The 144,179-nt window shown below is 40.2% G+C and overlaps 6 protein-coding genes across 9 annotated transcripts in view; 4 read left to right on the top strand and 2 right to left on the bottom strand.

The window, feature by feature from the left end:
- zranb2 (zinc finger, RAN-binding domain containing 2) overlaps window positions 1–1,012 on the top strand; it is a 4,703-nt gene extending 3,691 nt beyond the window's left edge. The window contains exon 10 of one of the 2 annotated variants that reach the window (XM_083970414.1): window positions 123–1,012. In XM_083970414.1, the coding sequence (XP_083826540.1) occupies window positions 123–180 (58 nt within the window). In that variant the 3' untranslated portion in view covers window positions 181–1,012. The other variant, XM_083970413.1, reaches the window with a different exon arrangement.
- Window positions 1,013–2,828: 1,816 nt separating this feature from the next.
- Window positions 2,829–8,861, top strand: ptger3 (prostaglandin E receptor 3 (subtype EP3)). The gene is made up of 2 exons (XM_083970817.1): window positions 2,829–3,573; window positions 4,186–8,861. The coding sequence occupies exons 1-2, from the start codon at window positions 2,869–2,871 to the stop codon at window positions 4,492–4,494; spliced, it is 1,014 nt and encodes a 337-aa protein (XP_083826943.1). The 5' UTR covers window positions 2,829–2,868; the 3' UTR covers window positions 4,495–8,861.
- Window positions 8,862–61,258: 52,397 nt separating this feature from the next.
- On the bottom strand, window positions 61,259–73,804 carry cth (cystathionase (cystathionine gamma-lyase)). Its single transcript, XM_083970513.1, has 12 exons — window positions 73,540–73,804; window positions 70,716–70,797; window positions 70,516–70,611; window positions 70,230–70,339; window positions 69,769–69,903; window positions 69,582–69,639; window positions 69,277–69,354; window positions 68,643–68,795; window positions 66,620–66,741; window positions 66,076–66,128; window positions 65,654–65,792; window positions 61,259–62,553 (listed from the first exon to the last, which is right to left on the bottom strand). The coding sequence occupies exons 1-12, from the start codon at window positions 73,723–73,725 to the stop codon at window positions 62,536–62,538; spliced, it is 1,230 nt and encodes a 409-aa protein (XP_083826639.1). The 5' UTR covers window positions 73,726–73,804; the 3' UTR covers window positions 61,259–62,535.
- A 3,605-nt stretch (window positions 73,805–77,409) lies between these two features.
- On the top strand, window positions 77,410–104,284 carry LOC310984698 (ankyrin repeat domain-containing protein 13C-like). The gene is made up of 13 exons (XM_083970012.1): window positions 77,410–78,060; window positions 79,943–79,984; window positions 85,859–85,963; window positions 90,949–91,034; window positions 92,793–92,838; window positions 94,649–94,715; window positions 96,025–96,169; window positions 96,648–96,779; window positions 97,589–97,750; window positions 101,055–101,134; window positions 101,421–101,519; window positions 101,862–101,962; window positions 102,131–104,284. Exons 1-13 carry the CDS (start codon window positions 77,649–77,651, stop codon window positions 102,259–102,261), a joined length of 1,608 nt encoding a protein of 535 aa, XP_083826138.1. The 5' UTR covers window positions 77,410–77,648; the 3' UTR covers window positions 102,262–104,284.
- Window positions 104,285–104,926: 642 nt separating this feature from the next.
- LOC310985029 (uncharacterized protein) lies at window positions 104,927–114,651 on the bottom strand. Of its 3 annotated transcripts, none has more exons than XM_083970450.1 (12): window positions 114,297–114,651; window positions 112,602–112,735; window positions 109,757–109,866; window positions 107,993–108,082; window positions 107,857–107,903; window positions 107,641–107,774; window positions 107,261–107,342; window positions 107,042–107,155; window positions 106,344–106,433; window positions 106,149–106,220; window positions 105,864–106,041; window positions 104,927–105,778 (listed from the first exon to the last, which is right to left on the bottom strand). In XM_083970450.1, exons 1-12 carry the CDS (start codon window positions 114,416–114,418, stop codon window positions 105,551–105,553), a joined length of 1,401 nt encoding a protein of 466 aa, XP_083826576.1. In that variant the 5' UTR covers window positions 114,419–114,651; the 3' UTR covers window positions 104,927–105,550. The 3 variants fall into 3 exon arrangements, with proteins under 3 accessions (XP_083826576.1, XP_083826577.1, XP_083826578.1); XM_083970451.1 differs by having other exon boundaries at window positions 104,927–105,757; XM_083970452.1 differs by having other exon boundaries at window positions 110,128–114,651.
- A 974-nt stretch (window positions 114,652–115,625) lies between these two features.
- On the top strand, window positions 115,626–143,441 carry xxylt1 (xyloside xylosyltransferase 1). Its single transcript, XM_083970221.1, has 5 exons — window positions 115,626–116,064; window positions 117,008–117,651; window positions 122,950–123,097; window positions 130,633–130,765; window positions 140,768–143,441. Exons 2-5 carry the CDS (start codon window positions 117,112–117,114, stop codon window positions 141,162–141,164), a joined length of 1,218 nt encoding a protein of 405 aa, XP_083826347.1. The 5' UTR covers window positions 115,626–116,064; window positions 117,008–117,111; the 3' UTR covers window positions 141,165–143,441.
- Window positions 143,442–144,179: the final 738 nt, after the last annotated feature.

Below are 144,179 nucleotides of genomic sequence, written 5' to 3'. Positions count from 1 at the left end.
TTGCCCTATGTTTTTTTTCCTATATATATATCCTATGACCTTGTTATTGTGTGTGCATAAGTGAATGTTGATCTGCGTCTGCTGACCTTGCTCTTCTTCCCATGGTGTTTCTGTGATTTCAGGCGCCGTGGCCAGTCCTCTGGATCCTCCCATTCTGGCTCCAGTTCAAAAAAGAAATAACTTTATTACAGCCTTTCAAACAAGACAAGGAACCTTAGCACAAGTGCATGTTGTGTTGCAAGGAAAAAAAACCACATCCATTGAGTATGCTGTTCATTTTCACAGAACCTCCAAAAGTCTTATCTCTCTTAAGAGCGACAGTGTAACCTCTCTGCTGTTGCCTGTCATTACATGCTCCCTTTTAAAACCACATACACCCTTAATCTGTGACAAGTGTCTGTATCTGTAGCTGTCCAATAAACATATGTTTGGTCCGTAAAGAAAATTAGATATACTGTGAAGAGGCTGTATCCAATTTAAAAACCCATTCTGCTTAATGTCTTCAGGACAGTACTTTTTATTCTATTCAGCTGTGGGTAAAATGATTTGTGAGTAATTTTTGGCCCTAGCAAGTATCTAAAATTGTGTCTTAAAAGTCTGTTCTTTTGGGTTTTTCTTTCTTTTCTTTATTTTTTTTTTATAAATGCAGTCTTCAGCACCAACTTAAAATCAGATTTGTAGCAACAAATTTTCACCTGTTTCTGGTAAATATATATTTTTGTTTTATGTTTTCAAGGTAAGTATTTTACTTTTTGATATTGCTGACTATAGGTTCAACATTCTTGAGCGTATTTTTTTCTTTAAACGATTGTGGCCTAATATACCAGTCGGTTATTCCTCTTCATTCTTCACAACAAACTAATAACTTGAATTAATTATCAGATTTTTTGTGCTCAAGATTAATGCAACAGAAACCGTTGACAAACACATGTCCCAATTTATAGTAGAATGTGGCAATACAGTCTTTTTAATGGTCAAACAACAAATGTACACGTGTAAATAAAATCCTCTCAACATACATCTTTGTAATTATTTGTGTTTGATTTTCATAAGGAAAGGTTTGTCTTCAGTGACCTGGTATGTTGTGCACTGCTCTGGTTGCTCAGTGAAGAGTACAGTTTTGGCAAAAATAATATTTGAGATCAGTCTGTGAACTGGACACTGAAGAAGATATGAACGAAAAGAGCAGGATTACAGTGGATGTTCCCTAACTGCAACTAAGTTTTTCACAGTCAGCCATTAGGTGTTCTGTTAATAGTCTATTACAGTAGTGAACAAGCTACTGTTTGCTGCTTTTTAAATTAAACTATAATATTTTAGTACTACACTTTTGAAATGTTACCTGACCTCTTTCCCTTTTTGTTGCACTTTTTGCTAAAGGTGTAAATTCTCTAGTGAAATCCCTAATAATGTTAAATTGCGTCAAATCCAAAAAAGTAGCCTCCTATAGCCAATTTGAAAAAGCAAAATCCATTTTCTCCTTATCTAGACGATCAGCTTTACATACACTTGTCAGATCTGATACTTTCTTCTTTAGTGAAGGGTGAAGTGACAACTGGGCCTATATTTACGACTCCTTTGGGTTATTACTAAAACCTTGGATGGTATTTCTGTGATTTCTCATTAAAAAACAACAACAAATAGGCTACTCATCTAATTTCCCATCTAAATGACAGTAAATGGCTATGCATGGCCCAATTATGTCTATCCTGACCTCCAATATGTGAATATACTGTATATTGCAGGCCTGCAGGAGCTACAATTGAATAAGGGCTCAGTTCTCCACATACTGTTGTTATTCTTACTCTGGTCAACAGGTGGCACTTGTTGCTGCTCTTGATAGGTCTATACAGTATGTGCTGTTGGGCAGAGGGGAAGCTGAATTTGACTGAACACAAGACAAATAGATAAATGGTGTGGCACAAGAGTGAGGTTCAAGATAAGACACTGCATTCAAATAGGGCAAAAGTAATACAGCAACTTTTTTGTTCAATTTACTTATGTCACTTGTCTGTGTTGGTAGCCTATATAAAATATATTTTAAGTGACATTTTGTAAGAAAATTATAGGCTACTAATTCATAGAGTGTACTGAATACACAAACTCAAAACGCCTTAAGATGTGAAGTTCATAATCCTTAGCAAGCCTAAGCCCTACATGAGAATGGCTTAAGTGTTTTTAGGCTAGAAAGGTGATAATATCTAAATAACTTCATCTCCTTACATAAATACTCCCTTCTTATGGTAACCGAATGGAAGTCGCCCAATGATTTGATACATCCTTTTATGTAATGCTAAAGGACCGTGTGTCTATTTCCTCCCCCTTAACAGACAAAGATAAGGTTAAGATATTTTTTCCTATCATGTGAGCTAAGTCAGACTGTGTTCACCTGAAGATTTAATGATTATCTCTTTCATCATAACAATGACTCTGAAGCAGGTGCGTCTGAGATCTTTTTCCATTCATTTAAAGTGCCATAACCTACTTGCAAGTGGGAAGTATAAGGTCATCTTAAGGCAGACACCCTAAAAGGGTTTATGGTATACTGAATATATCTAAACATTATATGTAGGCCAAACCAGACGTCTGCTTCCTCTTGGCGCTTTGCTAAGTAGTCCCGCCTCCAGCGCGTAAAGGTCCACACACGCTTTTACGCACCGCATTCAGTTGGAGGACTTTGGAGTGTAAGAGGATGCTGGACACTCACATGGCTTTCTCGTCGTATATAGGGTTACCATCACCGAAAGGATGACTACGGACATTTGTGTTTGTTCTTCAGAGATGCTGCTCCATAACATCTCCAAGACGATACGCGACGACAATGTCACCAAGAATTCCAGATCTGTATCCGTTGGTATCCCCATAACCATGATGATCACCGGGATGGTGGGCAACTCTTTAGCTCTCATCCTGGTGTATATCTCTTACAGAAAGAAGGAAAACAAACGGAAAAAGTCATTTTTGCTTTGTATTGGATCGCTGGCTATGGCTGACTTGTTTGGACAGCTTTTGACAAGTCCTATAGTAATATCAGTTTACTTAGCCGGTAAGAAATGGGAGAGCATCGACTCATCGGGCGCACTGTGCGCTTTTTTCGGTGTGTGCATGACAACATTTGGCTTGAGCGCGCTCTTCTTGGCCAGTGCCATGGCAGTTGAAAGGGCCCTGGCAATAACAAATCCCCACTGGTACTCCAACCACATGAAGACGAGTGTGACAAAGCAGACTTTGGCTGTCATACTTTTTCTTGTGTTGCTCTTTGCCCTGCTGCCCGTTGCAGGAGTCGGGGAATACAAAAAACAGTGGCCGGGCACATGGTGCTTTATCGGCATGGGGGACACAGAAGTCCCGGGCAGTACGTTTTTCTCCATCACTTTCGCCGTTCTTGGGATTTTCTCTCTGCTAATAACAGTTACCTGCAATGTTGTGACGATCCGGGGCTTGATTATCCGGTGTAAAACAAGGTCTGGCACGTCTCAGTCGTCAAAGCAGTGGGAGCGACTCACCACAGAGACCGTCATTCAACTGCTGGGGATCATGTGCGTCCTGCTTGTGTGCTGGTCTCCTCTGCTGGTATGTACTGCAGTACTTTTCCAACATGCACTCAACCTGTACTTCCTGCCCTAATTTATCTTGTAGGCATGTAAATCACTCTTCACTCCCGCTTCCTAAACACACAAACATACAGTACACCCCAGTTCCAAGTAAAACAAATGCTGTCCTGTTTCCTTTGAAATGCTGCTGTCATTTGCCATTAAGGAGCAATCCACTTAGCCGAGTCCTGTTTGCGGGTCTGCTCAGTGTGCTATGAGGTCATGCATTGTCAGTCACATATTTAATAGTCCCAGCTAAGATATTAATAGAAGCCACAGCTCTGTGGTAGCAGTGATAGCAGAGTGTGAGTACTTAGAGTGTCAACATTATGTTTCTCTCCTAGTTGTTTGATACATTAGATGCTTATTGTTTTGGGATTAGTCATTTTGAATATTGAATATAAAAGAGACTGTTCACAAAGTCAAAAATGATTATCTAAGAGTGTATATAACAGAAATTAGACCTTTGGGCACTTTTAAAGGTTACATTTCACTAAATAACACTAAATCATTAATTCTCAGTAATATTTAAGTTACTTTGACTTTCAACATGCATCTGTTGGTTAGAACTTGTGCCTGCCTGTCCTTTCAGGTGCTGATGCTGAAGATGATCTTGACCAAGGTATCTTTCCAGTTGTTGTCCTGTCATCGCTCTGACCAGGATGAACGTTACAACTGTTACTCCTATCTGACAGCAGTCCGCATGGCGTCCTTCAACCAGATCCTGGACCCGTGGGTCTATCTGCTCCTCAGGGAGATCCTCCTCCGTAAGGTCTGCATTGTGGCTAACGCTGTCTCTAACTGCTCGTTAGAGGATCGTAAGGAGGCCCAGACAGCATTGGATGCTCTAAACAAGCAGAACCAAGAAAGCAACAACCTTCATAAACCACAAAGTGGCTAAGCTAACCTTGACAGGAATCCCTTTCTTGTGGCCGAGAGCCCACAACCAGACAGATGTGAAAGCGGATGCAGTATTGTCTTGGATGTGTTGTTTAAAAAAAAGAAAAGAAATGCATTTCTCAACACAGAAGGACATTGTGCATTGGGAGACCAGAGTAGTCTCTGTTGCAGTGTTAATGAGAACCAGCCAGCTCTGCTCTGGGTGCATTTGTTTTGCTTTAAACACATTCCATTCAAAGTCACCTAACCAGCATGTTGTACGCATGACCGTGTCGCCTCTTGCATTTGGCTGTGGCTGCCAAGAATTCTCTTATTGCCAGTTTTTTTTTTCTTGTTTTAATAACATCTCCCAGACCCAGTCATTGAAAATGGGTGTCTCTAAACAGACTTATATGGAAGTGGTGCATCTCATGCTCTCTTTTTAGTTTCTTATCTGAGTCACTGCTTTCAACTTCAACTTGAAGCCATAAGCCAAATAAAGGACAAGTGGTTTTTGTGAATGTCTACAATTAAAAAAAGAAGAAGAAATTGCTGTTTAAATGGCTTACATTAACTTAAGAATAGCTTTGGAATATCTTACATGAAATGTAACCACTTTGTTTTAAAATGACCTTTGGTCATTTAGAAGAAAAATCTTCAACTGGAGCCATTTGTTGATTGTAATTGAGTAATTAAGTATTTATTAGTGTGCTATAATAATAATATGAAGTCAGTTGTTACCGAGCTGAATGCAGATGATGGTACCTTCTGGGTACTGAATCAGTTGTTGTAAATTTTATAATACACTGTGCATGGTGTTGCTCAGTTAGCAGCCACTGACTATGAAATGTGAAGCTTTTAGTTTGTTGCCATTCCCCCGCTGAATATGAATGCACTAAATTGTAGCTGTGTAATTATTTTCTCAGCAATTTTCTCGTCAAAGTAACTTCAAGGCCACTCTTAATGAGTGGCAAAGTGTGTGTGGGGAAAGCAGCATAGGTTTGTGGTGTTTAACATTTTGAGACCGCATATGGCAGATGGTCAAAGTGTCATTGAGCAATTCCTGCCAGTTTGACACATTCAGTAGGGACCTAATTTCACCAGCTGGTAGTCTTGAGTATTTTAAACATTTTAACAGGTTATTCATTGAAACTCAACAATGAAACTGTATCGCTTACCCATTGGTTGAATATTAGGTTTTCCAGTAAAGATGATCAAAATGCAAACACTGTTTAAACTAAGTAGACTGTCCAAATTGCATACAGCCAAATCTGTTTTGCAGAAGAAAAAAAATCTATATAAGTGCAGGTTTGGCAGGAGTTACATCAATACAAGTGGAGAGAGGGGCTACTCTTTGGACATAAGGCTGATTAGCAGAAAAATAGATGGAATACTGAAGGGCATGTCCAGACTTTAAAAGATGGGGGAAAAAAAGCTATTTTTGGCTGCTGTTACTTCACAACTATGTAAAGCTTTCGGCAGAGTAAGGTGGTCACATAAAATGATTCTGAGAGTGCACAGGGCAACTGCAGGTACAATATGTCTTTAACTAGCCATATAAGTCAAGTCCACACTTTTAAATGAATAGCGATTGCATTAGACGTTGTTAAATAATGAATGTGTCCATAATTTTTCTCCTTCTCTGCCAAACTGTGTACCTGTAGCGCTGATGCTACCTCTAAGTAGAAGTAAAGATTAATGTCCTTTAATGTGTGCAGTGCAATTTCTCAGAGGACTCAGATGAAGTAAAGGTACTTCTTAATGAGTTGGTTTTGTCCCAACTGACTAAATAAAATAAAGTGTACCGTTGGAGGGACACTGCAATCCATTCCTTTTACTGTGGTGTCGTTACAATCTTTAATTTGGCTTCTTTGTCTTGTTGTATGATTATGTTGTAATTGTGTTCACAAAGATTGGTTAAACTCAACAGCAGGTTAGTCTGACAGGCACTCTTGCCTGTACCCTTCAAAATGTGAGAATTCACACAATCTGAGTGATAATGACCCTACAGGAAATTGTTTTCTGCAAATGTCATGAGCATGTTCTGTTTCCATGTGTCTGCCAACAGAGAGGGGAGTTTATCTTGTATTGATTGTGAAGCCGGTCTGCCTTAGTAGCCCACTCAAAGGATTACAATGATAAGCATGTGAAAACAAAATCATAGAAAGAAAATTTACAGTACATAGTATATCAGTTGCCAAAAAACCAGTTATTTGTCTGTATTAATGATTGTTCTGGATTTTGTTGTCAGCTATGAATGTGCAGAGACATGCAGTACTTTTCTTGTGAATATGTATTCCTCCACACATAATCCGTTTCATTAACATCTAAGTGCTATCACACTGACATGAGGGGCGTTCATTTTAATGAATTCTCCACTAATTGAGCTAGTGATGCTGCATTCAGAGCGTTTATTCAAGAAATATGTTCTTGTTGTGCTGCAGTTAACACTCTATACACCTCAACAGTAACATTGGGGGTTTAATTCATGCATTTAAAACAAAGACTACATTCATTTACAAATTGCTCTGGGATATGTCGGGTTTACGATGGACTCAGTCAGCCTTCGCTTGAATCTGCGTCATGTAATTATCTCAGTTCTCTGCCCAGGAGAGTCTGGAGCTTCCTGCTCCTCAGCAGAGGAACAGTAGTTGCACAAAATAATATCCCCTTATAGCTAGTTGGCTCTATATGTGGTTGTGAATTTTCCAGGGTGTTACATACCACCCAAGTCCCACAGTGGAAAGGAACATGGCGGAATGATGATTAATTCACTCTAAATAGACAACATGATGTATTTCAACCCCTCTTAATGGATTCAGGAAAAGCATACACAGTGTTTGCAGACAGGGCCTTCTATGATTCTGCAGTGTTGTTTACTCTTATGGAATATAAATGTTACATTAGTTAAAAATACTTGCAAACTGCCGTTTACTGATCCACAAAGTGTAATCTTGAAAGACAATAATTAATGTCTGGCTTCATAAAGAAATAATGTTGCATAATGATGTTTAACTTACATATGAGAGGGGACACAACAGATGCTATCCGAGCTTTGATTGTGAGGACTGTCAAGATTGGTTTGCTCCCATGTTTAAATGGTGTTCATCTGTGTACGGAACAGGCCATTTCAGCAGGCAATTACACACCAGAGTCCTGCACCAGCACTGAAGGGAGAGTACAATTACATAATGATTAAAAAAAGAAAAAAAAGAGAGAAAGGCTTTATGAGGCCCGGAGAATCTGCTGTTTCCAGCTGGCTCCATCTCACTCACTCAAGGCACTAATGCATGGAAGTGATTTACCGGTTGTCTCATGAGCTGAAGAGTCACTTAATGTCTGAGATGAGATTGTTTCTGGCAAAAATGTTTGATTGTGTTATATTTTTTGCATTTGTGCCCAATTTTTAAACATATGTGTTTTCCAAATGCTAAAAAAAAGGCTTATTCTTTTCAGAATCTCTGAGCCCATAGACTTTCAGTTTTTTTTATATGAATGAAAATCTCATGACAGATAAAGTCACATTCCGTCAAAGACAGATAATAACAGTTTTCACAAAAGGGTAGGTGCAATGACCTGTTGCTTGTCCTTTTTAAGTGGTAGAGATAACTGGATTAGATCTTTTTAGTTTCTTGTCTCTGTTTTATCAAGTAATCACAGACTGGCCCAGCAAGTAGTTCGCTGATAGGGTACATGATAATTTTTTGTTGCCAATCTGAAACTACCATTAAGCAGAGTTTCTTCAGTCTTGTAACAGTTTATTGTTCGTTTGTTTCGAAGGTTATTTCCAGATTTACATACAATAAAGGGAAAACATGTTAGAAATGAAGAGTAAAAAGGGAAGTAGTACCAGGTACAATAAGCAAAGTGTTGCTCAAGCCAGTTTAAAGAGCATATGATGGTGTCACATGTGCAGATGGAAACAGGTTTGGGCCACCAGCCAAGGCTCCGCTGATGAATGTAAATAAATGCTGGATGTCTACCAGACGTCCATCTTCTTATCTTTTGTTCACATTATGCCTCTGCATTTGAATGTCAAACAAGAACTCTGTGCACTCTGACTGAAGTTTCTGCCAACTCTGAACTCTGAGACCCAATTCTCAGATGAGGGCTATCTTTGCGCTTTCACGCACCTGCTGTTTGTGCTCTTCTTCTGTGTGCTGGGGAGGAATGTATTTTTTTCCCCCTGAGATATTTTGATTTATCTGTCATAGATAGGATTATGTAACATGTCGCTGTGATGGAAGAAGAAATATCTACCTACGGTTCTAAGTGTCCTTTTGGTACTTTATGTCTCTGTCCTCAACTTGACTTTCAGTTCAATATGCGATGCACTTTTGATTGTTTTTGTTGCAGTGTTTTTGGCTTATGTGATGGTGTAATATTCTATTAAAGGACATGAACAGATTTTTAAAATATGTGTTGGGCTTTTGTGGCTGCTGAAGCATGTTTTTTTTTATCAAATATTTATACATCTTCACTATCATACTAATTAATAACTGATGGAGGAGTGGTGTACAGCTTTTTTGTTGTCTCCTGAGTGAACTCTGGTTAGATTGAGCCAAACAATATAAAAACGAGGAATACGGATGTGTGGGTGCTTATAGTGGTCTAAAACTCATACCACTAAACCCCAAGTCTCATATTTGTCTGGAGAGGGACATTTTCAAAGTCACACTCCACTTGTGCAATAAAGACAAAAATATATATATTAAAATAAAATAATAATACATTATAACATACATATATACATGTATGTACATATATTCAGTTTTTTATATTTTCAAAAATCTCATGTGTAAAAAGAAAATCATCAAAACTGAAAAAGAAAAAAATTATAATACGCTGAGTCTTGTCTGCATTGTCTTGACATTTGAGAATAATAATTTAGCTGAGAATGCTGTTGTTGATTGTTGTTCACTGGTGAACTGTCTAAACACTGCTGTGGTATGCTGCTGGCTATTGCAAAGCATGTGTACGCTCCTATTGTTTGTTGACTTTGTGCAGTGTCTTTCCAATTGGCCAATAAATGGAACAATGTGCTATGCTCAGATACATCATTTCACACAGATTTTGTGAGGACATGTGATGCATGAGCTGCCTTCAATATTGCATTGTTATTTTCCTTAAAATATTCGTATTTGTTTCTAATCATAAATAAGCTGTTTGGGTCATCAGGGGGAGCACAACAAAAACATACAGTAGCGTATGTGATGTCATCAAAATACTAACAGACCCTCAAAAACCAAGTCTTCAAGGCCCAAAATGTGCAAAACCTTCTTTGCAAAATAACATCTTATTTTGGCCTTTTATATCCCTTACACACCTCAGCATTAGTTTTACAGTGAAAACTGAAATGTCCTTTCAAATGATACCAAATTATAAAGCTTATGGCAGTAGTAAGTTTGTTATCCTTCTCTTGAATGTCAAAACCACTAATTAGGATAAAAAGAGACTCTAACTGTATTTTGCTGTCAGTAGCCTTGACTCCAGTACAGTTGTAGAGAATTAAAGGTCATTTGAAGATATCAAATAATAAGATATAATAGTCTATATAGACTGCAGCCACATAATACAGCCATTAATTATACGCAGCCCAGAGTAATAAAATGTTTCATCTGCTCAGCATACAGTACTAAACCAAGTCTCAGCATCTGTGGGTAAACTTAGATAACATTGAAGATTTAAGGATGTATTTAAAAAATTAAAAATTGGGAGTGCTTGTCCAATGTACCCTCCATAAATAACAGGTAGAGACCTTTCCACTGCTTTCAAGATGACATCTGTGACTGATTCTGGGGCTTTAATTCAATAAGTCATGAATTGTGCAAATCACCTGGCTCCATCTCTGGGCTCTCTGCACATTGTAGTCATTTTACTGCTGAGTCAGGGCACTGTCGATATCTGATGAATTCTAGTGGGCCCATTAAAGTCTTTATATTGCTATTATTCATCACTGTTAAGCCCAATAGACTGAGGGTGTGTTTTTTATGCTGAAAACATCTCTACGTTTTGATATATATATACAATGAAGTTATTATCAAATTTCTCTCATATTGGTGTTGATATGAGACATAAAACTTACTTAACAAACATTGAAAGCAACAACATGAAAACCATAATTGTGGTCCCCATGTTGTCGACAAGTATTACATAATCATTACCCATGACTAATACGTGTTTTAAAGAGAAGCAACTTAGTGGCAAAACATGTGGTGGGGTGGCGAGGTAGCACTATTCCTGTGATTTATTAAGTGCAGCTGAGTTCAGTTCTCAGCAGTAGCACACACACACACAGCTGCAGTTTTATCTTCACCTACAGGGTAAGTGGTTAAATAGAAATATATTGTTAAAAGGTGAATCACACTTCTCACTTACTTTTTTATTGTTTGGACTGTGGTCTTGAAGGATGTTGTTGGTAGACCTACTACTGCTATTGTTTTCTTAATGGTTTCCTTCCATTGACCATTATGCAAACAGAGATAAATGTCTGTTTACTCTAAATGACATAATTGCTCCTCCAGGGCCTCTCACGGAGGAGCAGAGGCATGACTTTAACCAAATTAATCATGCCGATGATGGATGCTTCTACTTTACCTTGCTTATGTTTTTAACATATGGGCTTTGAATGTATGTACAGTGTCCTTTTGTTCACAGACTGTATGCTGGAGTGGACACGGCCAGACAATGATGCTGTGCTTTTGTGCGGGGACAAAGTAACCTCAGGTCAGGTGAACAAGCCGAGTCAAAAGGTCACCTATACAGTATGAGGGCTGCATAGAGGATCCAGCAGCGTCCATGTCCCTAAACTCGATCACTCAAATTGCTGCGGAAAAGGTTTGGCAGAAAACCTCAGGCTATGAATGCATTATGGCCCCAGTCAAGGCAGGTTGGCATAGTTGTTGTTCCAGCTTCTGTGATGCTCTCACTGAATAACAATGATGATGAAATGGGAGGATATGTGAAGCTTGTTTGCCCATATCAAGAAAGCAGAGGTCTAGTTTCCAGTGGGAATGAAACTGAGCAAAAAAATGAACAGAAGTACCCGCAGGTGTTGCGGATCATTTCAGCAAATACAAATGACCCTGACCCTGTCTCGCTTTGATGTATAGACCACCTCATTAATATTCAGTGCTTCATTGCCATATTGTTTTCCACTCAATCTTTCACCTGATTTATGTTGATTAACACAGGGAGAAGTGTGGTCAGTCTTCACGTGAACCCTATCAGTTTCTACCCTGCAGTCTGTCACTGTTTCTCTCTGCCGTCCATACACAAACTAATGAAGCCATAAATCCATCCTCCCAAACCTTCTTAGCGATTCCCATCCTGCAAAAATGCTCAGTAATGATCAATAGTTCTCTCATGTTAGCAGTCAAATCTGCATCACCCTTAGCTCCAGTGATAATGAATTGTAAGAGTATACACTTTATACTGAGCATGTTAAACACAAGGGCAGGAAGTAGAGCAACGTGGAGAATGAGTTTAGCAATAAAGCTATAAAGTAAATATGTACCATTTACAATGAAGAGTCTTAGGTAACGAGAACAATGTTCAATATGTCAATATTTCATTAATGTTTATACAATCTGTGTATACAACAATAATCAGTGTTGGTGAGTGCACTCTGATATTGGAGAGGATTTTACTGCTTGAACATCTGGGGGTTTTGCCTCTGGCTCATATTGATCATACCGTGCAATATTAGGTACATCTGACTTCACATGCTCCTAGGTCTGAGAGCCATGTTTACACAATTATGCTGCTTCACTCCACAGCGTTTAGTTTGGTCTTAGACGTAACCCACGTAATAGTTAAAACTGTCTGTAAATCTTCCAACAACAAAAAAGCAAAGAAACTAATTTCCAATAATTGGAAACAAAGTGGGAGACTTAAATCAACAGATTGAAAAAGAGAAATAACAAATCCAGAATGCTGCAGAAACAGTTGATTGTTTTTGCCAGGTTGCTAGACAACATGATACATTTGGAAAAATAAATTGCATGATACAAACCTGGCCTGCATGGTGCATTGGGGAGACCTCATCAAAGCCTTGAATTACTTGGCAGGCCAATGCTCTGACTGATTAAAGCGCATTGTGTGCCTTTCTATGTCTGTTCTTGTGGCGGCACTGAAAACCTGTGCTAGATAAATAAACACCATAAAAAGTCATTTGGGTGTCAATAAAGTAGAGAATCAATAATAAAGCAAAAGAAAATATTGCTGTTATTGTATTTTACTATAAACAGAGGGTCACTAAAATGGTTGTAATACATTTCAGATTTTTTTTTTTTGTCTTACTCAGTGTTCAGGAAGGTAAACATTGAAGGGTAACCAGGATTATACCTCTGTAGCTTTGTGTGTGTGTTCATTCAGAGTTGCAAGGTTATGCTTGGAAGGCCTTGTTTGTCTTTTTTATTAGCTTATCCATAAAGGTTTTTATGACCTTGTGTCATTTAACATCAAGATAACAGTGACAACAAACAAACCTGGAATGAGGACATGCCTCACTCAGGATTTTGTTGATCCCTTCAGCGTTATTTATCTGCGTTGTGTCTACTGTAATAGAATTAATATAAACACGCACTCAGGAAACACAACAGGTAGACATAAACGCAAAGGCCCTGATCCGTTGCTATGGTGACACTATTTCTTGTTGATGCTGGCAACCCCTCTCTGCAAAGTAAAATCATCAGTAGTGTTGAATGTAATGTGAAAGCATGAACAGACAAAAATAAAGACTTACTGTGGCATTTAAAAATCAAATAAAAGAAAAACACAAAAGAAAATATGCTCAATCTGGCACAGGATGGATGTTTTAAATACTTACATTTTGGTAAATATTTTAGCAAATCCTGCTTCACGTCTATTGACCCCTTGCAGCTACGTCACAATTATCACGTGACGCGAGACGCGACGCCATGACGGACGGCAGAAAGTGCTTAGTGATAATGTATTGTCTATACAGACTGTATGGTGCTGTCCAACAATGTGGCTCGATCACTTCACATTACAGCCTCACAGCATTATCACTTATTTAAAATAGAATATCTACTCATCCGTTGCAATATTCTGTTATAATTAGTGATCATTCTCTGATTAAAGCCGGCTGAAAAATAAAAGAAAACAGGAAGCCGTCTTCGTTGTAATCGCCGCGATCCGACGGCAACTACGTTGTGACGGTGCTATGTTTAATACGAGCGTTAGCTGTTATTAGCCACAGCATGTAGCTCAGCTAGTTAGCTTCAACTGTGTTTACATCAACTATACACTGTAGATAAACAAACTTATAATGGCATCGATAACGTGTCTGTATATCTTCGCACTGGTCCTGTTGCTCATGTAACCCCGCTGCCAGTGGCCAGCCCCCGGTTCTTAGCTCTAGACCAGCAAGGAGTTGGTGCTTGGGACCAGTTTTAAGGACCAATAACCGGTTCTTAAGCGGTGGAAAAGCAAAGAACCGGTGCTAGTCAGGCTCTGGCTCCGAAGCAGCACTGGAACCAGCTCAGTGGAAAAGGAGGGGAAACCCTACAACCACGGTATGTCACAAAACTATAACGCGCCCATTGAATCAAATTGACGCTCACTGTTCTTTTGCCGTCCATCATGGCGTCCGTAGCTACCGCGAGTGGAACGTGACGTCACGTGCAAGGGGTCAATACAGTCACATGTGTTCCTCTCTACAAGTTGCCCAGTACAAACAGGCATTTCCCATTGAAAGCTGCTGTCCATTAGAGCAGCTGAAGATTTAGTAGATCAGTTAGAGGCGCCACTGTTCACTGGATGCATGTGGAAACTAGCTTTGAGCTAAATGGCAATGTCAGACTGCTAATGTGTTTACAGTAGGTTTGATGTATTACATGTTCACAATTTTTAGTATCATAATTTTTTTTTTTATTAGCTCTAATTGCAAAGTTCATGAGGGGAATGTAATTTTTCAGATATTAGGATCATAAATTAAAAGATTGAACAAATTATAATTTGTGACTTGATGATGGTGCTATAAGTCAGTCGTCCGGGGAACATGAATGTTGAATTGCTACTGACACATTTTGATCTTTACAGTTCTTCTTCAGGATATCTTATCCCTCCACCTAATTTGTACAGTTTTGTTATACTATTAATATTTTACATGATAATACTTTTTGGACCCACTGGTGGTTCTACTGGTACCAAGTAAGGAGTTTGATTCATCCTCTGTCCTCCATACAGATTTGAAGGAATCTCCATAAGTTGTTGAGACCAAAGTGGTGGACCAGCTGATAAACTGACACATCATAAACATACTGGGTATTGCAGCATGTAATAACATTCATGTCCATAGCCTACATGACAGCACACCTTGAGCTTCAGTGTGATTCACTGCTGTAGTTGACTCCTACTGTGTATTAATGACAAGCCTTTCAACAATCAGTCAATTATCTCTGAGTGATGCATGGATCCACTGTTTGTGGTCAATAGCCCTTATTGAACTGCATTTGCATTTTCATGATGGAGCAGTTATATAATGAGTGTTTCTACTTATTCTAGAACTGCTCCATCGTGTTCGAGGACCCGTAAAAGTTGAGCCCAGTGAACACACACAGTGCTATTCACACATGCTGGTGTGGTGAGTCCAATTCAGTAACAAAAAGAATGGAAACATCATAAAACGGTGTGGTAATAGCTTCCTGTTCATTATTACACTGAGATGCAGTAAAAGAAAGCAATACAACAGACTAATCACAAATGAATTTTATTTGAGCCAAATTCTCTACGGCAACATTGTAATGAAGATGGCATAATAGATGGATATCAGCCAAAGCTTCAATTATTTTGTCTGCTAGGTGAGATTCTTTAGCCATATGTGGTTCTCTCAACTCCCACAACCAAAGCATGCAATAAAATATGCTTCCATTTTTTTTCCATCTTCTGGGTCAGGTGTCTAAATTGGATCTCCAATAAATCATAAGAATTTATGAGCTTTGCATCCTCTAGTCTGCTTGGCGCTACCTGTGTAGCTACTAACAGCCCTATGTCTTTATAATGGCACTCCTCCCTGCATCCTCACTGTTTCCCTGTTTGCTTCCCTGCATGCCCCCAAGTCTCAGTTTTGGCCCATGTCTTTTCTTACCGCAGGACAAAAATAGAAACAAAGTGCTGGACAATGGTTCTTAAAATGGCAGATAAAACGCCCCCTGTGAGTGTTGCATTAAGCCCTATTACACACTGATTATTGCTACTGATGTATTCATGGGAAAGCATTTGTGTTGCAGCTGGTTGATACTTTATATATTTCATCCTGACAAGGCATCGTATTTCTAGTAAACTATGCTAAGGCCCCATCCACACGAAAACGCGGCTTCACTGAATCCGATCTTTTTCTTAATCGTTTTGAAAAAAATCTCCGTAAACACGGCATCATTTTCAGAAATATCTGCGTCCACACTGATCCAGTGAAAACGACCCAAAACGCTGTAGTACCTACATACTGCAGGCGTGTGTGTGGAGTGTGTGTGTCGCTGCAGCGCTGCTTGCCACACATAAACAGAGAAGAAGACGGGAAGTCCCCGCTGTAATTCAATAGAAGAAGAAGTCCCCCGCTGTATTCAAACTCAAACATGGATTAAATGTTGACAGGGAGTCGTGTCAGAGTAAATATTACGATCAGTGATGATTAAACAGCCGTGATTCAGCCGCAGCGTCTGAGCGACGCGACGTTAGTCGGCCGTTGTTATTGTTACGTGCATAGACTGTGCAGCTGCTGCTGCAGCGGTGTGTGTCTGTGTGTGTGTGTGTGTCTCAGGTTACAGGTAGAGCGGCGGGGGGCATCACATCATCGTTTCAGAAAAAGTCCGTATTGGCCGTCCAGACGGATACGCTGGGGCGGCGTTTTCAAATTTTCCCACTCTGGGACCCGTTTTCAAAAAATACCGTTTTCACCCCCTGAAAACGCCGGATCCGTGTGGACGCGAGGCCAATCCGATAAAGTATTTATCCGGATTCGAAAAAAACGGGTTCGTCTGGACGGGGCCTAAATCTTTGGGGCGGTGTTTAGCTCAATTGGTAGAGCACCCGCCCCATGTGTTGAGGCTATAGTCCTCACTGCAGGTGGCCGCGGTTCGAATCCCAGACGGCCCTATCCTGCGTGTCATTCCCCCCTTCTCTGCCTCCCATTTCCTGTCACACTCTAATAAAGAGGCATGAAAAGCCAAAAAATATACTTAAAAAAAAAAAACTATGCTAAATCTTGATCTACTGTAGGGGAGAGTGGGTTAAAGTGAGACACTTTTTACATTTGCTCCCCTCTAAGCGAGCTAAAATGATTTATCAGTAAAATTTACACATTTCCCATCAATTCAGGATGTTTCCTAGCAATGGAAATTATCAGAATGTATTCAGGATGAAGGACAGTGAATATATGATAGTTAAAAAAAAAGTGGTCTTGTGTCTCACTTTACCCAAGCTCAGGGGTAAACTGAGACAAACCAGAGAAATCACAAAAACTGATCCACTTACTTTTTCCACTCTGAAACTACCATAACAATACCTACATGTTGTAACAGTTAGAATCCTGACAGCTAACTTGACAACCACACTTCCCAGATCTAATGTCGGACTAGTAACAGAATCATGGGGATTGGTCAATTAAGCACTTTTGTTTTCTCAACACAAAGTGACTCAAGAACAAAATCAAATACAACACAAAATGTTTTAATTAACATTCAAATGACAGATAGAACCAGTGAGATAGTCTGGGGGTCAGATTGTAGGCCCCGACAATCGTGACCATTTCGATCAAAAGTCCTCTTTTATGTGGGGGTGGAATGTGACTAAAATTGAATGGTCCGGTGTGAACGCACCTTAACCAATATTAAGCGAGCTGACTGAAGAGCACATAGCATAACAAAGCAGTGTGGCTACAGATCATGCTTGATCACGCACGATTTCTGGCTTGGGGGACGAGATTCTAGTGTAAATCTTTGTGTGTGGTGTGCTCACAGTGTCTCACTCTTGGATTTATTATAATACATCCATGGTCTCACTTTACCCCGCAGCATTTGTCTCACTTTACCCCAACACCCCCATTTTAGAAAAAACGACCTCTCTTAGAAATTCAGGTAAATTTTCAGCCAGCATCATCACATGGTTGTATGTGTTGGTAGTTCATCATCATGTATCATTTAAGTTTTTCTACCTGAATCAATTTGCTTTGGCACAACAGTTGATTAAAGCAGAAGTAAGCGATATTTTTGTGTTAATATAAGTCCATGACGAGGGCGGGGGCTGCTAACTCCGTCGGCTGACAAGAAGTTATGGTGCGTTCAAGGCAACTCGTAACTCGTGGTTTTTCGACCTGTGAAGTCGTACCAGTTCGATCTGGTGCGAGTTCACGGGTCGGAAAAACACTAGTGGCCGTTATAGTGCACTTTCACAGGCATCAGGTCGGAGAAACGCGAGTTGTGGGTTGCCTGGAACGCTACAAAGTCAAGTCGTGACTTGAAGCTGTAACTTACGGTTTCAAAAGCCTGCCTGGAATGCAGCATTAGCCAAAACGACTGGATCGCTTACTTCTGCTTTAAGTTGACACCAAGAAAATTTACTTTTACATGCAAAAATCACATTTTTGTGAAAAAAACATGCTTTCCACAGCATCATGAGGTCCTCTCCTTCATGGCCATGGGGAAATGGAAGGGGCTTGAAAACATGACGGTCACATGACCATAAATGTGTTCCGTTTTCTAGATACAGGGGGTGTCTCACATTACCCGGTGTCTCACATTACCCCACTCTCCCCTACAATGTAATTTGCCACAACAGCTGTCATGTAAGTTGGAACTACAAAAGTTGCACAGAAGTTATTTGGCTACAAGATGTGTGACAAAAATATGAAAAGAAGAAGACAATATTTGTTTTATGAGTGCTCAGTGATATGGAATTTTTGGAGATCCTTTGTGTAATTTGGTTAATCTCCTTTGTGCATTTTTGTATTCACCACTGAATTCTACAAATTTACTGAAACTAATACTAATAAGAAGAAAGTAGAAAAATAAGAAATTGGTGCATATGATAGGCTACAGGTTTTTTCATACTTCTTTCTTCAATTCATAAAAATAGGGTACAATTTACAAACAAAGAAAACACCATGACCATGGTCATTCATACTGTTGCCAAAAATAAATAAAAATATGGGAGTGGATCATGGATGTATTATATTATCGTGGATGAATATTACATAGCTGGTTGGAAGTTTACAGGAAATTTGGTAGCCTAAGCAAACGATGAATGATTGAAACAGCGCCCCCTGCCCTGGATGTCCGTGCTCAGCAGGTGAGGCTACCTGGTTAGCATAGCATCAGCACCTGTTTGACAAACTCCGAGAGGCCCAGTGCACGCTGTAAAAACTGAAGTTAACACCTGTAGTGCACAGTGACTTGACAACAGCTTGACAACAACTGAGACCATAAACCGCCCGTACAGTAGCAACCGTCACCATGGAGTCAAGTTGCCTTGAGAACATAGAACGTAGCTAGCCAACAAGTAATGAGCTAACAGTTAAATACCAACGAATTCCTGCTGCGCTTGGTGGAAAACAAGACGTGTGGAGCTGAGCCTGGTTGATGAAGGAGACGTGGACACAGCCTAAGGATCTTTGGGGACTGGATACTCGGCCTCCTTGACAGACGAGGACTTCAGGTGAATTTAACTCCCTTGTCTCCCTTTTCCACGTCTCTGTGCTATTATGGTTAAGTTAGGCATATATGGTGGCTCAGAGGGCTCAAAGTAGCCCCGGCTTCCTCTGGGGGCTGGTGTCAGAAGGGAGCATTCTCCATAGACCCCCATGTTAAAATCGCCAACTTTAAATCCTCAATAAACATGATCAAAGCCTGGTGTCAGAACATTTTTTGGTCTCAATCGATAGTTTCTACCCCCGCACACTCTCTGAGGGGGGTGAATTTTTTTTAAACTCTACCGTTTTACTGTTATTAGGTTAAAACTCTGGCCAATTAGGGCGCGGAAACGTTGAGTGACAGGTCCGAGCAGCCCCATGGACAGCTGCTTCGAGACCAGTGGGCGGGTTCTCGGCCGGCCAATCCAACATGGCGCTGTTCAGGCCGCCATATTTGAGTCACAAAAACGACTCCCCAAAACCAACGGGTGACGTCACGGATGCTACGTCCATTCTTTTTACAGTCTATGATTGCAACTTCACAACACCAGCAAAGATACAAACGCTCTGCAAATCCATAAAAATGTCTTCAACAAATTGACAACACATACAGTAGTTAACAAATTTAGTCCTAGGGGGTGGGGTTACAGCAAGTACAACATGAGTCAAAATTATTAGCCTACATGTGCTTTTTAACTTCAAAAGTCACAATTTGGCATTCAACAACAAGTGCCAATCCAGGACAGGTGCATCAGTTTTGAGTGTCCCCTGGAAACACTCCTAAGTAGGTTCACAGCTATAGCCTAAATATTTAACAGAGCAAGCCATGTAGTCGTGTAGTATCTCAATGATTGGAAAGTAATAGTGGATCTAGGGTTGGTTGGTTCAATTTGCATTGTGCATTTTAATTCAAATTTTAATTCACATTTTAATTCAAATTTTTGTCGATAATGTTTTGTGTCGATAATGTTATTGTGTGATGCGACTGAATAAAGAATTTCAATCAAAAAAACAAAAAACAAAAATTGAATGAAAATCTGGCCAGCAGTTGTTGTTTGACAGCAAAACAGACCAACAGACTGAGATCACCACAAATCAATACATTACTTGGGTTGTGGCTAAATGCTCCTTGAAAAAAAAACATGAGTCTTGTAGGATGTGACACTGATGGAGTGTTAATACACCAGACACATAGTTAAATTGAAGCAGAATTAAGTAGGGCGGTCAGATCACAGAGCAGCTGATTTGTCGTCTGTGTTTTGTTCATTTTTGAAATGGAATATTGAAGGTTTCTTTTTCTTCTCAGTAGGCTAATGACAGTTGCGTTTGTTTTCCATAGCCAAATTGACAAGCCGGCATCTATAATTCAGTTTTCCTCAACATGTAATGGGTTTTCCAATATTACAGTATCACCAGAAAGAAAAACATCCCTACTGAGCCGGAATTGCAACAACACTATACTTTTTGTTTTCCCATAGGGGTTTTTAGTTAATTGATTTATTAGTAAATGACATTGGGGGTCAGTAAATGCATTTCTATTCTTCCTAAACTGGGTAGCCTGGGAGTAGCCTACGACAGCAGGATGTTCATTGAAAAAAAAAACAGCTGCTGCAAGAATAAAGGAAATGTCCTGGAAAACCCTGGAGCAGTGTTTGAGTTCAGGTAACGCAGTTAGAGGAACAATGGGGGGACTAAACTAAAGGAGCTAAATCAGGTTGAGAGACAGAAGCTAGAATTTTTCTCCAGTGATCATCCTGCCTGGTGCAGCAAATTATTTGAAATTGTGTGGAAATGATGTCACACTGGCTCTTACTGATTATCAACACCAGCAGGGTGCTAGTGTAAAATGACTCTTTTTTAAGAGAGAGGACTGTGGTGTGAAGACAATAAACAGATTCAGTCACAGGATTCATCAGCCTCAAAACCTCATAAAATGTCTCTCTTGGAAAACCTGTGAGCTGAAACATACGGATCTTGCCTCTATTCAGTTACTTTCCTGCTGAAAAAATGATAAAGGGGAGGAAGGGAGCAGGGTCAGGTCTCAGTGGTGTGTAGGTGTTGTTGGAGGTCATTGCTTCTTTTCCATATTCAGTGATGTGATGGGTCTGGTCTGACTCGGGGCATGGTCCATGGTGTGTATGTGTGAGGAGGGGGGCGTCCACATGTAGATAAGGTGCTTGTATTTAGCTTGGTCTGCTTCGTCGAGGTTCCTGTCACTATGCCTCCAATTGATGATGCGCCCTGGCTATTTGGCCAAGGGGATGTCCCTTTGGGTGACTGGCAAGTGTGCATGACTCCTACCCGGGAGGTGTGGGTTCGATCCCCGTCCGGGCCCTCTTCACCGGGTCACACATGGAAGCAGAGTTGAATATTTAGTTTAGATTTTGTTAAATTCTTTTTAGTTGTTTTTGTACCCTTGATATTTTTCAGATTTTACACTCGCATGTCCTGAGCAGAAATGAGCCATTAAAACATTGTACTGCATTATGTTTTCTGTAAAGCCCCAGATTAAATAGCTGAACAAGAATGATAATCCTCAGTATCATTCTTGTTTTGCTTATCGATCTATCTGTGTACATATGCACATTTTCAATTTGCAATTAAATACTCAAAGTTTAAGGGTTGTTTTACCTCTAGAAGAACATCTGTGATGAGGAAGCATTGTCTTCTCTATTATCTCCACTCATGTCCCAGCCTTTGAAATATTTATTTATGGAAATGAATATATGTTTTCTGTCGACCCATTTAACTATAGCTCATTAATTCAAGCCGTATTTTTACTATGAGGGCCTTGGTATGGAGAAAGACATTAACTCTGATAGATGCTATAGTCAGTGAAGTGACAACATTTTATATTCCATGATTAAAAAGAATGAGATAGAATCCAAATAACTACATTGAAAATGATGTGCAATGTAGCACAGTATGTTGTAGTTGCAGCTGATGAAAATTGTTTAATAACCTCTGAACAGCAGTACTGAGCTGTGTCGTGCTTTGTGTATTCTTGCTCAAACATTAAGGCACATGTAGGCTACTGCTGATTTTTCTGTGACATTTTTGTCAACTACTGATGGACACTTCTGTGGGGAGAGGAGCTTCTTTCTTGGAAATGGAGTTTGGTCTGAAGGACGCCACCCTGTTCCAGCTGAGATGAAGAGGTGTCTTCATAGTTGCCGTGCTGGTGCAAACTTAGGTGAAGGCTTGGAAGTGGAAATACTGTCAGTCATCATGGGGAATGTCAACTCTCTGCCCAACAACAGTGATGAAGATCTGGAAATATTGGTGAAGACTCGAAAAGTATTTTTAATCATAACAATTCTTGTGTACATCCCACCCAATGGCAACTTCTAAAGTATCATAAGTCTCCATGAAGTCGTTGCTAGGATGCAGACTGAACATCCTGACGCACAGGAGGCTTCAATCATTCCATGATGGACTCACTGCGGGATGTGGTGGAGAGATGCACATTGAAAATGATAGAGGCCATTCAGAACAACTCGGAGCATCCACTTAATAACACCTTGATGGACCAGAAGTCAGCGGTGGTGGACGACTCCTCTCTCTTCGATGCAGGATGGAGACATATACTGTAGAAGATCCTTTATACCTACCTTAATTCTTCTGCAATTGATAGCCTACACTGTAGATGAGCAGCCAGACAAATTTAAAGTAATTAGTATCGTATGTTCAATGCCATATAGCTCTCTAACACACGCTATGGAAAATTACATGTAAACAAAATCAGTCTTTCTGTGGGCAAATGTCCTCCCACTCAAGCTTGAGGTGGCCATGTAGGATGCCACTCATTCCTCCCCATACCAGTTGCATCAAAAATGCTTCACTTCATTTCTAACAAGGGCTTCACCGGAGACACAACTTAAATAAAAAATTAAACCCTCTATTACAGCTTACATCAAAAACTTGTGTAAATCCTTTATTTCTCACAATTACTATGACAATGATCAAATTATCGTGAAGACACTGTGGCAAAAATAGGTAAAACATCTGTGTCTCTGTATGGAGGAGAGATACAGTAGAAGCTCTTGGCACACTACATAACTACGTGTCACCTGCAGACATCTGTTTGTCCTAATGTACAGGGAGAGAATATGGCAGCCTACTTGTTTGAGTTGCTGTCACATTTGCCTATTAATCATATTACCAGGTCGTTAGTGGAATCGACATATTGCAAATTATACAATCTTGTGGCAGGAGGTGGTCCATTAATGGGAAAATACATGTAATGTGTTTCACTTTCACTGGAAATAATGGAATTTCAATTACCAAAATCATTTCTATCGCAAAGCCTTTGGGAGAATGTGAACATGTGATATTGAATAACATATTAACGGCATAATGTAGCTTGAACATCAATTAATTTACAGTTGTACTTTACACAAGAAAAATATGAAACTGCACTACTGTATGAATTTAAACCTGCACCATACAGTATCTAACCCTTCTGTAATGAAGATAACTGTAGCTTGAGAAGCAGATAAGACTGGAGATGTCAAGTTTTAGATGCATCATAGAAAGCCTTCGCTTTTGTGTGATTAAAAGTCCTCCTTGGCAACATTATACCACAGTTTCTCTTCCTAAACCCATAATCACCATTGACTAGTTTTACAGATATTCAAGTCTTAATGGCTGACTGTGTATGTTTAATAGCATGGGAACTCATTTGAAGGGGGGATTAAACTACTTTTAATTAACATAACAATTTACTGAACAAGTAGAGGAATAAGTCTAAAGCGTAAGAACAAATAAATAAATGCCTCTGAAGGCTTTGCAGAGTTTATTGAGGTTTGTGTAGTGTAAATTTAAAGCACAAGTAAATTAAATTATCATCAGCTAAATTCTTGATGTTAAATCCGGAGATTTATGTCAGACCGGAGATCAAGATATATGAAGATACTAGGATTATTCTTTTTTTACTTTGCCTGTTGTTGAGCTCATTCATTTTGCTCTATTGGTGTTGTGATGTACGATACTCCACAAGGAAGTGTAATATAGCTGAAGCCTTTCCAGCCTCACACTAATTCACTCCTAACGGAGATGCAGTGCCAGTGAGAACTGAGAGAGGACTGCAGGGTGGAACAGGAAATTAATAGCTGGCAGCATGAGGCGAGTTGTTGTGGCTGTGTGTGAACGACGCGTGTTGCCACATGTATCACAGCTACACAACTTTACATTTCCAACCTGTGTGTATTTTTACACTGCTCTGCATCTTCACACGTTCAAAGTGACACAGGGAGGTGTTTTTTTCCTGGCTGCTCAATGTAAACACTGTTGGCCACTGAGGAGCTTGATAAGCAGGTTGTAAATTAAATAGCAACTGTAATTAAACAGTTAATCATGATGTAATTGTCATGAGATACTGAGTAAATAATGGAGGGCGTTTTAAAATGATCCAACACTGTGTCATAAGACCTTGAATATACCATGATGAGAAGATTCAGCTTCAATGTAGCTGTGATGGTTTGTGGTCTAGAGAGTAGGGATAAGTGGTGCCTTTGATGCAAATTTTTGGTACTTGGTAGTGTTTCAGACTAAGTGGCGTAGACACATTTCAGTCTCTTAAAAAAAGTGAAAATGTTAAAAAATGTGAGCATGTTGATCAGCCTGATTTAAACAATGCACTTGTCTATGTTGGGCCATCTTTAGTATGGATAATAGGAGCAAAATATAAAAGAATAGTACATTGATTATTATGAAATGAATACAAAATCTGAACACATATTGAACCTCACTGTTTGAGGACAACAGGCCACAGATGTTCCTTTGTTGATTCTCAGGGCAGAAAACAATCTTCCTCCACTTTAACCACCACTCATGAGTGAAATTCTTTGATTGCCACGAACACAACGTGGCAGAAAGAGTTCATCTGCATACCGGTACTCAAATTTCTTTAGTAGTGCAGCACTGCTGCTCAGGTTTGATAGGTATTTTCTTGAAAAAATTAAGATTTTTTTTTTTGAAAATTTACAATTTACAAATTCCTGTAGCACAAGGTGAGGATAATAAATTACTTGTGTTGTCCAACTAAAAACCTAAATATTTCCAGTTTACCATCATATGTGATGAATAGAGCAGCAAATCCTTTTGGTTTAAAATCAGGAAGTAGAGAACATTTTCAGATTTACGAAAAGGGTGTTAAAAGTTATTCATATAGTTCCTTGTTTATTTTTGTGCCCATCAAATAATAATTAGCACTCTAGTCATGACATCATTTTTAAGTGAACACAAATGGAAGTGCTACTGTAGGACAAGAAATAAGAAATAAGAGGTGAGTAACCAAACACAATCTAGCACAGCTGTTAACTGATACACACAAACACACACATTTCTTCATCACTTCCTAATATAATGACTATCACTCATTTTTCATCTTCCCTACAGTGAATGAGATATGAAGCCTGATGCCTGAAGTCTCTGACTTACTGGCAGGATGCTCTCACTGTATCTGATGAAATAATGCAGCTAATTAAGCCAATATCAAGAATCGCAGGAGTAATTAGCAGACTTAACTGTGATAACATAAGTTTTAACAACAACATTGTGCCTTCAGGCTCTTTGTGCTTCGAGGTTCCGTTTCTAACAGCTAACGACATACAGTAGCTTGTAAATGCAATGGTTCCCAAGATTTAAGACAGCATGTGAAAAAAAATTCAGAATCATAAAACAACTTATGACATGATGGTTGTTAGATTAAATTGGAGTATGCCTCTCAATACTTAATCACCTGTATAAAGGATTAAATTGACATTTATAGTGTCACCCCTCTTTTCCTGTCTTTATGTGTTCAGTTCTGTTGAGGGAGTGAGGCAGTAAGTCAGCAGGGGTGCTGTTTTTCAGTTCAAGACTCAGGGGAAAGGACACCTCTATGTTACTCTACTTTGGTCACAAGACTTTCCTGAAGCAGCCTAAATATAAGATAAGTTGCACAGCCAGAGCTAAATCCAAGTCCAGGCATTAATCTATCCGACCAACTGAAAGGTCTCGTGTCCTTCAAAAAAGTAAAAAAGTAACAAAAATTGTCGGACTCGTGTAAGAAAAGCGGTTTTAGGGACTGACAAGTGATCCATAATGACAGGCATAATGAGACCTTATGGGCTGAACCAGTCAAAAGCTCATTGGAAACGGATGAGGAGGTGTAGTGTGCCCTGCCCTCATAGAGCATAGATGCAAGACGGTCCAAAGGGAAACTTACAGACATGGTGGTGGTGGTTGTGGTCGCAATGACGTGTGCTATTTCAGCACTAAGGACAGTGCCTTGGATTTATCATTAAACAGTGACCTCTAGGGCTGCAACTAACGATTTTTTTTTGGTTGTCGACTAATATATTAATAATTTTTTTGATTAGTCGATTAGTCAGGATTATTTTGGCCGCATCTGTTTCGACTACTTCTCAGAGCAAATGAAAAACCCATGAAACATGTATTTGTAACATAACTGTTTTAAAAAATGTTATTGTAATGAAACACAAAAAAATAATGCAATATTAAAGTCAGCGTTGTTAAGCCTGGTGGCGAATGGCCCACCGGCCGCCAAGTATGTTTTTTTTTTGTGATGGGGGCCTGACCCTAACCACCTTAACCCTGACCTGACTGATGGCAGGGCCCTATAGGTAACAGATTCATGAATGGAGCAGTATAATTTAGAAGGTGTTATTCCATAAAGACCTTGCATCACACATCAATGTTAAAAGTTGACTGGAAATTTGAAAATATTATCATAATCTTGTGTTATCATAAGACATTTATTCAACATAATTAAACACCAGCAAAAGGCGCTTAACATGTCATTTCAACGACATCTAGATGCATAAATTTCACGTCGACAAAATTTTATTGTCGACACAGACTCAACTAGTGGGACGGACAATTAAGAATAGTGTGCCCAGTTTGACATTCAGGTTGAATGCCCAGTATAGAACCACACAGCCATATAGGCTTTACAATCAATCCACACATGACAACAGGATGTGTGACCTGCTTTTACTATAAGAGCCTAGCCTGGTTGGCACGACTTTCCAATGTTGATACTCAGCATTGGGTCTGGCCAAGACGTTAAGAGAATCCATTTCTCAAAGCGCATCCTTCAAACCTGGTTTACCCGCCCCCCTCAAATGCCTCAGTCTGCTATTGGTCGAAGCCAGAATAGGCGGTGTCGAAGCTTAAACCAATCACACCGCTCTTTCCTCTGACGTATGTGATGCCATGCTGCTGTTTACAATGAGGTTCCGGTCGCTGCTCTACTGCGTCACTTACTTGAACACGCCTCTACCCAGAGCCGTTGGAGAGGCTCGACGTTGATTGGCTCTCGAAAAAGAGGGTGGAGTTCCCGAAAATTCGGGAGACAGAAATCCAGTTAATAGCACGGTTGGCCAGACTAGCAGTCAGCAGCGCTTTTGCGAGGCGTGACGTCACTAGTGTGGGCGCGACCAGGCTAATAAGAGCCTATATGAGCCAAGTAGCTGTCTACAACACACAAGCAGCAACAGACAACACTGTTCCTGACAAATGCCAGATATAGTTTTTATGATAAGCTATCATAAATAGTGAATGTGGAAAACTACCAGTGATTGTTTCACTCTCCAGCAGCAAGTTGAATCCATTCCAGTAAAAACAGTGATAGGACCCGCATCTTCTAGCCATGTCTGTCAAGTGTGAAATCTGTATGCATTTCTGTGATTCGTGTCATACAGGTGTCAGCTCAGCTGCAGGGCCACGCTGACATCTAGCAGTTCTTTCTGGAAATAGCTGGATTATGTGTGTATCTTGTGGAGTATAGTGTTCCAATAGCACAGCATGCATTTACATTCAGATGTGTTTGTGACACAGACCAGTCCCTTCAGAGGTGGTAATCCGTGAAACTGAGTTTAATATTTTATCCTTATGGCCACAAGTATTGCGTAAAGGTTTTTGCATAACTGCTTAGGTGACTTCCCTCCTTCCCACCTGGGCTCATTCTCCACACATAGTGAGAAAATACACACATTACACACTACTTTGGCCCTGTGTACACACAGTGTCCAAAACAATCTAAGTTACAGTGAAGTGAAAATACAGTGGGAAAAAAAACGTAATTAAACATAGAATGATATAACCGACTTCATAAAGCTTGGATTGATTATTATCATCATAAGTCTGTTTACTTGTTGTTTATACACCAATAATGATTTTTACAATTTATAAGCAGAAATAATTGTTGTGTGCTCAGTGTTGCCCACAGGGTTGTTCAATATCCCTTGTATTTATTTTTGAGTCATTCTGTAAACTGTTTCATTTCACTAATTACAGTTTTAGATGCCTGTCTGGTACTGTAGTCTAATTAAGACCTCTCAAGTTCCAGTAAATTCAGAGTAAAATAGGACAAGTTTTTGATGTTTGTACCTACAACTGCTTCTTTTCCTGTCCCTCGCCCTACAGAATATCTCATTGGAGCACTGTTGTTAAACCTTTACCTGCAGCCCTGATAAATGACCAGGCTGTGACCAGGAAACCACTAGAGGCAATAACATTTTACAAAATTTTACAAGAGAACATTTTTAAAGCCAATACAAAAATCTCCTCAAAGAACCAATTCAACATATTGTCCTCAGACAACTGCAGTTCACTGACTGTTGAAAATAACACTACTCCTAACACTGAACGACTGATTCTAAAAAAAAAAAAATTGTAAATGATGAGAAACCAAGCTCTGGGCACATATTACTTTTATTCAATACAAAATTTAAACTGTGCCTGGGCTTGGTTGTTCAACATTTACAAAGACTGCATTTTGAAGAATAAAATCAACCATTGTCTGTCCACTGTGCATGACTGGGCTCAGAAAGTTTCTGCGCCGAACACATGAAGCCACAAGATTCTTCTTCTGCTCTTGCTCCTGTTTCCTCATTTGACCCAAACACAGTCGAAATAGCACACAAATAAGCACATCACACAAGTTGCACCCGCTTGCACCTGCTCTTCAAAGTCACAGAGTCACAGAGTCTCGGGGCCCATTAAGGAGGTATTAAGGGGGTGGTATCAACAACAATAAAAAACAGGTCATTGTGCTCCTGCTGCTGATGTTTGCAGTATAAAGATGAGAACCCTCTGTTTTGTGGTCGGGGCTCTGCTCTGCAGGAGACATAGATGTGGTCTGTCTTGACTTTTTCTTTTTCTTTGCTCTGGCCTTGAGCACAGTGACCATTCACGGGAACAAATGGACATATCAAGCGTTTCCTTGCTTTGCCACCATGCCTTTAAAAGGGAATCTGAGGATGTGTAAGGTTGTACCAGAACCTCCTTTGCATTTTTAGACACATGTGAATTCCATGTGGGTTGATGTGTAGTTTTGGTCAGCCAACATTTCTCTGTTGTCATTCCCTTGTCACTGCATATTTTAAGGGGGATTTTGTTGAGAGGTCGGAGTCGGGACTTTTTATTCACAGACTGACTATGACAGACTGTGAATGTTGGTTGGTCACAGAGCAAGTACCTTAGAAAGGGGTTTTTGATCTGATGAATTAACCGTTTATGTCCACTTGGTAAGCAAATTATAAATTATGAACATGTATTAGTGATATAAAAAGGCTTGTCACACTCACCTTTTTTTCACCAATTAGTTTCTCCAAGTCACAGACACAGTGAAACACAGTTATCCAACATTTTGCATATTCATGCCATATGTCAGTTGTACAGTTAAAATTTTAAAATAAAAATAATTATTTCATGTTAAATTCTTTTTTTTTTCTTAACATTTGTGTGATCAAACTTGACCATACACAGAGCAAAACATGTAACCTTATCCCACAGTATATTGCATTGATTATGGTAATGATGTGGAATGTGCACCTCCTCATGGACGGCTGACATTCATCAGGTTGAAACACGGAAGTCAGGACAGTTTGGTTTGGTTTCACTTCAAGGTCTTGCAGTGACTCTCCACCCAATAAAAGTTTGTGGTTGTCCTTCACAAAGAACTGGCTGTTCTCAGTATATATTGTGTTGCCTAAACTGGATGCCATTGATGCAAAACTATCTAAAGTATCATAAACTATCTAAAGTATCATAAGTCCACCGAGACACCAGTCTCCTCCTTGTGTCTCCGACTTGGGGTCTGGCTGTCTTTTTGTCTTTAGTGATTACTAACTAAGATTATTGTTTTTGTGTCATGTTGTCCTCATTCACCATTTTTTGGTTATCTGTTGTTGGGTTTTCTGATGGATGTCTGTGAAAAATAATGGTTAAAATGTCTATAGCTATTACTTTAGTTAAAGGGATAGTTCACCCAAAATTCAAATTTCACTCATCGCTTTCACTCACTTTTCTTCGTCCAAAAAGACACACCAAAAAACATCCAAATACCTCCATAGTGCTCGTCTGTAATGTCCCTCTTGTATTGAAGCCCCAACATGAGAAATTGTTCCAAAAAAAATTAAATAAGTCTATGTTTTAAGCTTGTTTGTAGCGGAAGCTCCCAGTGTTGCTCTGCCGGAATCTTGCGCGATTTGCGGAGCCGTGAACTGGGTGTCAATGCAAATCGCACGAGATTTGCACAGACACAGGCAAAGCAGTGAACTGAGACACTGGGAGCTTCCGCTACAAACAAGCTTAAAACATAGATTTATTAAAATTTTTTTACAATTTCTCATGGTGGGGCTTCAATACAAGAGGGACATTACAGACGAGCACTATGGAGGTATTTGGATGTTTTTTGGTGTGTCTTTTTGGACGAAGAAAAGTGAGCTCCGTTCGCAACCGTCATAGTGCTGCGCTGAGCCCCCCTGTAACTCAGAGAAGGCACGGAGGACTCTGAAACTTCTCCCAGCCCTTAGTCGACATGAGGGTGAGTAGATAATGAGTGAAATTTGAATTTTGGGTGAACTATCCCTTTAAAGTAATCAAAAATATATAATTTCAAGTAGTTGCAAAAGTCTGCGAGAAAAAAAAAAGCTGCATGACACAAGTGGTACTCAACATATTTTGCCACTGTTGGCAGGTCTGGAGTTTGTTCAACAGCAATATTATTTATGTGCTTTTATTGTTTGGGATTGATAAAAAAAATGAGCAAGAAAGGTCAATTTGAGGTCATGTATTTCCCAAAAACCCTTGTGGGTACAAAGTGGGAGGTGTACAAGTGAACTTTCAGAATAGAAATGCTTCCAAGTGGGAGAATAACAAAGAGTGCTACTGTATGAGAAAAATTACAGTTGTATCTATTCAGAGTAATTTGACTTGGGAGTCTGGGGCCGTCTTGTTTTCTCAGACATGATTAACCCCACACATCATATTAGAAAGTTTACTGTTGTTTATTGTTTTTCAATGGAAAGATGTATGTGGTCCGGGAGGATGAGCTCAAGCAGATTTGGATGTTTTGGTGATGAGAACTTTGTATGCCCCGAACACACTTCCTAACATGTAAATAGAATAACTGAATAACAAATGGTTCTTTCAACTTCAACCTGCGTCCATTCAATAATGTATTTTACTCATTCCGGTGGAAGAGTCTAATATAATATTTAGAGAAACAAGGTCTGAATCGAAATGAGCCATTTTCTAATCTGCTCAATAATGTCATTTCCATTTGGCTCTGTGCAGAAAAATGAAAGTAGTGAGCAAGACACTGCTATATTAACAAGAGACGCTGAGGTCGCCTTGAGCAAGACAGCTAATCTGTTGATCTATCATTTAAGAGTTTAGTTCCAGTAATTTGAGTCTTTTGCTTCAGTTAATCTGTTTTTATTAGTATACATCTGTCACATCATGTTAATCATAGAGCATAAGTTTAAGTTTTGGATTTCTGTGGCTTTGTTTTGCTTCTATGGGGTTATGGTCTGTTAAAACAGAACTGATGTGGTGTGTGTGATTGGTGTAGATCAGTCAGTCAGGGAAAGTGAAAACAAACCTGTATCTAGGCCATTTTAGCAAAGAGTGACTGGGCATTGTTTGCAAAAAGTTGTTTTTACATAAATGACACTGTTTATTTGTCTGCCCGTAGGCAAATGGTAATGTCAGCAGTGCATAATAAATTACGCAGGTGGTAGGTTCCATTTCAATGAGAGTGAAACGGCTAAAATGCCAGTTGCTTGGAAATAGTGTGGCACTTTGCTGTAACATTGTTGACCTTTTTTTTGTTCTCCACTTCTTGAGCTTTTGAGTTTTTGTTGATTTTGCTAATTTTTAATTAATGCTTTTTAGCACAGACACCTGCATTGACATATGTTTCATGAAACACATCATCTGTTCCTTCACAGTACAGGCGACCTTACAGGGAGCAACCACTGTATATGGGTATATTGTATATGTAGTGCATATTATATGCATACAGAGAATACCTCTGTCTGTCAGTTCACTGTAACAGAACCCTGAGGCTGATACAAATGTCCTGGCACCTTTTTGATGTATTACTTTGAAAAAGCAGATCAACACAACAGATAAGGAATTAAACAGGTGGTTAATGGTGAACACCTTTAAAAGTGAGTAGTGCAGACGTTTCAAGGCCTCACATTACCCACAGGCACACAGGCCTCTTCCCTGCATACTTACTGACTGACGCAAATGAGAGAACACTAGAAAGCAATTAATTAGCGTTTTAACTACCGTAATTATTCCCCATAAAGAAGTCAGTGCTCAGATTTACAAAGATACACTATGTGTCTCATCTACATAAACACACTGTAGCTGGTGGAATTTTTATGGAACAGACTCTGTGACTGTTTACATATGTCATCACCTACACAGTTTTGCCTTAAAGTTTGATGTGCAAACCTTGGTTGACAGCTGTTCATTTTGGTGTTTCAAGGCAATAAAAAGCGGCTACATGTGTAACATAGTGAGTTTCACAAGTGAATTATGTTGTTTTGGTGTCCCAAGTTTTCAGCTGCTGTGGCAAATTGAATTTTCCTCCCGGATAAATAAATTACCCGACTATTATTTCAGAGAAGGAAAAGGGAAAATGGATCACTTTGATGAATTGAACTGAATGTTTTTGGCTTACAGACATATTGAAACAAAGGCATTGGATCAAAAACAGCAGCTGTGCTATTAACCTATTCATTGTCTGTCTCTATTTCCAAGTAATTTTCTGGGGCAAAGACTTTAAACGTCACCATGCTCATTAACAGGGAACATTCATCTTGGAGGATTTATTGGCCGAGTGATATTTTTACATAAAAGGTCTTCAAATTGATTCATGCATTTCCAAAGAAAAATAAAATTGCACATGTTGGAGCATATGCGCCATGAACATCAGCGGCTGTAGAGGACAACTTTATAACTTTTGCTTCCATACAACAACAGTAATATTAAAAATATAAATTTCCAAAAATATAAAGAAACATTTGTTCTTCAATTTCTCTCTGGAGTCTTTCTAACAAAGTCTGTCCCACAGACTGCAAATTGGGGGGAAATTGAAATGATCCCCTTTAGACATGCCAACCACTCCCTATTAATGCCATCCCATTCAAGATGTAACAATCTTTTTTTTTTTTTTTTTTTTTTTTTTTTTTTTTTTTTTTTATTTTACAATACAGGACAATACAGGACAGACAACAAACAAAACAAGGTGTAAACAACATCAAATAACAACAACTACAGTTTGTGGTTTTGTGTTTGTGTGTGTGTGTGTGTGGGGGGGGGGGGGGGGGTATCACTAGTGGCCTTGAATGAAGACAGAAAATAAATGAATAAATAAACATAGAAATGGGTAGACAAAATTGCGAAATATGCCAAAAACACTATTATGAGAAGAGATAGAGATGAAAAGGTTGGTAGGTAGAAAAATAAACAAATAAATACAAATAACAATAACAAATAAATACAAATAAATAAATGGGGAGAGAAACAGGAAAAAAACAAAACAAAAACGCAACGGGATCACAACAGTATGGAGAGTGGATGGATGAGGAGGGGGATCCCAGAATTTATTGTATAGAATTTATAGTACACCTCGGGTCCCTGCTGACCCTTAGGGGACTGGCCCGCCGCCCCCCCAACACCTCAAGAACCCCCCACCCCCACCCCGTGTGCCCCGGACTGCGTGCGGCCCAACACCTTACCCTATATCTGACTGTGTCTGCAATTTCATATTCTATTATTATTATTTTATTATTATTTTTTTCTCCTTTTAATTAATTAATTATTTTAAGAAATGTGTATGTTGTGCATTAAAACCAGGGAAAGGGGGTGTTATGAAGTGTCCCCTTTCCTTTACCTAAGCTAGTGTGATGTGCATTAAAAAAGCTGATGAGCCACCCGGGAATGGTCCGGGGCAGAGAGGCGAGGGGAGGCCGGGAGGGGCAAGGAGACGACAGGCCAAGATCCCCCATGCTTGGCCCAGCAGGGGCCCGAGTAATGTTAATATTAATAGATTAAGTTTAAAGGGAGTTATTATAGTAATAGTGGTAGTGTGGTCTGTTATCCTTCCCCCTCCTCCTCCTCCAAAAAAAAAAAAAAAAAAAAAAAAACGATGATGTAACAATCTAATCTCAGACATTCAGAGTTATCGCTCTGTCTGGCAGACTGCAGCAGGGTTGGAAGCCCACTAGTCTTATTGCTTTTACCTCTGCCAAGAGGGTACAATGGCTCCCTGGAGTATTTACAGTATACCTGAAATTGCCCCTGCTGTTATTAAAGCAAAGGAAGCAGAGTATGCTGATTCATAGTAGTGCAGATTGTGAGATTGAATTTTAAGCTTCCATGACTCTGCAGGTCACAGGTGCCAGTTCAGAAACACTGAAATGTCAAGAAAAAGTATTTTGGTTAAATCCCCTCTGATCATTTGGTATTATCAGCAGTCAGACTGAAGAACAGATGACGTTTGAAGGCTAAACTGAGGCAAGAGCCCAGGTATGACGACTCAGTTCCTGCTACTTTTAATATTTTTTCTTTTAATTATGTGTTATACCTACATTTATCAGATTAGAGGGCTGTAAGAAAAGAAAAGAAAAAAAAAAACAGTGCCCAGGAAAGGATAAAATACAATAAGCGAGATGCTTACTTGACAGTCATGAGAATGAGGAAAACTTTTATTGCCACATGGCACAAAAGGCTAAAATTTATTTCTGTCAAGGTTTGGCAGAATTATTGACCAACACCAGTGACTTGGCCAATGTTTCCCAATGTGCTGAGGTTGCAGGTCTGCAGAGGATGTTTTCCAGTGAGTGGTCTCTGCTCAACCAGAAGGGTGAAGAAGAGAGAGTGATCCTGTTGAAAAACACGTGGAATAAATTGAATACTGTTCAATATTTCCTGCTTAACCACAAGCTACGCCCTCAGAGAAATGTCACACTACAGTATAAACCTCCATCAGTTTCCATGCTTACAACACAGGAAATGAAGGATTATTTAGTGAACCTTGACCTTTCCAACATGAAACTGATATTTGTTACAGTATACAGAGGAGAGCTGCAGTGTTTAGTTAGGATATCTAAAATCTATTTAAATAGCTGATTATGGTTGTTTTGGTCACAAGAAAAGTAAATTGTTGTGGACTTTAGCTAGAGCAAAACACAGTTACAATATGATTAATTAATTCTAAAAATGAAAGCAGATCAAAGATTTCAATAACCCTTTTCTCTCTGCTATTCTATCCCTTTGTCTCTTGTCCTCCACACGAATGCATGAGTGTGTCCAATAATTCCACTAAAATAAGGAAGGTAATGTAATGTTCCATTAAATCTCTCAATGAATTAATCATTAAAAAGTCTCAGACATAGTATATAATTACTGTAGATGCAGCAGCCTAATGGTTTGACTGAATGCAGCCTCTCTTTCACTTTGATTACATTGCCCTGAAAAAGTTTTTTAGAAAACTTAATGCTCAGCTTGGCTTTGCTGGACTCTGCTGTGATCACTTGTTTGTGTATCCAAGTGGTTTTCAGCACCATGCCATTCAAGCCTGAACCTGAATTATACAAAATCAGCCCACAGTCGAACCAAGTGCCAGACTGTTCCTGGAGAGCTCCATTATGTGAGGATTACTTTTATCTTGGTAACAGTGAAATCAAGCAACACCAATAACATTCTGCACCACACTGTTGAAGCCTGTCCCTACCAGCATGAAGGAAATCTAATTTAAAAGAGTGTTTGGCAGAGGAGATGTAGCGGTGTAGATGACGCAGATAACAAAACTGAGGGCATTTTTCATTTCTGTAAAGTACCTTTTCTCTCAGTGAATTGAGATTTTATCCCAGATGAAAAAACGATTACTTGTTTTAAACGTGTACACTTTGTCCAAGTTCTGATTTGTAGTTTTAGTTATTATGCAGTGCAGTTAAAACTTGAGCAATAGGGAAATTTCTCATGTGTTGTGCTTCGTACCATAGCAATTAATAGACAATGATTGTTTGTTGGCGTTATCTTAATGTATATTAATGCACAGTACAAGTATTTAAACAAAGCATATTCTATTGTGCTTTATGTTGCAGAGTGAGAGCAGAGTTTGCGTTTTATTATGGCTGGACTGCTGTTGCACTGGTTCAGTTCATATAAAAGATTCATATCACAAACTTAATCCCCTTTTAGTTTAAAGAGGCAATGCAGTGACCTGATACAAGAGATGGATTCCTGGAGCCTTTCACAGCTGAACTGAAATAATTGCACACATCGTTTTCAGCGGTGGAGCATTTTGTGCCTCAGAAGTGCATTACTGCTGGGTGATTCATCAAAGGGGGGACAGAATGAAACTTCACTGGCTCTCTCACCTCACATTATCATGTTGCAGACCTCTGCTTCTACGGTTTGTCTGTTTTCTCACTATTTGTGAGGGAATAAATGTGGCACGTTAGGATACAGTGCGATAACAGGATACTGCCCCCTGCTGCAGAGGCATTTCTGTTTTATGGAACTATAAATGTCCAGTAGATGACCAACCATTATTCAGTTTACAGATATTGATGTAGTCAGGCTGTAAGGACAGATTGTAGCGTTTGAACATCTAACTCAAGGTTACAGTAGGTCATGTCTCTGGATGCATGGAGTTGCTGCTTCCCACCGTGAAATGAAGAGCGCAACCTGATGTGTGTCGTGACTGGAATTTTTAACTACACATGTGGTTTGCTGCATCGTCTCTGGAGGATGGTTTTGTTGTCTGAGCTGTGCAAATTTCTGATTCCTCTCTAACAAATGTATTACTTGCCCAGAATGTCAAATGAGGATCATTATGTGTTGTATTTATGGATTAAAAAGTCAAAAATGTGAAGGTCCATCCAGAGCACCCCCACCAAGAGGTTTTCTGAATTGCAAAATAAAGTCTATTGATTGGAAATCTCAATATTCAGCATTCACAGAAAAGCAGCATACTCGGCTCATTTAAATTTCACACCAGTGCATCTGGGATAAACTGAATAGTCTTAAGTCTTACTACAGCCACAACATTGATCTCAGTTGGTCTACACCATGAGTCAGACAAAAAAAAGAAAAGGAAAACCTTCATCCAAATGTTCCCTTTAATCGTAATGCTCTGAAACACACATTGAATTATGTCTGACTGTCTCTGAGGGCCTTGTGGTACATTTCTGGACCATCAGAGGACTTTGAATCCATTAGCTGGATGTTGTAGTGAAGTAGATGAGAATCCATTTTCAGTCTGCAATAACTCCATGAGGATGATGGGCCCAAATGGCACAGAGCCATTGTAGCTGCCACAGTCTCTGAGGAGTTTCTGCTTCCTTAAAACCATCTGGATCCACGATAATTATCTCTGGAGAAAGTAAAGGTTTGTCAGGACTGCAACTGGGTTGATAGGCTGATCAATTAATTGATCAGTAAATCAATTTTGTATGACCCAGGAGACTAACATTGATTATTATCCTTCATGATTTCAGTGCACGTTGGCGTAATTGGTGTAATGCATTTTTCTTAATGTAGCTTAAAGTAATTTCTCTTCTGTTGTTTTGGCAGTGTCCTTTTGTCAGTCACTCCACCATACTGGTCCAGGTTCCTTTCATGCCACCATGAAGTTGACATTTAGGGTTTTTTTTTTATGTTGTTACAAGTAACTATATGATTGATTGCTGCAGTGCCTGATACACTCATTCATCGTCCCAGAGGATAAAATATTTAAAAAAAATAAAAAAAAAATAAAAAATCATCATCCTTTAGTTCCCTCATGATCATTTATTTGTTTTTGATTTTGTTTATGGACAGATAAGCTGATTGAATACCCACCAGCTTTATCTTTAGGGCTAATTATCAAATGGCAAGATGTTAATAAATGCTAAACATCTACCAGAATGGTAGAAATATCATTTATCTCAAAGTGCTGCTCTGTGTAAGTAAAACCTTTGAGTTGTCCTGGTCTTTTCTTTAGTTTTTCCATTATGAATAAATCTGCCGTCTCTGTCTGCTGATATCATTGGTTTTTTAATCACCAGCAATAACCAAAATAGCAGTTTAGCAGATTTTGCTGTCAATCTGGGTTTTCTACAGCTGAACTGAGCAGTTTGTTTTTATTTCTCCGCTATAATTATCACAATGATGAATGAAGCAGCTGTTTTCAAAGCGCTGCTTTCAAAGTCTATGGCTTGTTGAGGGTTGGCAAAGGTTTGCAGTCAAGCAAAAGGTTTTCATTTTCAAATTATTACTTTTTAAGGACTGAAAAGGAGAGGAAAATTCCCTCTCTCATCAGCAGGGTTGGCCGGCTGTGTGAATTCCTTTTAATCCTCTCACGTACATCTCAGCCAGAGCAGGTGAGATATTTGGAGAGAAATCAAGGAGAAAAGCCTCTGTCACAGTCCAGCATGTTTCTGAAGTGCCCTGCAGCTTGTTATCTATTCATGCTCCATGTGCTGGTGGTCATTGAGTGAAGTCAAAGGGCCAAGAAGCTGTCAGTGAGGGTCAGCAGCGACACAAACCAGACTCAGTTAAGTCGTCTCTGTCAGTTCAGCTGTGAGGCAGTTTTTTGAAGCTATTCGGAGCGTCACACAACAGACACAGAGCATTTAATACACTTCCACTGAAATACTTCTGTTGGTGCATCATTATTTCTGACTGATATAAACGGTTTCCTAGAAAAATGGTGAGTCACAATACAATCACTTCTTTGAATCCATCCATCCGTTTTCTGCCCGGGATCAGGCCACTGAGGCAGCGGGTCAACAAAATTTGTCTTGACGTTCCTCTTTTCTTCTAATGTATTTCAGCCTCTCTTTGAGGAGGGCTGCTCTTATGAGAGAGTATCATTCTCCAGCATGTTCTGGGTCTGCCCTGGGGTCTCTTACCTGGAAAACCTCCTGTCACTACCCAAAGATCATGACTTTAGGTGATGGTTGGGGCAAAGATCGGCTGGTAAATTGAGATCTTTATTTCCAGTGCAGTGCCCAATCCACCTGTCAATCTCACACTGCACCCTACATGTGAACTTGAGAACAAGAGCCCAAGATACTTTAAAGCCCCTGTACAGACTTTTCATTTAGTGTGTGACGAAAGCGGCGGAATGAAGACTGCGTTTCCCACTGTCATGAAGGCATTTGTCTGGCCGGCGCGTGTAGATTTGTTTTGGAAACGTCGGAAAGAAGACAGGACTTGCTTCTTTCTTTTTTTTTAGCAGCGTAATATATCTATTCGTATCGTTTCGTCAGTGGTCCGAACCGACCATGCCTTCCAAAGGTATAGAATTAGACTATTTAGAAATAGCGTATCTTCACACTGATGGGCTCATTTGCTGTTGTACTTTAGGTAACAGAGACACATCAGCAGAAACCAGAGACTTTTGCGTATCCAGTTAAAAGCTCCGTACAGGGGCTTTAACTTTTTTATGTTCACTCTTTCACTTTCACAGACTGTTTTCCTCAAGATGTCCTGTCCCACCATTTTCCAGTATAGAACTTGAGCAGGACAGAATACCACAGTGCAAAATAAATACTCCTACAAAAGTAAACATTTTACATTTCCCCTCTTTTTTTCTAGAAGTGAAGCAAGACAAGTTTTATTTCTACCATCTTTGTACCTCCGCAACTTTGGCTCAGTAGAGTTACTTTTCAATCAAGAACAGGGGTTATGACTGTAATCTGTAGGGTTGAAGAACAGTAATCGTTCTTGCACCTACATTGGGGGTCTGTTAAAGGGGTTAATAGACTCTGGGGTGTCACACTGTCAGTGTTCAGGGAAGAACAAAGATTTGTAAGATTTCAAAAGCGGACAGAGCAAAGGGTATTTGCAGTATAACCACATAAAGCTGTTAATTCCAAAAAATAGACACACTCCACTGTTGGCCCAAAACTTCTCAGTAATAGTAGCTTATGCTTGACTGAACCAGGGTCAGTACCTCGGACAGCTCCCTCCCTGTTGACAGCAGCAGGGTTAAGTCCTTGAAGTGCTCCTGCACAGCTACAGGTAAATCAAGAGTTGATCACGCATTCATAAAGTTCCTGTGTAGAGGCTATGATGCTCTTTTTGTATCAGCACAACGTTTGGTATCACGAAATAGATACTATAGTTGGGTAAACAAGACAATAGTTAGAAGAATCTAATCTCAGTTTCTATCCGTGTTGCTGAGCAGATGCATCTTCAGCTCAGATGCTTAACGTAGCCTTGCCATTGACTGATTAATTATCCACGTTTCCCACAGACTTGCAAGAAGATCTCATTGGGAAAATGTCAGGCAGCGCTGTCCTATTCACCTCCAATAATGAAATTTACATCTTCCTGGAAATATAAGCTGTATATTCTAACCACTTGTGCTTCTCCAGCTCTTTGTGTTTCATGATTTAATTAAAAGTGATTTGTTACTTTCTTGCAATTTGCCAGTGCTTCACCTCCACAGGTCACGCACAATTAGCACGCACTTTGATTATACTCACTGTTTATTACCAAGTACCAATATTCACTGAAAGAATAACCACTCAGGTAAATATGGAAACTAAAACAAGTAATAATACAAGAAAAAGACTCACAGAAGCTTCTGCATTTAGACTGTAAATGTTTAATGAGCACAGTTGATGCATGGTTTGACCTCCGGTAAGCACTAGTTTTTACAAGATGGGGAATTTGCTGGAAAATATAGATTGGACATACAGTACTGAGTGAGAGAGAAAAATGTATCAAGTATGACCACTACCTCCTTGAAGTAGTAGTAGTAGTAGCAGTAGGAGTGTGGTGTCTTGCTCAGGGAGCTCCCTTCAAGAGGTGGGATGTTTGCCAGCACGGGGCTCGCATCCTGCTCATCTTGTTGAGCTGCTTTCCTCCCCTTGCTGTTGTCAAGCAAGAATGTTGGCAGTTGATCACGCGATGAATTACTTGTCATCTCTCTGACAAAATGCTGCAGTATGAAAGTGATTATGAAAGCTGGAAAGAAAAATCAGTCACAAATCTAATCTTCCCTGAACCTGCACAAATAGCCCTAAGGACGGATAACACGATGGGGAACAGGCCGCCTGAATTGAAATGATAGCAGATACTATGATGTTTGTGGCAACAGGTAAGAGAAAGCAGCTGTTTCAACATGAGGCATCACTCATGAAACACATCAGCTCTCACAGGAGCAAATCTGATCAATCTGGATAAACAAAAAAAAGTCTCAGTATGAGCTGAGTGATGATCATTTGTATAAACCAGGAAGTTTGTGTGGATAAAAGTGTGTTTATTACTGTAACCATGGCAACAAAGGTACTTACATGGTTTCTTGAACCTAGCCAAGTCATTTTTGTGACTGTTTCATCAGCTTAACTATATGTTTATCACTGCAACCACGATGATCAAGGCTTGGCACGGCTGCTGCAGTTAGTAGATGCTATTTCAGGAGATCCTTTGTCGTATCAGCGGGCACTGGCAGTGACAAACAACCTGTGGCGTCATTCAGCTTGGAGGACGTGTAGTCAGCTCTTAGTGTTGTAGCTGCAACAACTGGCTCCTGGTTCAGCAGAGATACTGAAGCTCTGAAACCATGGAGCTGTAGCAGAGATCGGAGGGGGAGGAGTAAAGAGAATACAATCCCACCATCAACAAAGGATCAAATAGTCTTTATTTTTCCATGAGACACATTGTGCAGGTTTTGTATGCTCTTTCTCCGAAAAGCACCTCTTCATATTTAAACAGCTCCACACCAGTCAGAGCTGCCCGGAACAAGGCTCAGCCTCAGTCTGACAGAAATCCCTGACAGAGTGGGAAAGAGCAGAAGCTGTTTAGGACTAAGGAGGTGTTAGTCGTTCACTAGAGTGGGGAATTGATCTAATTTATCTTGCACTTCTCTTACATTTTGGACTGCTGGAAGAACAAAACAAAACAACTGTCAAAATATGTCTTTCTCACACTTGGTCACAGAAGTTACTTTGAAGTTACTCTCTCCGGGCAGAAGGTTCAACAGTTTAACTGCCTTTTGTGAGTTAACATGAGTTACATTTTTAATTGTATTCCATTAATACTACAATCTCACAAAGTGACACTCTACTTTCTAATTACCTCACACGGGCCAAGTCACAGTCCACATCCGGCAGGGCCGTTGCCAAGGCTCAATTCTTGTTAACTAATTGGTTTTAAGTAAATAACTAAAGATGCTTTGTCATGCTGTGGTTTCTATGGAAATCCTCCCAGAGCATTGTCTCCTCTGCACACTCGGGGTGCTTCTGACAAAACAGCTGCAGCCCCAGAGTTAATGCTATTTTCTCTCATTTGCGAACATGTTCTTTTCAGCATTGCACTGAATGGATCATTGTTGGTGGAAAAGGGGTTTTCTTATCTCCAGATTAAGCGACAGGCTCAGGCTCCTTTCAGCGGTCTTGAAAAGTCCCGGCGACAGTCAGCGTTTGACAGTTTCAAGATCGCTGACGTTCCCCAGAGCAGGAAGATCTTACTGTGTAAGTTCCCTTTTAGTGCAGTAAGATAAGCAGTATCATGACAGTACCATTTACTGGCATTCACACAGTCAATAGATACCATCCCAACCTTACCTGACCGCCTTAATGGAGGATGTTTGTACTTTGCTGGACTAGAGCCCTGCGTAGCAACTCTGTTTGCCCTGGCAACAAATGTTATGAGGACAAAGTTCAATATTGGAGACGTTTTAACACTTTAACACGTTGTCCAAGCAAACAGGGACATGTGCTGGCTTTTTCATTTGAGATGTAATGTACTGTACAGTAGAGTGATAAATCCCTGAATAATAAAAAATAATACACTGGTATGGAAACTACACGTCCTGCTTGGAATGAAATGGTTTGCTGTGCTGTGCTAAATGGAGGCCAGGGTTATGATAACGGGGTGCTAGGTTTAAGGCTGTTAGTGACTGTTGTGTTTCAGTAAATCATAAACCAATTATGTTAAAACAGATGGCTGGCTTAGTGCATGAAAGCCATTGGCTTTGGTTACTGTGTTACCATTAGTGGTTGGACCACTGCTGCTCCAGCCCCAGCAGCCTCAGCATGTCACTGTAGTTACATGAAAGCAGAAATCAATACTAAGCAAGTCTATAGAACATTAATAAATAAATGGGGAAAATAAATAAGCAGTGCCAAAATTACACCTTGGACAATAGATTTTATGTAATGGGATTTCGATGGCAACAGAGGGGGAGATTGCATTTCCAACCATTCCAACACCACACCAATCCAAAATAAGCCATAAAAAAGCGTCTCTTTCCTTGCATTGTGCATAGCTCTTGTTTTCTAACTCGGTTTCAGTAACTCGGTAAAAGGTCTCATGGTCCAGACCCAAGGCTGAACTGAATTGCAATGAGCCTATACTGGAAATGGAAGCTAATTGCCTCAATTTACATGAGCCATCCGAATCGGATAATTGCAGAATGCGTGCTGTGTGACAAAAGGATGCTTTGATTGGTGAATATGGATTGAATCGCCTCGAACAAAAAGGGAAAAATCCACGCAACAGAATGTGACTATTAAATTGATATGTGATATGTGTGGTTGTGGATGTTTGTTGGTAGTTTCTCTGCAGCTCTGGTTTCTCAGCTTTCCTCAGAGATTGTGACAAACGCCTTTGATTTTACACTTTTAAAATCCTGATATTTGGGATCCAATTATCCACCTGTCTTTCTGTAGTGATCTGCAGCTTAATTTGGATGTATACGATTTCTCTCAAATGAACTCCTATTCCCATCACCTTAATATTGTCCCCACAAAGAAATCATAGCTTAATGCACGATTTGTGCTAACACCTTCCTATAGGGAAACATAATTTCACTAACCCTTAAAAGTGAGACCTATTGTTTGTTTTTGTTTTTAGCATTTTATAGATCGCATTGTTATCAGATTTATTGAGAAAATATAAATTCAGTTTATCAGCAATGCAAATAACCATCAGTGGAGCCTTAATCACATGTTTAGTTGTGTGCATGTATATTTGTACTACATGGTGTAGGTGTATCTTGTATAAGGAGTGCTAATAGTAGTGGATTTCATTCAATCATCTTGTACAGGACTTATAATGACACTTAAAAAGCATCAGACATTTCTTTTACAGGTTGACTGATGTGTCTATAAATTTAGATTAAAAGCTAAAGGCCGAGTATTATCCAAATGATGGATGGCATTAAGATGCTGGGATGTGTCATTAATGATGTAAATGAGAACAAAGAGCTCCCCAGAGATGACTGAAGAACCACAGAGCACACTTAAACTAATAGAGGCTTTGACTCTGGGCTTTTTTGCGTGTCTCATTTAGTTGAGCAGATTAGTTTGGTAAGATTGGCTGTTTTCTTCTTTTCTGTTCTCCACTGCCATCATGCAATTTCTCATAGTGGAAACTGTCCGGGTTCTCTCCTGACCTTGCTTTATAAGGTGCCTTGATGTATTGTATGTAATGATTTGGTGCTGCACAAAACAGAAATGAAATATATTTCAGGTTCACCTGAAAGTAAGAATTTGTTTCTGGAAATTGTTGTGGAAATGGAAACAGTTTCATGGGGACTCCTTTTGTGTTTCAGTTGAAGTGCACCTGTAATTAACATACACTGTGTATGTTTGCGTCGCCCCCACTCTATGTTAACAGTATACTGTGGTAACATAAACCCCCATGACAAGGTTTCCTATAACTGCTCAGTGAAAGTCATGCCTTGCAGGAACACATGCTGCAGATCCATAATCAATCCTGACTCTAATGACTGTGCATGTTGTGGTGATTAGTGCTTTGTCCCCAGACAAAACCTCCCCCCACAGCAGATGGAGTTAGTGCAGCCCAGGGAAGCTTCAGCTCCTGTTTAAACAAATTAGCCGACGGCAAAACCTTGAATATTTTACTGTTCACTGCGCAGACGTGTTCATAAAACCATCCATATCAATGTTCCTGAGCCTGAGCTGGTCTGCAGTTTTCGACCAGATGGCTACAGTCAGTCAAGGCAGGACCATATGAATGCTGCTGGAGTTTTATTGGCTGAGTTGATGGGGGTAATGAGTGGATTTTTGCTCAGTAAAATGTCCCAGCAAACATTTCAGTTATTTATAGAGGAAAAGATTTCTATAAAGTCGGCGTGCAAACATGTTTTTATACGGTTGCACTCTTCATTGATCTTAACAGCGTGCAAAATGGCTGTTTGCACAAAAAGAATAGCTGATAAGTTTACACTGGTAATGGCTTTGTTTGTTGTCTGACTTGAGAGTGTCATATGCTGCCGATGACAGCTTTAGGCCAAAATGTGGAGGACACCCTCATAACTTTCTGTTTTTCTGAGCTCATTTGTACTGGAAATACAGGTCTTACAGAGTGCACATTGAAAATGTAAGTGCCCTGTGTTGTCATGTGAGGAATGAGAAATATCTCTGGTCTAAAATCACAACAGTTGAATCAGGAATAGCTCAAAATTAAAGTAAGAGGATGAACTCTAGACAATAGCTGTTCAGCAATAGTCACAGATAATGTGCAATGTATAACTGAACAAGTTAAATCATCTTTCCTGACAAGTCACGCATCTGGACAACAGAGGAGATTATGTTAATAGCCCTCAACCTCTTAGCCAAGGTTTTCTGGCAGTGTACAAAGACTTCCTCCATCCAATGGGTGCAAAATAATTAAAAACAAACCACTTGGTGGCACCAATGGAAAATCAGTGGATCACAACTGTAATAAATGTGCTGTCAGTGTCACTAATACTGAATTCATTTTCATCAATGGTGATAATAGAGAACAGAGTTGACCAAATTGATAAAGTTGTGGCTTGTAAAAAAACAAAACCACAAGCTGAAAGATGCTATAAAGCACCATAGAGCCTGATATAAGTACTATAATTTGTAAGGTTTTTTCAATAAACATTTTGAAATATTATTAGCCGTATTAAATCACAATAGGTTGGAACACCTAATATGTTTTGGAAAAAAGAACGGCTTGGCAGCTCTTTACTGGCTTAGCTGGTGGAAACTTAAGAAGGTGAAAAAACACATAGCAGGTGTAACAAATAGAAGTGAAGCAGTGGTAGCAGCATGTCAGAAATCATCAGCCGCCATCATGAGTCAGTCCACATATTGCAGCTGTGGCATGAACAAATAACCAAGATGTTTGGTTTTCATCCAACACCGGCGTCTGTGGGTGCTTCTGGGTAAATTCAGCCGTGTAACTCGGATCAAAATGTGAATAATTGGACATAATGGGAGCTCCTTCAAAGAGAGGCCTGAAACTCAAAGGAGCTGGTCTTCCTTGATATCTAGCACATCACAGTGGATTTTTTATCAGCCTCTTCATGAGATGAATTCGATGGGAAATAAATCGCCTCACCTCTTCGACCAACAGCCGTGGTTAGCAGAGCGCCTCCTTTTATTCCCTGCACATCAAATGCTGATCAAGGAACCGGCGGCAGTAACATTCGCCTGTGAAACACCAGAGCAGGGTCAGACATGTTTGCTCCCCATCTGTGCAAAGTGAAAGAGCTGCTAAGGGAAAATGTTATTACCGAGGCGGTTTGAAAAGATGTCAGGAATAGTACGGAGGTGCAGAAGGTTATTCTGTGCTGCTCAAGCGTCTGCTGATGATGATGATTTGAGGGCGTGAATTTCTTGTACAGTCTGAGTGGCCACAGGCCTTCTCGAGCAGAGATTGGCTCTGTGAAGTGAAATAACTCTCCTGTTTCATCTGAGAAGGAGACGTGGAGGACAGAGTCAGAACAAATGGATTTTCTGCCCAAGGACAAACGTGCAATACTTGGTTTTATGTACAGCTGGTAGACAGTTCCCTCTCAGAGTGATGGTCCCTCGTGGCTTCACAGCTGTGTGAATGGATTCCACCAAACATCAGGAAATTCCACAAATGTCCTGCAGTCAGTCAAGAGTAAGAGGGTGGGGGAAAAGATGGGTTCAAAAATAAGACAAGGATCCAAAGAACATGTCAAAATCCATCATGACCTACTTCAATAAACAGAAGATGGAGCTGAGAATCTCTCACAGTCTCCTCACCTGAAGATCTAGTAGATCATTAACAGGCTGCATAACAGCACAGCCACAAAGTTGCCATGGAGTTTAGTCATCACCCAAACATGGGGTAGTATTCTCCACAAAACCAGGACTCTACAGTGCAGGTGTAAACTGTCTGACTGTCGGTCTGTCTGTCTGAGGTACACTAGGTGTTTGTTTTCATCTCTCCTCAGTACCTCCCTTCAAACACGAGCAAATAGTGACAGACAGTGTTTGTTTATGCTCTTGGCTCAGAAACCTTTTAGCAAAGTTCAAATTTGATGAGTCGTGAATAGGGACGAACTGATAACAATGATATCTGGTCCTTTATCAATTCCCTTATCAATTCAAACAGATTTTCTGTGTGGGGAAAAAAGTAGGCCTACAGTGCCTTTTAAAGGTATTCACCCTCCTTTCACTGTTTTCCTGTTTTTTGTTGCATTACAGCCTTAAAGGGAAACTCCCACACGCTGTTCAACTTAAATTGTGGTGACATTTCCTTCCTAAGACCTGATGAAGGTAAGTTTGGATCTGCTGGTCCCTACCTGTCAAAATGGAATTCTAATGGACTGATTTCCAAATACTTGATTCACACAGCATGCTTACAAATTTTGAAATGCAATATATTTTTTATGGTGTCAAAAAATAAGTAAAAAACAAAAAACACTCACTCCTTCAATTCTCCCAGTACCTGCTGTTGAAAAACATCCTCACAGCATGATGCCACCACCATGCCTCTCTGTCGGGACGGTGTTCTGGGGGTGGGAGGTGTTGGGTTTGTGCCAGATATGACATTTTCTTTGATGGCCAAAAAGTTAAATTTTAGTCTCATCTGGACAGAGTACCTTCTTCCAGGCATATGGGGTCTGAGTCTTTCATGTGCCTTTTGGCAAACTCTAGACATTCTTCCTGTTTTGTTCTTTAAGTAAAGGGCTTTTTTCTGGTCACTCTTACATAAGACCAACTCTGTGGAATGTACATCTTAAAGTTGTCCTATATGGACAGACACTCTAATCTTTGCAGTGATGCTCTCCAGCTGCCAGTAAACAAACCTGGGACACCAGCATCATTTGTATGAAACGAAACTACACTGTGGACCTGGATGATAACTTCCTTGACTCCTTAGTTGTCAATTGTGCTGAACGCCTCTCACGAGGCAAGGCACTCGTAAGGGGTGAAAGGCATCAATGGATCAAACCAGTGCAGACCGATTCTCAATTCCCATCCCTATAAAATTATTTCACCTGGAAAAGGTCACAAAGTGAAACTACTAGGAGAACAAGTGGCCAGAAAGCCACATATAAAACTGAGTTATTGCACATTTGGACTTAAAGCTCTACCTCGTGGTAAGGCGAGCTACCTAGAGTTGTCCTTAACAAGAATTTACTACACAGTTTGACTTAATGAGCCCTGGGCTTTATGATCTATAACAACCCAAAGAGGGTTATTTTGACCTATAACAGAATGTAAAAGGAAAAGCAGGATAAGTGTCTAATTTATTAGTCTCACACTGTGGTGGAAGAATTTGTCAAACAAATCATCTATAAATATGTTTCCGCTGGCCCATAACAAACTCTCTTCCCTGCTCCATTCGTGCATGTTCCCAGAGAGAATGAGCGGCACTCTTAACGGCCTAGTAAATCAGTGTTGTCAAAGGTTGTCAAGAATGCAAATTCAGCATTAATGGCGTGTGTCTTCCATCTTTGTGAAGTGGCTCTTCTCCATCATTATGCTCACGCAGTGAATAGCTCTTTGTGAGGCAGAAATCGATCGAGATCTTAAAAGAGTCACCAGGTTAATGTGGAGTATACATCACATAAAACATTTGTCATTTTGTGTTGAGGTGAGGTCATCTATAGACCAGTCATGCTAATTTCACTGTCCACTTATCCAGGTCTTATCTACTCCATAAATATCTTATTATTATTATTTAAGACATCAAAGGTGATTAAATAATAAAGCAGAAGTAATTAAAATGATCTATTATTCAGTTCATGTCAAACAGTTTCTCCTTTTTTGATTTCCTCTGAGATCATATTTCTGTGTTTACAGCTCCAGGCCGTTGCACTGTGTGTATTCCTATTTACTGTTTGTTATGATGCAAATCAGCCAGTCGTTGCCAATCGATTTTACGTCCATTGATCTGGGGGAGAATCCACATTGTAATCAAATTTACATAATCAATTATGGCATGTTCATTCATTATCTTAGGCTGCCTTTCTTTTCATGATGCGACTTAAATATTCCACAGTCTCAGATCAGAGAGTGTCTGTTGGTGTACCTTGACTTCTCTGAATTAATTAAACATCTCTCATTGCAGTGCTGTGTTAGGTTGTCTGGATAAGACTGGATAAAAAATGATTTATCCTTTAAAAATAACAAACTGCAGTGTACTTCTGTTCGATTTTTGGAGCATTTTCACAGAGCCATGCCCTCTCAGCCAGTAAGTCGTACACCACTGCAGATCTGTCTGTTTCAGTAAGAGACCTTATAACTCAGATTTGCCCTCGTGGTCCAGCTTTCCAGCTCTTTGTTGCTGGCTCAATTATCAGAAGCCCGAGCCAGAGGCCTGTTACCTTACCATTATAAAATTAAGGTTTTAAATTTTAGTCCAAAGCCCCACAAACACAAACAATAAAAGATAATAACATTATTACAAAACAAAACCTGGATTAGATTTAATGAAAACATTTTTCACCTCCAATTGTGATGTTTTTAAACTCTTCATTCTTTCTCTCTACTTTCTCTGTGTCCAGAAACATGAGCCACAACTTAAATCTCGCCTTGAAGCCAGACACACTACAGGCTTGGCTACACATAAAGTGTACATGATGTCCTGCAGAGTTGGGTTGTCACTAGATGTAAATCCAGTGCAGTTCACAACACTCATCTTTGCTGGGAAAAATGTTCTGCCTCTGAAAAGCAGAGAGGTGACAGGGAAAAGAACCATTCATTTATCAGAGGGGTCTTAGCCCCCACGTCATCCATTACAATTATGAAACATACAACTTGTCAAGTGCCTCTTACATAACTAAAAAATAGACTATTAGTAATTGACGTTCACAATAACAAGAGTCCCACCTCCACACACCCTCTTCTCTCTTGCAAATCAATACAAATATGAGCTCTCTCTTACTAGAAATGTGTGACCAAAAACATTGGTCTCTGAATTATTGTTATTATGTGGTTTGAATGGGAGGGAGAAGCAGAGAGGAGAGGAGGAAGGGGAGGGGATTGAGGGAAGAAGGGGGAAGGAAGGGAGGGGAGAGAAAAAGGGGGAGGGAGAGAGGGAGGGGGAGAGTAGGGAAAAAGGGAAGATTTGCATTATGGTTATTGTTGCCACTATGGTTATATATTTTATTTTTACTTTATATTTTTTATGTTCTGTTGATTATTGCTGTCATTATTTATTTACTCATTACAATCACCCTCCCTCCACCAACGCATCACTTTAAATAACATTGTTTTTTGAATTATTAATTGGTTCGAATAGGAGGGAAGAGTAGAGGGAAGAAGAGGAAGGAGAGGAGACTAAGGGGGAGGAGTGAAGAAGGGGAGGGGAGGGGAAAAAGGGGGAGGAAGGAGGGGGCAGGGGACAGAGAAAGGGGGAAGGAGGGGAGGGAAAAGGGGGGAGGCAGGGGAGGGAGAAAGGGGGAAGGAGGGGAGGGGAAAAGGGAGAGGGAGGGAGGCAGGGGAGGGAAACAGGGGGAGGGAGGGGGTGGGAGGGAAGGGGAAAAGGGTAGATCATCATTATGGTTATTGTTGTCACTATGGTTATTTATTTTATTTATTTATTTTTTCCTTATCTTCATGTTCTATTGATTATTGTTGTTATTTTTGTTACTGTCAACCTGTGTGTAAACATGTTTTGGCATATTTTTATTTATTTTGTTAATTAATGAATTATTAGTATAAATATTACTAATTTCACCATTCATATCACACATACACCTGACACTTATCCTCAACATTTACTCACTCTATCTGTTTGTTTTGTTTTGTTTTGTTTTTTCCTCTCTTTTTCATTTCCTCATCTAAGGGATGGGATGGCGGTGGGCTGGACCCTAAGGGCTGGGAGGTACCTGGGGGTGGAGGTGCTGGCGGTGGGTCTGGTTTGGGACAGCTTTCTGTCAACATGTCGGCCCGATATATAATTGACCCCGCCCGTAGGTCGGGTCGTTTTTTTAAAGAAGTCGACCTGCAATGGACCGGCCACCTCCTACGGGTCTGGTGGCGGCCCAAAGCAAGCAACAGCTAGAGGCAGAGGGAGGGAGAGAGGAGAGGAAAAAAAATAAAAAATAAAATAAATAACACACACACACACACACACACACACACACACACACACACACACACACACACAACGCGTATCCTAAACAAAAACATTGTCTTTGTTATTTCAATTGTGTTATTTTATTTTTCATTTATTGGTTTTTTTGTTATTTCATTTGATTGGTTATTGCGTATTGTCTTGTCCTGTGTTGCTATATATGTTTGTTTTTCACCCCTGTCTTACACACTTTTACACTTGTATTGTTTATCACCTGCATTGCACTATAAATAAAAAAATAAAAAAAATAAAAAGAAATGTGTGTCTTGGAGTGCTGCCCAAGGATCAGTTCAGATTGTGGCTGAACAGTTTGTATTTTAAAGTAAATGTTTGCAACTTCACACCTCGTGCAGAATTTATGTCTGTACCAAAATTTTAATTCACTGAAAGTAGCTGAACCTATTTAAAAAATTTTCCCCAGCGCAATATGTCAATATTTTATCAGGTACAGCAGCTGCAGCCAGTCAGTGTCCACTGTGTTTAATTTTTTTGTCACCTGTGTTTGTTTGCTCATGACGAGGCTGGAAAGAGCATCAGACCCATATTTCTGACTGGCAGTGACCGTTGCTCACTCAAAACACCCATTGTTTGCACTTAAATCGTGTTGATGTGTGGCTTTATACATATAAATTTTATGGAGTACCGACCGGTAAATGGAGACTGGTGAGGACATCAGGCCACAATAAATTTGCGGCATCACTCACTCGCCGATAGAAATGTGACAGGCCGCACAGTGTGAGGCCGACTGATGTTATCGAGTGCCCTGCTTAAGTGACAGCTCAGATTTTTCCTTTAATCAGGACCGTACTGTGTATTTCCGTGCAAAACATAAAACTAATTTTAAACCATGACAAAACCTTGAAAATAAGTGGTGTAGAAAATCAATGAAAAGAGACAGGGGATAAATTTGGAGCTTCTGCTGGAGCCAGTGAAGTGCTGAAGCAAAACTATGATTGCATTGGCCGTGAGTCACTTTCATTACTCTTAGTCTGCAAAATTGAATTACTTATACAGTACCAGTACAAGACTAAAAAGCTGTGTCACTGTTTCAGTCATTTAGCGAGACTTTTTTATTTCTGCCTCTTTTTATTGTCAAAGCTGCTGCTGGGAACAAAGATTGGTGTAATCACTTGCTAAAACAACAGCAGTATAAAATCTCTATAACAGCAGTCATCACAGTGGTTTGCTGTCTGCAGTCATAAGTGAAATGTGTGGACAGTCATTGGACCGAACATATCAAGTCTGAGGCAGAAGACATAGAAGCTGTAAGAAGCTCGATTCCGATTTCTCGATTTCATCGCTCTCTTTCAAAATGAGCATCAGCTTTAAAGATATCATTTCATTTCATTCTTACTTGTTCCATGCATGGACATTTTCAATTCATATGTTATTGACAAAATAATGATAGATTATAATTCAGACATTCCATGCATGTGTGACAGTTGAGGTTCCTGTCACTATGCCTCCAATTGATCATGTGCCCTGGCTACTTGGCCAAAGGGATGTCCCTTACCCGGGAGGTGTGGGTTCACTCCCCACCCGGGCCCTCTTCACCTTGCCACACATGGAAAGGAGCAGGATGAGAATCTTACTAATTTATCAAAAGGATGCTACTGTAGAATTACAGTTGAATTACTGGAAAATATCACTATGCATTGGGTTAATAAGAATCAAACCATACTCCAACACAGCATCATTCTCTTCAGAAAAGTGAACCACCGAATGGTCAAAAAAACAAGTATGTTATTAGACCTGGCCTTTTCACATCGAGGCCTTAAAGCCAAAGTAGAATTTTGCACAGCTTGATAATTTGATAAACAACAAGTCATCTGAGGCAGAGAAATCAATCAATAAGTGTCCTGTGTGCTGAGGATCTGCCCCAGTGGACATGTGATGGAGGCACACAAATATCTAACTGAGCCTTTGAATGGCCTCAGTTCTTTTTGACTGAAGGCCACTGCATGTGATTCACATTATTTCAATATTTATCAAATCATTCACTGGCCTTTTGCTCACTGCAGAGCATCTTCCTTTGTAATGCTTGTCCAAGCATTTTACGCTTCGTTCTGAGACATAAATGTATTATTTTATAACTTGGGCTGTGACTCAATGAATCTTGCAGCACCTATGGATGCACACACAGGTCACAAATACATGAATGTGCTTACAACTATGGTGTGTTATAATCATCTATGAAATGTTTATACACATCCTATAATGATAACTGTCCTTGTTGTAATTACCTCATAATTTGCTTGCTTTCTTACATAAGCCCAGTCACGTTACTTATCTGCACTTAAATGAACTGTGGCTATTAAGTAAAACCTCCATAATTTATTGGCAGCTTTTATTATAGCTGTGTTTATTCAAACAATTGTTTAGTCTGTGAGATGTCAGAAAATTTTCAGAAATAAAACCTAACAACATCAAATGTTTGTCATAGCAACGCTCAAACCACAAATAAAAGAATTTTTGATGTAAAACTGAAAGAAAAAAACAGCAAATCCTGACACTACAGAAGCAGAGACCACTTGGTATTTCTGCCTGACTTCAACGATTAATGGCTGTTTAATAAACTGGAGTACTGTCAGTTGAATTATCACCACAGACCAAGAATACACATAAATAAGTGAAATAGTTTAAATATACAATATTTTTTGATATTTAGATACAGGTTACATGAACACTGAGACTTGAAGATTGAGATTTTTGACCTTTCCAAAGTAACGTACAAATGACACAGTAAATCATGGAAAAGCCTTAAGCGTCCCAATACTTGATGGGCACTGTGAGAGGGACTTTTTTCTCATTTATCTTCTTTTCATCTAGTTTGGAGGATTTGCAGTCACTAGAGATGCTAAAAATAAAGTTCAGAAGTACACTTAATATATAATTGGTTTTATCTCTTGTGCTCTGTGTTTTTCATTATAATAATTACTAATGACTCACACAAGTTGACCTGCATTTATGTAATTTCATGACGTACTTTACATGAGACCTCTTGTGTTATGAAAACAAAGCTTAATACATTTTTCTTGAGCTAAATTGTCACTGGTGTCCAAGAATAATCCACAATGTTAAACAATAATCTATGTTTGCAAACCGTCTCTTCTCAGAGACACTAAGAGCCGCCTTCTTGCTCAACAAACCATTAATCATAATGTTTGTGTTAGTGGTTTCAGTGTCTGGTAAAACGCCGCTCTCTTGGCTGTGAGTCACAGTAGATCGAAAGACCGAGGGTCAGTGGGTCTGTGAGGACGGAGGGGGAGGAGGTGTGCGATGTTTTTTTTATACACACGATGATGAATTTCTAGACATGGACTTCTGGGGAAACAAATGAAACATCAGATTGTGGCAGATCCCGACTGCGGTAGGACGGAAGAAGCTGTATCTGCCCTCCCAACAACACAACACACCCACAGAGAGTGAATAATTGATACGATACCTCACCGTGACAGGGTCAGGAGCAGGGGAAACATTCCCTCCAGCTCAACTTGCCCATGCATCCCTCTCCTCCATGTTAACACTGACAAGTTGTTTCCTCACTGAGGAGTTACTTTACTTCACTCTCTGGTGCAATGCACTCCTGTTGGACCGTGTCTGAGAAAGGCAAACATGTGGCGTATTGATGAGTCTTTAGGAGCATGTGTAGATCCTATGTACCCAGCAGACGGAGTGTAATAATGAGAAACAAGAGGCAATTTTCTGCTTCATCTGTCACCGTCCATGTAAGCAGAGGACAGCACGTCACACTGTGCTGGTAGAGACGAACAGCATCCATATGTGTGCTGGCCTTCACATGGGGAAAGTTGTATCCAGCATAAACAAACAAAAATACTCTCTTGTCTTACATGAGACCTTCTCCTCTTCTAAATTACTTTACATAGTCTTTTATGGCTCCATGCTGTGCAGTTTATCAACTATTTGCCTTTTAAGTGGAAATTTGCATTTTCTTCATATTTTGTATGCTGATTTCTTGTTCCTGCGGCACCGCTACATCACGTTTCTACGAGATTGTACAGTACAGTCTGTCCAAAACAGCGTGGTGCCTTCGAGTATTTTTTTTTTCTCCGCTGTGTCCATGGACTGAATCCATTTGAACAAACTGCTTATGCTTTATTTGTAATGTGGATTTTTTTTCCCCAAGTGCATCAATATTCATGACACACACTGCAGTTTTTAAAGTGAACAAGCATGGGAGCTATTTGGTTTTTTATGGTTGATTATTCGCCAACATTTTACTGTAATTGACTTTAGTTATAGTTTAAGGTTTTTTTGGGGAAGTACTTGTTGGATGGTCTGATTAAATTACAGTTATCTGTGTCGTAAACCTATTAGCAGCTATACAATATTTTTTCATTATCCTATTAAAGTCTATTCCTGCATTCTTTGTAGTATAACTGCATAGCAACAAACTGATATGTATAGTCTGTTTTCCAGCTCTTACCAGTGTGTAGCAGGTATATTCTCAAGTTTGAGAGCATATTATTGTTTCTCATCTGTATGTGTTGTGTATTCAGAACCAGATACATTTTCTTCCATATGTTAAAAAACTTGGTGTGTCATGTTAAGCATAAAATGGAATTTTTTTATTATTATTATTATTTAAATTGTAACAGTACCACTTCTCGTAGGTTAACTGTTGCTCTCAAATTCACTCAGGAAGGTCATGCCAAAGAATTTATGAACTCTCAGCTGGATACAGACAGATGTTTCCGCCAAATGGTGCGTACATAAGCACAGTTTTATTGAATGCAGATCTGGCTTCTGTCAGCCTCACTTGTGACCTTTAGAATTCAGAGCCAGCGGTCCATGCTGCTGCCTTGATCAATATCTACTGTAGGAGGGCGGCTGCAAAGCAGGTGCATGCACTCTAACTACATTAGATTAAGCCATATATTAAAAACATAATAACTTTTCAGATTGTATCTAACACTAACAACACAAAAACATCATTTATGATTTTTTATTTTTTGCAATAATTCATAATGTCCAATTCTTTCTTTGAAAGTCTCTGATCTTTCTCATCATAAGCAGTTCTCATCATAAACAGTTTAGCGTCTCTTGTCTTGCACTCACCCAAGCTTCTCATAGAATTGATTCCCACCAAACTCAATTAATCAGCACAGTAATCACTAATTACAGTCACATTGCTTCTGGTCATGGCTGTGCACAATGTGCACTAATCCACTGTTGTCAGGTCATTTTCCAGGTACATGCTTGTGAGATTACTGGGTTCAGATAACTAACCTAACTTCTTTTGGTCTGCTATTGGACAACATCTTGACCGTAGCCTACAAACCTTCCTACAAGCCTTCAATGCTCATGTTGTCTGAGCTTCATCATCATCTTATGCTCTAGGAATGCTTTTAAATGATCTGATTCATAAATAACACAAAAACAGATTCCTCATCATCAGTCGCCATGGCTACATCTTCATGTCCAGATTTAGTGTCATCAAAACCCTTCAGAGGAAAACAGATAGGTGCTGCAGCATCATGTTACCGTGACAATGAGCTGATCTAAACAGACTTCATAAACACTCTCATGTCCCTCAGACACCATCCCACAAAAAACAATGCTTTTATAAGTAAAAATAGTTTTAAAAGGAACATAAATACCAAGAGACCAGTGTGTGAAACGAATGAATGACAGGATGTAGTAGGTGTGCATCAAGGGGTTAAATGTGCTTCTGCTAACAATAGAACATGTTCAGTAAATCTTTCGATGACCATCTCATTCATTGATTATAGTTTCTGCCCTTCAGGTGCTTTAATGGGTTTCCTCTTCTGGCCTCAACATCATTCAATTTAATGGCAGTAATGACTCAGATGACACAATCAACTAATATGAGGTATATTACAGAAATGATGAATTAATAATAAAATGACTGCCTTCATTTGTGGTTTAGTTGTATGTAAGAAAGAGTTAAAATAACTAACCACTTACAAAATCAACACCTGCTGCTGTTTCTGGTTTTCTGGGAATGGCAACAAAATTGACACCAATTCAAAATCAATACAGGACTAATCATGTTCTTTTCCTTCTCAGTGCACAGTGATTAAGAGAAGAATCATGAGTGAACCCGTCAGACGTGTAATTATCGTTTTTCCTCACACGTCACTGTCGACTGGAGCTCACAGAGGCCCTTTCACATTTCAGACCTAAAAACAGCTACACTCTTAGCAAAGTGTAGTAATCTTCACTTTTTATTTCATTTTCAAATTTGGACTCTCACGAAGGAAATGAAACGCTCATTGTGGAGTACAATGAGGATAATTCTTATTTAAACTACTTAAGAGTAATCGGTGAAGATTATGGACCCATTTTCTGTCATTTTCAGAAAAAACTGTTCAGAATGAGATTTAACTCAAGTGTTTCAAGTTTCTGCACATGTGTCAGCGCCAAGGTTGACATTTAGAGCTCAGAAACATGTGTAGTGTGGCAAACATGCAATAAAAATAAACATTAATGTGAACATCCATTACTACTTGACACAGTATATGAAATGTAATATCCAGAAGGTCAGCTACACTGGAGTCGGTTTATGTTTGGATCATTAGGTTGTCTGATTCAATCTGCTGCTATTCTTTTAATATTAAAGGCCAATACATCATTTAAACTAAAATGAAAGAAGAATTTACTCCATCAATCATGTCTACACAACATAACATACTATAACCAGATCTGTGCTGTGATTATGACTCCAGTTATTCTTCATTGTGGCTCTTATGGACACTGGTGCATAATCAACCATGAAACAGGTTTATTTACCTTGTTATATAACCACTGTTGTTTGCACGGGCAATGAAACCCAATGTGTACACGTTATATTGTTGCTGTTTAAATCACAGGTCTCTTCGTTCTCATGAGGCAAAACAGTTTACTCAATCAAATACAGATTAACTTAATCAAAGCAGCAACTCAGAGCTATATTGATATTGATATTCTACCATTCTGGTTGAGTGGCCAAAAATACAAGATACATTTTACGGAGAGACCAGGGGCCATATTTATCAAGTGTCTGACATTTTGAATTTAGTCCTGCTCTCAAATCTAAGAATAAAAGCTATATATCAACTTTCTCAAGTCTTAGAATAATTCCTACTCCCCCAGGCGGATGACACTGAGGAGGGAGCGGGGGGACGTTCTGGCTTTGTTTGATGACCAGCAGTTGATCAAACAATATCGTTTGGACAGAGCAGGTATCATCCTTGTCACAGATTTAATAAAGAACATCATCTCACCAACAATATAACACTGAATTAATACATTGGATAGATAAGGAATATTTATTTTTGATTCATTCCCAGTGTGTATATTTTGTAGATTATTGTCAAAATACGGTTGAATATGCACTCCCATTGGCCATTTAACTATTCACTGCCATATTTCTATGATAAGGATTCCATTCAGCGATTGGGTGTATAATCTATGATAACTTTGGAAGTGACGTCATCTAAAATTCCATTTACGGCGCATACTAGGCTACTGTCGTTAACTCAGTTCTCAGCCCGACACTTGAGATTCAGTCCTACACTTCGCTAAAAGTGTGAGTAAGACACTTGATAACTAACTTTTAAGTGCAGCTTTCAGCAAAGATTTTTTTTTCTCTCATAAGTCAACTCCATGTATTTTTTTCTGTTCAATATCTTGATTTTTCATATAACAAGAACAGTTAAAATAAAAAATAAAAAAGATAAATACAAATATAAAGCAATAGGCTGGAGACACATGGATGGAAGGTTATGCCATGTGTTACACAAATAAAGAAGTATACAGTTTCTGTTCCTTCACATATACAGCATGTCATTAGCCAAATATAGCCTACATAAACACAAACCAGCAGACAGCCACAAAAACAAACTGTCTTAGACAAAAACAACAATAACAACAAGAACAACGGGAGATGGAGAGGAGTACAGAGGTGAACTATGCAGGTTATTTACCTTATGTTTCATTTTTACCTTCAATTATCAACTTCGGACCAATATTGTGATGTTAGATAAATGACCTACATGATCAGAGCCTCGGACCCGGTGTCACAGCTCTGGTCTCGGTGGCACTGGGAGTCTGCGACACAAATGTGAATTTTGCATGAAGACTGGAAACGGGTAAACATGTTTAACCTTGTTTGTTTATGTACAAACTACACTTTATTGTTTTACAGGCACTTGTGTAACCACAACTCCAGGGTTAGCCATCACAGGTTTGAAGTTAAAAAATCTACTAAGTGTTATCTGTCTCCTAAACAGCAGTAGATTACACCACAGCTGCACTGACCACTCTTTGATCTTTCAGTCATACAAAGCTCACAAACAGGACCATGCTGTTTGTAGTTAATGTCACTTCACAGGATTTCTGGGAACTCACCTCCATATTTCAAACTGTTGCCTCTTGCTTTTGTTTTATTTATTTTTTTGAGGTTGCAGACACTGACACATAGTGTTGCCCTCTGATCTCCAAACCGTTATCTCCAGATTTGTGCTGGTGAATGTCATTGTTGACTTCAGACGTGATGGGGTGCAGACGGCCTCCAACTAATGCAAGTGGGTGGTTTCTGTTTTTACTATGATGCAACAGAATGAAAGCATGCGATGGGAGTCACAACAGCCACTTGATGTTTATATTGAAGACTTCTGCTTCCGATTTTTTGTTTAAACTGATGATGATAGCACACATTATTTCCCGGAGGGTGTAATTTTGTTGTCACATCTGTAAAATAAACACAGAAAAAAAATCCCACGTTGCTATTAGATAACTACTCATGTTTCCATTCAGTGGTGTTGGGCTCTTTTTTTTTTACCCTTGTCTAAGATCCATCTGATAGAGATGTGCTCTCCAAATAACTCTGGGAGACTGAAAGGAACTGACAAACACTAAAAACCTGAGCTGAATGATGAAATGATGTTTTCTGGGGAGAATAACCACACACTCAGTGTTGAGGTCCCACTGCACAAGTCAAGGCTGGGAATGTTGAGAGCTGAATTTCAAACACCTCGGCACAGTCTCTGTTCTCACTTAAGCCTTGAGCCACTTCTCTTGAATCTGGACAACCTAACTGGACAAGCCAGGCTTCATTTACATACTGTGAGGCAGTGAGACGGTTGCTAAACCAACACATTAGCAAATTTAAATTGCTTTTTTGAGAACTTTGAGAGTTAATAGGGATTGGGCAAAACCTGAACAGCTTATGTAGATACTCCTCAGAGATATAAAATTCATTACATGGTCGTAGGTAACAAGAAATTAAAGTTCCAGTGAACCTCGATCTCCTTATGGAAATGTTTTTGATGGTTTGGTCATTAGGTTGGTAACTAGCTCATTTGATCCATCAGCTAATACCCCAGCGTGTGGCCCACCATTACCCCAGGCTAAATTGAATGTGACATGCCAAGACGCTACGGTCGTCGACTCTAAACTCACAATTAAACCACTTTGGTTTGTCTGACGGGACGGTCGAGAAGAATTGAGAGACGCACAGGCGTAAACTGCAAACTAATTTTAATGGATGTGTCGGTTACATAAATGACAGTCATTTGTGTTGAGTAGACTTGAGCAGTGATGTGGGGGGGGGGGGGGACAGGAGGAGGGAGTGCCTGAGTAAAACATTTTCTTTGCACAGATACAAACCATGTGAAACCAGGACCTGGAAGAGTTTTTTTTTATTTAGCCTTCGTCATTGGCTTTAAATGCTTTGACTTGAGTTTAAACACACACATAAAGTTTATCAAACATTGTTCTGAGAAACACTTCTGCAAATACTTTTCGCTGTTATTTAAAAACCTTCAATTCTGTCACTGTTGGGAAAACCTTCTCCAAATACGGCATGTTCGAACTAAACACCGCCTTATTTATTGGCAAAAATCCTGATTAGTCTCAAACTTGACGAATACAGTTTCCCTCCTGTCCTTCACCAGACATACACACTTTAAGCATAATATTAACTTCTAGTCAAATAAAACTGCCACCCAGTTTATACTTTTGCTTATGCAACAAAATGAGCACATTCCTATTCACACTCTTAAGTAAATATCATTTGTTCTTCTTGGTGTGATAATGTTCATCTAAAGCATCTCAAGAGCTTCTATGATCACTGGACAGCCAATCAGAAAACACATCTGACTTTGAACAGCAGGTGGCAGCAATAGCGTTGTCTGAATTTGCTTAGCTCGACTAATGAGAACATCTACATGCTTTACAAAGCAAACTATGCCAGTTAGAATTAGAAAATATAGCAAATTAATAATACAAATTACAGCTGCAGATGCACCAAGAACAGTGATAAAAAACTTTACTTTTAGAGGCTGGTCTGTGCCTCAAAATTAGGGAGCAGCCTGAAGAACATCGCTTTCGAAGCAAGTTTAAACAAAATATTGCATTTGGTCGTTTTCTGCAAAAACCGTTACTGTGTCAGTGTTGATTGAATAGGACTTCACCACATTGCTGCCTCCAAATTAAAACAAGACACATACAAACATAAAAACATGCAAAACCAGCTGAAGATAAATAATATTACAACTGATGTTTCTGTAAAATGGGCATTAAAACGATTCTCAGTTAATTATTCAGAGAAAGTATGATTTGTATTTTTTTTTTTTTTTTTTTTTTTCTTAAAGAACAGTTTGTTCCCCGGTGTCATTTGTGCCCTGGACTGAGGTACCATTTGTCGATCTGCAGTGATTTTAAAACCTCAGGTACCTCCGGTCTTCATCCTGACTTTGAATGAATCACCCTCAGCCTTGAGGACGCCCTGAAGACATTTCATTTCTTCTTTGGATGCTATTAAAAAGAAGAACAGGAAAAGAAATTGACCAGTGCAATCAATACTTGGTACAGTCGACATCCAGGAAACATCAGACAGACATGAGGCTACAGTTAATAACATGCTCGAATTTTCCTGAGATGAGGCATTTTCTTGGAGCGGAGGAAAAGAGGCACCATCCAAATATTTGTTTGTACTCTCTGTGCCTGATGAGCTGCGGCAGGAAGCCAGAATATCTGCCACAAAAGTCAAGCAAACGGGCCCACCACAGAGAAAACCGGTCAATTTAAAAAAAAAACACACAGACTAAAACATTTTGCAGAGTACGTCTTATGAAGACAAGTTCCAAATGATTGATCAGCAGTCTCATTTGTGACTCAAACTAACCCCGAGATGAGAACACATATCCGGGAATTTAACTGCCTGCCCCAATCTGACCTGACATCCCTTCCAATTAAATGCTTCACCCATCAGAGGTGCCTTTTCCCAGGACCACAGACAGTCATTAGATATATTTGTCTCCATCTAATTTCCATTTGCTACAGATGGGCAGCAGAGGGATTCAGAGATGTCGTCTGAATCCTGAGGAGAGGAGGCGCAGGCCAACATGCAGGATGTGGCTGAATGAGGCGGCACATAGGGTTTTAGGAAATTCAAATTCTCTAGTGATAGAGATGCAATCGCTAGGTGGGAATTTAAAGCGATTCATGCAAAAGCAGCACACTAGGGCTCAGTTAATAAATATTTAATGTGATTAAATCTCAACCAAATCTGGTCTTCATGTGCTAAATTGATTTTAACTGAGCTGTTGCATCCTAGGAGCGTCATTAGTTTTTAGCACTTCTCCCGTCTTAACACTCCCGTGCATACACCACGGACATGGAGAACAAAGGTTTGATCAAAATCATCTGTCTTTGATCAGCTGCCATGCCGGGGCAGAAAGACGCACAAAGGTGCAATAAAACCTCAGAGGCCGACATTGTAAGCTGTTCAAGTGGAGAGAGATGTGATAAAAATGCAGATGCCTTTACCAGCCACGGCAGATCTGAGGGGGTAACGGTGCACGGCGCTGCACAGAGGTGAGAAAAGCCAAAGCTGAGCAAGGAATTTGAAAGAGGATTCAGAGAACTCGCCGGTACTTCTGATGAGCCGTGCAATGGCCTCATAAGCAGAAATACTTTGAATTTTCCACAACATTCAGCTGATAAATCACTGTCAAGTATTTTTAGCCGAAAATATGAGCGTTTGTGTGAATCTGTAAACATTTTCTGAACTTTTATAGCCTGAAAACAAAGAAGAGCGGATTTGGAGATGACATATAAACCATTTAGGCTGTCAGGGATTTGCTGAGCATGTGCAAATGGAGGAATATTCCCATTGGGCTGCACTGAGAGGGGCATGCCTCAGACTGCTGCACACATAAAAAAAAAAACCTATCAGCAAGAAATATGGTGGGTACATGAGATGTGTGGATTCAAAGTGCACAGCATGAAGACCACTGCACACTTAACTCAATCCTGGTCTGCAACCCTTCCTGGCCTGGCTCTCTCTAAATGCTCCCAAGATAATAACCAAACCATGTCCTCTGATTTGTCTTCATTTTGCCTGATGAGCCTTATTTGGGAATGTGCAGGTCAAACGCGTAGTTTATGGGCTGTGGGAAATTATTCCTGATGATGAAAGTGAATAAGCCGCAACTTACGTGTTCACAACTCCAAATGGGGACAAATTCTTGGATGTAATTCAAAATATGTTCCCTGGAAACTTGATTGCACCTTTCAGTATTTTCAAAAATGTTGGCTACAAGTAACAAGCTGCACAGCACTGTACTGTACATCAGTTTAGATATAACCTTGTAAGTGTATGCAGAGCGTTATTTACATTTACATACATATCCATAATGGCTTTGAGTAAGGCCTAAAATATGCTTATCTGTGTAGTGACTTAGGTTGTGTAGGCTTTCAACTATTTATTTTTTTATTTTTTGGACATGCCTTGCACCACAGTGCATTACAGTGATTAAATGGAAGCTGGTGCCTGCAACATTTACAATTTAGATACAGGTGTGATGTTGATTGTGAAGAGCATGCTGATGTAATTTTCCATCTTGTGGATATGAAAGGAAACCAACTGGTGCTCGAAATGATAAAAACAAAACAAATTTGAATTCCTATGATACAGATACAGCAGCATGACTTGCAAAGTCAGTTAGGTCTGATATTAAGTAAAGGTGATTGTACTCAGAACACTAAAACAAACAAAACTTCTTGTCCCCTGCGCACTCTTTTGTTACTGCTCCCTCACCCCTAGACTCAAGGGGGGTCGTAACACCTGTATAAATAAAATATTTTATCAGCAGCATGGAGGAATTCAAAGAAGCTCAGCATCTGTTCACAGATGTGCAACATGTGAGAAATAGTAGAAATGCTAGACATCTGCTTTTTTTTTTACTTTGTTCTCAGAATAACGACCAAATCGTACCTTATAAATTCAATATTTACAACTTACAAAAACAAAACAAAACCGTCTCACCTCTGTATCAAGCATGAATCATAGGCAACTTAAACCCTCACAAACCTTCAGCCTCATAAAGTGGTGCTTTCAACACTCACACCTTAACTTTACACCTTAAAGCAGATCATTTATCCTCACCTGGTTAGAGGAATAAACGCATCATTAAAACCCAGGACTCCAAGCAGGTCTCATACAGTATTAACTGCTACTGAAAACAGGACCTTACACCCATCTGAGTCATCATGGTTCTGCAGGTCATTTCATATCATTTAAAACTGGGAGCGAAATTTGTGTTTTCCCTGTCAATCTATGCACAAATTATTAGTGTGGTATAAATATGCCTAACACTTTCATACCAGTTATCTCAAGGAAATTTAAATCGATCGCAACTGGACTTGGTTATTTGTCTAGGAAGACGTTTCAGCTCTCAGCCAAGAGGCTTATACCAGTTGTTTCCCTCTCTGACGACAGGTGGGGACAAACACTGTTGTAGCTGTGCATACCGGTAATTCCTGTCTTCTGCAAACTTATACTTTGACTGATAAGAAACTGTTCTGGTTTCAAGAGATTTCCAGTTCTCCTTGTTGGATACTTGATACTTACAGCAGCATCGAGGGCCTGCTCCAGGTCTTCAATGATGTCAGCCTCATCCTCCAGTCCCACTGAGAGCCGGATCAGTGTGTCACTGATCCCCAGGATCTTCCTCTCCGCCTCTGGCACTGATGCATGGGTCATAATCGCCCTATATAATGATAGAGGACAGAGACACCTATATATGAGCCCAGTAGAGAAAAGCATCCCGATGCTTCCACAGAGAGCAGAACAGAGAGCTCATAATGGCACTAAAGTGTCTCAATTAAAGTCAATTTGTGAGAGTGGGATGCAGATTTCTTGTTGATCTCTGCTGCCCCCTTGTGGTGCTAATTGCTACAATACAACTCACAGTCCAGAAAATACATATTTCAGTACTGTTACACATACAAAAGACTGTACAGTACAAAAAGGATTGATTTAGAAATACTTACGGATGTTCTGCTAAACTTTCATAACCACCAAGACTCTCAGCTATGGCAAACATCTGTAATAAGAAAACATAGGATTTAAGAAAAGCATAAAAGGGACATAAATAATGTGTGCAACATGTGAGAAATGGTAGAAACCAAAAATACAAGGTAAGTAACCAACTACAGGAATTGTCTACACTTGCTGTCAGTTTGTGGTTCGGATCCATTTCAAAACACAAAGGACGACACAAGTCTTTCTAGTCAAAAAAAATGTGGTCTTGATGTGACAACACAAGCCACTTATGAATCAGTAAAGCTGTTCCACAGTGGATACATTTACAGACAGTGGAAATCCTTAAAAACATTCTTTGAGTACAGAGTTTTATTTCAGTCACTATATCCACAAAACCTTTTCATGAGTGGCAGGTGGGGCTGAAGTGTTTTGTTAGAGCATTTAAAGTAGTTTTTCCCTGTCATGTCAGTCTGGGAATTTGATCCATCCATACTTGATAAATACAAAAACAAGAAGACCAGATTAAGATTTTTTTTTTAAAGTGAAAATTACTTTAAGGCTACTGAGGAAGGCGGAGGCGTGCTCAAGTTTCCCCTTAATGTAGAACGTGATCATCCCCGGGCAGCCGGTGCATTGTCTCTTCATCACTTCATGTTGGGGGTGAGAGGGCAAGCCTGGATAAACGAAGTGGGAAAACACGAAAAACCAGGTGAGTGAAGTGGATTAAGCCTGTAATTACAACCAGTGTTGGGGGAGTGAGTTACTTTCAAAATAACAGCTTTGCAAGCTACCAATTATTTCACACTGGGAGAAGTTCAAATACAGCGAAGCTACCCAGGGAGAAATCAAGTTTAATTAACTTACATTGCCTAGAAAAGATACTTTAAACTACTGTAGTTTGTAAGTAAAAGGACTTTCTTTTTCATCCCCCAAAATCAAATGACATAGTTATACTCCAAAGTGCTGCAACAACAATTGGCCATGGTGATTCTTGATTCACGAGGTTTATCTCTCATGACGCATTGAACAACACTTCTCTTGGCTTTCGCACATACACTTCCCAAAAGTCAAGCAGGGGCATGAATTCACAGGAGGACTTTTTGTCTGGACCGAGACACACAGCTGTAAGCAACAGAGCACATGTCGATGAGAGGGGGAGGGGGAGTGTGTCTGTGCACTTGTTGTATTCTCTGCTTGGTATTGTGTGTTTTTAAAACTAATTACGAAGCTGAAGCTGATCTCTTTCATCAGAGAGGTTTTTAATACCCACACTGGTTTAACAACACCCTCTTTGACAGATGACAGGTGTGTCTACAGTCGTGGTTCTCAAACCTTTTCTGTCACTCTCCACTTTGGACAAGGGGGGATTTTTCAGGGGTTAGTTAGTTATCAACTAGAGGTCTATATGAAAACAAAAACTAGTGAGGAAAAAAAACAGAACACAGTTTAGAAAAACTAGAAAATAATTCCTTTGACCACTGACCACAGTTGGCCACACACTTGTCTCTATTCTCAACCAGTGGGGCCGCACTCAACACTTTGAGAATCACGGGTGTACAGTGTGTGTGCGTGTGTGTGTTGTGTGTGTGTATGCTCTAGAAAACATCACAGCAGTGAAAGGGGAAAATATTTGGGTATTATGTTCATACCAATGCCAATCAGAGGTGGAGCTGATAAATACCCATGTATACTGAGTCATTTGAGTCGAATATGAATGTCAGCTGACCCTTTTCAATTGCTGACAAAAGCCCAATGCTAGCAAGTCTTAGTGGGTTTATAACCAGCTGGCTTTACAGTAGAGAAGGATATATAAATAGGAAAATTAAAAGATAAAATCCAAAAATCATTCCTGTTACACAACTATAAAAAATGGCAAAAAGATTGACACCTTAATCACTATTTGGACATCAGAATGTAGCTCAACTACCAGCGAGCTACTGCAAAATGTAGCTAAACTTTAAGTTTAATTACATGTAATTCTTTGAAAGTGTGTGCAAGGGATCATTTACTTCAAACACGCTAGGGGAGCTTTATTCTAATCCCAGAGTGTTTGCTGCTCTGGTTCAGTGCTATTCAAAATAGTTGTAGGCAATGGAGATAATGACAACCCAAACTGCAAGGGGTGATGAGATGAAGACTGTTGGTTAATTGCTATAAAGCACTGGGTCGATTGGCATTGAGAGCCAGCAGTTGTGAATGACTAACATAGCTAGCATTGCAAGAGGAAAGACGAGATCCTTCACAGTCTGTTCAAACATTTTCTTCAGTTATTTGTTGTTATGGTCGTTAAAGAGTGAGTTCAACCAGTTTAAGCAAAGTGGGTAATGAATAATATGGATGGATGGGTCATGATGTTGATCTTAGAAGAATAATCCAATAGTGTGAAACTAATTTTCAATAGTATTTTTTTGAGATGCTAATCCCTTATAAGAAGATATCAAATTGTTCTGTCATGTGAGAACATGCGAGAGAAGCCTCTCTTATGTCAGATGATAGTAACAATAGGCAAGTCTCAACACTATGCTGGTATTTTCCAACTGGTGCCAACTGAGGGTCTTAAATCAAATGTATTAACCTGGGAAGATGACACGCTCCACCCGGGGATCAGCCTCGAGAAACTTGGCAGCAGCCATTGCGTTCTTGAAGTGGCGCTCCATCCGTATGTGTAGTGTCTTCAGTCCACGGTTACACAGGAAGCAGTCAAAGGGAGACGGCACACCACCCAGTGCTGTATCATGGCAAGAGCACATGGTAGAAAAAGAGGTTATGAACAAAGCCTCCCAAAACCATCAGATCAGGCAAACAAGAAAAGCATAAACAAACACTTCTTACTGAGGAGGTTTTAAACTGGTCCTGAACTTTGCCCTCCGGAGCATGTTCGGCTCGTTTAATGAGTAAATGTGGGTCAGGTAGGAACAACCAGTCCACCAAAAACTGAGTGTGGCAAACCAGGACAATAGGCAGAAGTACTTTTCATGGTCTCAGACTCATTATATGCCCATAAATAACACACATGCTTGATAAAACTGCCACCAGCAAGTATTTGATCTGTGTCTTGATAAATGACTTAAACTATTTATCAACCAATGACATTTTGTGTTTTATCGTCTATCAGCAGACTAACCAGTTCATGGAACAATGGCATTATGCAGAGATTATTCACCTAAAAAGGAGAATCATGTAGAACAATATGTTGTTTCTCTGCTCACCATTTTGCAGAAACCTGAGTCGCTCATGCAGGTCGTCCCGGTTCATTGAAACCAGACCCATTACAACATCACTGTGACCTGTAAAATAATACCAGAAATAAAAGAAAGGAGGACATTAGAAGAGGAACACACACATTTTGTGGAAGAACAATCATGTCCATGTTTTAGCATCAACTGAGTGTCTGTAATTGTTATTTATCATTGAAAAGACCTGGTGTCTTTGTAAATGTACTGATCTTTTGGTGTAGAATCACATTTTAATGAAAATGTTCCAGCAGTCAAATTGTAAAATGTGCATCACTTACCATTCATGTATTTGGTGGCGGAGTACATGCAAATATCAGCTCCCAAAGCCAAGGGGCGCTACAGGTGCACAAGACAAACACCAGAGTTAATCATTTAGCCGTTTGCTTCCACATGAACTGGGATTTGATTGCAGGAAATGCTGCTTCAAAATCAAAAGGCCATGAAGTGCACGTCTGTCGCTCTCACCTGGAAATAGGCAGACATGAAGGTGTTGTCCACGACCACCACTATGTCCTTGTCGTGCTCGTGAACCAGTTCAGAACAGGCCTTGATGTCTACGACTTTCATCGTAGGGTTGGTGGGCGTCTCGATCCACACCAGCTGCAAGGCGAGCAGAGAGAGGCTGCCATTAGCCGCACATTCAGGAGCATGACTACAGTTGTGAAAGGCTAAGATACAGTTCAGCTTGTCTGGTGGTGCAATTTACAGTCGATACAAATTGCACAAAGTGCTGATTCACAATGACTGTTTCAAGTTTGAGGAAGTGACACACCCAGTGATGCCACATCCTAGTAAAACTGGACCTGAACAAACAGCTTTAAGGACTTTGTGTTAAATACCATGTGTGGTAAGATATTACAATAACAGTTAATCTGTTGGTGGAATGGCTGAACTTGCTGCAGACAAACAACAGTTCTTTGACTCACTTTTGTGTTGGCCTTCAGTGCAGCCTTGAGCAGCTCTGGTTTTGTGCAGTCAGCGAACGACACCTCCAGACCGAGCGGACCGGCAATTTTCTGGAAGTAGCGATTTGTTCCTTGCAATAGAGAGAGTGAAACTAGGGTCAACACTTCCACAAATAACCCCATTTGCGGTTAAAGCCAACTCATAGCACAGTTTCACTTTTCAGACCAACTATCATTTTGTACAAGTGAGGCGTATAGTGAAAATGGTGTTTGACGCAAGTGACTGATCTTCAGCGTGGTGTCTCACCTCCGTACACGTCGTCCATGCAGACGATCCCATCACCTGCTTTGAGCATGTGAGTGATGGTCACTGTGGCCGCCAGTCCAGAGGCAAGAGCAAGGCCTGTAGGGAAACAGAAGCACAGAAACCATCAAGACTAAAAGAAATCCTCTTCATGTCATCTTGTAACATATTAGATACCATGATTAACAAACAGTCTCACTTACTGTACTTGGCTCCATCCAGAGCTGCCACTGCCTTCTCAAGGCAGTTTCTTGTAGGGTTTCCACTCCGACTATATTCAAACCCCTACATGAAACAAATAATCAGAACATTTCAGTCACCAGAAACAACATTCATAATTATCATGTATTTAAACAAGTGTGTGTCAATAATTTTAGGTTTAAAGTAACTAAATGACTGCATGATGACTTGTTTATCACTGTTAAAAACCATAGTTAAGAAGCAGGTAGCAGGATTTAAGCGCTTTTAACAGTGAAGCTGTATTGGCTTTCCACCACCATAAATATGTGTATGCATACAAAACCTTACCTCACCCAGTAATTTAGCGCTTTACTGCTGAATTAAGTGAGTTGTTATGTATGTTTGTTGGTACAAAAAACAGAAAAACATTCTGGTTTAATGAATGTAGAAAATGTAGCCCAAGTTAGGAGTATGTTGTGTCTACAAGAGGAATATTCATAGTTTTTACCAAAAAGGGAGACTTCTAATGGATGCTCATGACTGAGCTTATGTGCAGTAAAAACTGAGAGGGCTTTTTTCCCCACACTATCCCACACACAGGATAATTAAAACAAGACAAGTTTGGACAAAAGACACAAAGACTGGAGGCTGTGGCCATTGGCAATAAAAGGAACCTGAATGGCCTTGACCACAGGATTTTTGTAGTGTGACTCCCTGTGAACAAAGCCACCTGAAAACAAGCAGTTGTAAAGCAGAGGGCAGATAAGCTTCAGTTTAGTGTTATTGTTTGAAAATTAACTTTTGTTTGAGAGTTGCAACACACATCACTGAACTTTCTACATGTCAGTCTCTGTGACTTCGGACAAACCTTTTTTTATTGTGGGAGTTAAGGGGTTGGAAAACAAGGCGAAGAGGTTATGAGGTCTGCAAGAGCAGTAGGTTTGGGTGTTTGGAATTTGATTTAGGATGTTGTTTTTGTCATTAATGCTGTACATATTCTGTGAGGTTTAGGTTTTACAACTAGGAAACATCATAGGGACAATTATTGCTATTCTAATTGTGTCTTTATGTGAAAATCAACATTAAAACTTAAATGACCTCTGCTGCCATTGCAGTTACAATGAAACTACCAGACTTGTTATTTGTAATCCAGAGTATAATCATTGACAGAGACAAATGGCAGGTGGAGCAGTTATCCTTGCCTGCAGCAAAGATGCCCACTGTGCTATCTGTACTACAGAGAGGATATGATAGTTGGGTGGGGGTGGGGGTGAATATTTATCCAACACAGGCTGGATTCCCAGACATGGCCTCAGGGTCAATTCCATGCCAAGAGAACAAAACAAAGTTAAACTGTCACTCTCAAAATAAATTAACCTGTTGCAAAGGTGTTTATGGATGACTCACTGTGGTGTTTAACAGGTGATTTAACTTGTAATGGGAATTTACATACACACACTGTGTCTGTGACTGATTATTACACACATACACTCTATTATTTCATTCATTTGTGTGCATATTTATTATTTACAGATTATTTGTGTAGTTTTTCCCAATTCTGTGCAATCGAAAAAGAGGACCTTGCTCTGCTCTGCTCTGCTCATATGAGGTTGTATTTTAAAGCTGCACTAACTAACCAGATGTAGCCTATGCAGAATTAGAGTAGGTTTCTGTTATTCTATTTTCTTATAGAAGATCACTGAAACATTGACACTGCATTTACTTTTGACTGACATGCAAACGTAAATACCAGCCATTAAATGTAGCTCTATGTAGGGGTTAAAAAAAATTGGGGTAAACATTTCAGTGTTTGCTCAAGAAATTAGCTAATTGTTATTTTTCTTTGTGTGTGCCTGGATGACAAGTACACTTAATCCAGTACTGTACCTGAACCCTTTTTTTTTAGTCACTTGTTCTTTATCCTTGAGTATTTCCACTTTATGCAACTTACAGTGCAGGAGGAAAACATCTCTTTAACCTCAGCACATTTGCCTGACAGCTGCTTCTAATTATTTTATTATTTTTATTTATTTCAAATGAAAAGGCTAATTATTGAACATTTCAAACTACGACCAGATGTTGAAAACACAACCCACAACTCCTTGCAAGGAAGCAGCGTGCTCCCCATGCTCGTGTTTCATCTGTCTAGTGTTTGTTAGGTTTCCACCGGCAGCATGACCCCTCTTTAGTCTCACGTGGTTTCACTTCAACAGCTTGAGACTCGTTTCTTTTGAAAGACGAAGCACACGAGAGATTTGTGTAGAGGTGCTTTGTTTTTCCCTCATTTCCCCCACGAATCACATCACATACGGTAGATATTTACATTCATTTATCTTGTGGCTTTTTAGAGCTGCCCCACTCCCTACAGTATGTTGTTGTCTGAAGTAGCCCATTCAACTGTAAATACACAATGAAACGGAACTGTTATAAGAATATGAAACACTTTTGCATAATATTAATAATCAAAATGTGTACGATATGATGATTAATCAGTCACATAGGGGAACTATTTTTCTTACTTCCTGTAGGATGTATGTGAAAAGCTGCTGATGTAAGTTACTTAACACAATACTTGTAAATGGTTATTGCTGTTGCCACCATTGTCTGCCTATGTAAAGCTATATCAATTGGTGGGCAACAGAATCACTTCTGATCGATTTGGTCATTGATCAAGTGAACAGATGTTATTAAGACATGTCCATCGGGGGCGTTATCTAGGCTATAACTTTACCGGCTCTCATTGAATCATATTCAAACACTAAATCCGACCACCGGAACCCCGACCACCCCTCCCCTCCCCTCTCTCACCACCTGTCTTGAATAGCTAAGTCACATCGGGCTACTTACGGCGTGGTTTCCTGGTCCGTGCTGCTTGAACGTGGTAGAAAGGGAAATCGGCGGCACTACAGCCATTGACTTCCATTGCTCCGGCTCCTGCCCGATGTGAATGGCCTCAGTGGCGAAGGATTTAAAGGCGGTGCGGAAACCGGCGAACACGTCGCTCTGCTCGTCTCGACTCTGCTTCGGATCCATGGTAGACGTGAACCGCAGTGAACCCGGGATGAGTATGCATTACCGTTGCATGGTAAAGGCAGAAACCATTTAACGGAGCCGTGCGCTGCGGTTGTCCCCCTCAGCCAATCAGCGCCCATCAACAAGAAGCGACTGGCGCTGATTGGCTGCTCACCAGGGGCGTAGAACCCACGTGACGCAGCACGTTGTTTGCGTTCTTGTGTGCATTACGTGTGTGCTATTACTGATGCAACATTTCCTGTTGTTTGAGCCAGGGAGGGATTACTTTTTTTCTTAAATGTTCACTCGTTTCAACACACATTTTATCCTCCAGACTTATCCTCAAACATAGTTTAAATAGACACAATTATTCCATGAAAGCCCAGCAAACATTATGTAATGTTACTCTTTTTAATCTATTATATCAGATCAACAGTTGCTGTGACAAAAACAATTTGGGTTAACAAACTTAACTGTCAAAATGCAAATTAATATCCACTCAATTTATAACTTCATTTCTAGAGTAGCCCACTTGTTTGTTTCTAGGGAAATAAAAACGTTTTCCCCAGTGCTCTCTAGATGGTTCATCCAACCACACCAAACACCTACTTAGTTTCCAACCACCAACAGAACAGTTGAATTTTACATTAAATTCTGTGCATTTTTGGTTCCTGGTACCACACACACACATACCCACAGACAATAAGTTAAACTGTTGTTTCCATCATTGGGCCATAGGGGGAGGAAGTGCTCTGTATTGATTGAGTGTATATGACACTGGGAGTTTTCTCTCATCCAAATACAAGTTTGAAGTGTCTGCAATCAAACAGTGTTTGTACATTTGGATTTTTTCTATTTTGCTTAAAATATGTTAACATCATTTACAAATAATCAAAATAGCTATGTCAATTATTCTTCTGTTGATAATCAAAACCAATGTATCAACTGATTGTATACAGTCAGAGATTAGACTGAAGTAAAAACATGGACTGAACCTATACTCGAATATGCACTCTAATGTGTAATTTTATGTAATTGGAAGCTAAAGAATAGAAAAATGTACATTCTTCATGTCTGCACTTTTGATCAAATGTGTCATTCTCTTTCTCAGTAAGGTATATTGTCACACAATACGTCTATTGTCGCAACATACACATGGCCTTGAACGTTGAACAGATCTCCTAACAATCAAAAATGTGGAACTAAACAAACTAGTTGTGATAAATGTTACATATTTCAATAAAGTTCAACTAGCTCACTTTTCATTTGGGCTTTTACAGACATCTTAATTTGCATTTTTATTGTCTTGCTTTTTCTTGTGGTTAAAAAAAGAGTCACAAGCACTGTTCCATGTGACATTTTGATGGTTTAATACACATATTTTGACGGGCAGAAAATGATAAAAAGTTAACTAAAACTAAAATGTTTATCTTGTTTGATGATACCCTGAAGTCCACTATGGGGACTGGAAAAAAATGTCCATCTGTGCATATGGGGCTGCTGCTGCTTTGACCTCGTGGAGCAATGCGATCAGAGAATGGACATCCACATCTAAAGGGTAGGTGCCAATCGATTTAAAATACAGGTGAGTCCAAAATGTGTGGTTGCAATAGGCTACAGTACAACAAACATATATTACAGGGTTAGGGCTTAAGTACATTTACTTTTTTTTAAGTACTTTGGTGAGCTTTTATATATTTACCATATTTTTGTAAGACTTACTTTATTCATTACATTGCAGAGGGTGGTTTTTTTTTTTCAACAAAAATTCACATTTTTTCCCTCATTTATCCTCTGCTAATCATACTTAGCATATATACTTTAATTTGGCATGTAAATGTAAGGCTTTTGCAGGGTATTATCTTTGATATACTTATAAGTCCAGTGACTGAAGTACCAGTCACTGGTCTGGCACTTCAGGCTAGAGAAGGATCAGGATACTGAGCTAATTCTAATGAACTCATTAAACAGGATTCATTGTTTGAGATTTATAGGTACAATGTACAACCAAAACAGCCAGCTGCAACAGTGAAATACTTGCACATTAATGTTTTCGTGTACAGTTTAATAATTTGCTAAATAATCCAATGAAGTCAGGCATGTCTGGGTGGGCTGGGGTGGGCATTGCCCACCCAGAGGCATCATCTGCTCATCCAATGAAGAACCACCTCACAGCTATTTTATTCTGAGTGTTCATAGTTTTCTGTAATTTTGTCATTGTTTTTCAAAAAATGCCTCGCTTTCCTATTGGCCATTTCGTTTAGGTGTGGGTGTACGTCAGTGCTCCTCCTTTACATTATCGCCAAGCCCCGGCAATTCTTCACACATGCGGTACAGACACGGTTTAGTTGCAAGACCTGTTTGTCGCTACCTGCTCTCGGCAATCAAATTAAAACTGTCTCAGGTCCTTACAAATTGTATTAGTAGTTTTGTATAGTTTCACAGTTGAGTTTGCATGATTTGCAAGCTGCATTTTCCTTTAAACACACATCTCCCAACCCCCCAACAATTTTGTTGTTGCCCACCCACATAATTCAAATGCCAACTGAAAGTTGACATTTGGATTATGTGGTCCACTTTTTCCACTTTGAGTATTTACTTTTGATACTTTGCTGACAATGGAGAGAATAATGTCCAGATCCTTTATGTAAAGTAATAACACACATGAACATGAATCACAAGTAAATGTTTCTTATCCATTATTTTACTAAAACAAAACTACAGATGCATTATCAAACCAGGGATAAAAATAAAGTGAATTTACATTATGACAAGTAATAGCAACCTGCTCATTATGCAGTGTCACCCCTTTAAGATTATGTATATTATGATTTTTGAAGCAGCCTATTGCTGCTTACCTGTTTTTCTTACTGTTAGGTAAGGCAGTAAATACAACACTTTATTAAATTATCTCATGTAAAACCATGACCAAAATGCACTAAGTATAGCTTCTAGCTGTGAAATAGATTTAGTAGCTTAAAAAGTAGGCTATAATACTTACCTCAGAAATACTGAGAAATTAGTATGAAATGGCTTTAAATGAAAATGATAGCAGGTAGACAATAGCCTATTCTAGTGTGCTTTTATGTATGATAGAGTCAATCATTGATTTTTGTTCATCAGGTGAACAGTGTTCTGCAGTGAAAACGTTAGTTCATAGATGGCATATGTCTTCTGTGTGAGCATGCGTTATTTTATTGAATTTTATAGATTTTAAAATATAATGGTTTTCTTTGTTTATAATTATTTCATGTTTATATGCTATATATCTGTCTCCATATAGCCTATATTATTATTATTATTATTATTATTATTATTATTATTATTATTATTATTATTATTATTATTATGAGTAGGCTATGTAGGATTCACCAAATGCATCATGGTATTTTTCACCTTTGTGTCATATTGACAAGACAAAGAATTATTGATATCTGTATTGATATTGGTGATCCAATGCTCGGGAGTAGGCAGACATGCTGTTTGAGCTCAGAGGGAAAGCAGACTCTACTCTCTACTGCTGACTGACTGACTCCCTTGGGTTGTAATGTTGACCCACCCAGCGTACCCACCCACCCAGAGAACAAGCGCTATCAGCCAGTGGCCGTTAGTAACCTCCTCTGAACTCTCGCGATAGTACGAGGCGGAAGACATCGGCCGAATCTTCCGTACTAGTCAACTACGTTGTGCAGCAACCAGCGACAGTTTGAGAGGCAGGAGGAGAGCGGACTGTTTGTTTTCATTAGACGCCGGTGCGAAGTGAGGAGCCGCCTGTCTGTTCACTTTGGTTTCTGCCTGTCCAGCGTCCAGAGTTAAGTGTTTTCATGTTGTGCAATTTTCGGTGTTTGTGTGAAAGCTCCCAACTGGCGAATCGCATCAGTTGGCCCGGAGGGTCATCGTCCGCGACGACACCCTCTGCTCCGTTAGCGCCAACTGTTTAGAAAATGACCGGAGAGAAGATACGCTCCCTGCGCAAGGACCACAGGCCGAGCAAGGACGAGGATTTACTGGAACCGGACGAGGAGGCTGCGACCGGGACCTTCACCGCCTCCAAGACGAACAGCAAGAGCAGAGCGAGTAAAATCTTCAGCAACCACAAGTTAATCAAGTCTTCGTCCACGCAACAACAACAACAGCAGCAGCAACAACAGCAGCAGCAGCAGCAGAATCAGCAGTCGCAGATTAATGCTAACTCAAACACGCTGTCAACATCGGATGTTATCGATGACAACAATAAGAACCCAATCATCCGAACCGGACAGGACTTTCCGGTGCACGAGTGTGTGTTTAAAGGAGATGTCCGACGTCTGTCCTCGCTCATACGGACGCAGAACATCGCACAGAAAGACATTCACGGTGAGTCCAACCAGCTCCTTGTTACAGTGGCCCCATAAGAGCAGGAGCCCAAAAGACCCATCGCGATCCATCCAATTTGGAGGTGCAGTGAAGCTTAGTTTTAGCTAATAGGCCATCATTCTCCATCAGCACTGAAAGTAGGCGAGGCTCCCCCATGACAGGGCCTGGAAATCACAACTCAAACACGGATAGTTCGAGTCCCCGACCCCCTCTAACGATCACATCCCAGGTTCCTCAAGTCAGCTTGACAGTTCAGCATCAGACACCTCGGTGCATCTTCCCACCGACAGTTGTGAAATACCTTATTATTCTCACTGTAACTAATGATGTATTAATATGTAATTTCCTTACTTAACCCATTAATTGTTTGGTCAGTATTTTGTCCTATTCTTTCAAAGAAAGACTCACAGGGAGATACGTTATTTTGTCCCAAGTGACTCTTCATAAGTTGGACCATATCTTATGGTTGATGTATTAAGAGTCTTTAGGAGCTTTAGCCCAGGCTGATAGCTCCTCTTTTATAGGTCAAAGTCTGTTCAGATAACACCACATTTCCAGACAAAACCCTCCCCAAATTGTTGGGAGACCAAGATTGTTTTGTTCATATACCAAGGCAGCCAAAAAAAAGGGCTTGTCTTTGTACTCATTCACACACACATCACCACTGGAATCTGGTCTGTCTTCAAATTAAAGTTCTTCTATATCGTCCTGCAACCAGGGTGTGAGACACTTTGCCTCTGGTGTTGTTGCAGAACTTGAACTTGTGCTTTTCAGCAGGTTTGTCAGCCTCGTTGTGTATTGGCGTGGCTCAATGGCACCAGTCAATGTGTTGTTTACGTACACATGAGTTCAGATTTTGGTGCTATACAGACATTCATTTGATGTTGTTTCCATTTCGAGTAGCTAACGGCCATATTGCAGACTAAAAAATAATTATTTTCTTCGGCGCAGTTATCTTCCACATATATAGAAAACACAAAGTAAAATCAATGGTTATAAAATCTCTGATGTGGGTGGCTGGTTATTGATTAACTTGCATCATAACAAACATTCTTTCCCAGTGACTGTACCCATATCTGAGTCAGGCTATAAAGATATTAATAAAGATATAAAGATAATAATGGGATTCCTTTCCAGCTAACTATTATCAGTACTGATTAATCTCACATTTTCGTTATTAGTGACACATTGATACAGATAAATATCGACTGACTTGCGCAAGGACTTTTGAACTGGAGAGATGATTCCCACCACACCCTAGACCTACAACATCCTTGTGGCTGTTTTGTTCCACTGCCCTATCTGTACAGTTTATCACAATATCCAGCGGGACTTATATTTTATCCCCCAGCTTGTATTTTGACCCACATCAGGGCTTCTACAACGCAGGCCCTCTTTACTCTGGATGCTTGCCCACCACTCTTCCCCATGGAAGAGGAGCCTGAAGGAGCTGACCGGGCAGTTTGGCTTCCTCTTGAGGGATTCTCCGGTGCTTATGAGGCATATTTCACATCCTGGGAAGAAAAGTGCATCTCCACACCTAATCCAAATGTTATTTTTCCCTGAATGCATTTGAAGTGCGCAACCGTTACCATTCAGTGTTTACTTTGTGACTTCCAACAAGCCATGTCCCTGCCTGTTAAATGCAGCTTATTTTGGGGTGTGCAGCAGGTTGATGGACTGTAATATTGCTTGTCATGGTTGGAGAACACACAATAGGCACGCATTTACTATTTGATTTGGAATTTAGTGGACTATGCTTTCCAATATAAGCATGTAATGCAAGTAAAATGTGACAGTCCAAGTGGCAAAATGCTTGTCACATATCTCTTACTGAGTTTTATCAACGGCAGTCAACAATTTTTTTTTCTGTCTTCCTCAGGGAACACACCGCTGCATCTTGCTGTCATGATGGGACACAAAGGTAAGAAACGTGTAACGATTCATCAACATATGGTTTATTTTTGTCTCCCTCTGTGTCCCTGTGTCCTTCTTAAATGAATCTCTTCTGTGCCGTATGTCCTTTGTTTCTATTTATTTGTGTGTAAGAGCATGTGTGTGTGTCTTTGTGTATGCATTTGTCCAGCTAAGCTAAGCACCACCAGACATTTGTCACAGATCACTATGCAAATCCCAGGAGGCAAGAGGCTCATGCATGAGTGAAGAGGCTATGTTTATGGATTCTTCCCTCAACAAAAACGGGATTGAGCAAGGAAACAATTTTCTTCGAACTCCTCTATTTAATGCACTCACAAAGCAGCATATTAGAGCATATTTAATCACTGGGGATTAGATAATGATGACAGTGCAAGAAATAGGATCCTCTCCGTTCAGACTGATGTTCCACCTCCGGCTTAAATGGTAATAGTTTGAAGCCGGTACAGGGGATAATTTAGCCGAGGTAAGAGATGTCATTTTCAACATTCATAATAATTGCTTGGTGTGCTACAGCTATTATTAGTTTTCTACTGGCATCTCTTGTGTTGAAGGGGTCACTAGTTGTTGGCTTGAATAAGTTGTGAATAGAGAAGGCACCAAATTATGCAGATTTGCAGACACCATGCAGGGCTCTGTGTAGTTTGAAGTATATAATGACCATGTCATGCATCTTGGCTCTCTAAAAATCATTACATGAATTTGTTTTCAGCAGAGTTGCCCTGGCTGGACTGAAAGCATGTGCATAAAACATTAATGCACTGCTCCCTTTGTGAGTCGATGTTATCATTTAATTTCATAAGGAGACCTCAGAACATGCTATTGAAAAATTAATCCCCCATGCTCTCAGTGAACGGTTCAGGCATAGGGTTAGTCTCGCTGTAAAGGCCCATTTGTGTAGTGTCTGTCACCGGAGAATGTGTTTCAATTGATTTCACATTCACAAAGTTCAATTCCTGTCGGCAGAGCAAAGGCCCTGCCACTGCCTACTGGCTGTTCAGAGACGGTGGAGTGCCGAAGAATAGTGGCGGATGGGACGCTATAGGATTGATTGTGCTAATGAGGTTGCCTATCTCTTGCCTGTGCTGCTGCCCTGTCCTCAAGGGATGCTCAGGCCAGACAGGCTGAAGGCTTCAGCATGAGATCATAGTCTGGGTGTGGCTGCCTCGTTGGGATGAAGGGGACAAGGCGCTCTTTGTGTAGGGGTTTGTGTGTGGGTTTATTATTTAGCAGACCAGTAATAATGCTGATTCTTGCATATAGTCCAAAAGACTTTAAGGCATTAGGCTAACTGTTAACAGATAGGAAATATCATTTCTGTCACAAACAGTAAAAAACAGAGCATAATACAGTCTGTCTTTTTTGGTTCTGCCCATGATAGTTATGAAATACTGAGAAAAGACCAACCCAATGAATAAATGTGGATGAATACTGTTGATAATTTTTCTGTCAGCATTGACAGATTTTTGTTATAGGGTATGAATCCATTTTCTGGAAATGAAAGACACTAAATGCAGTATTTCACACTGAGGTGTTGATAGCATTTTTCCTGAAGACTCCAATTTGTTTTATGGTTTTGATGTCTGTTCCCATGGTCACAAGGACAGATTTATTAGATATTGTAAATTGGTTTCAGAGATACAAGATAACAACCTAGTGGAGCCAGTGTGGTAGTCTGGCCAGGTTGGCCTTCTTCTGAAATTGCAAATTACCATCAGGTCATCACTAAAGAAAAGCCCTTTTTAAGTTAAGAGAGAGGGTTAGAGTCATATTAAGTAGGACATTAGCATTATTTTTGTCCAGAGGAAAACATGTGTAGGTCAATCTGCAAAGCCCAAACAAGTGACTTTCAGGAGTTTCCCATTTTGCCTCAGAGACATCGACAGTGTGATTCACCAGCTCCTGTTTGATTCTGCTGCTGAGTGTGGGATCGATGGTGAGGAGGACATGAGCAAAAAAGCAATTTCATAGACGTACTCCACCTCGATCAGAATGGATGGTGATGGCGGGTGTGTTACTGTTAACTGTGTCCCATGTGTAGCCCTGTGCACGTAGTGAAGCATTAGATGAGCACTTCATTTATCCACCGTGCTCTACCTCACTCACAGAGTTGCATGTGACTTAAGCAGTATCCCTGCACACCTGCTGCACATGCAATCAGCTCAGAAACCCTCAGGGAGAGTTCCTTATATCAATACTTTCACAACTGCATATTGGATCGAATCAGACAGCAAACCATGGCTAATGAATTACAGGCTGAATGTAATGTATCTAGGCAGCTCTGTCCAATTTGATTTAGGAGTGACCAACAGTTGTTTGATTACCTTAGTCCTTGTCAGCTAACAAGGCAAACAGCAACATATAAAACTTGTGTTAGACTCTAGATGGGGAAGCAGCATGAATTATAGACAGGTTTACAGAGTGAAAACTGATTAGTCCAAAAGAAGTAAGTCCACATCAAGTCCCAACTCTTTGAGGGGCAAGTCCAAGTCAAGTCCTTGGTTTTAAGCATAGACTGTAAATGTCTAAGTTAAGTCAAGTCTCTAATCTCTGCAATGTACGTTGCATCATCTGCTGCATGCCATCTGGTCTACACAGAACTTTGCATCGACACATGCAAGGAACTTAAAGCTGCATTATCATCTTCGTTACCTAAATTATGCATAAGATAATAAGAAACAGGAATGACATTCAGCCTGTCGGACGTTTCTTTAATGTTATTGTGGCAAAAACACAAAAGAATAGAGAACGTGCTCAGTAGAGTGCAGACATCTGCCAGAGCCAAGGCTAAGTGACGTGTAGCAGGGAAGGAGGGGGATTGACCCACCAGAACACATCTGAAGACAACACCACATAGGCTTTGATTAAGTTGTGGCTATAGAGAGTGTATGGTTGGATTTCAGACCGGATAGCACACCAGAAACCTAGTGTCCATTTATTGTAGTGTTTCAGATGCTCATCAATTCATCCTCAAAGCCCAGACCAGAAGCTGACAGGTCTGTAGCTGAGGACACATGGTCTGGCTGTTTTCTTGATTATGTAATGTATATCTGCTAAATGTTGCCATTATTGTTACACAATCATTGGACTTAGCTGGGTGATATATAGGTCAAAGGCCCTGCGGGAATGCAAGCCTTATGTCAGAAAGTGAGTGCTGGTGCACTTGGCTGCCTATGTTTTCTCTACATTAACTCCCTTTACCCGTCATTTCAGGCATGGCTCAGACTAATGCATAAACACGGAGGGTTGCGTTTTTGTTTGTCTCTGTGATGCACTCTGCAGCAATCCACCCCTTTCTGGTGCCAGCACAGCTTCTTTATTTAATTAAAGCATGCAATATGGTCAGTATTAGTCAGTTTTTCTGAAGTGGTCAGCCTTTGACATTATTCAGCACTTAACATGCTGATCATGTCATGAATGAGCAGAAAATATAATAAGAAAATTAATTCAGACCAGTCAGGAGCCAGGTCTTTGAACTTCAGCTGCTCCCCCAGTGTGAACACAATGACTTCCCACTGGCCTGACTTTGTTCAATTTGATTTCCTTTGCCACGGTTCCCGCTTTAAGTCAGCTGTACATAAGAGCAACGGTGCTGCTGGTAATAATTGTTTTTGTAAAGAATACAGCCTAGGTGCTTTTTGTTCTTGTACAACCTGATTCTTCTGTAACTACACTCTGGGGACGAGCAGCCACACTCCTCTTTGTTGTGTGGATAATATGTTTAATTAGGAAGAGTTTCAAAATGTATTCCTCTCCGTCATAAAGAATGTATGAGATACTGGCCTCACTCATGAATTAAACAAAAGGAGTATGTAGATCAGTGAGGTGATGTGGTATTTTAGATGATGTGACAATGTTGTTGCCGTGTGTTATGCCTTCCTTTAAAGGGGCAAAAGTTACTCTTCATATTCCTGGGCACCAAGTTGCCTCTCCAAATACACCACTCGAGGCAGGTTTTGTAATGCAGTTCATAGTGGTGTTCAGCAGGGAAACAAGTCTGAACATGCAGCCACTGGTATCCAGTTATATTGAGAGCTTTTCTGAGGCTTTTGTGAGACTGAATGATCGTTGGTAAAGTCAGCCCTGTGAATCTGCTGTTAGCATTTAGCCTCCGCCGCTTTTCATTTGGGCAGTTTTTCCGCTCACAGGACTGTGACTACTCCTGCCCAGTGCTGAGACAGAGCTGTGCAGATGCCAACAGAGTAATGAATGATGTCACGACAAAACTGACAGCTGAGCCGGAACAACAGGCTTCATTTTTGGCCGGCTGCGGTTTGTTGACAGGCTGCCCAGAGAGTGGAGGGATTTTGTGCTGCACTTACCGCTGATCTTGCCATAGAAAAGGGATGAGGCTCTTTGGCCATTTTCCCGTTGTTGGAATACAAGCGCAGCTCCGAGGGTTACTCTGCACAGCACCAGGGAATGTCTTTTTGTGAAGTTTGACATTTTTATTCCCAAGAATCTTTTCCTCATTTTATTGCAGTATGGACTCTGAAGTAGGCTGCTGAGTCTTGTGTAACTGTAGTGTAGGCCCCATATGGCTCTTTGGTTAATGGGTCAGCTGTCAGCTCAGTCCTACACACAATCTGGCCTTTTATAAAACCAGGATTATTTTTGAAACACTGATGCTACAGGAAGCATCTGAGATTCATATCATACATATTCATAGATTCATAGATGTCAGCTACATGCACTGCAAAGTGATAAGATAAATGCATTAGATTGGCCAAAAACCAGAAAGAAATTAGCTACAAAGAAAACTAAAGGTAGTAGAGATGTGATTTTAGTCTTGATTTGTACCTCTCTATAAAACAAGTTGAACACAAAATTAGAACTGGAGACAGACTTGGCATGGAGTTAAAGTTAGTTTAAAGAGGGCTTGGGGGCGTTGTCTGTTTGATGGGTGCATCTGAGTATGAATTATATGTCACCATAGCAACATCTAAGGTGCTGACAAGAAGCAGGGATGGGAAATGTGGGCTGCAAAGACCCCGATCAGACAAAGTGCATTTTGCTTGTTGAAAAACACGAAACACACCACATTGCCTTTTTTTTAAGCCTACACTTTGAAATAATGAGCAGAGCAGTTCATTTTCTAAAATCATTATTGCTAGGCAACCACTGAATCACCCGTCATTAGACAAACTGATTTTTGCTTTGAAGTAAACTCATAGATCTGCACATGATATCAAAATAAGCAGGCTCTGGGCATTGGTGACAGATTTTTTTTGTTTCTTACTTTTGTTTTGTTTCAATGTAAATGAAGCACGATGAATATATGTATGTTTTTCTTTCATGCGTGTCTTTATATGTGTATATATTCAGCATGCATTGTGGATGCATCCGGGCATCAGGCGGACAAATGAGGGAAGTCATTAGTGCTTATTCGCCCATTGGCATTTGGAATAATAAAGGTCCTTTTTGCTAAATACCACTCCTCCTTTTCTCTGTATCTCTTCAACTAAAAGTAGACACCTATGAGTTGTCTTTGAGACACGTCAATGTTTACATGCAGACTTATTTTGTTCTGGTTTAAACATCTCTCTCTGGTATCTCTTGTTTGAACTAGCAGTTAGAATTTTAACCTGTGATTAGGGGAAACAATACTTTACTGGTTGATTTCCTAGTTGTAGAACAACCTCTTTACAGATGATCTGATCTTGTTTAAAAACATACAAACTTTCACAGTTGTCACATTCCTGTTATGGGAGCATCTGAGTCGTCTCTTAATTTCTATGACCAGTGCTGCTGGACTTTTATTTCAATGTATGTTCTTTTCCTGATATGCTATTAATGAAACTTATCAATTAAAGTTTTTAACAATTCAAATAATTAGGTACCTTTCTGTCTCTATCTCTTATAGAGTGTGCCCACCTGTTGTTGGCCCACAATGCACCGGTGAAGGTGAAGAACGCTCAGGGATGGAGTCCCCTCGCGGAGGCCATTAGCTACGGAGACCGACAGATGAGTAAGTATCTGTGACCGGCCGGCGTGGCTTGGTACAGTTAATAAATAATACACCAAGACAGACTGTAGAAACTTCCCCACTGCAGCTGCTCATTCACTCAAAGAAATGTGGCTTCAGCGATGTTTCAGTTTTCAGGATTGAAAAGGCGAAGGGAAGAGATCCGATCAACACATGCAAATCAACAAATGGCTCGGCACATTCTTTTTCATGCTTTTGCTTCTCAGTGAGGCCATGACGCCGGCCTGCCTCCTTTGTGCTTTAGAGAGAGGGGACATTCCTCAAGGCCCTCTGGCTTTTGTGCCGCTATGAAAGGCAATTCATTAGATGTTTCTCTCTCCTCTTAGGCCGATTGTGCTCAGGACCTAGTCTCTCCCGTTTTCTGCCAGCAGTCCCAAATCTCTGTTAGACTGTGGGTTGTTAAAATGTTTTAACTTCAATTTCAGCTTGATATATCCACTTTTAATTGTAGCCCCTGCCTTTTCTTAGTTTTTCTCATCAGTATTGGATGTAAATTGATAGCGTGAGAACAACCTTTGTACACTGCCTACCCTAGTTTCCCAATTAGTATTTCTCTAGCAGATAAGTGCTTTTTATGTATTATCTATTTAAAGCTCTTAATATGCTGATCATTGGAAGAGGAAAGCCGGAGGTTTCATTATATGTGGTGGAAATCTGTAAATAAGAAATAGAGCCAGACTGAAATATGTTATTACCTGATGCGGGTTCATGACGGCACAGGGTTTAGAAAACAATATGACAGCTGAAAGAGAGAAAAGAAGAGCAAAAATAAAAGGTTCTAACAGTCAGCTCCTCTCATTCAGTGCACACAAAAAGCCCTTGATGTAACTTCAAACTTGTCACCATTTCATATCTGTATATAAATGTTTATATTCTTTCACGAGACATTTTGACTCAGTGACAAACACTCACATCTAGTACCAACGCTATGAGGGTGAGAATTGTATTCCTGAGCCCATTTTGCTGGTGATTTTTCTCTATTCAGTAGCTCTCACCTTTTTCCTTCCTGGAAAAGCTCCTGCTACCATCCTGTACATCCTGTACCTCTTTACACATGCTGAATGCAGAAAATTTGTGCATGCGCTCTGGCTGTTATCATAACGGAAATGTTATGAAATATGAAAGTAAAAGTGAATGTACCTTTAAAAAAAACTGACTAGAAAACTAAGAACAAACAAAAAGAAATGTACTGGATATGCTTAGTAAACATTGAGCTCAGCAGACAGGTAGAGAGTGGACAGATTTTAGAGGTGAGTGAGAATCAGGCTTCTGCTGCAGTGAAGCTGTTGAGAAGGGCTCTTGTACTATAACCCCGATGCCTCTTTAACGTCGCTCCAAAGTGCAGGGCTGGTCACAGTTCAGCTATAGCATTTGACTGCACACTGTAAAACATCCATTCCACATATGGCTGCTACAGTTATATTAAAGGAGAAGTGTTCTGAAAAAAAGACAAGTTTTTCTGTATTCAGCACAATAAATGTTGAGTCCTTTTCAGGTTTAGCCTAGAGCCCTGTTATTCGGTGTGAGCTGAGTCAGCGTTTGTCAGGAGTGTGTTAGGGAAATGGAGACCTGGCCTGGAAAGTGTTGACAATTGCAAACGTTATGTTTTCTGGAGGTCTGTATTTCTGCCCCTGCCAGTACCATCCTTGAAAACACGATGTCCAAGGGTGGTCAAAGGTCAAGGTGACTGTGACACTGTGACATCATTGTTTTTAAAAAGCACTTGTGGTCTTTATGAAACTGCTTTAATTGAGGAACCGATGGGGAGATGTGACTGTACGTCCTACAACTTAACTGGGGAGTCGCAAGGAGGAAATTCAAGTTTTCTAAGCAAAACATGTCTTGAAAGTATGCAACGATTAAGAAAATCCAATTTCAACGCTGTTCCTTTGTAATTTTCTTTTTTCTTTATATAAAATGTTTGTGACTAATCTACTCTGCTGTCAATGCTTATTTGCTGTGATTGATGCATTTGTCATCTGAATTTCACCACTTCATGTTTTCCATTTGAACAAGAGGTCAAAACGTGGCTCAAAAATAGATTTTGTCACATGTTCTGTTCAGAAATAGCTATTTTTGTCCTTACTTGCATTCTGCTCGCACAGCTGCGCTGTCGGCTTCAGGAGTTGGTCTGCGCGCCTGTCTCAGTCCTGTTGGTGTTTATTAGACAGGGAGTTGCTTTTCCATGTGGGTGTCAAGACTGCAGTGGTCTAGCCTGTTGGCTGATGAATAAAGGACCAGACCTGAGTTTGCTGTTGAAAAGTTCAGTTTGAGGTTGTTTGAATTTCAGCTTTGGTCGGCTATTGTGAAGTCTGGATATTTTCAGCTCTTATCTAGAAAGCCATCAAATAACTCTGGTTGACAAGTTTGTTGGAGCAGTAGTTTGGTTATACAAAGGAAGCGTTGTTGTTTTTAAAGCTGTGATGAACCACCAGTGTTCAATCTATATTTGAGCAGATTGTCTCTTATGTGCCCTGATTTCATGGAAGTTTATCATCAGTGACACATTTGCCAAAATAATATTAGAAGAAAATATTAAAACATTTGCGGTCCCTGATAAAGGCCAACAAAGTGACATCAATGTCTGTGGTTTAAATCTTGACTGAAGTATATTTTTTCTCTCCCCACAACATAAAAGCAGCTTGTAATTTTTAAGGAAAGTGGCTGCTTTGACTCTTTTTTGGATGCCCTGTAAAATTAATTGACTGTGGGGCGGAGTTTAGCTCAGTTGGTAGAGCAGCCACCCCCATGTGTTGAGGCTACAGTCCTCACTGCAGGCAGACCCGGGCTGAATCCCGCATCAAGTGCCCTTTCCTGCATTTCCTGTCTCTCACTCGACTGTGCTTTCCATTAAAGGCGAACAATATACTTAAAAACTAAACAAAACAAAAATAAATAAATAATTGACTGCCTCAGCAAGTTTGAAACTGTGCTGAAGAAGGCCTGTTTGCAGCAGCCTTGCCTTCTTCACAGTTTTGCTCTACCGCACAGCAACTCCACAGTGAACCTGTGTCAATATTGACTGTTCTCAGATTCTTGGAGAACGGCCAGTCGCGGTTGTCCAGTTAGATCCAGGAGCTAATTGTTAAAGAGTAGCAGGTTGTGGTGCTGCAAATGTAAAAGTTGTCCCGACTCTGTCTCTTTTAATTAATGTGTGGAGGTAAAGTTACTCAGATCACTCACCTAATTAATGCCACAGGAAAGTAGCCCTAATCAGTAGCGGGGGTGAATTAGTGCCAGCATGGAGAGTCAGTTTGGTTTAGTGTCGAAGTGGTCGGGATTGATTTCTCGGCCCGTGTTGGCTGGGTCGGCTGTGGGCAGATGGTGAGATTGTACTCCTTCCCTTGTCCCGCTGAGAGGCGGGGAGGATCAGGAGGAGCCCCATCCAGAGCTTGTCCACACTCATTAGGCAGCCGCGCCACACAGACACCCCTCGTCCTGTGTCTGTGTGCCATCATGTGTATCCCTGTGCGTGCACGTGTGCGTGTGCATGCCTGTGCTCTCATTTGGCCTAGTTTCACCGTCGAGCCCCCTGCCCCCTATGTGCTGCCTCGTGGGGACAGCCGATCAGACAACACAACAACATTGTTGTGTATGTTGATTCAACACGTGCACATAGGGCGGCACTGGAGCTAGTTAAGCTAATGATGATGCCATATGTCCACTGTTGCTCTTAGTCCTATTAAAATGTAGGGCAGTCTGGGTGTGACAAGCCAAACATTTTCTTTTTTTTGTGTCATTACTGTTTCCATTAGTTTTAAGTGGCACAGTCATGTCATCATTTAATCCCCCCCTGGCTCCATAAAAGCACCACATGTATCAACAACCAACCAACGATCCCACTCCCCTATAAACAGCAAATAACATTTAAATAAATGCTTGTTAGTTGGGTGTGGATCTTTTTTTTTTCTTAACCTTGTTTTCTTTTACATGAACAAGTCTCCTGCAGCCAATAGGCTAAAGAGCTGTGAATGCTTGTTAATGTAACTCGTCGTGGTTTAAAAGTCTCCAGTGAGTGCGTCTCTCCCCCAGGTTGTTAAGGAGGTTAAAGGCACAGCTCATTAGCTGGCAGCTCTATATCTGCCAGCCGCGTTCCCTTTGAACTTCCCGGAACGGTTTGATCCCTGCAGGCGGTGCACTGGGATTGGTCGGATGCTGCTGGGAGTGTCCCATGTGGCAGCAGGAAGTTGGCGTATCTCTGAACCAAAAGCCATTGTTACTGTAAACCGGGTGCTTTTTTGCCTGTAGCATGTTTCAATGTTGGCAGGATTTGAATAGAGGGTAATGACGGTAAGCATATTGCAAACCATCAGTGTTGTGGTGAAGTGGCAAAGTGTGAACCACTCTGTACAGTGCTACATTAATGCAGCAGTAATTCTGGCAGCCTGAAAATTGTTTTTAGTCTGTTTGATGTGAAATTAGTTTTGCTTGGGTATGTGAAGTGTTCATGGACCTTCTTAACATTAAAACAAAAGTCTGTGAGGTATTCACAATGCAGGAGCTTTCAAAAAGCTTTTAATTGAAGAGTGCAGCTCTCTTTAAAGTTTCGAAAGGGTAAGTGTTTCAGAAAAATGCAAATTTTTTTTTTTTTTTTTTTTCTGCCAACAAACCATCATTTTAGGACAGGCTGGCTTTCATCCCACTGAGAGAAGGATGCTCACCGTTTGCCAAAGCAGCAACGACATGGTGGAGGAATTTGTTTTTGAGTATAGTAACTAAATGTTCTACTTGGAGCAAGCTGACTGGTGGGATCAGATTCAACATAACAAAGGGTTATTTGGAAAAAAGAAAAAAATTAACACTCAGCTCTGATGAGAACAGATGCTGTCATCCATTCCACTCTTGGACATTTTTTTTTCCACCATAAGCTCTTCAGCCCAGACAGTAAAAAGCATAATTATTGTTGATGCTTTTTGTCTCACTTGTGCATGTCTTAATGTCTCTTTTTGTTTCTGTGTGTCTCTCAGTCACAGCCCTGCTGAGGAAGCTGAAGCAACAGTCCAGAGAGAGTGTGGAGGACAAGAGGCCCAAGCTGCTGAAAGCCCTGAAAGAGGTTTGTAGTTCTTACTAGCTGTGTGCTCTGCTCATTGCTGCTGTCTGCTCCTGATGCTGTTTCTTTTCTTTTTTTTTCTTTTTCTTTTTTTTACCATTGGATTGTTTTACAATTCATCCTTATGTTTTCCTTCTCAATTCTTATCTTAATCCTTCTCTTCCAAACTCCTCTCTCTTATCTCCTTAACATCCTCTTAAAAGTTATAAACACCAATGACTGTACTAAGCTGGACTACACACACAAACACACACACAGGATCAATACATATACACCATATACACAACACACATTTGCAAATACAAACATCCCTCTCATACTTCAGTCGAGTTTGTCATTTACAAACTACTGTTATCACAACAAAACAAAGCCAGGAGGGACACACACTAACGCATTATCCACTAGTCGGAGTCAGATGTGTGTTTTAAGGCTAATTGAAGCCTTGCAGTGCCTTTTCATATGACGTCACATGTACACACACATACTGTAAGCATGTAACTACTCACAGACATGCTGGTCTGAGCAGATTTTGTTGTGGCTGTCTGCCTGACATGATGCTGTCACACACACAGACAGTGTAAACATTTATGTGCGGGTTGACGCATGTTTCTTTTTAGTGGTGGTGCTTATGGAGCCTTTTTGTATTGTTGTAGCTGCCTAGTGTTAAGTTATGGACCTTCAACTGTAGGTGTAATCTCTGGTGATTGTAGCTCACAGGTCAGCTGTGCAGCAACACCACCGCCGCCACAAGACGGTGAGGCAGGAAGGAAGCAGATACAAGAATATGAGACCAATGACTGCAAACTATCTAAAACCATCAGTGTAATTTTTAGAGGTTGTACCGTCAGCCTGTCAATCCTAATATGAACGGCAGATTGTGACATCTTTGCAAGTTGATGTGAAGCCTACCGGGATGATGAGGCAGATTCGATTTTTCTGCGTCATCGTCGCTCAGAGATAATAAAGCTCTGGGAAGTGATGATCCCCTGGTCAGGCTGACGTCACCATCGGAGTTGGACTGAAACCACCAGTAGTGGTGGTTATGAGATCAGTGCACGCCAGCCTCGAACTTCAAAGTATTATGAAGCTGCACTGGGCAGCGTCACTCAGGCAGGATTTGTTATTGACAGACACAGGGGGTCATGTTTACTCATGTTTGTCTGACTGAAAAGCTTTGGTGCAGCATTTTGATTTCTATGGTTATTGTTTAAATATTTAGGCTAGTTTCTCATTTCCACTTTTGTATGAAAACTGTCGTACATTATTTCACTCAGCACCTATAATCCAAGGACAAGACTGGCTACTGTATTTTTCTTATTGTCCATAAATCACATCAACAGATGAAAACATGGCAGTGAATTGATGCTAATAACAAATATTGTCATACGTTTTCTTATTGCCATAGAAGTCCATTGCTGTGGAAACCTAATAAAACCCATCAGTGACCCACACTGTTTCACTGTGTGACATGCTCCTCCATTACCATGAATACAGGCTCTGGTTATTTTCAGTCACTCTTCAGTGCACCCTCCTGGTACAGTAAACAAGTTACTGTAAATATGGATTAACAGGCTGCTGGAACTCATCCCCTACAAATGAGACTATTGCGTGTTTGGTCTTGGTTGTGGGATTTGCTGACTGTGGGACAAATCTTGAAATATCACTAGACTTGTCATTTTAATTGTAAATAGCTTTGTGTTTCCACCTTTAAAACCCAGGGACTTTGACTTGTGACTAAGTTTTCTTTGTCTTCATTTGCAGCTTGGTGATTTTTACTTGGAGCTTCACTGGGACTTCCAAAGTTGGGGTGAGTTAAGATCCACCTTCTGCTGTCTCACGGAGGACTGGCAGAAAACATATTTGTTTATCCACTCTGGAAAATAACCGGGGTGTAGTCTGAAGCAGCAGCTGTAGAGTCTGTTGCAGACAGGAAAATATGATGGGATCAGAGTGTTTACCTTGTGCAAGGAGGAGGAATATCCACTGCTGGAGTCGAGTTACTCCTCCTGCTGTATTTGAACTGTAATACCATCCTCTTATGTGGACGTCCTTCCATCTATGATTATTCCAGTGACAACAACAGAAGTAGAATCTGTTCTCCAGCTGCAGTCGAATATACACACAGTTTAACACAATGCAGGGCCTCACACATAATATACAGATGCAGGGGTATTATGTGACAGTAGATTAAACGCATCTACTGACACTGGCGTAGCAGCATTTGCTTAGTCTGCACAAGAGTGTGAGCCAGGACTGAAGTCTGTGTACTCACTGTGTCTTTGTGAATTATTGACAAGGTGGCAAGATTATGTAATGGACGCATGATAGTAACCAAATGTACAATGGTTTCTTACATAACTATATACTTGTAGTGGGGGGCTTTTGTGAGGCTTTGATGTCGAGACAGGCATCTAGAAATTACATTTGTAGGATAGAGAGATACAGATTTAAATGACATTCAGAAAGTACTGCAGCCCTTTACCTTTTTTTTTTTTACTTTTTGTTTTGTTGCAGCCAGACACTTTTTTCCCCTCATCAATCTACACCCAGTGCCCCATGATAACAAAGACAAATCAGAACTTTTAGAAATGTAGGAAAAACTGAAATATAACATTTTCAAGGTATTCAGAAACTCAGTACTCAGGACTTAGTTGAATCACCTCTGGTTGTGATTTCAGCCTCGAGTCTTCTTGGGGATGATGCAGAAGCTTTGCACATCTGGATTTGGGGATTTTCTACTATTCCTCTTTGCAGTGTTTCTTAAGCTCTGTCAAAATTGATGGGGAGTCAGAGGAGAACCATTTTCACGTTTAATTAGGTTCAAGTCAGGTTACTCACTGAGCCACTCAAGGACGGTCACAGAAATGTCCCTGAGCAAGTCTTGTTTGGTCTTGCCTGAGTACTAAGGGTCATTTTCCCATTGGAAGGTGAATCTTCAGCCCAGTCTAACTCTCTGGACCAGGTTCTTGTTCACGGTTTTAGCCCTGTTCAGTTTTCCCTCAACACTGTTGCTGAAAAAACCTCCAATGATGATGCCTCCAGCACTTCGTCTTGCTGCTGGGATGGTATACAGCAGGTGGTGAGGGAACTGCTGAATCAAAAAGCTGCAACATAACAAAACGTGGTGAAAAAAGGGGAAGGGGTGTGAGCACTTTGTGTTCAGAGAAGAATTTAGTTTAAACCAACACAGTCTCGTGGATCTATGCTCATGTCAGAGGGATTTCTGGCTTAGTGCCTTCAGGCCTGTTTAGACTACATGTGGTGCTCTGCTGGGTTGGAGGAGCCACTTGATTTTCTAACAGCTTTTTTTCTTCTTTTTTTTTTTTTTACAATGCAGTCCTTCACAGAATTATTCTGTGTTAAAATCCCTGATGAGTTTTGTGAAATGATAGAACAGCAAAGGAAGTATCTTGCCTTCAGTTACCTAACCTGGTGAGGGCTGTGAGTTATTAAATATTTAGCTACAGAGCTACACTTTATATATCCCTCTAGTCTACAGCCCTATATGCCGCAGAAGGTTTGAAGTGGAAGATTTTCTTCATTTTTGAGCGAGGTTTCTAAATTTAGTACTTTCCATGATGTTTCATATGTCTTTACTGTATCTTTTCATGTTGCAGTGCCTTTGCTCTCCAGAATCCTGCCTTCAGATGCGTGTAAGATCTACAAACAGGGCATTAATATCAGGCAAGTCAACAAATATAACACAGTAATGCAAAATATGTGATGATTTAAGTGTCATTTCTACAGTTGCCTTGTGACAGCATTATATTCTGTGGTTTTGTGTCAAGTAAACAAAGACAACCTACGGGAAACTACGTCAAATTAAATGGCAATTCCTCGAGAAAACCTTTAATCCAGGCGCTTGGTTACTTTTAAGGATCACTAATTTATCTGTCATCTTTTGCTGCACACAACACAACATTTCTTTCTCCTCTTTCATCCCTGTCTACCTCCCGTTTCCTCTCCTCAGCCCCGTCAGGTTAACTAGAGTGTGAAATCAGTCTCTGGCAATATGAGAGAACTCAATGGCGACGCCTCTGTGCACAAATCTTTTACTCCTATATTGAGATTTAAATGAGAGCTTCACAAACGCAGAGTTAGACATTAGACTCTCAGGTGCTGCCTGAAAGTTCACCTACTAAGGACGTCAGCAGAAATTTGTCACGCCCTGACGCAGGATGACACACCGCTAACAATGAATCATCAGCAGGAATTCATGTTGTTGTGTTTTATAGCCACAACTATCTCATATGCACACATATTAACACATACGGTAGTTATTTTTACAGGGTTTTCATGTTTGACAAGCCAGGCCAAGCCTTTATCTAGCACGCAGACAGATGCTCTCTCTATTTGGGCTTCATAACATATCAACTAAATCTATTTGAAGACTGAATTCAGTTCATAGAAGTGGTGTGTTTGTGACTGTGAGTGCGGTTTGTGTGTGAGATGGAGCTTGTCATTATTCGGTGAAACTGCTCCTGGCTGTCTAATTTGGTATTCAAAATGTCCTCTTATTATCCTGCAGTTGCAGGAAGAGAGAGAGCGAAAGAAAAAAAAACCCCACCGTGACAGCGAGTTCATTTACATTCTAGTGCTACAGTGTGTCAGGCCTGTCATACTCATCCATAGCACCTTCCACTTTGTTACTGGTCTGCACAAGCAATTCTTTAAGCACGTCATGCTTCACTCCAGCACTCCCAATTTGACAACGTAAAAACAACAACAAAAACTAACAAGATGCTTGAAATGCTTTGTTGGTGTCTGTGGTAACAATTACCATTCACATGTCCTTCAGAGCAAAGGTGTGACTTACAGTTATTTTTGACACTGTCTCTGTGAGTTGCTTGGATGTTGTCAAAGGTGAACTCAGCCCAGCCAGCTCTTTCTTCCATCCTCTGTTTCCCTGTCCCGTCTTCTCCCTCCATTTGTCTAAAGTTGTCACACTAAATCCTTTTTTTTTTTTTTTGTCGCCCATGCGTGCTGTGTGCAGATTGGACACTACACTGATAGACTTCACGGACATGAAGTGCCAGCGTGGTGACCTCAGTTTCATCTTCAATGGCAACGCCATCCCCTCCGAGTCTTTTGTTGTGCTGGACAACGAACAGAAAGTGTACCAGCGGATACACCACGAGGTGTGTGCGACCCCCACATACAGGCTTGAGATCACAGATACACACATTTAAGGCTGCATTATTTTCACTATCGACTAACCTGCTGAACACATTCTTGATTCATCGTGTTGCCTGCAGCATGTCAGAAAATAGTGAAAATGTCTTTTATATTTTCTTAGAGCAATATTTAAATGTTGTGTTTTGTCCAGCTAACAGTTTCACTGTCACGAGACAAAGAAAAGCAGCAGAACCTCACATTCAGGAGGTGGAAGCGGAAAATGTTAAAAATAACTACAATGCTTCTAAAAATAGCAGATTCATTTTCTGTAAATCAACTGTTGGTCACAATATTTTGGCCTCAACCTGTTAGTGAACCTGTAAATTGAAAAGAATATGATGACAAATGTGCTTTGTCTGTTGTTTGTGATATGGCTTGTCATCACTGTCAATATTCCTTACTCCTTCCTTACATGTCCATACCTGTGTCCTGTCATTCCAGGAGTCGGAGATGGAGACAGAGGAGGAGGTGGACATCCTGATGAGTAGCGATGTTTACTCTGCCACACTCTCCACTAAATCCATCACTTTCTCCAGAGCACAGACCGGCTGGCTGTTCAGAGAAGACAAGACGGTTGGTGTCAGTTTTTGCAGTCCATATTAATGTCATGATATTATTATTCCCATTGCTGCAGCTTTTTCCTAACACCGCTCCGGGTCACACGGTTCAATCTGCTTGAGGAGTTTTCTAGAGTTTTCAGTAGCTCGTCCCAGACAGGGTTGGGAATTTGATTAATTCTTTGGGAAAGGCAGGAAATGGAGGGGAAGCGATACACGGGAGTCCACTTCACTAATGTATATCTTCATGTTCTGTTCTTCTGCTTTGGTCATTACATACCATCAATTGCAATACATTCTCAGCTGCTTCTCTCAAAGGTAAACCAGACTGTTGCCCTCTGTTTGACTTTTCAGACCTGGAAAACATCATAGACAAAACATGAAGGGTGGAATATTTTGTGGTCTGCAAAGGAAAACAAGGAAAACTAACCCTGACCTTGTTCCTTTTTCAATCTTTTTTTTTTCATTGTTTTACTTCACATCACTGAAATACTGCTTCTTCATGTCTTTGTGCTGATTTTCACACCTGAAGTCTCCTTCTTCCAGAAACTTCAGTAACTAAACCTCTGCTGTTCAGTCTCCCTCACATTTCCTTTGCTGTATCATCTACACCAGCCAGGAAAAAAAGGCCATAAATCAGTGGAGCAGCAGTGATAATCTTAGGAAGGAAACCAAAGGTGATAGGCTCAGGGTTAAAAACAGCACAGGACGTTGAATAAACGATGTGGGTACAGTTTTCTGTCCTGTCGCTTTGACATGTGTTTTAAGGGGAAATTGGCGACTCAGTGAGGGGGAGATTTATCTCTCTGTTTCTTCTATCTCCAGGAGCGCGTGGGAAACTTCCTGGCAGATTTCTACTCTGTGAACGGCCTGGTGCTCGAGTCCAGGAAGAGACGGGAGCATCTGAGCGAGGAGGACATCTTGAGGAACAAAGCCATCATGGAGAGCCTGAGTAAAGGAGGAAACCTCATAGAGCAGAACTTTGAGGTGAGTCAGACATTGAGTTTAGATCTGAGTCATCACACACGCACATCTGTCAGACAACCGGATAGGGGAGTTTCTGTCCAACCATTTCTTTAAGTTTCCAAAACTGACTGAACAAGTATTCATACCGGCGTCTCAAAGTGAGCCAGGGATTGGACTATTTCTCTCTCTCTTGTTACAAGTTCAACAATATCTGAAAATGTGCACCATTATCCCCATTCTTCCACGAAACTGTATTTCTCCCACTCTCTGTGACAACTGGCTTTTTACTCTGCTTTCAAGTGCAGCAGTTCAAAATCAGTATGAACACTTTCGATGTCCATTATGGTTGGACGTCACATCTCACACTCTAGTTCTAACAGACCATAAAACCGCCCCAACTCCCAAAATGCTGTAATGTAGCTGACTTAACATACATTCTGTAATTCAAGTGATAATGACACAATCAACTGAGGATTTTTGATCAGTCTGACTTATTTTATCGTCCAGATTTTCACCGTATTGGGTTTTGGACCTTTGACCAAAAAGTTGCAGGAACTATTGAACGAAAAGAAGAACGAAACTAAACCACCCAAAGTTTCCTGAACAAACAGAAAACACGAGACGGTTTCTAAACCTGAAACTAAATGTAGTTTCTAGTTGAAGCGTAGATTTAGTTCCTCAGAAGCTGACTAATATTTCTGTTTAAGTGTGGGAGTATTACATTATTAATGCAACACACCTCATTTACACATCCTGTTTGTTTTCTTACAGGTTCTTATTTAGGGTAGGGTTCGGGTTAGTTCATTGAGGTTATGTGTCAGAGTGTCTGAGCAAAACTATTGCAGTGACACAAAGTCTTGAGCGATGTCTCAGGATAAAAGGTGGAGGAAAGCATGGTTTGTCAGCTGTACACCTAGAGCCAAGACTTTTTATTTATTTTCAGTGTCACTTGGTGACTCACTTTTGCAGCAGAAATGAGAAACAGTTGGAGCACAATCTCCTCCGTCCATAAACACCCTGTTTACTTATACCTCCTGCAGCATAACCACCAGTCCAGCCCTGAATCTGTCCTGTCCCACTGGAACCTCGGGACACAAGTCCCAGAGAAAATAAACCTCACACTACTTCCCTGCTGTATCTGTACAGAGATAAATCCTGTAGGAACAGCATGGACTTCCTGCCAGACTCTGTCAATCAACTTTGCACGGTCTATTGAAACATTCCAGTCTGACTCCCCGCCGATGTGCCCTTTGATGTTTTATTTGTTTCCGAAATGAAAAGCTGCTCCAATTACTTGTGTTATGAGACAGGTTTGCTACCCTCCTCGTCCACTTTGCATGGATTTGAACCCCAGCACTGCCACCTAGTGGTGATGGCTACAAAGCAGCACCTTGTTCACGGGGGGACGACTGTCCCACCCACCGTCCCCTCACTGTAGTATGTTCCAGAGTTTGCTTAGCAAGCCCTTGTTTAAACACTGAGCATAAAGCCAGACACACAGTGAAGACAAAGCCTCTCAACACTCAATAGATGCCTTTAACTGCTCACTTGTTTTTTTCTTTTTTGTTTTTGTTTTTTTTGGACTCCCCCTCGTTCTGTGCCGGGCTTTGTCTCATCACTGTGTCCTCTGTTGTTTGTCAGTCTGTCCATGTGGATCTGAATCACATCCCACTCATGTCTAAAGTAAAAGCTGTTTTTAAAGCCTCGCCATCAACCAACGTGCGAATAATTTCCACTCCTGCCCTGGTGGAAAGCGATCCGTGGAAGTGGGTGAGGGGGGGAAAAAAAGCAGCTGCTGTGACGTAGCAGTGTTTACCAGAGAGAGGGAGAGCGGGTCAGCTCAGGGAAGCACGGGGGGCTTTCGAACAGGGGCTTGACACTATTGATTACACGGATGAAGGCTAAAACCCCTGGTGCCATGGAATGATGGAGCGGCGGGAGCAGCATACCAGCAGATCAAGGCCAGTGCAGCCCGTGTGTACTCTGCCCTCGTCACAACAACACGCCAGAGCTGATACACAGTGTGAGAGCGAGCACTTAACTAAGCCGCAGGACAAAAAAAACAAAAACATCAAAACATTTCTGGGATGTCTGCAGGTCAGGTGGGAATGAAAGGGAGCAAAGTTTTTTTTTTGTAATTCACACCTTCTCATACAGTTGACTCTTGGCACAGTCAGGTGTCTCGCCATCCACCACGTTTTTCCACATTATTCTGCCCTAGTTGCCTTATTTAACCGCGGCTCACAGAAAGGGAGGTCAGCTGGTGCCATTCCAATTCTTTTAACCTCAACGCTGGCAAGAACAGCAAGTTCATTTTCAGAGAAAGTCAATTTTAGGAGAAAGAGGATGGAGCTCATCCCAGTTCCACTTCAGGGTCAGTAGGAACAGATTGTCCAGCCTTAAAATAAACTGACGCTGAAGAACAACTCTTACAGTTTATTCAAAGAGGACGAATGGAGAAAAAAAAGAAGTCCTCCAGAAAGCGTAGATGACATGATTAGTTCTGGAGAGTTCTTCTTGATTTTAGTCATACATCATTGGGTTGACAGTTTTTATTGCACAATGCTGTGTCTGTCTTTCTGTCCACCTGTCTGCCTGTGCTCCGTCTCCTGAGTCATCTCCTCTTCACCACAGATGTAGATGTGTTGTTAGTCAGTACTTAAAGCCACAAAATACAGCTAAGCAGCTTTTCATCTTGGAGCCACAAAGGAAACAGAACAGTAGCAGAGGATCTGTAGGGAAATAGTTCATTCAGAGTCATTTTAAAGTTCACCTTGAGTTGTACGCTGATATCAGAGCCTGTAGCCCGAGGGGACGCCTGAGTCTTTTACTGCCTCTGCTACAACTGTGACTGCACTGAAGATGAAGAGCAAAAACACACACAGGACGTTATAACACAAGATTAGTGGCAGCTTTAATGGCGTCATGTGTTTAGCATTTACACTTTGCAGATGTTTGGTGGTGTTGTACTGTGTGAGGGGCGTTTGGCCTAAACTGACCTCACTGTGCGTTTATTGATGCATCGGGGCCCTCTAGTGGACTGCACTGCGCTGGTCTGTCATTCCTCTGTAGGAATACATGAAGTTAGATTTACAGTGTCAAAATACTATTGAAGAGGTTCCTCTTTGATTAAGGCCATCTTTTGTTGGTCATAAGACGATTCTTACAGAAGCGCAGTCAGACTCATCTCAGTTTAATTAAACATTTTTTTGTTTTGTCTGTCATTGGTGTGTCTTGTCTCCATGTGTCTCTCGCAGTGCTTCAGTCTGAGATCTGACCTTGACATGTGTTGTTTTTTTTGTTTTTTTCTCTCACTGCTCATCAGCCGGCAAGGAGGCAATCTCTAACAGCCCCATCACCCAACACTATATCCTGGGAAGAATACATCAGTGCTGACAGTGGAAAGTATGTGTCTCTATTATGTACATACAAATTTGCAAAAGAAAAAAAAAGCAAATTTGAAGTATAATTCATGTAATTTCCAATATACTTACTTTTTTCTTTCTGACAACTGAGTTTCCCTGAACAGAACATTTAACTGCACTGACATTTAATGTCATTGATGGAGCAGAGTGATTTACATGCATACTTGTTTTCTGTATGAAAAAATAAATATATTTCTCCTGCTACAGAGTAACAGTGAGCACTTCATGAGATAATATTCTGACAGTTTGTTTCTGTCTTCCCTCAGAGCCCCTCATCTAGGGAGAGAGCTGGTCTGTAAAGAGAGCAAGAAAAACTTCAAAGCCACGATAGCCATGAGTCAAGACTTCCCTCTGGGCATTGAATCGTGAGTCTTCTCTTTAAACTTGGCATCCGTCCAGCAAATATTTCCTCACCTTATTTTACCCTGACAGGTCCTTCTTTTTCCTCCCTTTCATTTCTAAAAAAAATGCCCAAGTACAGTTTCAAGTCTGTCTGTCTTTAAAAGATTTTTAAAACCTTATTTTAATGCAGATCCCTGTGCTGTGGAGGTCAAAGTAGCTGATATAAAATGTGTTGAATGTTTTAACTAGCAATCCTAGTTTATCTTGGTGTAGAAATATATGCAGATATTTAAGAAACAACTTAATATATGTCAGCCATAACTTTGTTTGATGTCCTCAAACCAGTTGTTTTCTTTATTCTTCAGGTTGTTAAATGTTCTGGAGGTGATTGCACCCTTCAAGCACTTTAATAAACTCAGGGAGTTTGTCCAGATGAAGCTCCCCCCCGGCTTTCCTGTCAAACTCGGTAAGTAAACTTCTCTCAGAGAAGCATCTGCATGGTCATTAGGAGGCTTGATAAATACATGTACATATAGGACCAGCAAACTAAAAATAAACAAACATGGTAATTTCATTAGATAATTTGTCCTGCTCATTTCTGCTTTGTAATTCTGCTGATCATGCCTCCCTGCAGACATCCCCGTCTTTCCTACGATCACGGCCACGGTGACGTTTCAGGAGTTTCGCTACGATGAGTTTGAGCAGTCGATTTTTACCATCCCCAACGAATACAAAGAAGACCCCAGCCGCTTCCCTGACCTTTAACCTCCTGGAGCGGGGATAGGAAACAAATGTACAACGAGGCAACATTACGCTACAGAACTCTCTTTTTGACATTTAAAAAATTAAAATAAAAGAGGAATACCGGTAACTGACGAGGAAAAAAAAGCAGCGATAAACTTTTCTTGACAGATTATGAACTCCATCGCTACCATCCAGACTCGGAGCACAGACGGCAACAAGTTTGATAAACACGACAAAAATAGCATCATGATGGAGACACGGTGTGGCAGAGAAGTGGAAATCTGATGAGTGTGAACATCTCATCAGTGAAAGGGCATTGAAGTTAAAGTGAGTGACAGCAGAGCAGGTGAGTTGTGCGAGTACAGGGTGGAAGTAGGAGACATTTAAGACGACCTGTTCAGCTGAGGCTATGTATTTAAGTCTGTAAGTAATGTTTTTAAAGGGACTGTGTTAAACTGACCTGTAGTAAAGCACTGATATTACTGTGTGAGGTGTCGGGGAGGAATTCCACTAAAAATTAGTTTTTAGCTTATTTTCCTACTTAAGTTGACTTTAATCAATCTAAAGATGCAAAGTTAATTTAGTTCTGCAATGTTGAATATTGGCTCAATAAGACATGGCTGAAAAGTGTACATAATGCGATTAAATCACAAGTTTTTACATTCAACTCTTGAACATTTATCAGATTTTGAAATATTCCCAAAGATGTATTCAACTAAAATTCACAGAACTGGTAATCAGTTTTGGAAAATTTCAGAGTGAAGCTGTTACTTTTGTAGGTTAAAAAAAACAAACTAAAAATCTTTTTTTTTGTTGAATTCCACTTGAACTCTGCACATTATGAAATTGTGTAAGTTTGTGTGTTTGTGTGTGCGTGTGTGTGTGTCTGAGAGTGAGAGAGAGGGAGACAATGATTTTCATGGGCATGGAGTAGCATCACTGAACCTTTGGGGCACTATTTTAGGTCCACTACAGCGACTCCACATATACACTCATTTTGTGATACTCAGCCGTGCGTTTGAAATCTTGACAGTTTCATCGAAGCAACGTTACAACAATGCTGCAGGTTTTTATGGTACCACAACAAGTTTAATCTCTTTTGTTTGTTTAAGTGGCAGCGAGTGTAAGTTATGACGTCCAAGCCTTTTTTGTTTCTTACTTCACCTTTGTATAAATTGTGTAACAAACTGTACAATCCCACTTAGAAGATTGTACAGAGAGTAGATGTTAGGGAATTCATGCTGTTTTTACACATAACAAGAACCAGGCTTTTCCCCTGCACAGTGTGTAAATACATGTTTTATGACCTTCTTGCTTTTTGTCTTTTACCTTCCAGTTTCTTTTTATTTGTGCCGATGAGTTTAAGTTGTCCTCGACAAGAGGAGATGTGGAGATTTTTCTTTTTTTTAATGTAGTATCACAAGTAATTGGAGAGTTATTGGGTTGTAACATGGTGGCAGTTGCTATTTTTGTACATACTTGTGTTTGTTTTAAAGGAAAAAATGAATCTCTTAATTCTCCTGTCTTTCTTTTCCTTGCCCTCAACCCACCTCAGTTGTGTGGAACAATCATTTCCACCATGTGAAAAGCACAAAGCTCCAATGTTCCTATGGAAAGTTTGTTTTGTTTAGCGGCCTGTAGGCGTGATGATCCCTAATGAGTCTTTCTAGCTGCTGCTGTGGTTCATGAGCTTTTAATGAAGTGGATACATGCAGGTGTTTCAGAAGATGTCACGCTCGGTGGCTCAAAGTGTTGTTCAGCATCCACATTAATCGAACAACAGGTGTATTTATATTCATTTATATCAGTATCATTATAACCAAATACAGTACATTTAATTTTTTTTTATGTCACATTCCTCAGTGTGCCTCTTCACTGACATGATGCTTTAACCTACTTTTTACTTTGTGCTCCTTCTTGACTTGAGCTGCTTCACATTTTCTCTGTAGGAAACTATTCATCAGCTACATGTCCATTGTACAGCAAAAAAAACAAAACCTATTGTATAAGTCTGCGACACTATTTTCATATAAAATGTACTAAAATAAAAATTCCACATCTAACTGAAATTGGACTCTCGTGTTTTTTCCACACTCATCGTTGTTACTAATAAAAGACACTGGGAAATATACATTTAACATAACTGTATCTTTTAGTTAAATATGAAGCTGCCACAGGTGACCATCATCATGGAAATTATCTTGTATTCAAAATTTCATAACAATTATCTTATATAAGATATATTACTATTTGGTTTTAAATCTTTGGGGATTACATATCTTTTGGTTGTGAATTTCAAATCCATAAAAAAAATCTAAATTTTTCCCCAACTTCAGAATCTACACAATCTTTACATGACAAATGGTGTGTGCATTGATGTGCTGTTGGGTCATGGACGGATTACTGACCACAGAGAGATAAAAGACGACCTCTATATCAAGAGATGTTATGTTTCTTGATGGGAAGCCAAGATAAAACATGTTAAACAGGTGAAACAACAGAGACCCTGCTTCCAGGGACCAAGTTCTCAAAGTCCATGTGTTTTGTGCATCTTAATTTAAATTTTATGTATCACTGATAATTTTGTAATTATGTAAAAATGATTGCTTTTGTTAAATGTATTTTAATAATGTTTTTTAAAAAAAGAATGAACTTTTCCTAATTTCTGTAAATAACGAAACAAGTCGACAGTTTGACCCAATTTTATTAGTTTCCTTTGGAAAACCTATTGCAGACAAAGAATTTCATTGCAACACATTTCAATCTACAGTGAACACTTACAAAGGGCTGTAAATAGGAAGGTCAGCTGACACACGACTGGGTGCATTACAGTTGAAGCAAAAAATGGTTAAGCCACCAAATAAAATAATGAAACATGAAGCTGGTGCTTGGTGGTGAGTGACTAACAGTCTGACTGAGGAGAGGGTTCGATCCCGACTAGTAAAATATGTACAGACACAGACACACACTTCAGTGGTGAGTACTGTGTATTCTACCGTCAGGAAGACAAAGTCTGAACACAAAGGCAACAAAAAGAGAAAAAAAAACAACAGGATCTTAAAAAGTACAGCAATGACAATTTAAAACCATGTCTCATTCATATTTTAGTCCTTGTTTACTCATGTTTTTACAAAAAATTATTTGACTGTTTTTCCTTCTACACCCCCTCCCCTCCCCAAGGCTTCTACAGTTAAGACAACAAACCTTTTTTAACTCTGAGTGATCAGGCACAGACATGTTGTGGCCTATATTAAAAATATAAAAGGACAGTGGAAAGATAACGCGGTCTGGTTCGGACTCGGGGATGTTCTTAGTCGCTCATCTCCATGTCTTCCTGATGGTGATCGTCTCCGTTCAGTTTGGACTTCTTGGGAATTTGGCCCTCGGATCTCTCCATCTCCTCCTGGCCTTTGGGAGACGAGGCCGAGTCGGAGTCACTCTTCCTCTCGTCATCCTCCTCCTCTCCTTCCTTTTCACTGTCATAACCTTGTTCCTCCTCGTCATAATCCCGGGTCACCTGCATCACGACAGTTTGTGGCTGTTAGAAACGATCAAAGGGAATGTAGACGCTCAACATTCAGGGACTAGTCGGTTGCGGATAGAAGGAATGTGTCCAAACAAACCTTTACATCTCCTTTCTCGCTGTCAGACTTGCGGTCTCGATCTCGCTCCTTGTCCTTGCTCTTCTTCTTCTTACTGGTGGAACGTTCTCTTTCGTCTCTGCTCCGGTCCCTGTCCTCCCTCCTGTCTCTATCGCGCTCCTTCTCACGCTCCTTGTCCTTCTTCTTCTCCTTCTTGTGACTGTGGACGGTACAAATATGCCAGATTTTCGTTAGGAGGGTTAGGGTTATCTTTAGTTTCTTTAATCACATAAACAAGTTAAAGGTTCATTGTGCATAACAACTCACCGTCTGGGGGACGGAGACCTGGACGGCCTCCTCCTGGGCGAGCGAGATGCAGTGCGGCTTCGCCGGTGCCTCCTGAGGCAAAAATATTACAGAACCGTCAGGCAACAAAATAAAAATAAAACACTCCTGTCCAATCCAATAATTGGCTCTTAGACTACAGACCACCGCTGTCATCTGATCATTAACAACACTCACCGACTGATGCTTCGAGACCTCCTGGCGCTGCTGTAGCTCTTGGGGGGCGTCTTGGACCTTTTCTTGGACTTCTCCTCCTTCCTCCTGTCCCTGTTTCACAAAATTACGGTCAACAGTCAACTCACTGAACAGAAGTGTATAGATATGAAATGTCTGGACTGATAATCTGTAATGATCTGTTTGTTGTGGTTGATGTTAAACAAATTAAAAAGCCCTCAAGAGGAAAATAAACCATTTAGTTAAATGTTTCCAATACAAAACCCACCTACACTCTCCCCAGGTTGATTTATGTTTGTTTGTAATAAACAGTTTCTCTCCTCTGCAGACTGATTAATGCCAGACTTCACCTCCTTTTAAGAACATGTGCACTCACTGTCTTGTACTGACGGGCAGCCACACACAGAGAGGGACCAAAATCACTATTCAGAGATGTGTTTACAGCAGCCTCCCCAGTCCCCAGCCTGTCCTGCATTATCTGATATTATCCCCTGAAATTCCCTCAAGGCAACAATGTTTACTTATCAGCCACCAATATACTGTGCAGGCCTGGACATACAGACAGCGAGTGTCTTTGTGAAGCAACATAATTCTCCATTTGTCCGGTGGCTGCTGTGTATCGTAACACAGGATCAGAAAGTCCTTACACAGAGTTAAAAAGACGCCACGCTGCTACTGAAGACAGTATTAGAGACACTGACCTTGATCTGCTGCGGCGGCTTCGATCCCGAGAGTGAGACCTCCTCCTTCGTGGGCTCTTGGACCTCCTCCTGCTCCTCGAATGGGACCTCCGCCGAGACCTGCTCTTTGAGCGCCTGCCAAGATGAACAAACAACAGAATTTAAAAACATGAGACATCTGTACTCTGACGATCTGACTTTAGAGTTAAGTTGCAGAATTTGTGATGCAGGATTCTTTACCTGTGTCGTGAGCGAGATCTGGACCGCCTGCGCCGAGACCGTGAACGGGAGCGAGAATGTTTACGCTTGTCATCTTTCTTATCTACAAAAACAATGACAGAGACACATTTCTGTCATGTAGCAAAACAGCATTCTCATCATTATAAATGATCTATACACAGCTAAGTAAAGCAGGTAGGTCATTAAAACGCAGCATCCTGAAAAATCAATTATCAGATCCCCATGGAATTTACAGTTTCCCTCTGAGTAATATGGCTAAATACAGCTTTTCATTAAACTTTAAAAAAGAAAGAAGATAGAAAACTATAGTATCAAATACTGTACCCAGATTAAAACAATACATGGTGTTTTACTTTACAGTGAAGAAACAGACTACTCACTTCCTGGTTCGATGGCTGCAGAAATGAGGGACTGGGCCTCTCGGACTCTCTTCATGGCCTCTTCAATCTCCTTATTAGAGGCGTCATTCTTGAGTCCTGGATTCAAGTTCAGTCCAGCCGCTAACGGATTCAATCTGCAAGTGTAATCAATCATTTAGATTTTCTGTAGAAAAGCAATATTTCGGGATGTTGGATTGATTGTGTATCGTTTCTTACTTGGGGTCCATGGACTGCATGAGCTTCAGGAAGTCTGCAGAGAGAGCCTGAGACAGAGACAAGCAGGGCGTTAACACACCAGAGACAGTTTGTTTGACTGCGCTGTGACTGTGCGTGTGGCTCAGTGAGAGCTCACCTGGGGGTTCATGTTTGGTCCTGGTATTCCCATCGCAGCCATTTGCTCCATGTTGGGAGCTCCAAGACCTCCAAATGGTGTCCCTCCCATCTGAAATATGAGACAAAGACAGTTGAGTTGTGCACAACAGCACAGCACAGTTGACTTGCTACTGATTTGTGGTCATTTTTAAGAGGCTTTTGGGTGTTACAGTAGTTGTCCTTTATTTTTAGGGAAGGATATCTGCATCATAGACTTTTAAACAAAAGCAAATGTTCTCTAATGAATACTGCCTCCTATTATAGCTACTGAGTCATGCCCATATTATTTGAGGCCATTTACCACCATAAAACATTTCCTCTTGCAGATATTAGAGTATGTTCATCATTCTCCACCATGATTGCACAGAGAAGCTTAATAGTTTTCCAAACATTTAAGTTTAGTGTTACAAAGCTCACCATTCAGTGATAATTACTAAGAGTACATTCAACATCAATGTTCGTAGACACCCAATCAAATCAAAGAACTTTTTCAGTCCCGACAGTAACGTGTTGTAGTTGCTGTACAAACATGGCTTTAACATTATTTGACAGGTTCATAAAGTGTGGTCATGCATAATGAAGCTGGCAAAAACAAACAAACTGAATTTAATTCTGTACAAATGAAAGTTCTTGTGTTGGAGGCTTAATTAGCAATAACATGTTTTCTGCTCACTCTTCCTCACACATTTCAGATATTTCTGGTTCAACAACACTGTGCTGTGTGTGAGACAGGTGTGTTTACCGTCTGCGCTCAAGGACGTCACCTAAATCTGGGTGTTGAGTGTTTACATCGATGTCAATCAAGCCGTTTTCCCACTAAAATTAGCGGGTCGACGCAGGTTTTTTAAACGCGGGTCGACCCGCTAACAATCGGCATTTGGCCCCTTTCCCATTGACCAAAATGAGCCGAGTCTGACCCCCCGCTGAGGGATCAGACAGAGCATAAACCAGTCGCCCCGCTCTCATCCGCGGTGCAAGAGACACACACAGTCATGCCACAGCCGCCCGCCGCGGAGTGTCCGTCCGCCGAGGCAGACTCTCTGGCTGGCTGACCTGGAGCACCAGGACCGCGGAGGACAGAGAGTCTGCTGCGGCCGGATGACGGACGTCCGCGGCACAACACGTCAGTTAAACACACTGTCGCTTCTTTTCTTTTCTTCTTTTCTATCGTTTTTGGTCAGTGTTCTTTGATCTGTTGATCCCAGTCTCGAATGAGAGCAGAGCTTTGTTTTGGTACGTGATATGAGACGCGACCGGCGCGATGACGTAGCGTCACGTAACGCTCAGCGTCATCACGTAAATTAGCGGGTTGACGCGGGTCTGGCGTTCCCACTGCAAGCTGATCGGAGCCGAGCCGATTAAATTAACCCGCGTCGCTTGCCGAGTCGTTTGACCCGCGTCGAGGCGCCTTTCCCACTGCCACCAAAAGCCGATTGTTAGCGGGTTTAAACGGGTTTTTTGACCAGTGGGAAAGGGGTATCCGAGTCAGATCCAATAAAAACCCATGTCTAGTGTAGAGTAATCTGACCTTGTTGTAAATGCTGATAAAAACTATTTCCAACAAAAGTCTGATGTCAGCGGGTTTGGTTTTTTTTAATAAGTGGAAAACCAGTTTTGGTTAAATGGCAAGAAATATTAGATCCATACTATTACATACAACAAATCAACTTTCAAATAGTAGAATGTGTGAATAGCAACACCAAAAGAAAGTCAGCTTAAAAATCAACTTAATGTAAGAACTCACCGATGCCAGAGGATTGGGTGTTGGGAGAAGGCCTCCACCAGGCATCATTCCTGCCACGGCATTGGCTGGAGCCAGCAGGGACATAGCTTTAGATTCATCAGGAATGACTCCTAGAGGAGAAACAACAGCATTTCAGTCCACGCTCCAAGCAAACACTGATAAACACTCAGACAAGACTTGCAGACAAGCCACCTCAGTCTAACTACTCTGTAGTGAAAAATAAGAAAGTAATAAAAAAAATCCACTTTTTGTCTTGTCTGTAAATCTTGATCCCTGACTTTTTTTTTGTCAAAGTATGATTGTAGGATTAGCAGCTATGAGTTTAAAAGTCACAATACACACTGTGGTCAACACTGCCAAGATTTTATCACCTGTACTTGTTTTTTAAGTCATGAACCAAACGTAAGCAAGCACAGCCAGTTGTCCCGTGGGATGTGCTCTCAACTTTCATTAGATGTTTTATGAACAAGCGACTCGTGCCGGCTGCTTCGCTATAAAGCACACAAAAACATTGAGATACAGAAAACAAAGTTCATGATTGGGGTGTAGACAAGGGTACATTTCAACATCACTTACCACTACCAATACAAAAAACAGAAAAGGTTCAGTCATTTTACCTTTTCTGGGCTTTTGTTGGTGGTTACTTTGTACAATCCCACCACAAAAAAAAACTTACTTTGCAACCAGATTAAGTACTGCTAACAAGCTACAGCACTGCTAGGCTTTAGCCAACAGTATGTCACAAGAAAAAAACAAAAAGACAACAACTTAACAATGTCCAAGATAATCTGCACTAAACAGTTATAGGCTAATGCCAGCAAAAGCCTTGATAAAAAATCATGAAATGTGCCCAAAGCTGAAGAAAACCAAACAGTAAAATCAAAGGGAAAATTCTTAAGGAGATGATCATCCATGGTTGTGCAATCTGAAAATAGGCTATATTTAATCTGACATTTTTACACTTTAAAAGGGGCGGAGGGAGGGAGAGAGAGAGTGAGAGAGAGAGGGATATAGAGAGAGAGACACACGCGCGCACACACACACACACACACAACAGAAAGGACACTTGAGAAACAGGATAAGGCTGCAGAAGACAAAACTGTTGGTGGCATTTTCAGCAGGGCCTGGTATATAGGGCTGGCTGAACCAGGAAAAAGAACTGTAAAACACAACAACAAAAGAAACACCACTGTTAAATGTGAGATTCACTCAACTCTTTCAGAGTCATGTGTGGAGAGGGTCAATAAATAAGCATTTTTACTGCAACATCAAGCAGAAGCTTAATTCTACTTTTTATCTCATGTTAGTGACAATTTGGGAATACAAAAGCACAGTGTAAATAAATACTACAAGGCTTTGGCACAGGAACCAAGTAAAAGCCAAAGGAAGTTTGAATATTTTCATAATTGATAACCAAATTATATTCTAATCAACTTCCACAACATCTGCTGACAGTATCTCTGTAGATGATGGCACACACTTTCAAATCTAGTCTTGCATGCAGAGCTGATTAGTTAATCTATCTTGCATGCTTTGTGCTTGGTGTAGGGAGGTCCCGAACATTTCTTTATTTTATTCCCAATCTGAGCAAGTTAGAAACTTTAAATCTGCCAATACCAAGTCCTGATCCAGTATCTATATTTTTCTTTGTAATGCAGTTGCAGCGGTGGGCCAAGATTACATTTGGAATAAAAATCAGAGTGAACATCTCTGCATTAAAAAAACAAAACTGGACACCCACAGGTTTTTTCACTTGCTTGACTAATTAGACCCCGTTTCTGTGAAGACTGTGTTTGATTGACATCTCCCTCCCTCTAATGCTACATTATGTTGCACCTGTTAGGGTGAGACGATGTACACTTGCGGCTTGGTGACCTCAACAAGTTGACATCATAATCCCACCCAACTTCTGCCTACATACAAGTCTAATCAGTCAGTAAGTGAAAACACCTGTGTGTATGTCCAGGGCCTTTATCCCTTTTAGTTCACAACTGTAGAAAGCTATTAACAAGCAAATGAGTCTGGATCAGTTACATGCATGGGTTTTTATAACATCTGTTATGCAGCTGGTTCAAATACATGTTTCCAACTACATAACACCTGCGATGTGTAGTGGAAATAGAGATAATATGACTGTTGTAGCCTGGCATGTGGTGACGAGTGATGTATGCAGAGAGAAAAGGGGCAAAATATAAACAGAGGATAAGAAATGGTTTAATTTTTTGGGCCTTGGTCGGCCTCTATACAGATCTGCTCGGGGCATCCCTAGTTTGGTGCATGCCTACAAATCATGTACATATAATTTGAAATATACTACAATACTTTGAACCAGTGAGGAGTCCAGATTGCCCTGCACCCTCTCCCCCACCCCCTCATTTTGCTTAAGAGTTGTGTGGCTAAATTTGTTTTGTTTTTTTATTTTAAGAAAAGATGCCTTGAACAGAGGAGAAAAAATAAAGAGTTAATGTTTTACTGCAGAACAAGAGAGAGAAGGGGGCTTGCGAGCCTGGTGCCATTATTTTTTCTAATCTCCTGATGGCAGCAGAGGACCACTTTCAGCCAGCAAGGAAGGGGCTCTCTGCAAATGACTTGTCCACTATGAAAACCACAACACAAATAACAGAGAGAGAAGTTTACAGCTAGATTGTAAGACATGGACACAAATGTACATTTCCCTTTTACATACCTAGTAATGCCAAGCACTGAAAAGCTTAGCTAATTTTGCTTGGTCAGAAATCTCACAATGGCTCAGATAGAGTTTGCAATGCTATTAAATACACCTACACATTGTGATGTATGATCAGAGATAGCCACGTTGAGTGACATGATAAATAAAGACACCCACCTTCAGCAAAGGGGACCACGATCAAGGCTCTGTCCACGAAGACGGTGTTCGTCAGGTGTTGAGAGACTCCCACCGATTCAGACTCAAGGAACTTTACAAAACAGACACGTGAAGTCACAGGCAAGGGAGAGTCACTGGAAAAAAATACAGATATGTTGTGCAAAGAATACAAACAAGGAGACCCAACATGCCCTCTTCAAACTGTGAGTTTGTGTCCCCAGGGACAGCTGAGTTAATAACAGGATGATAAACTGAACAGTCTCCCCTGCACCGTGTCCTCTGCATAAACAATCCCTACATAACTCTGTCTGGTTAAATACAATTTCTAGCATGTTGTACCATTACAACATTTATCTATAATCTGTTGACAATTACAGAAATACTGCCAAATCACTTATGTTTTACTAACCTTTATCTAGATGCAATGTGATCGAAAAAAATGAGTTAGAACTGAAATGTTACTGTGTTTGTTGCATCGTCATCTTCCTACCTGAACTGTAGCCAGGTGTATTTCATTAGAAGAAAATACAAAACACAGAAAAATTATTTCCGTCTAAAATCCATATGAAAATATTTCCATCCAAGCATCCTACTGATATCAACTACGATTTCACTAGTTTGCCTTTTGCAGTTTACTTATTTAGAAAATGCCTTTTCTCAGCTTGTCACAGCTACCACTAGAGCTGCAACTATTTTTTTTTATTAACAGTTGTTAGGATGACAATGACTCTCTAATTATTACATAGGATGAGACACAAACACACACAAAAAGGCAAATGTTATTATACTTATTCATTTATATAAGCTTCAGTTTGTTCAGTAGGGTAGCAACTTGTGATTTTTTTCCATTCTCAACAATTTAATACTCAATTAACTGTCTAACTATGTTTCCCAACACAAAAAGGTATTGTGATATAAAAAGAACATAGCATACGAAAAAAAAAAAATAATAATTTGCTTCAATGATTGGGTTATCATTTCACACTGAGTTTTTATTTCTTAAAAAAAATGGTGAATTTTGTGCATCTTACCATTTTTTAAACATTGCATTTCTCAGGCTTTGGCCGTTGAATGAACGGACAAAATAAATAATTATAACATTATTTGACTGAGCCAGTCGACACCATTGATTACAACACTGAGTTGTTTGGGGACATGTAACATCCTGGTGGCTGCAGAAGAGAGGGAGTTTAAATCTGAGCTTATTTACTCAGATGCACAACAGGAAGCCGTGTTAATTGGAAATGCACCGATCCGTCTGTGGATCAATTCGATCAATGGCAAAATATAACGTTACATGTGTAATTTAGCCTCTAGATATCGTAATAATCAGATAACCATGCACAGTGGAGACCTTTCTGTGTGCTGTGTGCTATTTGGTCTAACACAATGCCTTTAAAAAAAAAAGACATGACCTGGGAAAATATACATCGGCCATTTTCCAGTTTTGCTGAGATTAAACAGACGTGAAAAATAAAACCATTATAAACAGCTGGAGGATTGATGTGAGGATGAGCACACAGCCACAGAGTCGGTCCGTGAAGCGACCGAGGGCGCGGGCAAATGTTAGCTTCAACGTTAGCAAGCCGTGCAGCGAGCGAGGCCTGCTCGATGCTCCGAGGCCTCAGGAGGAGCCCAGCGTGGGCTGAGCTAAAGCAAAACGGGGTTTACCTACATATAACACATAATACTCACTCAGGCGGAAACAGCTTCAGCTCCTCTATGTTTCCGAGAAACCCGAACAGAGTCCGCATCTGCTCGGACGTCGTGCTCGGGGAGACGTTAGTCACCTGAATGACGTGAGTGTTGGAGTTCATTTTCACGACTGGTTAGTTAGCAAGCGAGCTAGCGTTGTGCTAGCAATGTGCCTGTGGTTTTAAAACAAACAAACAGAAAAAAAAACTCGAGCTAAGAGTCGTTTACGAGGAAAACGGCATTTAAGCGAATAGAAAAACGAGCATCTTTCCAGTAAAACAGACGCTGTTTTGGCATTTGCTGCAGACGAACAAGTCAACCGCCGCGACCGGAGAGCAACAATGCCGCGGCCAAAGCTGTCGCGAGGCAGGGATGATGCTTTCAGGTGCATCACGTAAACTCGCCAATGTTTCGTTTTATGCAGTGTGATTGAAAGTTTTGGACCTAAAACGGAAAGCTAATACTTTTCTGGTCATATTTAGAAAGACAAACCTAGTGTCATTTTTAAAAATCTATTCTTAACTTTTACTTGTGTTTTATGGCTTTTTCTTTATGGGTGGATGGTATTTATTGTATTGATTATATGTCTGATTTGCTACTTGTATTTGTTTTGTTTTGTTGTTTGTTTCTAACTGAAAATCAAATTTCGAAAGGGCTGGTCAAAAAAATAAATGCTTAATCAAAATAGTTGCAGAAAGATTTTCTGTTGAATGACTAAATTATTTATTTACTCATCAATGCAGCTCTTTTAGCACACTTTTCTTAAAGCGAATGTCCTTCAAAAAATAAAAAATAAACATTTCATAAATATTTAAACAAGGGAAACATTTGTAAAATAAATAAATAATAATAATCATAAAATACAAAATAAAAAGGGAAAAGTAAGACCAAGTTATGCAAAGGAAGCGCCAATAAAATGTCTTTGAGCATAGAAAGGTCTTGTGGTGAGATTAGTGTGTGTGTGTGTGTGTGTGCGTGTGTGTGTGTGTGTGTGTGTGTGTGTGTGTGTGTGTGTGTGTGTGTGTGTGTGTGTTATATTCCACTTGAATTAACCAATCCCTACTGGAGGAACATAGATTTTCCCACGGCAAACCACAGCACTTTAATTTACCTGTAAAATCTTTCAATTAAAAATATGATACAGAGCTGCTAATTGACAATCAACGCAACATATCATAGGCTACAACGTGAAGAGAGGGTCTGTACAAAAACAAAACTCTTTTTCCCGATAGCACGTAAAGGCAGCATGATTCCGACCCAGAGTGGGTGTGGTTAACGCGGTGTCACACGACTTGTGTTGCTATCCCGTGTTAGCTGATGCAGCCTGCCGCAAACATCACTGCTTCTTTTACCCCACTGAATGCCCCAGCTGTGCAAACACCGCGGTGGTTTCAGATCGACGAAGGTTTGCACATCTGCGCCTTTGATCCTGAACGCACCAAACAGCGCTTAGTGGCGTGCAAACGTAGCGTTTGAAGGGCAACTCAACAACCCACATCTGGGCGCAAAGTCGTCGCTTGCTAACTTAGCATCCGCGAAGCCAGTCGGTGTCAACAGGTTGCTGCTGCTGCATCGTTTATATCTGCATCTTTTTTTTATTATTATTATTACTTGTACGGCTTTGCGTGAACGATAACAGTGTCGTTAAGTGTCAGTCTGACGTTAGCTGGGGTGATAATGCTTCTTACACGGATCCATTAACACGGAGCGGTCTAATCCCCGGGCAAACTGTCAGGATGGGACTGCACAGATCCACAACATGAGACAGGCAAGTGGACCAACCAACCAACCACTTTATCCATTTACAGATGCATTATATTTTCTGTGCACGGTGATGATGGGGTAAGTGTATGGTGCAAGGTTGGCGCGGTGTGCAAGAGCTACCATACAGAGCAAAACAGACAAAACACTATTTATTTATTTATTAAAAGTAGTTAAGCAGTAAAAACAAAATATTCTAAACAGTCTATTGAGAAACATAATATTTACAATGAATAAAATACACTTCTTTTTAGATGGTAGAAGTTTTACATAAAACTTACATAAGGCTGACCAAGAAAACATTAATACAGTACAAAATGAATAAATCTCCACATATGCAAAAAAAACAGACAGGAAAAGCCCCATTTAAAGTAAGTAGGATACAGTGTGCAGACGTCAGCAAACAGAGAACATGCAAATATAAAAGTGAATATAGGCTATCCAAATGTGAATGAATGAATGAATACTCATTTAAGTTGAGCAATGTTGTGTTTCATTAATTATAAATACTAAACAGCTGTATCACTCAACCATTGAAAAACTCATTAGTCTACCATGGCACTAATGAAATCATGTAAATCTGTTTTATTTCATTCAGTAGTTATATTTCAATATTCAAATCAAATGTATATATGTTACATGAGATCCATCTGTAGATATGGGAAAAAAAACTCATTTGAAATAGGAGCATTAAAAGGTGCTTTAAAGTTTCATTTTTGAATCAATGAAAATTAAAGTGATTGTCCTTACCAAGTAATCTGCTTATCATTTTGTCAAAAAAAGGCCCCGTTACAACTGAAAATATTCAGTCTACAACTTACATGACAAAGAAAAGCAGACAATCAACTCATCCTTGAAGCTTGTTGCATGGGAAATTACCAAATTAATTAATCAGTCATCAAAATATCTGTCAATATATATATTTATTTTCTCTCTTCTTTCTCTTACAGGAGGAGGTTGGCAACTTATGCTGTACAACCATGAACTGAACGGACACAAAATGTTGAATGTTTTCTCACTTTCACCTCCATTCTCATGACGGCAACAGGAAGATATGGGCATCCTAAGACTGGTAGCCAGAATCATGGGTAGGATCAGTACATTTAGGTCCTATCAGTTTGTGCTTCTCCTCGCCGCTGCACTTGCTGTTGTAGCTTTTTACTATTTTGGCTCTGAGAAGCAGAACTTCTCCAGCACCACCAAGAGGATCAAGCAGACCCAGGCCAGCCACAACACCAACAGGAACGATGCAGATCTAACTCTGGACACCAGGCTCTCGCACACAGCCGGATCTGAGGAGCACGGAGGGGAAGGCCAAGATGTAGGCGGAGGAGAGAGCGAAGGCCTCAGGTCAAGGAAAGAGGACAGTGAAGCTGCCAACCAACACTACCACGCGCTCATGATGTTCACCAAGGTGGACAAGAGCCGGAGCCTGCAGGACAAGTTCAGGGTGGCCATGTTGTCTATGGTGAAGCACGGACACTTTCTGGAAGGAGAAGTGTTGGTGCTTCATTTTGTGAGCGACCCGGCCAGCCGAGAACTGGGAGAGAGGATGCTGCAGGAATTCCTCCTCGATGCAACGTTTAAATATGAGGTAGGCTGTTCAAAAAATGATCCCCTGGTTTTGAGTTTCAATTTAAAGCCAGATGAAAGGATATTAACTTTGTATGAACACATTTTTCACACTATTTGAACTGCTTGGTGCATAATATGTCTTCACAACTGTGTCTGATGTACCAGTGGCAGAGCCGGTGTTTGTCACAGTTCTTGCCGATTTCTTTAGTGGTTATTGCTTCAGCGTTAAACACCTTGGAATCTGATGAAAAAGAGCTGAAACAATTAGTTAAATTAGTCCGAGCTGCAGATATTTTTCAGTCTGTTAACCATTTGTTTGAGTCATATTTTAAGGCAAAACTGGCAAACATTCCCTAGTTTTTCCAGAATACTGCATAAAGTATTAAATTAAAATACATTACATTTTGAGTGAAGTGTTAAAAATAATTTCACATTTCCCTTTTTTTTTTTTTTTTTTTTTTTTTTTTTGTGTCATGCGATTCATTTGTGAAATGTTTGTAGTGATTTAATTTGATATTATTTTAATTTTTGAACAGCTTGGCCAGCACTTACTTGCACCCTGACCCCTCAATCCAAATGACAAAGTGCTCCTCAGAGAGACATGTTGGCTGTAGATGTGGTTTAAAAATGAAACACACGGGGGCAGTGTTGGCCTGCCAAACACATCTCTTCCTGCCTGTGCTCCCTCAGCCAAACAGAAGATTTCTGTTGCTCTTCCTATTACATGCCTGCCTTGTGTCTCCTCTTTTATATTCTTCACAGAGCACAAGATCACAGACTTGTTGAAAAATAGCTTATCCCTTCCTTAATCCTCCTCACCAGCAGCCAGGCCTTTTCTCTCAGGAATGTCTAATCATCCACAACATCTGGTGTGGATGTTACATCTCTCCATTAGCTCAGACTGATCCCAGGCCTGCTGTGGACTGTTTAGATGTGTCTTACATGGGATGGCAAGGTGCTGTGGGGCATTCTGCAGCAGTACAAAGTCTGTTGTATGTTGTGTTACAGGTTGTTGTGTTACCAGATAAGGTCTCTTTCTCAAAAATACTGTTCAAACCCGCATGGTGAGATTATCTCCCCACCCCTACCCCTCCCTTTAATGCATCACTCAGCCAAAAGTAATAATCAGTCTGTATAAAACTATGGACATAAGCCAAAATACAAAACCCATGTGTAGGACAATGGATAGCACAAAATATTGGCAGTATTAGCAATAGCAAGATGGTGGTATTTGATAGAATAAAAGAAAATACAAATTGTGTAAGAGTGACACAAATACCTAAACATGTTGGCAGTGAGAAACACATTTTTGGTTATATCTGCTTTAGCCAGAAACATATCAGACGTATAATTTAGAAACTGTTACCGTAGAAATGTGGCATACATTTGTGAGAAGTACTGGATTGGTTAATGAGAGTTCTCTAATAATAATCTAATAATGGTGTACTGGACAACAGTATCTCACTAGAGATATATTGGCATCTAATAAGCAAGAAGAAATTGCAGTATAGGAATGCAAAAGCTTTTACAAGTCATTATAAACAGTGTAACTTGTACATATTGGCCGCCAGAGAGCAGGGATGGATTGATTTGTCGTCGACTATAAAATGTGCCACTGTGCGTGTCTTGATCATAATATTTAGAAAAAATTAACACATAAGTGTGTCTGTGTTATGTATTTATGTTTAATGAAATTATTTTTAACATTAATTTATCGTTATTGGATTTTTCTTTTCTTTTTTTAACTCGGTGGTCAAACTATCAATAGACAGCTTTGGGACTGGCACTGGCCTTTCCCTTCCTCTCTCTCCTCCCTACTGGTCACGCTTAAACAAAGGCCCTAAGTGTCTTACCTAGTTAAAAGGAACATATTTTACCATCTGTCCTGACGCACTGCAATATCTTATTATGTGTTGGCGTATGATCTGATGCCAATCCATGATAAAATAGGCCAAAAATAGAAATGCTTTATCAGTCAAACAAGTTCTCATAACTCTTACATGAGTTTGTGCTTTTTTAAACCTTAGCAACATGCTCCAAATATTCAAACTGCGTCTGCTTTGTACCTTCCAACTGGAAACCAAATGTTTCAGTCGTTTCAGTCACTTTTAAAAATGGTTTGAGATCAGATGATGATGATGAAGATGGATCATGAAATACACTCCCCAGAGGCCGACACAGGCCGTGTGTATAAGCTTGTTGACACCCTTGTCTTCTCATCTAGAGCGGCATTCCTCTTACTTATTTAGGTTAAAGGAGCAAAGGGGTTATGCACGAACTTCACAGCAGCTGTAAATGCAGTGACCCTTCACAACAAACAGTCGGCAGAGTCACGCTGCCTAGAGGCTGTGCTCATTACTGCTCTGCTGACCATCTTTCATGCAACTTAACAGTGTGTGCTCTTGTGCTAATGACTAATGAGTGCTGTGATACGATTCCCAGTTTATGAAGACTCTCTGAGGCCTTGAGATATTGTATGTGGATGGAGAATAGTTCCCATTCAACCTGTCACCAGACCACTCCATTTATGTTTGTAATAGCACCAACTCGCAACACAAGTTGTCACAAGGCAGTTTACAAAAAGAGCTTTACAAAAATTACTTCTTTTTTTTTTATCCTCAAAGGGAAATTCATTTGTTTAGCAGCTCATCTACCATTTGCAGAAGAATCAAAAAGCCAGATAGGCACAAAGGATCCCCTCTACATCTCTCTGTCCTTTAGTTTAGACCTTTTCTTTGTAATAGTATTTACTGAGACCCAACATATCCCACCAAGAGCAAGAACACATGGCTACAGTGGCGAGAAAAAACTTCCTTTTTAACAGGCAGAAACCTCAAGCAGAACCAGACTCAGGGTGGGCTGCCATCTGCCTCGACCGGATGTTGATGTGCACAAGCCCAAAAATAATAGTCATAGCTCTAATCTCCTTTGAAAGGTAGCTTTTAAAAAAAAAAATGTTATACCCCCCAAAAATGAGTCTAAGAAATACAGAATTGAAAGTTAGAAGCACATAAAATAGACATCTTAATATTTGTAATATTTTGGCATTAAACTGGAATATAAGACTGATATTAGACCTTTTTATGTGGAAAACACTTTGGAGCCACAACTGCAAGTCGGAACCAATTCTGTGTAAACTGCTGGTGCAGTTAAGTTGTACTGTATATGATTAAAACACTTCACTTTTCAACAATGTGCACTTTGTTAAAGTGTGTGTGAAGACTGAGTAGAGTTACCTAGCCTAAGTGTCCCCCAAGAGGAACAGCAGTGTATGTTAAAGGCAAGGGAGTAAAGGGTTAATATCTTCACCTCTTTAGGGAGATGCTCTGTAAATGTTGTCCTGCTAAGAGGACAAGCAGATGTCTTAGCTCCACTCTGTGAACTTTTATCTTCTTCTATCATCTTTGTTAAGATCAAAAGATATGTGCATTATTTTCACTGATTTGCTTAATGTTACTCAGAGGGAGAGAAATGTCTATAAACGTAATACAGGTCTAAAGTTCTCTATTTCTGCCTCTTGTACTCTCATTCAATAGAGATTATGTCAAGCGAGCCCTGCCACAAAAGTCAAAAAAGGAAATTTTGCTCAGTACTGGCATCGCTTCAAAAAGCACAGCAACGTGCCAACGACTGCCAAACATGTCCAGTCTCTCAAGTCAGTTTTGTGCAGCTGGTTTTGTTTGCGAGCTTATGATAATATTTGGCCACATAGACCAAATACCAGCAGTATCAGAATGATATAAAACATAACACAACAGTATTTACTTTATCACTGAATGAAAATTATGTTCAGCTTCTTGGCATTCGTCACTGTGTCCCAAAATCTGATCTGTGATGAATCAGAGAGGTAGGGTGTGGCGGGCCCATTGAAAAACAATGTGTTTTCATACACTCTAAGTGGAAAGTAATATTCTATAAGAAACGTATAAGCACCACACTCCTGTGAAGAGTACTATACTGTCCTGTTGTTGGTGTGTGGTTTTATGACCTATGACAGAGTGAAACTTGGAAGGTAGTGAAGCAGGTCTGTTTAGGTCACACACCCCACGTCATTTACTATTGTTGTTAAACTGTCAGTTTTCAATATAGTTGAATAGCCTTCAATCCTTCAACTTTTCGACTAATCTTCAATAATTTTTCAACCAGTTCATGTACCGCTACTTTATGTAGTTTTATTTGAGCAGACCTGAACTTTTCCAACTCTTCAACTGTTACACTTAAACATGCAGGGTTTTGAACCTTTTCTTGCGCCTTTTTTAACATTCCTTCTGCTTTCATCCCTTTTTAAAACTATTCATCTATCATCTTTAAAGTTATACTTTTCAGCTATAGATTCAGCCTTTTCAACATTGCTTCAGCAACTGTGTTTAGTCTTTAGCATTCACATGCTTTATCTTCAGGAAATTATTTTTCTAGTTGAGGATTTGCCATCCTCATCTAACTTCTGTCCATAGTTATTTTGTTTAATGTCCTTTCTTTATTTTAACGACATACAACAGGGGGCCTTAGCCTTTAGGTTTAATTTCTTTTTTAAAATTCTAAATATAGAAACATGAAACCCAGAGACGCCCCCTGGTGTTCAACAGTTGTTGTCGTTCTGGTCAAGGATGTGTAATACTTCTGACATAAAAAGGTGAAACACAAAGTCAGGGTTGAATATAAGCAAACCAAAGCAACTTGGATATTTTGAATGGGTTATATCACAAAATATTTGAATGGGTTCATTGCAGGCCCAGATGGTGAGTATTATATATGAGGCCATTACAAATATCACTTCTCCTAACCATGGCAGTGAATTTATGTGCCATTAAATGACATTACCATCATCACTGATTTACATGGGCTTATCTTAATCAGTAAAGTATGTTTGTGCATCGTGGCGCATGGGTTTGGTTACATACAGTCGCCATATTGTCCAGGTTTTATATGAAGCCTCCAACATTTACTGATGTCAGGCTAAGCTCACAACTCAGTGAAAAACCTTGTCCTCAGGAAACATAGTTTTCACCGGATCTGAGTCATATTTAATTTTTCTCCAATTTGAAAGCTTTAATGATAATCAGTGCTTACTGTATTTTTTTAAATCCTCTTTTAGTAATCTGTTGATATATCTACGTACTGTCCTGCAGAAACCGCTGCCTCACAGATGCTTTGGGGATTTTAATTTCGCTCAAGCAGCATTGAGCCAAGAAACTTGGACACAAGGCAACAGATTTAAACCCGACCAAAATCACAGACTCACAGTCTAATTAAAAAATATTGTTCCTCCGCAGGTTATTGTACTGACGTGATTTCATTGTGTTAATTTTCCACACAGGTGCTGTTTCATGACGTGGTGGCTCTCACCCAGAAGCTCTTCCCCATTGTGGAGGCCATGCAGAAGCACTTCAGTGCAGGCTCTGGTGCTTATTACAGCGATGCCATCTTCTTCCTGTCTGTGGCCATGCATCACATCATGCCTGAAAGTAAGAAAAGCAAGTCTTTGTTGCAGTTACTCACTGTAGAATAATAATAAAATCCTTAGAATAGCTCCGGCTGGCTGGAATATTGTATTGTATCATCTATGAAGAGTCAAAAGGAAAATGTTGCAGCACAAGTTTTGAGAAGTGTCATAGTCATAGTCCTAGAGATGAATATTTAGATGTAAACAAAGCAAACAAACAAACAAAGATTGCAGTTGTTGTTGATCCCATGTTTTGATATTTAGTATTATTGCTACCGTGATCTACAGCAATTGTTTTTGATTGTGCAGTCTGTAATTTTAAGTTTCTCTACACTGCACACACAACTTCACAAGAGGCAAAATTTGTCATTTATAAAAAATGGACTTTCATTGGATTTTCACTCCAATTTCAGAATCGTCCCCTGAATCTACTTGAAAACAAAAGTCTAAAAGCATCATGTCTAATTAAAAAAATCACCATAATTATACTGCCTTTTGTGGCTTAAAACACTGTATTTTGCTTTGATTCTCTGGCAGACAGTCTCTTAAATTCACTCAGTGGCTCTCTTCTCTGTTCCGGCTCCGCTATGGCACAGTGGGGAGCGGCATTATGGGCAGGTATCTAAGAGACACGTGGCACACTGCAGAGACCCTGGGGAGTTGGGAAGGGCGGATGTGTTCTGTCACCGCTGCCCACATTAGTGCCCCCTGTGCTGGCGCTGACCGATGGCAGCCGTCTCCTCTGTTGTTCACGTTGGTTCGCGTCAGTGGGCGTCAGTGGGTGTCAGTGGGTGTGCAGCATGTGGCATCAATCCACAGATGAACCAAACCATTAGGCCTTCCGGTTTGAATCAATAAGACTGCACAGTCAGGCACACACATGAAACCTGAGGCGTCTGTCTTGCAGACAGCAGGGCAGCATCCCACTGAAGTTTTAAAGTGTAACTCCGCCCAAACAGCAACATACAATGCAAAATCAGATACATTTGCCGACCCACAACTTATTTTTTTTTTTCAATTTCCACCAGTTTTCCACCAAAAAAATATATTGTGTCCATGCAACCTGGATTTGACAACCCCTGTGGTCAAATCCAGGTTTTTCTTAAGGTTTTCTACAAAACATCAAAATATGTAGAAGATAATTTAGGCAGTAGAAGGAGAAAATTGTGAAGAGAAAGATAAATGTGTTAAGGCTAAAAGGATTTGACATATTGTCGAAGCGGCACTGAGTGTTTTGTGTAACGGCTGAACAGGAGTTGTGTGTCTGCTGTCTGTGTGTCTCACGTTGCTCCCCCAAAGTGCTTATTGATCAATCACATGTGCCACACGTCTGCTCTGTATAACCAAGTGGTCACGCATTTCTATTTAAAGCATGCTTTCATGTAGGAAGGGCATAATGTGCTTGTCTTTAACAGAGAGTGGAGAGAGACGCGACACACAAATCTGAACCCATGCTCGTTTCTGACTTGTGGTGTGAGCGGTGTGGCGATGTCAGCGGGTTTAATGTGGTTTAATGGAGACGTACAGAAAGAGTCAGGACTTTGGATTCAGTGTTAAAAGAGTTACACTTTTATGTTGCTCAAAATACAAGGACAGGTCAATTTGTCAGTACTCAGTATTTCTACATAAAGGTGAGTTGATCAACATGCGGTGCTTTTGTACATGCTACTGCCACAAGATTTTTCTCATAATAACAAATGTATCACAACACAAATATTTCTGCTATGTAGCATCACAATGTCTAATGGTAAAATGACACTTTTACAGGTAATAATCAACCATTTACCTTTATAGGTTGCATAAAGTTGAGATGAAACTGTTAGAGCCAAAGAGCAAGGAAATAAATAAATAAGTAATCATGAAAAATAAGAATTTGCAGTAAAAAAAAGAAAATGTTTTTGCGCGTTAATAGAATCGCAAGACAATAGGTGCCAGTGTATCAATGAAAATTAGAAGGAAAATTAGTTCTTTTATCCATGTCATGTGGTCTTCATCAGCAAATGGACATGTGGCATCTGATGGAGACCACGAAATGTGGTTGAAAGCCAAATAAGTGGACTTTGACAAGATCAATTTGTAAAATGTTTGGCAGGATTTCATAACCTACTGACTAATAATGAAAGCGTTCATGTAGAAAGAAAAAGACTGTTGGAAACTTGTTCTAATTAACGTTCCTAAGAAACACCTTAGTCTTAGTTAGGGGAGAGGAGCTGTATGTTTTAGATCCTCTCTAGAGGTCTCGGCATGCTGGGACACGAGTCTCTTCATCAACCTTGACTTGTATTTTCCACCTAAGGTAGAAATGACGCTACTAATGCTATTGTGTGAATTGCTTCACTAAAATGAGAAAGGTGTTACCTTGAAGGTAGGGAAGCTGATCTGTTTGCTGTCAGGCAAAGTTTACGACAAATATGTAGATTTATTTCAGTAGGGTTAAGGTTCAAAAACGTAATTTTCCTCTGGACAGTAACACCCAGCCAGCTCCCATCAGAGGCGGGAGAAATTTCAAGACCGAACAGAGAAAACATCTTTTCATGCTTTAGTGATAACGTTAGAATTATAATCATTTTAGCCGTTTCAATCTATGATGCGTTGCAACTTTCAACTTAAGTAAACATTGCTGCTGTGATTATACCTCCCATCCTGTTTCTCTGGAGCTAACAGCATAAAGCTAATAACTCCCGGATGTATTGATATAAAACAACAGGCCAGGGTTTAACGTGACTGGAATGGTGGAGCGGATCGAACCGGAGCTGAATCTAAATGTACTGACGGCTGCTCAGTAACACAGCTCAGGTCCACACAGGTCTGATGTGGATTTTGATCTAGAGAAATGACTTTCGCACACATACTTGGGTGTTTTATACAGCACTGTGCAGAAACTGTAGACATGTAGATTCAAATCTATTGCGCAAAAGCATAGCGTGAAGGCAAATCACCGTCACACCATATATTGATTTTTTTGTTTACTGCACTTTGTGTGGAGTTAAATTCTGTGTATTATATTCAAAAACCTACAATATTACCATGAAGGCTAGTCTACCTCAGACAGCGACAGATCTCTGAGATATTCTCATCCTCAAAGTGAACCGATCATGCTGGTGTTGCTGATTAATTTTTGCAAATCCTGTGCAGGCTCAAAAAGTCAATGTCCCTTGCACAGTGTCCTGACAGGCTGTGTAGTGAAAGCAGCATGTTGGCGCAGCAGCAGCTTCAGTCATCTACACAGGAGGCCTTCACATACAGAACTACAGAGTTGTAGGTTAGGTCATTGTTATGCAAGTCCAAACTTGTATTGTAGTCCAGCAAAACTAGCAAAGTGATGAAAACGAGTCTTGTTACTTGAAAAAAACGATTGCTTTGTTTTTGCGAAATAAGCTGAAAATCTCGGTAATTTAAAATCTTTTTTTGTGAAAATGTGTTTGAAGGGTTTTTTAAATCCTTTTGTATTTTTATTTACTCATGAAAGCTCAAAAAATTAAGTTTAGTTGTGTTTTTTGTGTTCTCATCACTTTCTATTTGTGGAAGCATTCTCAACTGTTTGTCCCAGAGTAGCTATAGATGTTTTTCTAAGGGGAAACTAATGATTGTGAAAATACATTTTAGGTGATCACCTTCTAAAAAAAGATCCCGTGTGTTTTCCAGTGAGTGTCGGTAAAAGCAGAAAACACTGACCCTTACAAAGAGGCTGTAAGTGATCACATCAAGGCTGATATAAGGGCTTAATGAGGTTGACCCACTTTCTGTGACGTTAGATAACAACGTATCTGTTGTTTCACTTGAGGTTTAGTCAATTACAAACGTCCCATCTGACTGTGGCCTCGGGCGAGATCTATGCCATCCTAATGACGTTAGTCGGGCAATATATTTACAACACCCACACACCTGATTTTAACCTCCGTCATTTCTATTTATTCATTGATTCAATAGCTGTTGTTGTATACACGGAAAAAAGGACTTAATTACCCATATACAATTCATTCGGCTGCTTGTTTGCCCTAGCAGGCTCCTACGTCCGGGTTGATTTGTCCTATTTAATTTAGTTCCCCATATTTGATCTCCTCATGTCCTTTATCATCTAGGATGTGACAGTTAAGGCGAAGGTTAAAGGTAAATCCCAGTTTAATTTCCAAATCATTGAAAATTAGCTTTAGCTTCATATATGAATTATATTTATACTTCAAGAAAACCGACATGTTTGTAAACAGAGCTGTAATACAAAGTCTCACGCGAGAGTCAAGTTGATGCACTCAGTATGTTTACATGTAGAATAAACAATATCCAGACTTACTGTTACTGCTACAAAAACGTTGTGCATCCGAGTTGATATTCCTTTGTTGATAAAACAAACGGGAGCGCTTCAGACGACCTGTAAATATAGTTAGCCGTCACCTTGACTCTCATGCGAGACTTCGTATTACAGCTCCGTTTACAAACATGTCCTCTTTCTTGAAGTAAACAAACCCCTCGGTGTATGTTTGAATTGCCATCTGACGTTTTGTAAATAGCCTAAACAGCCTAAGATCCATTCACTCCCATTATACACTGTTGTGGTGATGTGGGGACCCAGAGAACTACTGCAAAACAGGAGCAATTAAAAAGAAAATATTCAGATTCATTCTTTTAGACCTAAAATATTAGGAAATTATAGCCCCAGGTTAAATTTGTCTGGAATTGTCCTTTAAGTGTCATTGAGTTAAAAAACATCAACAACAAACAACAGCCTCATACATAGCAGCTATAAATAATTTGCAAAATGTATACTGTGACTAATATGGTGTTCATCTGTTGAAAAACTCAAGCAATTTCGTTTGAAGCTCTTAAATTTATGACCCATATACAGTACAGAGCTGTGCACCACTTATCAACATTTGGCATTTGTCTGAAAAGGAAGTTCTGTTTCACAAAAGTTGTGTTGATTTCTCTATCCTCATGCTGACAAGAAATGATGGAGGAGGAACAAATGCACGTCAGGGAAGCAAGGATTCAAATAAGAAAAGGACCTTCATTCAAGCTGTTGAGCGTAAATATTAATGCATTACCCGACTGACAACTATTGCTGTTTTCAAAATAATCATTTCCCTCCCTGTTTATCCAGAAATTGTTTTGATAATGTCCATTTTATCATTTGCCAATTTTATTATTTAGGCTACACTGCATGTTAACCAGTGTCAATGTCTGTTTTAGCCCAAAACAAACATGAGCTGAGGGACAGTGCATGAAAAATGCAGATATTTGACAATGAGCAATAAAAACATCAAAAACTAAACACAAAACCTTTCATGTGCTGTAATTGGGAAACTTATCAAAGACATTGGCATCTATCTAAAATGTTGATGGCTTTAACACTGCAGTGAGCACATAATGAGACTCACAAAATCACATAGTTGTACTACAGCTGTTGTAAGGAAACAAAACCTTGCTCTGCATTTAAATGGATCTCTTACAGTAAGGGGCTGACTCGAAATGAAACAAAACAAAAAAAAATTTGTGATTAAAAACACCACACCGTCTAATCCTAACTCTCACCTTCACATGATTTTATGCAGAGTCACTGTTCTAACGTCAAACCCACCACCACATCAGTGTTAAAACAACTTCAGACCCTCTTCCTGTTACGCTGCCACTAGTTAAGCCCCGTTAGTGCAAACAAACAGCGCTGACCACTCGGAGATTACTCTTCTGTGGCCCTCTCTGTTGCCACAGTACATGAAGGCATTGTGATGGCAGCTTCCTTGTTTGCAGAGCACAGAAAACAGGTCGCTGCCATATTGCTGAGTCGTCTTTTTCCGTCATTTGTTTCGACACGATCCTTTCGCACATACTTGTAGTCCCGCCATTATCTCCCGCCCTTTATTGTTGTGCTTTTCAGCTGTGTTGAGGCCAAGGTTTTAATTTGTTTTTCCAAAAAGAAAAAAAAGTCTGTTAGACTGTAATATCTGACCGTGCTGAGTCAGGTACTAAACTAGATCTTGCTTCTTTTTTTTTTTTTTTACTAGAATGACCTAAGGAACAGACAGATGCTTGGCTGTTAGTTGAGTACACAGTAACTGTGTAATGGGGCTGTATGCAATAATGACATACTTCTTTGGATATTTTGTGACTCCTGAACATCAAGCTGATTATGCTCCAAAATACCAACTTTTACAGTTGCAACCTCCAGAAATGTTGAACCTCAGGATCCAGTTTTTACCTGGTTAAAGGTTTAATCTAATTATTGAGACACGACACCAGTGCGTACTTTTCTTAAACAACACTTTTGAGAACAAGTTAGTTAATCAGCTTCAACATGGTACATTAACATTAGCCAGTCTAAATGAAAGTAGCGGCTGGTACGCTGCCGTTTCATGATCATCATTAGGTAATTCTATATAGAGAAATAAAATATTCTGTGCTTCTTTCTAGGGTTAACTTTCATGATATTATGGATGGATAACAGAACAAAAATAAAAGTAGATTTTCTTTGGTCTAACATTTTGTGCTGCTATAATTTAGATTTTATTTGATACAATTTTAGATTCATGTGACTTTAATCTCTCTGAAGGATGCTGGATCTCAACAAGGCCATGATGAACTGAGAACTTGAAGGGCCATGAGCTTACACAGGCAAACCCTGCAGCTCGTAATTTTTAAGACACTTCATTTTGGAAATCCATTGGCACCAGCTGCAACATGTTATCAAACCAACCTTTAGCGTCGCCAATAAATGTTTACTGCCCTCAAACTGGAGGCCATCGTCTGTGACAGTACCTCTCATGCTGACATGGCAAGCGTTTTCATCAGTTCAGCTATTACGGTGTGCCCACGGTGCACCATTCCTGAGTATTTCCCATCCTTTCATCACCATGCCAACCAGCAAAACATAGGAAGCTGAAACAATAAACAGATGAGGGCCTGAATATCCTGGTTACTGTTATGATTTCATCCACAAACAAGATACAGAGTTAATCATTTTCTGTGCCTTCACTCCACAAGCTGTCATACGCAACCTGCACTTTGTGGTTTTTATACTGTGTTCTTTTTTCTTTAATATTGCTCCACACAATTTGTGGACATTTTCATGCATTTCATTCTGCGTTCATGCAGACGAAAAAGTCAAACGCACTGCTGCAGAGCAACCATGTAATTGCGTTAAGCCCGCCACGAGTCTGTCGGAGTGCTCTTATTTCCTCTAACTCAGTTTTCCTGGAAGGACTCTTGCGAAGTGACTAGGCAGAGAAACTCTACATGCACAGTTCATACAGATGTACGGTTCCTGGAATCATTTTGTAGAAATGCAGAACTCATTCGTAACATTCGGTTTACAAATGAGGTTTGGTTTTCAAATTATTATTATCATTCATCTCCTTTGCTAACTGTTGTCTTTGAGTAGTGTACGTACGTTTGAAATTATGGGGAAAGTGCATCTTGGGCTGGTGGACTGGGTCAGAGTGAGTGTGACTGGATGAGTAAAGAGGTCACAGTGAAGTGGGTGGTGACAGTCACAGTGACGGGTTTGATGATGTCACATCAGTGTGTTTCATATTTGATGATGTTAACACTGCACTCTTCTTTCAGGCCTCACGCGCATTGTGCAGCTTGACCTGGATCTGAAATACCGGACCAACATCAGGGACCTCTTCCAAGAATTTGACCGATTTCCTCCAGGAGCAGTAATAGGCATCACCAGAGAGATGCAGCCAGTCTACAGGTAGACAATGTGCACAGTGTGCAATGCCATAAGATGGTTCTGCTTAAATGCTTTTAGCAGTATTTTAAGGTTTGTTTCCGGTGTTTCGTTTCACACTTTAATGCCCAAATTGAAAATAAATTGGAAATGCACTTCAGACATGTTGCTAGGTGTTCCTTTTAGAGGCATTTCCGTCTGGAGATTTAAAGTCCCGCTAGGAGCTTTTGATTTTTTGAGAGCACGCTATTTTCAGCCTCTCTCTGTTACATGTGTTTGGCAGTTAGTTTACAAGAAAAGAAGAAAAATCAAAACATTTATTTATGCAGAAATCCCACTCAGTTTGAGCAATAACTCCATATTCAATCTGTTTATAATCAAGCCTCAGCTTTTGCATCATTTCCATGCAGAATGTACTGAATATGCAACAGAAACTGGAGCTAAAGCCCTTTGAACATGGACAGGGCGCACTGAAGTGTTTGTCATGTGCCATTTAGAAACATGAAACTCTGATGTCATCTATTGTCCCTCCATTAATTATCAGATAAATATTAACATGGCTCAAAATCCATGCAGCTTTTATTCACAAACCGTTCAGAAACATCTTTTTACCTGACAGTGATCCACCATGGCAGCCACAAAGTAACATGAAGTAAGATGACACTAAGATGTGCTGCTTTCGTGAATAAGCTATTTTAAGTCCTTCATGGAAGATAAATAATTGAGGATTTGGCAGGATCTAAGCAGAGACGCCTCTCGTCAGGAAATGTTTTGTTCTCATCCCGTGAATAGAGATGCGCCTCCTGTCTCTTTGTCAGACCTGTCTGGAGTAAATAAACAATCTGCTCATCCTATGAACTGACAAACTCTGGCAACACGCTGATAGAAACACGTATAGCCTTTCTTGTAAGGTTCATTTGAAACTTGAGTGAACTTATCGACCCCACATTAACTCCTTCCTCCTTTCATCCTCAGTCCTTTTAGCAAGGCCACCTTCTCAGACCATTGTTTTTGTCCTTGTAAACACAACTCATAACTTTGCAATGTGCAGAGTGGAAGGATACGTGTGGAAGAGTCAGTTCAACATTTACTGAGAATGATCAAATACGCAGATACTTGTTTGCTTAATCTTTGAATAGTAACGTCCTGCGACCTCTAAATCACAACTTTCTTGTGTGGGGATAAGAAATTTCATCAAGGCAATGTTCTTGTAAAGCTGCTTGCCTAAAAACACTAAACAGAGTCATGTGGGATATTACTGCCTGTTAAACAGGAAAAATGATTTGTACCACTGAGATGAACCTTTGCTTCCATTATCACAGTAGGTCTTTGTATATCAGTCGGGGAAGTTGTTGAGTAAGACGTTTTGGGAATCAGTACACATAAAATTTCCGTATTATCCTCCCACTTAAGATTTCCCATCAGCCCTTTTCTGTACTCAAATGTATTGTTGATCCGATTTTGATAAAAAGATACTCACAAACCACATACATGCACTAAACTGGAAAGAAAACAGTGTGTGTGTGTGTGTGTGTGTGTGTCTACACACATAAACAAGGGACTCTGACTTTCAAGCTCTTTGTTCCTCAGCTGATTTTTCCGTCCCTCTCCAAGATAGTAAAACAAACACGCCTGGTCCGTTTAGACTACTTCACTGTTTTCCACTCAGGCGAAGCATCAAAACAGGACATCACTCTGTATGTGTGTGTGCACGCGCACACATTTGTGTGTGTGGTAGTAAGGCTACGTGCGACAAGGTCAGGTGGGAGGTTTCAAGTAGCAGCTGCTTACTGGGATAAACAAACAGCCAGGTGGTTTCCTCTGGGCTTTTAGAGACTGTATGAATTAGACAATGAATTAGACAGACTTTTAGTGAGGAGGTAAATAGAGATTTAAGTAGCATGCCTGATAGTTTTGTAAATGTTTTACTCATAGGTAGCTTTACTCATCAGTAGTTTCCAAAGTAGTGAAAATGCTCATCACAATTTCCCAGAACCACCGGTGATATCAGCCTATGACTACCAATCAGAAACCTTGAGATAGTCAATTACTATAATGTTATGACAAAGAAAAGCAGGAAATTCCAACGGATGTTTTGCATTTTTGTTTGATAACTCAGCAATAATAGTATCAATAGTATCAATTTACATTTACTTATTTGGCAGATGATAACCCTTAACCAAAACACTTAAAAGTGAGGTTCTTGTATATACAGTATAGGTTTAAAGGGACAACAAGGAGTTTTGGAAAGCGAAGTGCTTTCACACTACATTTACCATGAGCCTGCGCGCGCAGAATGAAAGTTGGAGGTTCGAAGATGATCAGATACCGTCGTAGTTCTGACCATAAACGGCGATTCGGCGGCGTTATTCCCATGACCGGCTCGCCCAGCATTTCCGCCACTAAATAATAATAACAAAATAACTATAGAGACAAAACGATATATTTATCGAAAATGGGCCCATTAACAAGTGTGGGTAACGTAGATTCATCCACATTAAGGTGCGACTTTTTTATAAACAAATACTAACTCCTCGTTGTCCCTTTAACACTGAAGGAGGCCTTGGTGTAAGTGCTTTTTCTATTCAATATGTGCGAACAGAATTTATTGATAGATCATTGTTTGAAGGCTTTTCGTTTACAACCAAGTGCATTTTCTGGTAACACTCACTGTGTTATCACTTGATCTATACAAGCATTCATATCTAATGACTGATGATGTTTCTGTTTACTGGTGAGAAGGTGTTATGAATGTGGAATGACATTCACAAGTTTAAGTCGTAAAAGGTTTGGGTAATATGGTATCTGCCTCATCATGCTTTTGCTGACGTGGTTGCGGTGGTGTAACGATGTTGATGAATGAGTATGTGTTTGTGTGAGCGGCCGTGTGTGTACGTGAGGTGGAACTGTAAATGTCGGTAATGTCATGTTTCTGGAAAGCAGTTTTGGAAGCGAAGCCCTAGTTTTCCTGGCCGACGTCAGTTGGCACCAACATCTCCAAACAGATCCGTATCTCTGCACTGACCCAATGGTTTACTGACCCTGGGAATCCCCTGCTAATGTCGTTCCTGTGTGCCCAGACACTCTTATTCAAAACAAGCGGCAGCACCAGCAGGAGGTCGTGACTCTTAGCATGAACAGCCTCGCCGCTGAAATCAAACAGATATAAACAAAGCCCAGTTCTTGCAACCTGTCACAGCTGCCGGCCTGACTTTGTGGACCGGCATGTGTGTGGGAATGTCTTTGTCTTTGGATGCCATATTCTGTGGAACGGCACATTCCAGCACCAGCAATTGATTTTTTTTTTTTTTTTTTTTGCTTCTTCCTTTTGAAGGAAATCAAAAAGTGTTGACAGCAGTTTGGATTTACGTCACTGGGCCTCTGAAGGATATTGCTATCTATCCAGTCAGCGGAGGTCTGCAGCTTGACTTTTGGGTAGGGTTTTTCCATCTCAGCAGTCGTGACTTGTCAGGTGCAAACTTTTGGATACAAATACAAGCTGTCAGTGAATGAATGAAACAAGTATTGACAGGGGTGAAAGTTGTTGGCACATTTGACCTGTTGACTGGTTCGAAAGAAGTGGGTGTTGTATTTCAAGGGAAGAAAGGGAATTCCTGATTAGTAAAAACATGTTGAAAGACCAACATCTTTATCGCTCAAGCCCACCAGCTACTGAGTCATCCATCAAGGGGAAAAAAAATATTGGAAATTCATTATGGCCGTTGAAAAGTAAAAAATGAGGACAACCAAAGAAACTAAGTTGACAGGATAAATGTGGGACTTACATTATGTTTTATTGGACATTGATGTTTCATGTTACAGAAGATAAGACTCCACAGACTAATAGTATCAAGAGAAAACTAATTATAATCAGGATTTTCCTTTATTTACCACAGCCTGCTGGAAATTCACTGAGGAAAGAAGGAAAATTGATCATTGCAGCTGTGATGAATCCCAAAACAAATCAGCGGGGTGCAGTGGATGTTCTGCTTTAAATTTAAATTTGCACTCGCTGGACCACCTTCTATTGATGGAAAAGAAAGGCCCCTATCCAAAACATCAACTCTTATCACAGACAGCAGAAGTCCAGCCTACTTTCAGAGCTGGCTAGGGGCTGACTCCTTTCAGTTGGCACTGAAGTGGTTTAGTTGGTGCTGATCTAATTCACAGCTCCCCAGCGAGGCAGCGTTTGCATGGATGAATTAGTTGTCATGCAATGAGAGACTGGTTGTGGAGCTGCTCAGCTGATTTAATGACGTCACTCCAGGATAGACGGAGTTAAGGCTGACGCAGGCAGAAGTTGGCAGATGATGCCATCTTTGCAGCTTTCTTGGCACAGTAACCCTTTTAAAGGGACAGGTTCTGTCACATTCCCTTTCTAAAGACTTGTTAAAAAGTGAAAATGATCTCATTGGCTGCATGACAGAAAAAAAAATGAAAGCCATATTTGCTTAAAAACTAAAATTTGGTGAAATTTGTTTGGTTTGAGTTATAAACTGATGTACACAGCTTAAGAAGGATTTTTGTTTTAAATAAAACAATCTTTGCTGGAATAGATGAGGTAAGACAAGATGAAGAAGAGGTAAAAGTAAACCAAAAACAAAGGTTGACTGCAAAAAGGTACTATGTTTTCTAACTAAAAAGAAATGGAGGCCCCCATCCTGCATGAGCAGAGACCTTCTGCCTCCCAGTGAAACATCTCTGTGCTTGTAACGCTTCATTTTAGAATTAAAGGTGTACAGAAATGGCCGTTTGTCCTGTTTGTCGCGCCGAGTTTCCACGAGCTGCCGCACAAGTTTACCCGAGTAAGGAAAACGAATTTGATTGGTCGTTATCGAGTGGGCGGGATATTCAGTGTGTGTGTGTGTGTCTCAGACGTTTGATTGACGGATGACGGATCCAATATCAGTGGCTGATGAATCGTGAGCAGGCTCACGTTTAATTTGTGTGCCTGCATTATCCAATGCGAAAAAAAATACCCCACTCCGGATTTACTCGAAAATAGAATTTTGCACAAAGTTTGGGCTACATCATCTGATAGATGAGTTATTATTACACTAATGTTAAGACCCACAGTGGACTCAAATTCAATTTTCTTTTCTGTACAGCTTTAAAGGTGATGGTTAAGATAAGGGGCTAGAGATTGCAGTCTGTCACAAGGACAGTGAAACAAGTTTGTGTGTGTGTGTGTGTGTGTGCGCTCATAAAGCAAAGTGCAAGGGCATGAGAGAGAAAGTTGTGCGTCATATTGTGTTATATTTATGATGACTTCCCTTTTTGTAAAAGGAAAGTCATCATGGAGTTTGTTGAAGAAAACAGTCTCAGTCTCATCTTCTGTTCAACAAGCGTTTATCAGTTCTTTTCCTTAAGATTCACATCCCACAAGGTGAAAAATAAATTTAATCTTTCTCGTGAGTTTTGTTATCTTGTCACAATGTATGAAAAGTATTTCTGTTCAAGGTCAGTCCTGACACTTCCATTAAATGGGGAGAGGTTAATTTGGAAAGCCCTGAGCATGTCTGAAAAGTTTTACTGTCGAAGGTGAGAGGACCACTTGGAGCCTGAAAAGATTTACGCAATGGTTGTTGTGGCAAGTGGCAATAATGAAGATGATGTGTCCTCACTGTCAGTGCGTTAAGTTTATCAAGTCATTTTTGATGATAATCCCGCAAGAGTAAATATTTTAGATTCAAATTCACTACCAGGATAGCCCAGTGAGTTGGCCAGTAGCCAATGGAGTTGGATATAATCAATTTTTTTTTTAAACTTGGTATTATCGTGTCATTGTGTGCATCCTCTCCACTGGAGTGTTTTCCTGTGCAGAGTGGAGAGGGCTCTCAACTCCCACTCTGTTTTGGTGCTAATGGACACAGCATTATGCAGGAGAACACATCCTCCCACCAGCCACATTCAGAGCACATCCTGCCACTGAAAAGTTCATTATTGGAAAAAAAAAAAAAAAGCCCCGTGTCTTTTCTCTGCAGCTGCATTTGTAATGTTTTAAAAACCCAGGAGACAAGACCCACTTACATAAGTGTCACAGTCAGAGCCACAGACAGTGTTCGACGTTCGCCAGAAACAAGTCACTCTATTTATGCTTTGCGTATCGAGTCTCCACTGTGTGATGCTTCCCACATAGTCCCCGTTTCAGCTCTAAGGTGGAAACAAATGGAGAATGTAAAATATATGTGGATAAGCTCTCAGCCAGATGTGCGTTATGTAGCAGTCTCACTGTGACATCTTTGTCCATGTGCTGATCTTTATGAGCTTTTTCATCGAATAAATGTAATGTTCTTGCAAGAAAACTGCAATCATAAATCCCTAATGCAATGGATAGTTGGTGTTATATGCTTGAATAAAGCTAGATTTATCTTGTATGCAATGCGTTTCTCAATTCATGCTTTTTATGATTCTGCAAATTGAGTTTTTTAAATCTACTATGCGATGAAAAGGACCAGACATTTCACTCGTGTAACCCAGAACCAGAGTGTTTATGCAGCTTTCAGGGAGCAAGCTGTTTCTTGTCCTGAACACAGTGGAGGACACATTTGGATGTGATCGCAGCACAGAATGTCCTTGTCGCCTTGTCTAATGCTTTTCTTTTTTTCTTGAGCGAGAAACAGACACTTTACTTGAAAGGCTGGCAGTGAAAAATTGGAGGCAGGAGACCATGGTGCTGTTAATGTGCAGAGCAGGAGGAGAGGCACTTGTAGGAGCAGTGATCTAGTGGTCGTTTGACTGAGCCTAGTAGTTTGAATGTGAATTTGAGTCATATGGTTCTTTTCCATTACACAGTTATAGCGCTACTAGGCTGTACTCAACTCTTACTTGGTTTTGGTCATTTTCCATCACAATTGAGTACTTCATGGTACCTCCTCAACTTGGGCGGGGTCGTCATAGCACGGCTGCCCGAAACTGCAGTGAACCAGAGAAGGCCGCAGGTGGGCAGCGAGATAAAAATGGCAGTCATGACTCTTCCAGTGACGACACTGTCTGGTCAGTGTCCAGCAGTCGGTTGACATCACATTTCGGTATCAGCTCAGCTTGCTTGGAACCTCGTCCGAGGCAATACCCAAAAAGAAGTATCAGGTACAAGGTGCTATCCCTAATGGAAAATTAAAAAAAAAAACAAGTAGAGTCAAGCCCAGTCGATCCAAGCAGGGCCAAAGTGATCAGTTTTATTGAGAACTTGAGCAAGAGAAAGTATGTGATGCTGTGCTGCACATACTTAAGTCAACCACCGTGTCCTATATGTCCAGGCAGGTTGGTATGTAATGTTGGCTTAACTCTTTGTCCCTCAAAATGAGCATGAGCTATGCAATACCATATGCCAATGGGATGTAGTGAGGCTAATATTGTCAACACATGTCTTTGTTCCTGATATTATTTATGTTAGAACCTGAGCAGAAACATTTTTGTGTGTATGTTATGCTACATTGACCTTTGTAATCACGCAAAAGTCCAAGTCTGTTTGACTCCCTGTCTTATTAATATGAAATAAAACTGCATGGGAAGGTTGATTGTGAATAATTTTTAAAACAAAGCTTGAAGTTACATCTATTTTTAAGTTTAAAATTTACTGAATACATAATATAATCAGCTTGATCCAGAGGACATATCACTACTTCTTTTGTGTGATAAATTACTTCTATAGTAGTCTGAATTACACAAGTTAGTATATAGTAAAGTATATTCTGTAATACATTTCCCTCTTTGTTATCATATCATGGCTAACACGCTGCTGTGATGCTTCAGATAAACATAGGAATATATTTTTGTACTTATTGAGGACTGTGAATTTTGTCCCCCATCACTGCTAACACCACCTTATCCGTGATGCCTCATTACCAGCGTGGTGTCAGTCATATATCACGGCCACCATGACACTGAAGTAAATGCGGTTTGAATGAGTCAGTGCCTTCATCATGTCATAACAGCAGAATGGAAAAGTCAGTGTAAATGTTCCCTGGCTGACCGCGTTCTCCCTGGATGTGTCTGCGGGCACGTACACCAGCTATACGACTTGAAGATGATAAACGCTCCACAGGGGCCACAAGTCCCCAGCTACTCAACCGACAGACTGTATAAAGCTGAGTGGACAAGCTACAGCTGCTGAATATAGGTCAGTAATAAAATCAAAGTGTGTCTCACTTTGAGAATCCACCGCTCCCACTGGATTTGACCAACCTGCAAAGAGAGAGAGAGAGATCAAGAGGGAGAGGTAGCCTCTACTATAACAAGCATAATTATCCTACATAAGTTTCTCACGTGTTTGTCTGCACCGGGAGAGCAACTCCACTAATTATAGATTTAAAATGTCTTTCTTTTCCCGTCTTCGTCATCAGTCTGCCTCCTATCCTCTTGTGATTTAGTGAGTGCAGTTGGCCAGCAGCACTAATAATCATCAGTTATCATTATAACCAGTTCTGTGGACTGTGTGCGTGTGCACATGCATGCGAGAGGGTCGATTCTTATTTATCCTCGTGTTCGGAAGGAATGAAGCTGTTAGTCAAAATATAGAAAAGAGCGCTTTGTACTTTGCTGAAGTGAGTACTTCAGCCTTCCAAAAAATAGAAGTGGTACAGGCACAACTTTAGAAACCAGTGGTCCCCAAAGACTTGATAGAAGTATAAAAAACCATAGCAACACAAAACAATATTCAAGTCTCCATCTGACGTTTACTTTCTATTTCCTGCTACTTATTTTTTCCATTTGCATCTGTTCTTTCTGAGGGATTAGACAAATAACACATGCTGTACATACGTAAACACCAGTGGTTAAACAGACGACCAACAAATCAGTGCTTACAAGCGAGGGTATTGGTTTTTCCCCATGTAGCACCACCATCCCAGCTTTGGTCAAAGGAACAGGACATTTCCCAAATCTCCCTTCCCTCTCTGGCTTCCTCTCAAGTGTAGCTCCTCTACTGTCACTCACTGTTTTAGAGCTGCCTTGAATATATTTCAGTTAATGCCACAGCATCACCAGTCCAATTGTTTGGAGAAAGGTGAAAGAAGCATGTGATGAATGGTGAACACTAGGACTGCAATAATCTTCTATATTTTGCACATTTTAGAAATTATGTCAGGACAATAATACAACCTCTATTTTTTTTTTCAAAAACAGATACCATTTACCCCATGCATATGATTATAAAACAAGAACTATACTATACTGTGTATTAGACTAGACTAAAACTTTATTTGTCTATAAAAACCCTAGGAAATGGGATCATATGAAGAAAACCAGCAAACGGTTTCACTTGTGTGTACATATATCAAACCTGTGCATACAAATGTGTGTTGAATGAAGCTCTGTGTGTCATTTAGCTACTCCAGAGTTGGTATATTGGCAGAACAGGGTGCTGAGTTGGCACAAGCCTTTGACAGTCCTGGACCAACTCTCTTCCTGTTTTTGGCCACGGTGCTGTTTGTTCAGCAAATGACTGAAACATAGATGCCCCTCACTCTTCTAAATGCACGGCAACCCAAACCTCACGGGTGAGATATTTCACTGCCCGTGCACAGTTTCTTGACTGTGCACAGCCTCAGGAATGCAGGAATATGTTGTATTTAATCACTCTAAACTACAAAGAGCCTTTTTTGCACAGGTTAGGGTGTCATTAATGGGCCTAGACAACAGTAATCCTGCAGGCATTAGAAAGTTGCACAGTGAAATTCTTTAAGCTTAGTGAGGGCTTGGTAACACTGACTCCTGCTTCTCAACTCTTTGCCAAACATTGCCTCTGCTATGGAACACTTAATACTCCAAAAGAGCACGGTTAACGGATAATGATGACTTCTCCATTTTTGTCTCCAGCTGTCTGGTCATCGCTGTCAAGAAGATTTGCATTTGGTCAAAATGACTTTCCTTCTGCAGGCTGCAGTGCAATGTAAAATACTTTCATAATACACAGTCATCATGTAAACCACGTCCACGTTTTGCTGATTGACCGAGCCTATGAAGGAACTCGCAGTCACGTTGACAAAGCTTCAGCTAACACACCTGTTTGCTTCCCCTCTGCAGACACACCTTCTGGCAGTATCGTAAGGAGAACCCTCAGTCCAAAGTGGGTGAACCTCCTCCTGACGGCCTCCCGGGCTTCAACAGCGGCGTGATGTTACTGGACCTGGGAGCCATGAGGGCCTCGGCGCTCTACAACCAGCTGCTCAAGCCTAGCAATGTGGCCAAACTGGCCGACCAGTACCGCTTCAGGGGCCACCTGGGGGACCAGGACTTCTTCACCATGATCGGCATGGAGCATCCTGAACTGTTTTCTTCTTTGGCCTGTGGCTGGAACAGACAGCTGTGCACCTGGTGGAGGGACCACGGATACGGGGACGTGTTTCAGCTTTATTATCGCTGCGATGGACCTGTTTACATCTACCACGGGAACTGTAACTCCCCTATACCAGATGACTGACGCATCGTGTGCTGCACTCGTACTGGAACTGAGAAGGAGTCTTTCACGTCGACAGTATTGTTCAAAGGGAGTTATCTCTCATTGGGAGGATTGTGGTTTTCAAAGCAGTTGTGAACCTGGAGCCATGGTCACAGACTCAGTCCCCTGCTGGTCAGGGGGCAACTGACCAGCCCTCCTCCTGCACTATGGTGTCATTTTAGAATAAGAAAACAGCTCTGCGGTACAGCTAGCAGCTGCAGTAGCATTTCTTCAGGTACAGAGATGATGAAACACAGCCAAGTTCAGTTGCAGTAACATATCCAAAGCTTAGCAGATGCCAGTTTTGAAGAGTTTACAGGGAGAATTTCACCGCCTACGAAAACTATCTAGGCAATTATCGTTTCATATTTTTTTAATATCACAAAGATCACATCATGACTAAGGAATGTACCAGGAACATGCTCTCACATATCTATGAATGGGTAACGTCGCGCCTTACTGGGCGATGATTTCGGCTAAAGTTCAACATCTCTGCCACTGTCAGTGTTGTCCTCATTCAAATGAATGTGTGGGTTTTGTCAGGAGATTGCAGCTTAATGCATCATACAGTCAATGCCATTTTTTTCTTTTCATCTGCTTATGTTTTAATCGACTTGAATAAACTTTAGTTCTTGGGTTAAGGGGAGTCTTGAAATATCTGCACATGATTAATATTCAGCAGATGTGTTAATTGCCACCTGTAAACAAGAGTCTTGTACCTTTTTTTTTTTCTCACTTCCTTTCCACTGCTCACTCATGTTCCCCGCACCTCGAGCTTTCCAGCAGAGGCGAGAGTTCACCCTGTGTCACCTTATCTTCCTGCAACACAACACCAGGTGAAGGCTAATCTGCTGCCATTTACTTTCCACCTCTGACTCGTAGAGGATATCGGAGGGGTTATGTTTAACACCCGGTAGACTCCTTCTTTCCGGAGCCACGTGGGCGAAGGACACAACACAACACACTGCCACAGTTCCTTTCAAACTCATTTTTCTGTAGTTTGGAGTTAGATATGGAGAGGAAAGAAGAAGAAAAAAAAAAGTCACATCAAAGGGAGTTGGCGCTGTGTGTTTACAGTCTAGCTGAGGCCGAACACACAGGTTTCACAAGTGCTGCGTCCAAGAGAGTGACTGCAGACACTGACCCACTTTTGAGTTTTCTTGCTGTGCTCAGAGCCCAGGATCAGAGAATTGTCAACACTCAATATCCATTAGTGAGAGACTTATCGGAGGAAATGCACAATTAGCGCAGACATACACTTAGTGAGAGAGAAGGTGTCGATCGCCCTGCACCATCAGTGGAGACAAAGAAAGGCTACTGATGACATTTGAGAATACACATAGCTCCAAATCAATGAGCTTCCCTTGAATTTACCCTGAAGCTGATCAGTATTTGTTCTGCCTCTTTTTGAAATACTCCTTAGAGTATTATGCATTGTACATTAAAGTAATAGTATAGCATAGCAGTGTTTTAATGTGAGAGGATACTGAAGCATAACTCCAATTCTAAATTCTTGACTGCACTTTACAGCTTCAAAACACATGCTTATGCTTTATTATCAAAGGTTTTGTTGAATATACAATTGTTGCATGTATTCTTCTGGCTTTAATACCATTTGGTCCTTGTTTACAAAACAGCCAATGCTCAGAGTTGCATAACCACTTTGCCAAATAAATGCAAAACTAATAAGTGTAGTAAATCTCCTCTAAGTGGTGGACTACCATTTAATACCTGAAACAGACTTGTTATATTGGTAGGTAGTTGTGTAAAAATATTGGTGTTATGCAGCTAAAGGGCTCAAACAAATAATACCATCCTTTAAAAAAAATATTTTTGTGTTTGTTTTTTTGTGTGTGCTGTAAAAAGTCTTGAGTAATGTGTTATTCTTGCCCCTTTTAAACACACCAACCCCTGTGTATAGGTGGAGATTTAAGATGGAGGGAAACATAGTTGATGTGGTCTAACTTAATAAATGTTACAAAGGTAATGTCCTTGTATTTACATCACAGAACTGACCCAGGTTCACCCTCTCACACCAACAGCAAACACATTTCTCCACAGAGGTGATGGTGTGAAAGGGTAAATGACTGTTCTGTGCCAGTAAAATGAATGTGCAATGATCTTTCTAATCTAAAGGGCTAATAAATGTTTGTAAATAAGTGTGTACATGAATAAATGGTCCACATCTCAATTCGACGAATCCGAAAGCTGTGTTACAACAATGTAATGTGATTGTTTCCCGACAAAAGTGAAAGTAGCTTTACAGTACGTGATATGATTCATTCACAAGCTTCCTGTGACATAAATGCAGTTTTTACAATTTGTGTTTGTCTTCCTAAATCAGTTATGTGTGGGTTTTTTAATGATGTTTTACGGAAAATAAAAATGCAAACTGTTCTTATTCTCTCTGATTATCTTAGTGTGTGTATGTGTGTTGGTGGAGAGAGCGCGGACAACACTCACATCCTCATGAAGAACAGGATGCTCTTGGTTAGTTGAGGGTGAGGAGGAGGAGGAGATGGTGAAAAAAATCAATGTATGTTAATAAGGCGTCCTCACGTTTCTCATTACACCATCACCCAAACCGTGTTCTTTGTTTGTCTGCTACGAACTCGACGTCATGTGACCCATTTCTGTCACTCAAACTCGCCAAGGCAGGCAGCTGACGCTACATAGACACAAAAACAGCATCCATCAGCTTGACCTCTGAATGTGCTGACAGGAATGTAAACCGATTTACACCTGCAACTAAAGTGCATCTTTCATCATGGCAGAATATGGTGATAATCTCTTATCCTATAGAATTTTGTTGGTGCATGATTTTATTTCTTACAGATCTGCGTGTCCCACAATTAATGTGTTACTGTGTAAATATTTAGGTATTTTAGCACAACAAAACATGCAAGGGTATTCATCCCAACTGCCTGCACTGTTAACAAAGTTGCTTTTTTACACTCTCTGCTCCCTTAGCTGTTTGAGTTTCCAGTACATGGCCTT

The sequence above is a fragment of the Trachurus trachurus genome (assembly GCF_905171665.1).
Source record: "Trachurus trachurus genome assembly, chromosome: 4".
Classification (NCBI taxonomy): domain Eukaryota; kingdom Metazoa; phylum Chordata; class Actinopteri; order Carangiformes; family Carangidae; genus Trachurus; species Trachurus trachurus.
Note: the sequence above shows the minus strand (reverse complement) of the source record. Positions and strands in the feature narration are given on the sequence as shown.

Excerpts from the sequence above, each read along its gene's own strand:
- cth (XM_083970513.1), bottom strand. The coding sequence starts at position 73,725 with ATGGATCCGAAGCAGAGTCGAGACGAGCAGAGCGACGTGTTCGCCGGT. Across the intron at positions 69,640-69,768 it reads TCATGTCTGCCTATTTCCAG|CGCCCCTTGGCTTTGGGAGC; the intron begins GTGAGAGCGACA and ends GTGCACCTGTAG. Across the intron at positions 65,793-66,075 it reads GAAAGTTTAGCAGAACATCC|GGCGATTATGACCCATGCAT; the intron begins GTAAGTATTTCT and ends ATCATTATATAG.
- LOC310985029 (XM_083970450.1), bottom strand. The coding sequence starts at position 114,418 with ATGAACTCCAACACTCACGTCATTCAGGTGACTAACGTCTCCCCGAGC. Across the intron at positions 108,083-109,756 it reads CACCCAATCCTCTGGCATCG|ATGGGAGGGACACCATTTGG; the intron begins GTGAGTTCTTAC and ends CTCATATTTCAG. Across the intron at positions 105,779-105,863 it reads GCGAGAAAGGAGATGTAAAG|CCACAAACTGTCGTGATGCA; the intron begins GTTTGTTTGGAC and ends CGTTTCTAACAG.
- xxylt1 (XM_083970221.1), top strand. The coding sequence starts at position 117,112 with ATGGGCATCCTAAGACTGGTAGCCAGAATCATGGGTAGGATCAGTACA. Across the intron at positions 117,652-122,949 it reads ATGCAACGTTTAAATATGAG|GTGCTGTTTCATGACGTGGT; the intron begins GTAGGCTGTTCA and ends TTTTCCACACAG. Across the intron at positions 130,766-140,767 it reads GAGATGCAGCCAGTCTACAG|ACACACCTTCTGGCAGTATC; the intron begins GTAGACAATGTG and ends TCCCCTCTGCAG.
- LOC310984698 (XM_083970012.1), top strand. The coding sequence starts at position 77,649 with ATGACCGGAGAGAAGATACGCTCCCTGCGCAAGGACCACAGGCCGAGC. Across the intron at positions 85,964-90,948 it reads CTACGGAGACCGACAGATGA|TCACAGCCCTGCTGAGGAAG; the intron begins GTAAGTATCTGT and ends TGTGTCTCTCAG. Across the intron at positions 91,035-92,792 it reads TGCTGAAAGCCCTGAAAGAG|CTTGGTGATTTTTACTTGGA; the intron begins GTTTGTAGTTCT and ends CTTCATTTGCAG.
- ptger3 (XM_083970817.1), top strand. The coding sequence starts at position 2,869 with ATGATGATCACCGGGATGGTGGGCAACTCTTTAGCTCTCATCCTGGTG. Across the intron at positions 3,574-4,185 it reads TGTGCTGGTCTCCTCTGCTG|GTGCTGATGCTGAAGATGAT; the intron begins GTATGTACTGCA and ends CTGTCCTTTCAG.